Here is a 109,257-nt window from a genome sequence, read left to right as displayed (position 1 = left end):
TGCAATAGGTGCTGGTCCCTGCAATAGGTGCTGGTCCCTGCAATAGGTGCTGGTCCCTGCAATAGGTGCTGCTCCCTGCAATAGGTGCTGCTCCCTGCAATAGGTGCTGCTCCCTCCAATAGGTGCTGGTCCCTCCAATAGGTGCTGGTCCCTCCAATAGGTGCTGCTCCCTGCAATAGGTGCTGGTCCCTGCAATAGGTGCTGGTCCCTGCAATAGGTGCTGCTCCCTGCAATAGGTGCTGCTCCCTGCAATAGGTGCTGCTCCCTGCAATAGGTGCTGCTCCCTGCAATAGGTGCTGGTCCCTCCAATAGGTGCTGCTCCCTCCAATAGGTGCTGGTCCCTGCAATAGGTGCTGGTCCCTCCAATAGGTGCTGGTCCCTCTAATAGGTGCTGGTCCCTGCAATAGGTGCTGCTCCCTCCAATAGGTGCTGCTCCCTCCAATAGGTGCTGCTCCCTCCAATAGGTGCTGCTCCCTCCAATAGGTGCTGATCCCTGCAATAGGTGCTGGTCCCTGCAATAGGTGCTGGTCCCTCCAATAGGTGCTGCTCCCTGCAATAGGTGCTGCTCCCTGCAATAGGTGCTGCTCCCTGCAATAGGTGCTGCTCCCTGCAATCACACATTTCTGCCTTACTGCCTGTGATATCTTTACAACTTTCCCACTAGTCGCATCTAACAATTCCTGCCTGGATGGGGATGATATGGAGGTTGGATATTCACACCCGCTTATAAAGCAATAACAATGCGGCATTAGAAAGGGAATTCTTAGTGATGATCCTGCATTACAGCATGCATTACAATTCTTATTAAACTATCCTGCATTAGAGCATGTATTACAATTCTTATGAAACTATCCTGCATTACAGCATGCATTACAATTCTTATGAAACTATCCTGCATTAGAGCATGCATTACAATTCTTATTAAACTATCCTGCATTAGAGCATGCATTACATGATGACCTTGCTGCCACAGTGCAGGAACCTCCACTATAGCAGCAATCCGCATCACGTGACCCCGATGCTCTGGGTGCTGACACTGATCACACAGGTGGCCGGGAGACGATCCCTGGTGGAGGTTGGTTATAGGCCACGCCCACTTGCCAGCCTCTTACTCGGGGGTGGGCGGAGCCTCGGCTTAGATGGCTGAGGACACGCTGAGGCGGCAGGTGCGGCTGATGTGACGGCGCCAGGTAAGCGCGGATTAACCCCTTGGTGGCGGCCGGTGGGGGGTGGAAATTGCCGACCTAATTGGAATATTAAGCTGCAGCGTCGCCTTTAACCTTCCAGCTGCGGAAAGATGTGCAGAGCGGCGCTGCAGTGCGTGTATTCTGTGTGGCGCTGCTGCTGGACGGGGCTCTGTATACATTGTGCGGCTTCTGCTGGACGGGGCTTCGTATACAGTGTGCGGCTTCTGCTGGACGGGGCTCCGTATACATTGTGCGGCTTCTGCTGGACGGGGCTTCGTATACATTGTGCGGCTTCTGCTGGACGGGGCTTCGTATACAGTGTGCGGCTTCTGCTGGACGGGGCTCCGTATACATTGTGCGGCTTCTGCCGGACGGGGCTCAGTACACATTGCTGCTGCTGCCGGACGGGGCTCAGTACACATTGCTGCTGCTGGACGGGGCTCAGTATACATTGCTGCTGCTGCTGGACGGGGCTCAGTACACATTGCTGCTGCTGCCGGACGGGGCTCAGTACACATTGCTGCTGCCGCCGGACGGGGCTCAGTATACATTGCTGCTGCTGCTGGACGGGGCTCAGTATACATTGCTGCTGCCGGACGGGGCTCAGTACACATTGCTGCTGCCGGACGGGGCTCAGTACACATTGCTGCTGCCGCCGGACGGGGCTCAGTACACATTGCTGCTGCTGCCGGACGGGGCTCAGTACACATTGCTGCTGCCGCCGGACGGGGCTCAGTATACATTGCTGCTGCTGCTGGACGGGGCTCAGTATACATTGCTGCTGCTGGACAGGGCTTAATACACATTGCTGCTGCTGGACAGGGCTTAATACACATTGCTGCTGCTGCTGGACGGGGCTCAGTATACATTGCTGCTGCTGGACGGGGCGCAATATACATTGCTGCTGCTGCTGGACGGGACTCAGTATACATTGCTGCTGCTGGACGGGGCTCAGTATACATTGCTGCTGCTGCTGCTGGACGGGGCTCAGTATACATTGCTGCTGCCGGATGGGGCTCAGTACACATTGCTGCTGCTGCTGGACGGGGCTCAGTATACATTGCTGCTGCTGGACGGGGCTCAGTATACATTGCTGCTGCTGGACGGGGCTCAGTACACATTGCTGCTGCTGCTGGACGGGGCTCAGTATACATTGCTGCTGCTGGACGGGGCTCAGTACACATTGCTGCTGCTGCTGGACGGGGCTCAGTATACATTGCTGCTGCTGGACGGGGCTCAGTATACATTGCTGCTGCTGGACGGGGCTCAGTATACATTGCTGCTGCCGGACGGGGCTCAGTATACATTGCTGCTGCCGGACGGGGCTCAGTATACATTGCTGCTGCTGGACGGGGCTCAGTATACATTGCTGCTGCTGGACGGGGCTCAGTATACATTGCTGCTGCTGCTGGACGGGGCTCAGTATACATTGCTGCTGCTGCTGGACGGGGCTCAGTATACATTGCTGCTGCTGCTGGACGGGGCTCCGTATACATTGCTGCTGCTGCTGGACGGGGCTCCGTATGCATTGCTGCTGCTGCTGGACGGGGCTCCGTATACATTGCTGCTGCTGGACGGGGCTCAGTATACATTGCTGCTGCTGCTGGCGCCGGACGGGGCTCAGTATACATTGCTGCTGCTGCTGGCGCCGGACGGGGCTCAGTACACATTGCTGCTGCTGCTGGCGCCGGACGGGGCTCAGTACACATTGCTGCTGCTGCCGGATGGGGCTCAGTACACATTGCTGCTGCTGCCGCCGGACGGGGCTCAGTATACATTGCTGCTGCTGGACGGGGCTCAGTATACATTGCTGCTGCCGGATGGGGCTCAGTACACATTGCTGCTGCTGCTGCCGGACGGGGCTCAGTACACATTGCTGCTGCTGGACGGGGCTCAGTACACATTGCTGCTGCTGGACGGGGCTCAGTATACATTGCTGCTGCTGGACGGGGCTCAGTATACATTGCTGCTGCTGGACGGGGCTCAGTATACATTGCTGCTGCTTCTGGCGCCGGACGGGGCTCAGTACACATTGCTGCTGCTGCTGGCGCCGGACGGGGCTCAGTACACATTGCTGCTGCTGCTGCCGGACGGGGCTCAGTACACATTGCTGCTGCCGGACGGGGCTCAGTACACATTGCTGCTGCCGGACGGGGCTCAGTACACATTGCTGCTGCCGGACGGGGCTCAGTATACATTGCTGCTGCTGGACGGGGCTCAGTATACATTGCTACTGCTGGACGGGGCTCAGTATACATTGCTGCTGCCGGACGGGGCTCAGTACACATTGCTGCCGGACGGGGCTCAGTACACATTGCTGCTGCCGGACGGGGCTCAGTACACATTGCTGCTGCCGCCGTGGACAGAACATGGTGCTGACTGGAGACGTCCCATTTGGTGCGGTTGTCCTTCTATCTATACGTATAGCGGCTGTGTTGGGGACGTGGGGTCTGACCTGGTCTCCGGCTCTCCTGCTCCCTCACTCCACACACAGATCAGGTCATGTTAGGGGATTAGTGGAGTATTATACCTGTAATCTGCTCCACCCCCGTCTCACCAGGACATGTGCGCCATAGCTGGGGGGGAGGACTGCCCCATACTGCCCCATAGTGTCACCTCAGGAGATGTGCGGCCCACACACCCAATACACAATGCATCTCCCTAGGTTGGCTATGAGCATGGAGAAGTGTATATATATATATACTCCCTCCAGCAGGGAGATAGTTACCATAAGCTCTTACAATATATACAGTATATATACAGAATTGTATCACCTAGATATAGACTCTGCTGTGGCGGGTTTCTATGGGGATCTAGGTGGTCCGTATAGTAGTTCTATAATAGGGATAGTAGATGTTGTGTTGTCCCTGATCCCCTCCAGGCTGCGGCTTCTGCCATCTAGGACAGCGAGTAGTGCAGGAAGGGTTCTGGCTGTATCTATCAGCAGATTCATTAATGATAATACACACTGGTCTCCGCAGCTGTCAGTCATCCGTCAGCCCCTTCAGGGGTTGCTATGCACATGGTATAGCCGGGATTTACAGGCTGGAAGCTGTTGTGGTGGTTAGGAGGGAGATGAAGCCGCTCCGTGTACAAGTCACAGAACAAGTGGATGTCTGTAGCATCAAACAAAAGCTGTAATAGCCGTCAGTCACCCAGCTGCAGCTGTGCCTTTATATACGTGTGTGTAGTATTACATATGATGCATGGGGTGTGTGTAGTATTACATATGATGCACGGTGTGTGTGTAGTATTACATATGATGCATGGTGTGTGTGTGTGTGTAGTATTACATATGATGCATGGGGTGTGTGTAGTATTATATATGATGCACGGTGTGTGTGTGTAGTATTACATATGATGTACAGTGTGTGTGTGTAGTATTACATATGATGCACGGTGTGTGTGTGTAGTATTACATATGATGCACGGTGTGTGTGTAGTATTACATATGATGCATGGTGTGTGTGTAGTATTACATATGATGCATGGGGTGTGTGTGTAGTATTACATATGATGCATTGTGTGTGTGTAGTATTACATATGATGCATGGTGTGTGTGTGTGTGTAGTATTACATATGATGCATGGTGTGTGTGTGTGTGTGTGTGTGTGTAGTATTACATATGATGCATGGGGTGTGTGTAGTATTACATATGATGCATGGTGTGTGTGTAGTATTACATATGATGCATAGTGTGTGTGTAGTATTACATATGATGCATGGTGTGTGTGTGTGTGTGTAGTATTACATATGATGCATGGTGTGTGTGTGTGTGTGTGTGTAGTATTACATATGATGCATGGGGTGTGTGTAGTATTACATATGATGCATGGGGTGTGTGTAGTATTACATATGATGCATGGTGTGTGTGTGTGTAGTATTACATATGATGCACAGTGTGTGTGTAGTATTACATATGATGCATGGGGTGTGTGTAGTATTACATATGATGCATGGTGTGTGTGTGTGTAGTATTACATATGATGCATGGGGTGTGTGTAGTATTACATATGATGCATGGGGTGTGTGTAGTATTACATATGATGCATGGGGTGTGTGTGTGTGTGTGTAGTATTACATATGATGCACGGTGTGTGTGTGTAGTATTACATATGATGCATGGTGTGTGTGTAGTATTACATATGATGCATGGTGTGTGTATGTATTACATATGATGCATGGGGTGTGTGTGTGTAGTATTACATATGATGCATGGTGTGTGTGTGTGTGTGTGTGTGTAGTATTACATATGATGCACGGTGTGTGTGTGTGTAGTATTACATATGATGCATGGTGTGTGTAGTATTACATATGATGCATGGTGTGTGTGTGTGTGTGTGTGTGTAGTATTACATATGATGCATGGGGTGTATAGTATTACATATGATGCACAGTGTGTGTGTGTGTGTGTGTGTAGTATTACATATGATGCACGGTGTGTGTGTAGTATTACATATGATGCACGGTGTGTGTGTGTAGTATTACATATGATGTACAGTGTGTGTGTATAGTATTATATATATGTAACAGCAGCGTTACTCCCATCCATGATTTGCTACATAAAGTTCTTTCTGCAGATGTCATGTAAATATTTAGCAAGAACAATAGAATAATTACAGATATATAACAATGGAACAATACACATTGTTTACGTTGTTTATACATTGTATGTATCTACTGTAGGCAGTAGGCTGTATATATTGTGTGTATGTATTATATAACCACAACAGGGGTAAGGAACCTTGGCTCTCCAGCTGTTGCAAAACTACAACTCCCATCATGCCCGGACAGCCGAAGCGTCAGCTGGAGAGCCGAGGTTCCCGACCCCTGATTAATGCAGCAGAACAAAGAAATACAAAGTTATTGCAGGACTCAGACTCCTCTGGTGTTGCCCAAGCTGTGGCCGTCTGTGGCTCTTGCAAAATTACAATTCCCTGGGGGTGTCGGGCATGCTGGGAATGTTAGTTCTGCAAAAGCTAGAGAGCCACTATGGATGACCACTGCCCTGAACTGCCTGTATATAGCTGCTGGCCAGTATAGAACTGCCTGTATATAGCTGCTGGCCAGTATAGAACTGCCTGTATATAGCTGCTGGCCAGTATAGAACTGCCTGTATATAGCTGCTGGCCAGTATAGAACTGCCTGTATATAGCTGCTGGCCAGTATAGAACTGCCTGTATATAGCTGCTGGCCAGTATAGAACTGCCTGTATATAGCTGCCGGCCAGTATAGAACTGCCTGTATATAGCTGCCGGCCAGTATAGAACTGCCTGTATATAGCTGCTGGCCAGTATAGAACTGCCTGTATATAGGTGGCCAGTATAGAACTGCCTGTATATAGCTGCTGGCCAGTATAGAACTGCCTGTATATAGCTGCTGGCCAGTATAGAACTGCCTGTATATAGCTGCTGGCCAGTATAGAACTGCCTGTATATAGGTGGCCAGTATAGAACTGCCTGTATATAGGTGGCCAGTATAGAACTGCCTGTATACAGCTGCTGGCCAGTATAGAACTTCCTGTATACAGCTGCTGGCCAGTATAGAGCTGCCTGTATATAGCTGCTGGCCAGTATAGAGCTGCCTGTATATAGCTGCTGGCCAGTATAGAGCTGCCTGTATATAGCTGCTGGCCAGTATAGAGCTGCCTGTATATAGCTGCTGGCCAGTATAGAGCTGCCTGTATATAGCTGCTGGCCAGTATAGAGCTGCCTGTATATAGCTGCTTGTGGCCAGGTGGCTGCTCCGTACCAGGCATCACCTGTATTCCCCCCGGGTCGGGAGATCTTTGCTATTCCGTATCCTGTCCGGTGTCTTTATTGGATAGAAGTTTTGTACCCGGAGTCGGTGATTCAGATGCTGGAGAGACGCTGCGTCACCGCCAGGTAGAGAGGAGGCCGAGTCGTGTATTACAGGTATCACCCTCGCATAGACGGTGAAGGTTATGGAGAGGAAAGCTTCCGGTCCTATAGAGTGCAGCAAGGAATGCTGGGAGAAATCAGAGAGCTGCATCCAGACCATAATGCTGCCCGACCCTATATATATAAAGTGATATGTTCCGGATGTGAACGGCCGTCATAGCAATAGTCCCTGATCAATGGACGTTCCCTCACTTGGGATAATTTGCTTGATCAAAACGTAAATCTTCCCTGTGGAGATGTGATATAGATCCTGAGATCCGGCGCTGGGATCAATGAATAATTCTCCTGCCGTCCCTGTAAGAGCCGGAGCCTTGGCCTGATCTCCGGGGGCCCATTGTTCCCGCTCCGGCCGCGGCAGCCTGGATACCATCTATAAAGATGTTATTGTTATGGATTGATCCGGGAGGGTTGCTGACTTTATTGTTCCTCTGAAGGTCGGGGAAAGGTTGACCTGCAGCGGGGAAAATAATCAGTTCATATTCATTTAACATGTGACCTTGAATATTTTCCGACGACACAATCCGTTCCTAAGTGACAATAGTGATGGGGGGGGGGGGGGGGGCACAGCGGCCATATTGCCGCCCAATGCTTCCTTCTTATTGTTAACTTTAAACTGACACTGCCCCCCCCCCCCCTTTGTCATTCTGACATCTCTACACAGGTGTAAAGGGTAAATTTAGCGGTTTTCATACCTTATTTTATATCATACGTCATGGTGCTTGTTCAAGTAAAAAGTCATATCAACTGCAGATTGTGCTAAGTGGGTGGGGCCTCGCGCCACTTAGCCTCCGTGGCCGCGCCCCCTTGACTGCCTTTGGTGGGCCAACCTAGAGGTGGTGGGGCCTAGACCTTTGGGCCAGCCTGTTCCAATGGCCGGCGAGGGGGTGGGGCCAACGAGGCTAAGTGGCGCTAATGCCGCAAGGCCCCACCCACTTGGCACAATCTGCAGTTGATAAAAGATGACTTTTTACTTGAACAAGCACCATGACATATGATATAAAATATGGTATGAAAACCGCTAAATTTACCCTTTACACCTGTGTAGAGAAGTCAGAATGCAAAAAGGAGGTGACAGTGTCACTTTAACTTCGCCTTTAAGGCCCCGTTCCCACTGAGGAAAGGTAGCGGTATTCCGCGACGGAATTGTCCGCCGCGGAATGCCGTTAGCCTCCCGCTCATAATGGGAGTCTATGGGAGGCGCGCGCTCCTGCCCTGTCCGCGCTGAAGAATGAACAGGATATGAGCTATGATATGAGTGCCCGAAGCCCGGCGCTCGCGCTGACAGGAGAGTCCGATGCCCATAGAGAATGACGGAGCATCGGACTCCCCATTCATTCTCTATGGGCGTCTGACTCTGCTGTCAGCGCGCGCGCCGGGCTTCGGGCGCTCATATCTCTGTGACCCGACCGGCTCAGGAAGCGGGACCCGGCGGGATCACGTGAGTATAGGGGGCTCTAACGGGGGTCGGGAGCCTGTCACCCCGGCACGGGGGGGGGGGGGGGGGGGGGGCCACAGGTCTCCTTTAACAAAAATTTAAATTTTCTTTTTTGTTCATAGTATTTGTATTGTGTATTGTACATTTAAGGGCTGGGGGCCGGGCTGCGAGCGGGGGGCCGGCCTGCAGGGCACGATCGCAAAACGATCGCAAAACAATTTTTCCGTACGATATATCGTACCGTCTAAACGCTGATCGATCGTTATGAAAAAAAAATCGTTACTCTGACATCGTTAATCGTACGATCGGGCCAATTATCGTTTCGTGTAAACGCACCTTAAGGTAGCAATGTGCATTGTTATCAGCTGATTGTTGTCTTTATTACACAGAGCGATATGGGCCCCGAATGGGCAGATTATGTGTAATGGGGCCCTTAGCCAGGTTATACAGATAGAAATCTTTGTTACAGGTGAAGGAAAGCCCAGTTACGACTGCCCAAGGGGCAAACCATACACTTGAACAGGGGCTTCTCCTGTGGTCCCACGCTCTTTTGTGGTGCCCTCGGTGGTATGTGGTCGACCGGTCACTTGCTAGATGGTAACGTGCAACGCTACTGCTGTAGTGGTTGGTCGCGATATAGCTCAGCCAGATGGTGAAGTGTCGTGACGCCAGTGCCATGGGGGCAAACCTGCTTTTATTATAGTGAGGCGAGCTATACCCTTTCCCCTGCCGGGCTGTGAGGGGGTCCCTTGGGTACTTATCTGGAGTGAAATTGTCACCCACCCGGACTATCGGTACCCACAGAAAGGGGAGAAGACCCAAGGATGTGATGTCTGCTGTGTAGTCCCGTAATCATAAATAGCAGTTTTTTTCAGCACAGCCGGGAGCCATGTAGCAGGTGTTTTTACGGCAAGTTGACGCAGTTTGGCAGCAAGCAGAGCGAAAGCCACCGCAAACACATGAGCTTTTTGTTTTATGGTAAGAAACATAGATGAATTGCTGTGTGAGATTACAACCTCTCAGGGTCCTTTCACACATACAGATAAATTTATAAAGCGAACAAGGAGCGATGATTTGTCATCACAAACAATCGTCATTTATACGAAAAGATAAATTACTACAAAACTTCATAAATTCAATAGTGTTTCCTACAGTAGTCTCAAAGTAGTGTCCCCACTGCTCCCCATAGTAGTGTCCCCACTGCTCCCCATAGTAGTGTCCCCCATGATCCCCATAGTAGTGTCCCCACTGCTCCCCATAGTAGTGTCCCCACTGCTCCCCATAGTAGTGTCTCCACTGCTCCCCATAGTAGTGTCCCCACTGCTCCCCATAGTAGTGTCCCCACTGCTCCCCATAGTAGTGTCCCCACTGCTCCCCATAGTAGTGTCCCCACTGCTCCCCATAGTAGTGTCCCCACTGCTCCCCATAGTAGTGTCCCCACTGCCCCCCATAGTACAATGTACACTAGTGTAGTACAAAAAAATCCCCAAAATGCCAGCAAAAAAACAAGAGCCCATAAGGCTATGTGGTACTCGGCCTGGGATCTTTGTCATGACGCCAGTGCTAGTGCAGCACACAGGTGTGTGGTTGGTACCTGCTTTATATATGGCCGGTTTGTGTCCCCAAATGGTCGGTAACCTCCGGGTTTGTTGCGGGTCCCTTGGGCTCTTATTACAGCAACCTGATGTGGCAACTGACCCACCTGGGATGTCGGTACCACCACCCACAGAGAAGGGGAAAAATAACCCAAGGTGTGCGGGGTGTGTGGATAGGTGCAGGTGCGAGCAGAGACAGGCAGAGTCCCGTGCGTTTGATATAGAAAGATATAACACCTTTACTGAAGAGCTTTGAGAATACTCTTGATACAGACTGAGTGCTTGAGGTAGGTGCTTGGAAAGAGTAGTAGTAGTAGTGCTTTGTAAAAGGTAGAGAGAAGAGGAGACAAACTTGCCAATAGGAGCCCTATGACCAATGTAGCCCTTGTACTCTGCCGGAACTATAGTAGAGATCTGTTGTGAAGTGATACTCGTACTCAAGTTTAGACTATGTCTGACCGCCATCATCGAACCCCTCCCAGGTGGGTAGCACGAGCTCAAGTAGTCGGTTATCTGGGTGTAGCTAGGTGTCCGAGGTTTCCCAGTTACCTGCACTGCACAGTAGGATATGTAGACCTTCAAAAAACAGTAGCTTTGTCCTACTGGGATCAGCTCCTATTGTTTCAGGATTCTGTCCTGCACTTTTTAGATACGTTCCTGGTGTGGCCTAGGGTGTTCCTTGGTGACGGCTCTCCCTTACTTTTGCTTAGCACTGCATAGTAATAGTAGTTGCTTGTCTGAAGAATAGAGCCTTTTGCTGCATCTGTGCTTTGTTCCTGTCTGTTGTCCTGGCAAAAGCCAGGCCCTGGCCTAACTACAGCAGGAACTTCTTTTGGTTGTGTCCTCTCTCACTGAAACAAGAACTGATTTACCTTCTCCACCAGTGTAACTCCTCCTACAGGGGTGTTTGTGTACCCTCTTGTGAGTGCTGGGGATGAGTGTGTGCAAAAGAAAAGCTACAGAGTATAGGATAGAGAGAAAGAGCACCTGTGATAGGTCAGCGTAAAACACATGACTTAGAAACCTAACCCATAGCCTTCCTTCAGCTTTGCAATAGTAGTAATACATATAGTTATAAGAAATACTGACACTTAGTGGGGAAACTACATACTTCATCAACCACTTGTTTAACCTGAGGACTTTAGGATAGGTGCTTACGAGAAACGCTAGTAGTGGGACACCACAGCTACATGGCCAAAAATAAAAGGAGGGTGGCAAAGAAAAGAGTAAGAACATTGCTACTGCTCTGGAAGTTCCTGACATAGACAGAGGTGGCACCAGAGAGCACTGTGGCAGACTAGAAAGAATATACCACTTTCTGCAGGACATACAGCAGCTGATAAGTACTGGAAGACTGGAGATTTTAAAATAACAGTAAATTACAAATCTGTGTTACTTTCTGACACCAGTTGATTTGAAAGAAATAAAAAATTGCTGGGGTACCCCTTTAAGCCCTAAAATAGGCCTAAAATATCACTATGGGGTTAAAGGGGTTGTGTCATGAAGCGAAGAAGGTTTATTCAGATGTGAACCACATACATCTATGTAAAGGAGTATAAATGCGCTATTTTCAGTGAAGTAACTTACATTCCTGCACCATTTTGCTTCTCTGTGCATCGGATTTCTTCCTGGTTTCCTCTCTGACCTGTGACCCTGCGGTTGCCAGGCAACAGTGCGGACACTTTCCCACAATCCCCTTTGGTTGTCTGTGAAGTGAAAACCAACTGCCAGTGACAGATCATGTGACTGGGATTGAACTGAGCATGAGCGTCCCAACCTAGTGGATGCCTGGTGGGTCGTAACCGAGGGCAACAGGTTATAAAGCAGCACATGGGGGATTAGTGAGTCTATAGCTCTCAAATGAAAGAAAGCTAATGAAAAAAAGGGAAAGCGAATCTCACTATTTGTTGCTCGTTTTCTGCCATACACAGCTGCATCTCATTGTGGCTCCCGCCCCCTCATGTCACACGAGATAGCGCCCTATTACATAAGGGTGGTCGGGGAATATATCAGTAATAGGACACTGGCCCTATTACATAAGGGTGGTCGGGGAATATATTAGTAATAGGACACTGGCCCTATTACATAAGGGTGGTCGGGGGATATATCATTAATAGGACACTGGCCCTATTACATAAGGGTGGTCGGGGAATATATCAGTAATAGGACACTGGCCCTATTACATAAGGGTGGTCGGGGGATATATCATTAATAGGACACTGGCCCTATTAGATAAGGGTGGTCGGGGGATATATCATTAGTAGGACACTGGCCCTATTACATAAGGGTGGTCGGGGAATATATCAGTAATAGGACACTGGCCCTATTACATAAGGGTGGTCGGGGGAATATATCAGTAATAGGACACTGGCCCTATTACATAAGGGTGGTCGGGGGAATATATCAGTAATAGGACACTGGCCCTATTACATAAGGGTGGTCGGGGGATATATCGGTAATAGGACACTGGCCCTATTACATAAGGGTGGTCGGGGGATATATCAGTAATAGGACACTGGCCCTATTACATAAGGGTGGTCGGGGGATATATCAGTAATAGGACACTGTCCCTATTAGATAAGGGTGGTCGGGGAATATATCCGTAATAGGACACTGGCCCTATTAGATAAGGGTGGTCGGGGAATATATCAGTAATAGGACACTGGCCCTATTAGATAAGGGTGGTCGGGGAATATATCAGTAATAGGACACTGGCCCTATTACATAAGGGTGGTCGGGGAATATATCAGTAATAGGACACTGGCCCTATTACATAAGGGTGGTCGGGGAAAAGTTGTCGGTCACTATTTGGCAGTTTGTTTCTGAGCTGGAAGAGTCCAAGCTGCTGTATATACAGTATATATTCCCACAGATCATGTAGGACATTAGGGAGAAGCTGCTGAGCCGGTGTGATAGATATCTCCCCTGGTATATGACCGGCCATTTATCAAGGAGCAGGAGGGCGAGTCGGTCCTGATAAAATTCAGGACTCTGAGTCGGAGCTGCGGTTTACCGACTCCACAGCCCTGGACACAGCACAGACGCAAATGGGCCCTAAGACTTTACTCGATTTATAATGGAAAAAAATGTAGCATTCTAAACATCGTCAAAAAGTGAATCCTCTTCAATGTTCTCCAACCCATCTAAGTGTACGGCCAAGGACTATTGTGACTGGTATACAGCACATTATAATGCGTCTACATTTCCCTAATAGTCAGCATAATGGTATCCCCCTATTCTTCTGCTTACTTTGTACTTTCCATATACATATAATGGGCCCACTTCCCATTGTGTTACTGATATTTATTTGTAGGCACAAAGCAGGCGGCAGCTCCCAGCGGGAGGGATGGCGGCCGTGCGTGCGATCTCAATGAGCCTTGGATCCTGGCACAGCGTTCAGTGAGCTTGGGAAGAAAACTTCTGTTATATACAATGCCGGGGCACTTAGGCTGCAATTGCGTATTATAGGATTTGGATACGACAAATTACCCCAAACTTGAAGCGTTCCCAACGGCCGGCGTCTTCCTGTTACTCCCTGTAATATTTGAATATCACCGTGTTCTGAAATACCAATCGATATTGAGTTTGGAAACACTGATATGGATAAAATAATACTAATATTGATGTACCGCCGCCATATTCTTACGCAACTCTGACCTGGCATGTGGGATTTGTGCGGTCAAACCAGTGCGGCCAGTTGTTCGCTGAGAGTCAGTGAAACACAATACCCACAGAATGTTTTCTTTTTTTTTTTTGGTATGGTTGTTTGCAGTTTTCTGATATTTCAGCAGGCCACAAGGGGGCGGTAAGCTGAGAAGATGAGAATACCCCTTTAGGCTGTGTTCACACACTGTCTTTTTTGGTAAAATAACGTCCGTTGTTCTCATTCTTCGGTGATTCGCATTGGAGTCACAGAATGTATAGAATAACGTCTGTTGTTTGCTTCAGCCTTCAAATTAATTTTCAGGACATTTATTTGCGGACATTGTTTTTAGTAGTTCACACACTGATTTAAATTTTTTTTTTCTGGATGACGTTCCACCATTTTTGTAATTCTTTAATAGCCAAACCCAAAAAAGCGGCCATCATTAAAGGAGTCCTGCCTCGGCCACTGACTGGTTAAGCTGGTTCGACACGTAACGTCCCATGTCCTCGATCAGACCAGGAAGTGTCCAGGACTGGAGCTTCGGAATACCGGCACCAGCGCTGGAAGTGAGAGCATGTTACATCCTCCCCAGCACTCTGCCAAAAATCACCCCAGCCCGGAGTTCTCCTTTAAGTCTTAACTTTAATAATGCACCAATGGTCGCCATTGCATTGGCTCAAAACAACGGCCATGGTATTCTTCTTAATATAGCATCTAATAGAGAAATCATTTTTCGTTTCTTAAATGCCTTATATATCTTAAGGTACACGGGATCTTCTGCTGGCGCCATCTTGTGTCTATGTTGGGGGAGGCTGGCCTAACTTAGTTACTGAGGCCAGCCTCCCTCTCGTATATTGTTAGATGACTCTGATTAACTGAGCAAGCTGAAGGCCGGGGATGGGACACCAGCTGTTACAAAACTACAACTCCCATCATGGTCTCAGGATGGATGCAACTATGGGGGAGATTTATCAAACATGGTGTAAAGTGAAACTGGCCCAGTTGCCCCCGGCAACCAATCAGATTCCACCTTTCATTGATCACAAACTCTTTGGAAAATGAAATCTGATTGGTTGCTAGGGGCAACTGGGCCAGTTTCACTTTACACCATGTTTGATCAAACTGCTGCAAATAACTCTGATCTAAGACGCAGCAAAGGAATTGTGCAGTAAAACATATTACCAAATGCTCAAAGAATGGTCGGTCTTACCTCCTATTCGGTCCCGATTTTTCCCTATTCCTCTAGTAATAATATATATTAATAATAATAATTCGCCCAATTGATCGTATGATGATTTTGAAGCAACGATTTGGTTTTATATAACGATCAGCCTTTAGACAAAGAGAAAAATCGTTAGAAAAATTGTTATTGCGATCGTTTTTAAGATGGCTTCAGCCTATCTCACACGTAGGGGGAATCTTTGAATGGCTGTTTAGACAAAGCGATCTGCGAATTTTTACCCAATGACGATTTGAAAACATGTTGAAAGATCACAACGAGCGATTTATCGCTTGATCGTTTGCTGTGTCTACACGATTATTGCACAAATGCGAAAATTCGGACGATAATTGTTCGGTGTAAACGTACCATTACTTTCTCGCGTATTATGAGTTGCTCGGTGCGGCCTGGAGAATCCTTTTTTTTTTTTCTTGCAGTTTTTAAGTTGACAATTAATTGAATGAAGGACGGGAACCCGGGTGACCTCGCCAGTCATGTGACGCGTTGCACCTGGGTCTGTCAGTGACGGCCATTGTACCGTCTCTTTTCCTGGCACCGTAGTCACACGGAACATAAGAAGTGACAGCAGAGAAGCCGCGAGCCTGTAGATGAGCGCTCTCTCCGAAGCCCATTAACAAAGTGCCTGAAATTATAGGTCTTCTCCCCAAACCCTGTTCTGATATCATATTAAATGCATGTGATGGTTTTATAATTAGTTCTAAGCGGCTGCAGGAACGGGAATGAATTACTGGTGACCTGTGCCGTAAACTTGGCGGGATTCCAGACTCTCTAAAGCCGTTACCGTCCTCTTAAGATACACGGAGCAACGTTACATGATCTGATCTGTAATGTTTAACCCCTTAATGATGGATGGCAGGTATATACACGTATATACGAGGATCCAGAGAGGGCTCACAGCGTCGGATGATCACGGACCACGGCTACGGGCCAACGCAAAATAATAATTCAAAATTTCGTGTCATGTTGGGACAAAAACGCAGAAGGACATTTACAGGGAACAGTCCGCAGCAGCAAATCCAAAAGTGAAAAAATGTTCCAGCAAAAAAGTCCTTATTTACTTTATTGTAGAAAAAACTTCCATTAAAAAAAAAAGCAGTGACAGCTTGCTCAGCCAATCGCTGAACATGGCACAGTCCCGTCTTGGCCAGTGATTGGCTGAATGGTCTGTCACTGCAGAGACTGGTTCAGCAGGGTCAGCCGCGGCTGTGGTCAATGGGGAAAAGGCAGGAGGACACCAGGGGAGCCTGGAGAGGTAAGTATAACTTCTCTATATATGCCAGAATACCAGCAAGGGCTGCACGATCATCGAGCCATGCTATAGGCTTGATAATCGTGCAGCGATCTAGCAGATCAGGGCTGTCTTACATCGCAGATTGGCCCTAAATTTGGCTCAATAGACATCAATCTAGAACACTGGAAATATTGTTATACTGTTATATTTATGGACTCGCCGTTGCTGAAATCGTTTTCCTCTTGGGCTTGAGGTCCCTGATGGATAAGTGTCTTTGCCGTCAGAAAGAATTGTATTGTTAGGTCTAAATTTTGTAAACTACTGCAAGTCCCGGCTCCAGTCAAGAGAGAATATTTCCCAGTCACCATGGAAACTGGGTAACGGCAACTTGGCCGGCTCTCATTAAAACTATAAAACAAGTTGTATTTCCTTAACATTGTGGTTCTTAAAGGACGCACAATCAGCGATGGGTCTGAATACAAAATTTTTTGAAAAAAAATCAATGCATCATCTATATGCGCAGCGCTCAAAAAGTTGGGTTATTACGACATTATCTGCAGAAGCCATTGGGTTTCCTTAGCGGCTGTAGATGTATGGAGAGCCCTGTCCACCCTGCTGGAAATCTCTCTTGTGCCGGCGTGTGGTAGATGTGGCTGCGTGTTGGTTGGTTATAATCACCATCACAGGTCGCATCTGTGGACGTTCCAGGTACATACAGGAGCACCTGCAGCTACACCCCCCCCCCCCCACACACACACACTATATTCATTGTATGGTTTCACGTTTGCTTCTTTAAATAGAAGGCGTTTTAGTGGGATTTTATGATGCTTATGATTCTAAGCACATTGCCATTGATTTGAATGGACGGAAATAATTGCTGGTGTATGAATCAGCATGTTGTTATACAGCAGTGATTTAAAGTGATATTACTTCCCCCCCCCCCCCCCCCCCCCCTGTCCACAAGTTTAGATGCTGCACATTCTATATATACCTGTATAACACTTGTCTGTGTCTTCTTTCTCATCGAAAATCAATCAGCAGTTAGACTCCGCCTAGGTGACACTAACTGCTGTGAAGCCCCGCCTAGGTGACACTGTTCACCAAATATGTGCAACCCGGCCAGAAGCACAGTCCCCCCCCCCCCCTTCCTTGCAATTGCATCCAGGTGAGGTTTTATAACCATTTAAATGCCACTGTCAGTTTTGACAGCAGCATGTAAATGGTCAATTAGCCGGGCCCAACGATCGGCCACCACCAGCTAATAACTGTGGGCCCCCGATGCTCGTAGCACATGTTTCCATCCTACCTGCCCTAGAATGTATGGGTATGTGATGGGGCTGGAAGGGGTTAAAGGGGTACTCTGGCAAAAAAGAAAAAAACATTCAAATCAACCCTACCAGAAACTTTTATATAGATTTGTAAATTACTTCCATTTAAATTTAGATCTTTCAGTACCTATCAGCTGCTTTATGTCCTGCAGGAAGTGGTGTATTCTCTCCAGTCTGACACAGTGCTCTCTGCTGCCACCTCTGTCCATGTCAGGAACTGTCCAGAGCAGGAGAGGTTTTTTATGGGGATTTGTTGCTGCTCTGGACAGTTCCTGACATGGACAGAGGTGGCAGCAGAGAGCACTGTGTCAGACTGGAGAGAATACACCACTTCCTGCAGGACATACAGCAGCTGATAAGTACTGGAAGACTGGAGATTTTAAAATGGAAGTCATTTACAAATCTATGTAACTTTCTGACACCAGTTGATCTACAAGTTTTGCCTCTTGTTTTAACTTTAGAGACTTGTCTGTAATTTGTAATTTGTTTAATTTGTAGTTAGAGAGTTTGATATCCCAGATTGTTTGTAGCCTGTAGACCTGGCCGGTGCATTGATGTCGACCTTACAATATATCGGCTACCTTAGGGCCAGTTCACATTGAGCAAAATCGGCGGAATTCTTTGGGTGGAGAGCAGAGGAAGCGGAGGGGCGCGAGAGATTCTGTGAAATTCCACCGATTTTGCTCAGTGTGAACATACCCTAACCCTGCAATGTTATATACTACTTACAGTTTATCTCTATATAACATATAAGCACATAAACCTTTTCTGTCCATTTTGGAAGCTGAATTCTCTTTTAGCGCCGACAGATGACAATTCAGGAAACTAGGGCAAAGTGACTAAAATGCTGCTACCCGAGTAATCCTCTTAGATGCTCCCACTGTATTCTGAGGCTTTGGCCGCCACACAAAAGGTTGATTGAAGGATAAATAGACAACAGAAGTGCTTGTATTTCCGTCAGGGTTGTGATGTACTCGGGGATGTTCCATGAAGAAGTGTGAGCCGGAAAGAACAGACATTGAAAACAACATCTTTAAGAATGTAAAGTCGTATGATCTCGGTAATGGCCAGATATATCTCTGCTTTAAAACCACATACAGCCCATTTGGAACCCCATGACCACTATCACTACCACTACAGACCCTATGCAGTTACATCCAGTGACTCACAGGGGGCATCTTCTCTGATTAGAGTCTTTCAATCTTAAAATCTTCTCCTGGCCACAAATCCCTTCTCCAGAATCTGCCAGAGAAACAGTTTAGGCTCCTTGCTGTAGCACATATAGTTGTACCCCCTGTGCCCATATATAGTAGTTAGGTCCCTCTGTGCCCCCCATATAATAGTTATGTATGCTCTGTGACCCTATATAGTAGTAAGTATAGTAGTGTAGGCTTTACTTTACAGGCTTCTCTGTGAAGTCACCTATAATATTAAGCTCCTGTGTGCAGCCCCTATGTTGTATAAGCCCCTGTGTGCAGCCCCTATGTTGTATAAGCCCCTGTGTGCAGCCACACTGTATTATATGCCCGTGTGTTGTCCTAGTGGTACAGGCCCCTGTGTGTTGTCCCGGTGGTATGGGCCCCTGTGTGCCGCTCCAGTGGTATGGGCCCCTGTGTGCCGCTCCAGTGGTATAGGCCCCTGTGTGCCGCTCCAGTGGTGTAGGCCCCTGTGTGCCGCTCCAGTGGTATAGGCCCCTGTGTGCCGCCCCAGTGGTACAGGCCCCAGTGGTATAGGCCCCTGTGTGCCGCCCCAGTGGTATGGGCCCCTGTGTGCCGCCCCAGTGGTATAGGCCCCTGTGTGCCGCCCCAGTGGTACAGGCCCCAGTGGTATAGGCCCCTGTGCGCCGCCCCAGTGGTATAGGCCCCTGTGCGCCGCCCCAGTGGTATAGGCCCCTGTGCGCCGCCCCAGTGGTATAGGCCCCTGTGCGCCGCCCCAGTGGTATAGGCCCCTGTGCGCCGCCCCAGTGGTATAGGCCCCTGTGCGCCGCCCCAGTGGTATAGGCCCCTGTGCGCCGCCCCAGTGGTATAGGCCCCTGTGCGCCGCCCCAGTGGTATAGGCCCCTGTGTGCCGCCCCAGTGGTACAGGCCCCAGTGGTATAGGCCCCTGTGTGCCGCCCCAGTGGTATAGGCCCCTGTGTGCCGCCCCAGTGGTATAGGCCCCTGTGTGCCGCCCCAGTGGTATGGGCCCCTGTGCGCCGCCCCAGTGGTATGGGCCCCTGTGCGCCGCCCCAGTGGTAAGGGACCCTCTGCAGCCCCCATAGTGAGATTTAAAAAAAAAAGCCTACTCTCCACTCTCTGCAGCTTTTCTCTCTTCTTCCTTCTCCTGGTGAGTCCTAAGCCTGTCAGGCTGCCTGCGGTCATAAGACTGATAGACAGTGTGGGAGCCGATTGCTTTTCTTTCTGTCAATCTGGGCACCCTATAAGTATGTCCCTGTCTGCTGGGGCCCCCTTTTGTCTGATGGGGTGATGCGCTATGTGCAGTTGCACAGGCTGATCCGGTAGTAGTCCTCCATGAGCAGCGGTGGCATCTTCCTATAAGGCTTTGGATACAGTCGTGCCTAATATTTAGCACAACTCTTACAGGTGAGTGTGATCAGCGCATTAGTGAGTGTGAACAGCGTATCAGGTACATTGTTTGTTTTTTTTTGTTTATTTTTTTTAACTTTTTTTTTTTTTTACATCAGCCAATCATAATTTTTTTGCCCCGCTCTATGTGACCATATCTCTTCCCCTCTGTCATGGGCCTCCATTGATTCATAGAGGGGAGGGGATATGATCACACTGGGAGGCGGCGGGCCCGAATCCAGTGTATAGAGCTGGGGTGGGGGGTGCACGGCAATAGAACGGCTCAGAGTGCGGGGATTTTAAAAACAGGAGCAAAAAAAGGACCGAGTCACCAGGATCCCTGTGCTGGCGCCAGTCGGCTAATGTGTAAAAAAAAAAAAAAAAAAAAAAAAAAGTTGATGAACCTTATGGAACATTTTCTTTAATCATGATAATAACCTCCCCAAATGTTCCTAATCAGAAGAACGATTATTAATCAGTATAAGTGTCCTCCTTAGTACATGGCCCAGTGAGAGAGAATATGATATCCATAGATAATAGAATGGACTCTATAGTTATATATATTATAAATCGTATATGTACCTGGCCGTTATCCTATAATTTTCCCCTGGGGACTGGCAGAGTGATGCCCATCCAGGGACACCGCACTCCTGATCCTCAGCCAAGTAACGGGGAAAAGTAAGAAAACCTTGTGAAGGTGACCTTGGCCTGATCCAGCATTGTATGAGACGTTTCCTGGCATGTACTGGTGTCCCATAGACTGATACCCCTCACCTCCACTTGGCCCATTGAAGACCATGAATGATCTGTCAATAAGATAACTGCGCCGCGTTAGAATATAATATTTTATTAATCCCTGACGAAATTGACCTTGTTGGCCGGTCATGTGTGGGCAGCTTCTCCGCTGACGTGACCGCTACCTTCACTTGTTTTTTGTTTCCCAGATTCCCAGAAGACAGACGATTACTCATGTGATATCAAATATAAATGGACAAGCTGACATTTAATTTATATAGTATATGTTGTATCAAATCCTGCATAGAATTCCCTTACCTATCTGCTTTGGTTTTGAAACCACCAAAATCTGTTTTGGGGGTCTTAGGTACTCGGTACTCACAGAACGCATCTCTTTCCCTCAGATGTTTATCACAGTCCTCCCACCCGGCCTCCTCCCCTCCCACAGCACTCCCACTGACGGGTTCCTGTCCATAGCAGTTGCAGGACATCTTGTTTCACTGCAGACTATTGCACAGTGAAGCTGCAGCATCAGCTGCTTGCATTCCCTGCCTGCTCTCCTACCTTGGCTATGCTTAGAACAAGGCAGCATGCTGTAAACACACCTCAGTCCCCCTAAATACCCCATTAAAGGTATATATAAAAAAGAGAAGATGTCCAGCACCGATGCGATATTCCAATATTTGACGTCTTTACTAGTAGTAAAACACGTCATAGTCCACCTCCATGTTTCATGTCTTGATTAAGGGCTATCTGGTCTGAAACGTGTAGTTGGACTATGGAGTGTTTGTTTTACTACTAATACAGACGTCAGATATTGTAATATTGCATCGGTGCTGGACATCTTCTTTTTTTTTTTGGTATCCTGAGTGGGCTGCTTTGCCACGCAGCGGTCCGTGCACCTACCAATAGACCATGAGAAGATGGTGAGCTGCTATATCTACTTTTCATTTAAAGATGTATATTGATGCCCTAAACTGACAGCTGTCACTGTGGTTGCACCAGGACTTGCAGCCTGAATACAGACTCAAAATATATCCATATCATGCTAGTGGGAAAGTGGCCTTAGGGTGGTCTTAAAGGAATATCCCCTAAAACAACCGGCAATTCTGTGACACTGGTGCGCCCGCATTCGAATTCAGCAGAAATGAAGATCATCTGGCCGATACTGCAGTGTGTGCCCGCATCCAAATTCACTGCTGCACACAATGGATCGTGCGACTGGAGCCGAACACTCCATTGTGTGAACTGACATGTCTGTGCGGCCACTATTCAATGAATAGCTGCCGCAGAGATCTGACAAGTCAGTTTTTCATGCGACCGGATGGAATCCCCGCCGGAGCGTATAATATGTATATACGCTCCGGCCGGGATTCCATTCATTCACATACAACGTATGCAACAATGGCCGTGATTTATGCAAAATACAGACACTCTGCGGGGATCCTGATCGCACTGCCTGACTGCCGGAAATGTACTGCTTACCTCCGTGCAGTCTGATTTTCTGATAGTTGGCCACAGGCAGGCTCTATCAGATGATCGCAGATAACACTGATCCCTGATATGCTATGGCCACAGGCAGGCTCTATCAGAAGATCACAGATTACACTGATCCCTGCTATGCTATGGCCACAGGCAGGCTCTATCAGAAGATCACAGATTACACTGATCCCTGCTATGCTATGGCCACAGGCAGGCTCTATCAGAAGATCACAGATTACACTGATCCCTGCTATGCTATGGCCACAGGCAGGCTCTATCAGAAGATCACAGATAACACTGATCCCTGCTATGCTATGGACACAGACAGGCTCTATCAGATGATCGCAGATAACACTGATCCCTGATATGCTATGGCCACAGGCAGGCTCTATCAGAAGATTGCAGATTACACTGATCCCTGCTATGCTATGGCCACAGGCAGGCTCTATCAGAAGATCACAGATTACACTGATCCCTGCTATGCTATGGCCACAGGCAGGCTCTATCAGAAGATCACAGATAACACTGATCCCTGCTATGCTATGGACACAGACAGGCTCTATCAGATGATCGCAGATAACACTGATCCCTGATATGCTATGGCCACAGGCAGGCTCTATCAGAAGATCGCAGATTACACTGATCCCTGCTATGCTATGGCCACAGGCAGGCTCTATCAGAAGATCGCAGATTACACTGATCCCTGCTATGCTATGGCCACAGGCAGGCTCTATCAGAAGATCACAGATTACACTGATCCCTGCTATGCTATATTGTAATATTGCATCGGTGCTGGACATCTTCTTTTTTTTTTTGGTATCCTGAGTGGGCTGCTTTGCCACGCAGCGGTCCGTGCACCTACCAATAGACCATGAGAAGATGGTGAGCTGCTATATCTACTTTTCATTTAAAGATGTATATTGATGCCCTAAACTGACAGCTGTCACTGTGGTTGCACCAGGACTTGCAGCCTGAATACAGACTCAAAATATATCCATATCATGCTAGTGGGAAAGTGGCCTTAGGGTGGTCTTAAAGGAATATCCCCTAAAACAACCGGCAATTCTGACACTGGTGCGCCCGCATTCGAATTCAGCAGAAATGAAGATCATCTGGCCGATACTGCAGTGTGTGCCCGCATCCAAATTCACTGCTGCACACAATGGATCGTGCGACTGGAGCCGAACACTCCATTGTGTGAACTGACATGTCTGTGCGGCCACTATTCAATGAATAGCGGCCGCAGAGATCTGACAAGTCAGTTTTTCATGCGACCGGATGGAATCCCCGCCGGAGCGTATACTATGTATATACGCTCCGGCCGGGATTCCATTCATTCACATACAACGTATGCAACAATGGCCGTGATTTATGCAAAATACAGACACTCTGCGGGGATCCTGATCGCACTGCCTGACTGCCGGAAATATACTGCTTACCTCCGTGCAGTCTGATTTTCTGATAGTTGGCCACAGGCAGGCTCTATCAGAAGATCACAGATTACACTGATCCCTGCTATGCTATGGCCACAGGCAGGCTCTATCAGAAGATCGCAGATAACACTGATCCCTGATATGCTATGGCCACAGGCAGGCTCTATCAGAAGATCACAGATTACACTGATCCCTGCTATGCTATGGCCACAGGCAGGCTCTATCAGAAGATCACAGATTACACTGATCCCTGCTAGGCTATGGCCACAGGCAGGCTCTATCAGAAGATCACAGATTACACTGATCCCTGCTATGCTATGGCCACAGGCAGGCTCTATCAGAAGATCGCAGATTACACTGATCCCTGCTATGCTATGGCCACAGGCAGGCTCTATCAGAAGATCGCAGATTACACTGATCCCTGCTATGCTATGGCCACGGGCTGGCTCTATCAGAAGATCACAGATTACACTGATCCCTGCTATGCTATGGCCACAGGCAGGCTCTATCAGAAGGTCACAGATAACACTGATCTCTGATATGCTATGGCCACAGGCAGGCTCTATCAGAAGATCGCAGATTACACTGATCCCTGCTATGCTATGGCCACAGGCAGGCTCTATCAGAAGATCACAGATTACACTGATCCCTGCTATGCTATGGCCACAAGCAGGCTCTATCAGAAGATCACAGATAACACTGATCCCTGATATGCTATGGCCACAGGCAGGCTCTATCAGAAGATCGCAGATTACACTGATCCCTGATATGCTATGGCCACAAGCAGGCTCTATCAGAAGATTGCAGATTACACTGATCCCTGCTATGCTATGGTGTATGTAATCTAATGTAACTGTGTAAAAGTCCCATAGGGGGACTAAAAAAGTGTAATAAAATAAATAAATGTTTTTAAAAATGCCCCAAAGCCCCTCCCCTTGTAAAAGTCCAAATCACCCCCCCTTCCCATTTTATAAATAAAACACATAAAAGTAAAAAAATAAATAAACATATAATATACTGTAGCGTGCGCAATTGTTTTCTCTATTAAAATAAAACAATATTATTATTGCACGGTGAGCGGCGTAAACAAAAAGCGTTAAAAAAAATGCCAGGGTCGCTGATTTTTTAAATTACATTTTATATATATTTAAAAAAAATTATGAAAAGTGATCAATACATCTGATCTAAACAAGCATGGTACTAATAAAAAATAGAGATCATGGCACAAAGAATGACATTGATCATTTTCAGCCTCTGTAGCAACACAAATTCAGACCCCATAAAGGAGTTGCCCCAGTCTTAGTGGCTTATGGGCTGTCCTGGTGATAAAAAAAATGATACTCTCCTTTCTTAATCTCACACTGCTTCCATCCTGGTCTCTACTCCTTTCTGCTTTCAGGAAGCACTTGCTCAGCCAGTCCCTGGTCATAGTGGCTTGTGATTGGCTGAGCAAGCACTTCCTGTAGGTCGGTTGGAAAGCAGGAAGTGCTGCTCACCCAGACCAGGGACCATTGAGACAGATGTGGAAGGGGATTTGGGCAGGTGAGTATTTTTTTTTCAAGGATCACATAGCTGTAACAATCACTTCTGCTCATCTGACCCTTAAAGGGGTTGTTCACCAAAAAAATTTTTCTTTCAAATCTGGTGCCATAAAGTGCCAGAGATTTGTAATTCACTTCTATTAAATAATCCTAAGTCTTCCAGTACTTATCAGCTGCTGTTTGTCCTGCAGGAAGTGGTGTTTTTTTTCCAGTCTGACACAGTGCTCTCTGCTGCCACCTCTGTCCATGTCATGAACTGTCCAGAGCAGCAGCAAATCCCCATAGAAAACCTCTCCTGCTCTCCAGACTGGAAATAATACAACTTCCGGCTGGGCATACAGCAGCTGATAAGTACTGGAAGGCTTGAGATTTTTTAATAGAAGTAAATTACAAATCTCTGGCACTTTATGGCAGCAGTTGATTTGAAAGAAAAATTTTTTTGGTGTACAACCCCTTTAAGACCACCATGGGAACTGTCCTGTCAGTCCCAGCTCCACATAAGAAAGTAGAAAAGCATTGTGCTAGCCTGTACAGCTATGCAGTTATGGAGCCCGTCTCTTCTATACAGTGTGCATATCAAAAACTCAACAAATCTAGGCCAGTGTGGTTAAGCACAATTCCTATTCAACATTGAAGATAGAAATGTCACATGACATTCCAGTTATGTAACTAATTCTCATCTGTTAAGAAAAAGCTGTTGTTTAATAAGAAGGAAAGCTCCGTCCTCACATTTATGGACCTAAAGGGATAGTTCTTCAAATCATCTGGTGTCAGACATTTGTGATTTACCGCTATTAAAAAAATATTGTATTCCAGTACTTATCAGCTGCTGTATGTCCTGCAGGAGTTGGTGTATTCTCTCCCATTTGGAAAGCAGAAGAGGTTTTCTATTGTAATTTGCTGCTGCTGCTCTGGACAGTTCCTGACATGGACAGAGGTGGCAGCAGGGAGCACTGTGTCAGGACATACAGCAGCTGGTAAGTTAGGAAGACTTAAGGTTTTTTAATAGAAATAAATTACAACTCTCTGGCACTAGTTGATTTGAAATAATTTTTTGTGCACTACCCCTTTAAAGTGAATGTATCACCTAGATTTTCTTTTACTGATGAGAGCCAAATACTACAAGTTGTTCTTTTTTCTAATCTGTTTCTATTTCTGTATTTATTTTTTTCACTTTTTGTTCATTGATTTTGGGGGCTGCCATGGTGCCTGAGCAGAATAACAACACTTAGTTACATGCTTTACAGCAAGCCTCATGGACATAGACGACAAAACATTTCTATGCATATGGACTTTCAAGGGGATGTAGGTGCTATGCCTCCAGTGTACTGTGCCACTGTCTCCTCTCTAGTGTACTGTCTCCTCTCTAGTGTACTGTCTCCTCTCTAGTGTACTGTGCCACTGTCTCCTCTCTAGTGTACTGTCTCCTCTCTAGTGTACTGTGCCACTGTCTCCTCTCTAGTGTACTGTGCCACTGTCTCCTCTCTAGTGTACTGTGCCACTGTCTCCTCTCTAGTGTACTGTGCCACTGTCTCCTCTCTAGTGTACTGTGCCACTGTCGTGTATTGTAGTGCTTCTCAGACTGTGGGGGAGGCCTCACCAGTGAGGCGTCCCTAGTTGTTGGTGAGTCCTTTCCTTGACAGCAACAATCTTTGGTTTAGGAACATTATTGACCGATTTTGTACCTATTTTAATGTTATACAGATATTAGGAGATAAATGAAGGGTAGACTGAGCAGTAGTTTTTATATTTCCATGAACTTCCACCACATTTTCTTGGCCAGTCTGGTGAGGCACTGGCATCATTTTGTCTGTTGGTTGAGGCTCCTGTAGAAAAACTTTGAAAAGCACTGCTCTAGTCTGCTGTACCATAGTCCCCTCCTAATACTATGCCACTATCCCCTCTCATCTACTGTACCACTGCCCCCTCCTAATACTATGCCACTATCCCCTCTCATCTACTGTGCCACTGTCCCCTCTAATGTACTGTGTCACTGTCCTCTCTAATGTACTGTACCACTGTCCTCTCTAATGTACTGTACCACTGTCCTCTCTAATGTACTGTACCACTGCCCCCTCTAATGTACTGTACCACTGTCCCCTCTAATGTACTGTACCACTGTCCTCTCTAATGTACTGTACCACTGTCCTCTCTAATGTACTGTACCACTGCCCCCTCTAATGTACTGTACCACTGCCCCCTCTAATGTACTGTACCACTGTCCCCTCTAATGTACTGTACCCCTGCCCCCTCTAATGTACTGTACCACTGTCCTCTCTAATGTACTGTACCACTGCCCCCTCTAATGTACTGTACCACTGTCCCCTCTAATGTACTGTACCACTGTCCTCTCTAATGTACTGTACCACTGTCCCCTCTAATATACTGTACCACTGTCCTCTCTAATGTACTGTACCACTGTCCCCTCTGATGTACTGTACCACTATCCCCTCTAATGTACCACTGTCCTCTAATGTACTGTACCACTGTCCTCTAATGTACTGTACCACTGTCCTCTAATGTACTGTACCACTGTCCTCTCTAATGTACTGTACCACTGTCCTCTCTAATGTACTGTACCACTGTCCTCTCTAATGTACTGTACCACTACCCCCTCTAATGTACTGTACCACTGTCCCCTCTAATGTACTGTACCACTGTCCCCTCTAATGTACTGTACCACTGTCCTCTAATGTACTGTACCACTGACCTCTAATGTACTGTACCACTGCCCCCTCTAATGTACTGTACCACTGTCCCCTCTAATGTACTGTACCACTGTCCCCTCTAATGTACTGTACCACTGTCCCCTCTAATGTACTGTACCACTGTCCTCTCTAATGTACTGTACCACTGTCCCCTCTGATGTACTGTACCACTATCCCCTCTAATGTACCACTGTCCTCTAATGTACTGTACCACTGTCCCCTCTAATGTACTGTACCACTGTCCTCTAATGTACTGTACCACTGTCCTCTAATGTACTGTACCACTGTCCTCTCTAATGTACTGTACCACTGTCCTCTCTAATGTACTGTACCACTGTCCTCTCTAATGTACTGTACCACTGTCCTCTCTAATGTACTGTACCACTGTCCTCTCTAATGTACTGTACCACTATCCCCTCTAATGTACTGTACCACTATCCTCTAATGTACTGTACCACTGTCCCCTCTAATGTACTGTACCACTGTCCTCTCTAATGTACTGTATCACTATCCCCTCATGTACTGTACCACTGTCCTCTCATGTACTGTACCACTGTCCCCTCTAATGTACTGTACCACTGTCCTCTCTAATGTACTGTACCACTGTCCTCTCTAGTGTACTGTACCACTGTCCTCTCTAATGTACTGTACCACTGTCCTCTCTAATGTACTGTACCACTGTCCTCTAATGTCCAGTACCACTGTCCTCTAATGTACTGTACCACTGTCCCCTCTAATGTACTGTACCACTGTCATCTCTAATGTACTGTACCACTGTCCCCTCTAATGTACTGTACCACTGTCCCCTCTAATGTACTGTACCACTGTCCCCTCTAATGTACTGTACCACTGCCCCCCCCCTCTAATGTACTGTACCACTGTCCCCTCTAATGTACTGTACCACTGTCCTCTCTAATGTACTGTATCACTGTCCTCTCTAATGTACTGTGCCACTGTCCTCTCTAATGTACTGTACCACTGTCCCCTCTAATGTACTGTACCACTGTCCCCTCTAATGTACTGTACCACTGTCCCCTCTAATGTACTGTACCACTGTCCCCTCTAATGTACTGTACCACTGTCCTCTAATGTACTGTGCTACTGTTTCCTGTATGGTACCGTTGTAAAGAATGGTGACACAGTTGAATAAGCAGAGAGCAGCCTGCAGGCTTTCTCACCGCAGATCGCTGAAGTGTAACTGAACTGTAATTTTTACAGCCGATTTTAAGAGATCTGCATAGTGTGCATTGGGGTGGGGGCTGCTGGACCTCCTAACATAGGGACCCAGTCACAATTGTGACCATTGCAACCCCTATTGCTACACCACTGGTCTCTACACTGCTGTTATATATATTATATATATATATATATATATATATATATATATATCGGCCTGTGTCTCACCTTTACTACTTCAGCTGCTATTATAATGATTAGGATCATGAATAATGTGTAAACCAAACCCCCACATCTGTATATGACTCACCTTTCCTATACCCATGTGAGGTAGAAGCCTATGCTAGTCTGTGTAGCAGCTTTAGAACTTCCACCTTCTTGTGGTTTAGATAACTATTCCCTATTGGTCCGAGCAGGAGAGATCAGTGATCTCAGGATCACTTAAAGGGCAACTCCGGTGATTTTTTTTTTTCTCCTTTCAAATCATCTGGTACCAGAAAGTTATATAGATTTGTAATTTACTTCTATTTAAAAATCTTCAGTCTTCCAGTACTTATCAGCTGCTGTATGTCCTGCAGGAAGTGGTGTATTCTCTCCAGTCTGACACAGTGCTCTCTGCTGCCACCTCTGTCCATGTCAGGAATTGTCCAGAGCAGGAGAGGTTTTCTCTGGGGATTTGCTGCTGCTCTGGACAGTTCCTGACATGGACAGAGGTGGATTAGTCTGGGTTCTCCTTTAAAACATCCCACTCTTGGAATTTTTCATAGAAGAGTAATGGTGGCTATTGGTTAATAAATATTATAGTGTTACTTGGGGCTGGGGCAGGCCCCCACTTATAGGGACCACCCTGCTAGCGTCACCTATGGATTAGACTATAATTTTCTGTAGTAAATGTCACTTTAAGGATCCTCCCTGTGTTTGACCTTGCCGTCTCAGCCTGGTGTTATATCAGGAAGGTCAGCGCGTTATAATCGTCACCTTCCTAAAATCCCTTTCGGCTTCCTTTTAAAGCCGGTGTTCCTGATTGTGAATGAGCGGAGGCCCGGAGGCCTGGCAGCCGCTTCTCTCCCATAATGTAATGATGCGGCTTTTAGCGTGAACCTGGTCTCGGTTCTTTCCTAATCAGCTCATTTACACTTGTTATATAATATTTTGATAAACACGACATTAATTTCAGATCATTATAATCGTCCTATTTCAGGAAATCTAGTTTATCCCCGATTAGTGGCGTCTAATGATGCCGGCAGGAATGGCTGAGCGCACACGTTATCTCCCGCACTCAGCCCCCTCTCCGCTTTTATAACCGTGTCCTCTTTAGGCTTCTTCCTTTCTGTCGCCGCATTATTTTTCACAACATTGTCTTTTCTTCCTTCATTACAGCTTCCTACTCGTCCTCCGTCCTATTAGTAGATTCCTAAAGAGTCTAGGATTTTTGGGGGGCTGTCTGCACTTTTGCAAATGTAAGGCTGGATTCACACTACGTTTTTGCAAAAAGCGGATGGAAAAGCGGATGCATTTATGTGCATTCGTTTTTCCATTGACAGAAAAAACTGACCAAAACGCATCCTGTTTTTTAACGGGTGGAAAAACGTAGCCACCGTATTTTTGTGTACATTTAAGGGTATACACGTACCGGATCCGCAGCGGATTTCTCACTGAAGATCCCTGACCAAACAAAAGATAGGATATGCTTATAACTAAAGGTGTTTATTCAATAGACAACCATCACCAATATGTACAATTATGTACAGAAATTCGATTTCTCCAAAACAATGATTAATTCAGTAGGAAATAATGCACCATGTCGTGCTAAACTTTCCCTACAAAAATCAGTTAGTCTCGTCCGGTCCAGTCCGTTCCCTGATCCGTCAGAGGGACCAATCGCCAGAAACAAAAAAAGTTTACAAAGTGCAGAAAGAAAGTCTCTGTATGAGAAGTTCCGGAGCTGTGCTTCTGCTATGTGTCGCGTGGCTCTGCAGTGGCGGAGTGTCGGGAGTGCCGGCGGCCGTAGTATGTGTTATAGGCCGCGCGATCACGCCGTATGTGACGTCACTGAGCGGCCTGGGAGCGCGACAAGACACTGACACTCCTCCAATCACGCCCCTGGGGGAGTGTCCGCTCTCCGTATGTAAACAGAGTAGCGGTGTGTTCGGCAATTGAATCCCCCGGACCGTCAGTGCGCCCAGGCAGCAATCACTTAAAGTGCTGTCCTAATATACGGCTAGAAAGGGTCTGTCTGTTACAGGGAGTAGTGCTACGGCCAATCGGTGTTTGTAGGTCATAGGGCTAACGAGGCAAATGAGTAATGATGAAGAGTGGCATGATTGTGTAACGTATGATACAAAATAAAAGTAAAGAGTGGAATGATGCTATAATAAGTATGATGCAAATTAAAGAAGCAACCCTAAATAAAAAATATGTAAGAGGTAATAATGGAAATCCTGAATATGAACTATAACAGTATGGAAGACGTTTATCTGAATGAAACCAATGCTAAATATTGAGAGGAGCCTGTGTGTAACTATTAAGTAGCGATCAGATAGATATGACTGAAATACAAGATGCTTAAACCTATTACACCCTAGAATTCCCTAATTTCTCCCGGTCACTTGCCGAACACACCGCTACTCTGTTTACATACGGAGAGCGGACACTCCCCCAGGGGCGTGATTGGAGGAGTGTCAGTGTCTTGTCGCGCTCCCAGGCTGCTCAGTGACGTCACATACGATGTGATCGTGCGGCCTATAACACATACTACGGCCGCCGGCACTCCCGACACTCCAGAGCCACGGGACACATAGCAGAAGCACAGCTCCGGAAGTTATCTCATACAGAGACTTTCTTTCTGCACTTTGTTAACTTGTTACAGATGAGGGACTTATTTTTACTCATCCCTCTCTCAGGCGGGCACCTTCCGGACCTCCGGGCACTCACCTTGGAGGGAGTTTGTAGTATATTGTGCCCAATGAATCATGATTTGCAATATTAAAAATGGGGGAGGAGACTTATATAGTTTATAAGCTTATAAACTATATATCAGCCACTGCTACATGTGACCTACCCTCTAGCCATACTCCGGACAGTGAGTAGCCATAACCCGCAGCTGTCCCGATTTGTGACATAACACAACTAATTCACTGTGCAATTTAATGTAATTAATATTATTGCATGCCTCGGCGACCCCTGATGAGGTCACCATAACAGGTGGCTGAAACGCGTTGGATCGAGGTGTTGATGTCTAAGGACTGGAGTGCAAATACGACTACTGCTGCCGACACAGGGACCAAGTTGACTAATAGACGGATGGGTCTGTTGGTATAGTCATTGCTCCACCTGATATACTTTATGACACTGGTGAACATTGATACTGTAACATTTGTACAGTGTACTGCAAATAGTGTTTTTGTTTCTGGCGATTGGTCCCTCTGACGGATCAGGGAACGGACAGGACCGGACAAGACTGACTGATTTTTGTAGGGAAAGTTTAGCACGACATGGTGCATTATTTCCTACAGAATTAATCATTGTTTTGGAGAAATCGAATTTCTGTACATAATTGTACATATTGGTGATGGTTGTCTATTGAATGAACACCTTTTGTTATTAGCATATCCTATCTTTTGTTTGGTATTACTAATTGCTGGGATACGGTTTATCTACTGTTTGGTGTAGCATATATACACTGTTGTATACAAGATCCCTGACCAGTAAACTCTATGGGCAGACAAACTCGCAGCAGGATGCACATTGTTTGTCAGCAGCCCGCCCTGTTAACCCCCCAGCCGCCAGAGCCTATACGTCACCTGGTCCCCGCTCCGGCTTGCTTCGGGGCTCCCACCACGTCCCGCTCGGCCAATCAGTGCGCTGCCCCGCTGCAGTGCACTGATTGGGTGAGTGGGACGTGAAGAGACCGGGAGCCCCGAAGCAAGCCGGAGCGGGGACCAGGTGACTTATAGGCTCTGGCGGCCGGGGGGTTAACGGGGTGGGCTGCTTACAAACTCGCAGCGGGATGTGCATCCTGCTGCGAGTTTGTCTGCCCATAGAGTTTACTGGGCAGGGATCCGCAGCGAATCCTGTACGTGTGAACATACCCTAAAAGAAACGGATTGAAGCATTTTGATCCATGTTTTTATTAATAAAAGTCAATGGAAAAATGGATCAAAAGGGTAAAAACGGTTGCAAAAAGCAAATTGCAAAATCGTAGTGTGAACCCAGCCTAACATGTTATAATATATACATATATATATATATATATATATATATATATATTTACTGGAGTACTAGTAATACATAAGACTAAAGATGAGTAAGGCTAGGTTCACACTACGTTTTTGCAATCCGCTTTCTGCAACCGTTTTTTCATTGACTTCGATTATTAAAAAAGGATCAAAACGCTTTTTCTTTATAATGGAAGTCAATGGAACAACAGATCAAAACAAACACAAGCACACACATTCACCCTTTTTTCTTTTTTAACCATTTTTGAAAAAACTGAAGAAAAGAAACGGATTGCAAAAACATAGTGTGAACCCAGCCCAAGCTTCTTGAGTTTTGTTTTTAGGCAGGTTCACTCTGAATTGGCCATCGATTGTGTGGATTCAATGGCCAACTTGAAGTCAGCCGTACACTTGCTGGGCTGGGTGCAAAGTGCCAGGTTCAGCTGATGTACTAGTGTGTGTAAGCAGCGATACATAGAGCATCACTAGAGATGAGTCAACCTCCATTGTGCAGCATTTCAATACAAGTGGCTGCAGAAGTTGGATGCATCCATGTTTTTCAGGCAGCCTTAGGGCTGCATCCAACTCCTTCAGCCACCGATAGGTAAAAATTGCATCACACTCGGGTTAGGACAAGGTTGTTGGTTCACTCATCTCTATGCACCACCACTTACCTCTAGGCTACTGTACGGGAGGTGGGACAGTAGAAAAGACTGTAGCAAATGCCACCAGTTGCTGCCAGCTTTGTTAAACTTTAGGCCTTCACCACTTAAAGAAGTTATCCAGAGAGCAGAAACGGTCCTACCTCTTCTGCTCTCAGGCGCTCCACTTCCTCTGACCGCATAGACATGCAGAGGGAAAAAACAGAGCACCGAAGAGCAGAAGAGGTAGGACCGTTTCTGCTCTCCAGATAAGACACAATTTTCAAATCTGATCCATCTTTATGTACTAATAACTTTGTGATTCTTTAACTAAGCTAAATTATTCTGAGATTTTGGTCGATTTGTGAAACGCTCCAATTTTAAAAATGTTTGCATTTCAGAATTTGTAAGAAAGATAGCCACGACAAATAAACTTGTTCATAATTGATGTTTATAATTGTTTCTTTTCTGTCGGCATTATTGGATAGAGGTCCTTACTTGTTGATGCTTTGTATTTTACGTTAGTGGTTCATTTTAGTTCACTTTATATTGAGCATTTGTCAAATACCCTTAAATTCCATGAAAATCTTTTAAAACATTGGGAGTCTCTGCTTGTAAGAAAGATAGTCATGTCACATAAATAATAATTTAATAATTCACATTTACAATATGTGTACTTTATGTGTTGGCATCATTTAGTAGGTGTTTTAGTTACAGAGTAGGTGGTCACACTCCACATGCTCCATAGTGTGCACTGACAGGTTTTCTGCAGCCACTGTTCAATGAATAGCAGCCACAGAAAACTGACACGTCAGTTTTTTGCGGTGCTGCTAGGGATCCCGGCAGGAGTGTATACTATGTGTATGTATGTATGTATGTACTATGTGTATACACCCAGGCTGTAGTAATCACAGCCGCTGTTGCAAATCGGCAACAACGGCCATGATTATTACATAACTTACGTAGTGTGAACATAGCCTAATAATATAATAGTATAGTATAATACGATATAACCGATACTACTGTTTATCAATCTGTATGAAATACTTTGTACTCGCAGTCGCCCTCCACTATACGTAACGTGGATTCATGGGTTCCCATTTATCTACTGTTCCCAGTTGATGCAGTTTTGAATAATTGTACAAACAGGTTAGAATGAGTTCAGCCATGTTCACCTTTATTATGTAATATATATTGTATCTATAGAATATATGGTTATGGATCCATAGTTTGTACTTTATAAAAAAAAATTAACAGTGATTCACAGAAATCACGTAACCTCTGTAGAATGTAACCCATTGCCCCCTACCCAGTGGCATAGCTACCATAGAGGCAGAGTAGGCAGTTGCTATGGGACCTGTGCAGGAGGAGGGCCACAGGAGAAGGTAAGAGCATGTGTCCTTCTGCTTAATCGCTTATGTACTGCAGTGTGTAAATGACCCAATGTTTACTTACATGCTGCAACACAAAAAAGGGTTAAAAAGCAGAAGACTCTGCTTCACTGCACTGATAACCCCTGAATCTGTATAACTTTCTAACCCCAGATGATTAAAAAAAAAAATTTTTTTAAAGTGAACCCCTGACTTAATTTCCCGCTGGTCAGTGCCCTAGGGGTGAAGCTTAGCCAAGGTGGTGGGGTTGAGGAAGAGGAGGACAGAAAAGACAGGGGCACATATTGACGATTATTATTTGTTTAGTTTTCCTTTCAATAAGAGGAATGACGTGATGGTTGGTGCTCAGATGTGCGTGCATGTGACTGCGGCTCCGTCACGTCATTAGCAGCTATGGGAGAAGAGGATAGAGTCACACGTAGTGATAGAATCCAAGCTCGGGCTGCGGAGTTGTGTCAGGGTGTCAGCACAACAGGAGTGTGAGTCACTCGGGCAGAATTAACCGTAATCTGGATCCATCCCACTGCACTTGTTGTCTTTATTATAAGATCATGAATCACACACAGAATTAGTTTGTTTGACCTCATTCACAATGATTCAGTGTCACTTGCAATTGGATGAAAGAACAGGATCCAACAATCTGAACAGGGTCCGATAATAAGTAACGCTGTGTAGCACAATGATCAGTGAAAACCCCTGAATGTTAATGTTATAATTACTGCGGTACAGACGACTAATTATCTTACAGCAGCAATATATAGGATTCTGGGCTGTGATGGGGTCCCTTGGGCACTTATCGCGGTGGTCCGGAGTGGTGTTGTGACCCACCTGGACTATCGGTACCGCCACCCACAGAAAGCGGAGATGACTCAAGGAGGGTGCAGCTGTGGTGTCGGTGCTGGTACAATGATTACTGAGTCCCAATAGAATAAATAAACTTTCTCTGTACTTAAGAATCTTCCGTGATACAAATAAGCAGTATAATAAATCTGAACTTGACTAGACCTGCACCGAGAACTGTTGAGGTAGAAGTGAAATAGCAGTGCCGGCTTGATTGCATGCTGAGAAGAGTAGAGAGTTCAGAGTGACGGAGAAAAGTAGAGAGAGTTCAGAGTAATGTAGAAAAGTAGAGAGAGTAATGGATAAGAGTAGGTCTTGAAAGTTCAGAGTTGGGGAGAGGAGGTTGTCTTGAGAGTCCCAACCCAATGTAGTACTGTGCTCTGCCAGTACTTAAGTAGAAAACTTGTGTCCGTGTTTCAAACTTTGTCGCTATAACCACCTGTTGCCCTACAGTGTTGGGTGACCCGTCCTCCTAGGGTGACACAAGCCCCAGTTCTAGTTACCTTAGTTGAGCAAGGTGTCCAAAGTTATCTGGTTTCATCTGCATTACAAGATAGAGTATGTAGGCTTGTAGCAACTTTGCTCTATCTGGATCAGTTCCTTTGCTACAGGATATCGTCCTGCACTTTTAGAGACTTCAACAGCGTGGGTTGGGGTGATCCTTGACTTGTCCTCTCTTTAGTTGTTTAGCACTGCATAGTAGGAACAAGTGTTGCTTTAAAGAAGAAAGTCTCTGTAAACAACAAAAATTTTAATCTCCCCCAGTGATAAGTATTCAGCCCCTTTGCTCAGTAAAGAGTAGAAGCCCCCTCCTCCCTTGGGCAACCACACCTCCAATCCACTTGATCCAAAACACAGGTGAGTACGCAGAGGTCGTCAACCACAATGGCCAGATAATATGGAATATAAAATGTATAAAAGGGTAAATGCACAGTGCATTTCCAAGCCGGACTGGCCTCTTCCTCAGGTGCACCTTTCTGTTCTTTATTGTCAAGATGGGGGGTGCAGAGTGTCCATTAATGGGGGGGGGGTGCAGAGTGTCCATTAATGAAACAAAGAGTGAAAATTTAAAGGGGTCTGAACACTTTCCCTACCATGTATTTACCATGTCTGGGTCTCTGTGCAGGAGTGAAGGAGTTACTAAAGAACAATGTTCTCAGCTGTGATTCTGGGAAGACAAGAGCAATAAAAACCGAGTGCGGGGAAATGATGGGATAAGAAATAATCTTTTCTAAGGCATCTTGTTCTGCTAACGTCATGTAGTGTGTAAGCCATGAATTATTCTGTCCTTTAGCTCCTCCATCAAGCGTCACACTCTCTATTTCTAGTCAAGAGCAATAGAGTTCACTTACTTTCCCGACGGACCTGATGAAGATCCGCTCGTAGGTTGTTCAGCCGGTAGCTCCGGGATTGCTAAAACGGCCTCAGTCTAGTAGTAATAGGACGTGTTACCTCAGTGAGAAGACAAGAGAGACTCACTAAGTAGTAATGATTTGGAAAGACGGAGTGAGAGGTCTCGTCTGACGCCATCCTCTCCTGTTCTTGTTGTAGATATTCACCGATGATGCTTAGATGTCTCACCGAGCTCCTTATCATCTTCCATTGCAGTTGAAAACACTAAAGAGGATTTGACAATTGTTTTTTTTTTTTTCTATATATTTCTAGACTTTTGGATATATAATTTTTTTTGTAGTGAAATGAGGTAAAAAAAATAGAACAGCATTAAAAATAATGAATAGAAACTGGAACATCAATGCTTTAAAGGGTTTATGTGCGGTTTTTAATTATTTTTAAGGTTCTTTCTCACTCGATTGCCCGGCTTCAATAAGAGGACGTCTGCTTTAGCCCTTGTACCCACATTCGCACTTGATAACAGCTGAGAAAATGCATAAAAACACATTGCAGAAATGCATTTTTGATCTCGTGCTTTATGAGCAGCCACTGGCAGGACGCCATTTTGCAACAATCTGTCCTTGTCGTAAAGCAATCTGATTAAAGTTGCTCTTACACGGCGCAGTACTGCTGAGAAAGGCAGGCGGCCATTTGCCAGGGTGGCAGCTTTGTGGGTGTAGGGTCACCTGGGCACTTGTCACGGTAGCCTTAAGTGGCTTTGACAACCCCCCCCCCCCACTGCTGACGAGATTTTGGATAACCCTAGTGTAACCTGGTATATGTGCAGGTGCAGAAAAGAATAGACCAGAGTCCAATAACTTAACCAGAATAACGTCCATTTACTTAATATCTTCAGTGCAATACAATAATACTTTGGAAACCAGAGGTGCTGGCAAGCGGCAGTAGTAGGAGTTCGTAGGAAAGTGGAGTAGAGGAGTATCTTAAGGGCCCTGGCCAATGTAGCTGTGTACTTTGCCGGGATAGTGTAGTAGATAAGAGAAGAAAGCATATATATAATGGATCTAACCGCCTTATGCCCTATAGTGTCAGGATACCCGTCCTGTTAGGGTAGCACTGCACGCTAGTGGTGACTGCTTGCATAAAAGAAGTAAGGTTACATCTCATGGTCCCTGACAAGGGTCCTGGCCTACCCAGAGATCTCCCCCTCCCTCAGGAACTAATCTCCCATTTATAGGGGCAAACTAAACCTACTGGTGATTGGTGGGGTTGTGTGTCCAAGAGAAAGAATAGAGATGATAGGGCAGAAAAAAAGAGGGAAAACAGACCTGCACCTGCAGCAGGATAGAAGACAGCATGTGACATAAGACATTTAACCCAATGCTCCCTTCAGCTGTGCATAACATAGAAACTAGAAAATACAGACAGTGACACCTAGTGGGGGAAAACACATAGTGCAGTTTCACTTCATCCCCTTTGTGAGAACCTGAGTGAGATACTTTGCCCAGGTGCATAAGAAGGTTAGTGGCACACCTGTGCTGGGACACTACATGGCATCATGAAAACATGCCACTCACCCCCCTCCCATTCTGCACCGTACATGTACAGTAATCTCTTATGCTCTGAGAATAGAATATAATTGTTATTTCCAAAAGCGCCATCAGTGAATGAGTTTACCATCCAGCAGGTGTCCTGTTAGTAGTAAAAGCTAGAAAATGTCAGTCCAGCTTAGCTGCCGAAATCCAATTAAGAATCGGCGACCAACTGTTGTGTACTTCCTGTTTGTGTTGCGTTTTGGCTCTTCCTTAGTCTGTAATGAAATCACCATGTTCTTAAATGTACGTGGGCTGTGAGCTGTGACTGTGAGAAGCTGTCACGTCTCGCTATGAGTGACCTGGCATCAGCCACCGGTGACCTGCCTCTATTCTGTGCCAGCCAGCCGGAGCCCAGAATCTGCTGTTTACTGGATGACAAAGCCGTCCATGTGATTTCCAATGTATTAGGATCCGACTCGGCAGAGTGTTTCCAGTGATTAAAAAACATTTCAGCGAGATTACAGCATACACAGATGATGAGTGAGAGAAATGAGGCTGTCTAATGTCAGAGCCCGGCTACCTCATCTATAATGGCAGACGGCGGGGATTATGGGATTGTATTTATTATATGGAATCTTTCCTGTTCACCCTTTAATTTTTTTAACCTTAATTGCAATAGTTTTTGAAATATTTCTTAAAGTGTAGCTCTCGTTATAAAAAAAAAACATCATAGAGACATCACAGAGACGAGGAGCGGACGGGACGCACAGAGCGAGGAGCGGACAGGACGCAGAGCGAGGAGCGGACAGGACGCAGAGCGAGGAGCGGACAGGACGCAGAGCGAGGAGCGGACAGGACGCAGAGCGAGGAGCGGACAGGACGCAGAGCGAGGAGCGGACAGGACGCAGAGCGAGGAGCGGACTGGACGCAGAGCGGGGAGCGGACGGGACGCACAGAGCGGGGAGCGGACAGGACGCAGAGCGAGGAGCGGACTGGACGCAGAGCGAGGAGCGGACTGGACACAGAGCGAGGAGCGGACAGGACGCAGAGCGGGGAGTAGGGCCGTCCTCTCCCCATTCGTTCTAACAATCGTTCTGAACACTCAGGACCGGACCGATCAAAACTTTGAACACGTCTCACTTATATGTCAAAGGTTTTTATAATGACAGGTACACTTAAAGATATGTATATATTTGGCATTGTTCCAGTTATAAAGTGGTGGGCAACCTTAATAAGGATACAAAGCGGATCCGCCGTTCCATGAACACGTTTTTGCATTGTTTGATAGGGTCAGTTGTGTTACACAATTTATTTGTGGGCATTCACATGTCTGCAAATTACCGTCCATGCACTATTCTGCAGACCGGAGGTCACACAGCTGTGTCAGTACAATAGCAGAAACTTTTCAACAGTTTCAGAGCTCCTACATACAATATATGCTAATACTACATTGTCTCTAAGATGTCTCTGACATGTTTTTATGACATGTGTCTATGATGTCTCTATGACATGTCTCTATGATGTCTCTTTGACGTGTCTCTATGATGTCTCTATGACATGTCTCTATGACATGTCTCTATGATATATCTCTATGATGTCTCTATGACTTGTCAAACGTTTTCTATGACGACATTGACCCTTTAATAGTAACTGAGACCATGTTATTATAATAATATTCTTTCTCTCCTCCGCAGAACACCTGGTTCCGCACCCTTTTTGGATGTTTTTCTCCTCCACCCTGATATATGAAGTATTATCTGATACATCTGGATGTGACAATCCGGCTACAAGATACGAAAAATCTGCATGAAAATCGGCGTCAGAACTGGGAGCGGACACTGAAGAGGCTATAGCGCCATGCTGAGAGCCATAACTGAGGAGCACACCACTGCGCATGCACTCAGCCGCCTCCTGCTTCAGGTTTATTGACCGTCCAGGAGTCTCCCTGAAGGTCTCCGGAGTTACATTACGTCCTTCTGCTTTGGAAACTTTTGGCCGTTGTGCCCTATTTTGCCAGCAAGATTCTGTGCCGTGTCTGTCCCATATTTCCCGATCTCTAGTTATCCAGTTGGATGACCATCTTGGATTATTACCACTCCCTTACAATAATATTCTCAATGGTGAGACCACTTTTTACTGTATTTCTATAAATCCATTTGTTGAATCTTTCCATCTATTTCATAATTGACCTCTGGCGTACACAGAACTCAGGGGGAGATTTATCACACATGGTGTAAAGTGACACTGGCTCAGTCGCCCCCGGCAACCAATCAGATTCCACCTTTTATTTTCCAAAGAGTCTGTGAGGAATGAAAGGTGGAATCTGATTGGTTGCCGGGGGCGACTGAGACAGCTTCACGTTAGACCATGTTTGATAAATCTCCCCCATAGAATCCCATAGGAAAAACCTAATAATATATCCCATTCTCCAGGTACCTGCATGATGCGTCTATTAGCGTTAATGGTCACCGATCCGTGTTTAGGTCTGAAATTCTGTCATGATTTATTCCATAATATACATTCATTGGTAATTGAACTAGAACCCTGTTTGGCCTGGATACAAGATGAGATACACTTGGGCGCAGAGGTATACAGGTCCCGTATAGCACGGACAAGGAGAGAAGGGAGCTGCTGCACCTCACACCTATGGCTGACACTAATGCCTCTCGGCTACATTTAAAAACCAACGCCAGGATGTTGGTATATAATTTGATCAAACCATATTGCCCCATGTACCACGTGCAGGTGCCCTGGTTTACATGGGTCCCTACACTAACTCACCACTGTGTCAGTCAGCGACCACCAACCCCGCAAAGCGAGCACAAACAGGGAAGGGAGGCCATAGACTGGCCCTGCAAGCCTGATGTGTCAGGACCAATCCCCAAGGGCCCCCCCAAACAAGTGGGAACATGGTCCAATAACTCACCATTGCTCCTGCAGGTATAATGGGAAAGATAGGAAGTACTAGTCATGTGTGCACAGGTGCTTCCTGCTGATTGTGGTCACATGGGTCTTCCAGGAGGAGTGCTAGCATACAGAAAATAGAGAAATGTAAAATGCGACATGGAGAGAAAGGAGCGCTGCACCTCACACCTATGGCTGACACTAATGCTTCTTGGCTAAATTTAAAAAGCAACGCCAGGATGTTGGTATATAATTTGGGAAAGATAATGGGAAAGATAGGGGGTACTAGTCATGTGTGCACAGGTACCTCCTGTGCACAGGTGCCTCCCATGTGACCGCAATAAGCAGGAGGCACCTGTGCACACATGACTAGTACCCCCTATCTTTCCCATTCTACCCGCAGGAGCAATGGTGAGTTATTGGACCATGTTCACACTTGTGTTGCTTGGTGGCAGCTTTCTCCGCCGGCGGTGCCTGCTGGGTTTTGGGGGGGCCCTTGGAGATTGGTCCTGACACATCAGGGTTGCAGGGCCAGTCTATGGCCTCCCTTCCCTGTTTGTGCTCGCTTTTCGGGGTTGGTGGTCGCTGACTGACACAGTGGTGAGATAGTGTAGGGACTCATGTGAACCAGGGGACCTGCACGTGGTACATGGGGCATTATGGTTTGATCAAATTATATACCAACATCCTGGCGTTGCTTTTTAAATTTAGCCAAGAAGCATTAGTGTCAGCCATAGGTGTGAGGTGCAGCGCTCCTTTCTCTCCATGTCGCATTTTACATTTCTCTCTTTTCTGTATGCTAGCACTCCTCCTGGAAGACCCATGTGACCACAATCAGCAGGAAGCACCTGTGCACACATGACTAGTACTTCCTATCTTTCCCATTCTACCTGCAGGAGCAATGGTGAGGGACAAGACCATGTTCACACTTGTGTTGCTTGGTGGCAGCTTTCTCCACCGGCGGTGCCTGCTGGGTTTTTGGGGGCCCTTGGGAATTGGTCCTGTGACATTGGGGTTGCAGAGCCATTCTGTGGCCTCCCTTCCCTGTTTGTACTCTCTTTGCAGGGTTAGCGGTCGCTGACTGACACAGTGGTGAGTTAGTGTAGGGACCCATGTGAACCAGGGCACCTGCACGTGGTACATGGGGCAATATGCTTTGATCAAATTATATACCAACATCCTGGTGTTGGTTTCTACATGTAGCCGAGAGGCATTAGTGTCAGCCATAGGTGTGAGGTGCAGCGCTCCTTTCTTTCCTTGTCCGTATTTTAAGGTCCCGTATAGCATCTTGCCCACAGATGTTGCAGCTGAGCCTGTAGATCCTGTAGACCGGTGTTTCTCAAGTCCAGAGCCACCAACAGAAGGAGAGGAGGATATCCCATACAGAGGACACCTGTGGTGATACCAGATGCACTGACTATAGTCATATCACCTGTGTAATACTAAAGAAATCCTCAGAACACGGCCTGTCGATAAGTCTTGAGGATCGGTGCAGGATGTCCTGCACATAATCGCTGAGCTGTTAGTTTCCCTTATGTCACATCTAGGGGTGACCGACTGTCGTATGTCATGGCTCCCCAGAATATCTCACCAGCTGTTGGGCTGGCAGGATTGAAGAGCTCACCATGAGGCCTCCATACTCCACGCCCATCTGTCACTGGATGCCAAGCAGGGCCTGGAATTGTTCCTGACTGTTCTGCCTTATGTACTAATGGTGTGTGACACAAAAATGCCAGAAACCTGACACACTCATCATTTAGTATTTTTAAAACCAAAAAAAGTTGGTGTTTTCCAGTACTGCCTTTGGGTCCCCTGCTCAGTGACAGCCAGTGGGACATCACAGTGATTGGCTAAGGGGGCTGTCACTGAGGAGGGGACCCAGAGATGCAAGAAGGAGGGCAGGTAAGATTTTTTTTTTTTTTTTTTTTACTATAACAGCAGCACTATATCGTAGGTCTTATAACGGTACGGCACTATGTTCTCGCAGTATCCCAGAGGATCTCACAACGACCCCCCCAATGGGGCAATGAAATGTATTTGGGAGGAAATGTAATCTGTTCATTTCCACATAATGCTGATGTTTTTTATTGCTTTTACAGCCTCCTTTTCTTCAAGGAGATGCTTCCTGAATGTGGCTGAGCCTGCAGCCATTGGAATATGCCGCAGTGCAACCATCTTGCCAACGCCACGGACCGCGTGAGGGAATTACCCACCACCGGCCCAGGGAGGCATGGTGACGACCTTCAAGATTGCGGTACTTGGGGCCCAAGGAGTGGGGAAAAGCGCAATTGTGCGGCAGTTTATGTACAACGAGTTCAGCGAGACCTGTGTCCCCACCAAATCTCGCCGCGTCTTCCTACCGGCTGTTGTCATGAATGGCCATGTCCACGAACTTCAAATCATGGACTTCCCTCCCATATCATCTTTTCCAGTCAACACCCTACAAGTGAGTTTGGTTACCGGTTACCAGACGTAATTTTTATTTGGTTACATAGATTTGTACATTAATTCTATTAAAAATGCGGTCTTCCAGTATTTTTCAGCTGCTGTATGTCCTGCAGTAAGTGGTGTATTCTCTCCAATCTGACACAGTGCTCTCTGCTGCCACCTCTGTCCATGTCAGGAACTGTCCAGAGCAGCAGCAAATCCCCATAGAAAACCTCTCCTGCTCTGGACAGTTCCTGACATGGACAGAGGTGGCAACAGAGAGCACCGTGTCAGACTGGAGAGAATACACCACTTCCTGCAGGACATACAGCAGCTGATAAGTACCGGAAGACTGGAAATGTTTTAATCTAGCAATTTACAAATCTTTATAACTTTCTGACACAAGTTGAATTTTTTTTCTGGAGTACCCCTTTAACTATGCACAAATGTAAATGACGCTATCCAAACTCAGCATTCTCTGAAACATCTGAAGTAAATGCTAAAAATTGTAAAACACTGCAAACCAGCACAGACTTCAGATGTGACAGATTTATCAAAGTGTATTTGAGGACTGTCTAGTCTTAGTTTAGACTAAGTAACATTCACATGTTCCATGCACAGTCCATATATACAGACGACGTGCTGCGAACTGAAATCACAGAACTCCCAGCATCATAATTCATCTTGGTACCAGGAGCTCCGAATCGGCTTAGATCCTTGCACTACTGTACTGATAGAGCCGTGCGGCTGTGTGAGTTCTGCAGCACGAAGATTTAAACTCATTCGGAGCTCTTTGTATCTTCATGAATTATGATGCCGGGAGTTCTATGATTCCAGTCCACAGCACATTGTCAGTATATATGGAACGTGTGAGCGCCCCCCTTACCATTTGTTTTGTTGCCAATGGTGCCGGGATTCTATTCCATTTGCTCTAGTAGATCTGGGTCTTTGTGTTCTTAAATGCTCTACAGAAAGCAAGAAAAGACTGTGTGTGACGGTGATCTCCGAGTGTATCGTAATGTCATAGAGAAATATAAAGAGTTTCGATTTGTCTGGGTGTTTAGGCTTCCATTGATCATCATACTGCTTGATATAGACCCATTGTGGTCGATAAGTCGCCGCTGTGCTCTTGGATGTGCTTTAAAACTTGAAGATTTCTATTTGAACTCTGGATGCTGTTGGACCTTCTCAGTTTTTATGCCTCTGTAACATGTCAAAAATTATGAATTGATAGTAAGACTTATAAAGGGGTATTCCCTGAAACATAACCTTTCACATGTTGCTGCCCATGGTGAGACTAACAATTCCTTCCATACTTGTTATTATCTATTTAGTCTCCTTCCCCCAGTTCTCAGCTGCTGTTTTCTGCTGAAGACACAAAAAATTGTGTGTAAGCTTTTCTCTCTGTCTCCCCCTCCTCCCCCCTCCCTTCTGAGATGACTGATGTAAACAAGTCCCTGGCTGGTTGTATCTGCAACATTGTAGCTTCTTTGTAATGCTGGGCGGGTAATCTGAAGTCAAGGTGCTGATGAACGCTCTGTGATTATCTCTCCCAGCATTACAAAGTTGCAGATAGGGACTTGTTTACATCACTTGTCTCAGAAGGGAGGGGGGAGGAGGGGGAGACAGATAGAAAAGCTCACACAGATTTTTGTGTCTTTAGCTGAAAGCAGCAGCTCAGAACTGGGGGAAGGAGACTGAATAGATAATAACAAGTATGGAAGGAATTGTTAGTCTCTCCATGGGCAGCAGCATATCAAGTTAGCAACAACTCCTTTTTCTCTAGGTCTGTATATCAAAAGTTATGTTTGAGCGGAATACCCCTTTAAGGAAATCCTGAAAATGTAACCAATTGGGGGTTCATGAAGAACTGAGAAACACAAGATCTGCAGAATCCATTGTGTTTATTATTTATATATATATATATATATATATATATATATATATATATATATATATAAGTCAGACATAAAGACTGGACACTTTTTGGGAGATTTATCAAACATGGTGTAAAGTGACACTGGCTCAGTCGCCCCTAGCAACCAATCAGATTCCATCTTTCATTTTCCAAAGAGTGTGTGAGGAATGAAAGGTGGAATCTGATTGGTTGCCGGGGGCGACTGAGCCAGTTTCACTTTACACCATGTTTGATAAATCCCCCCATTTGTTTTGTTATAAAATCTGATCTCTTCTGAACAATAGAGACCTGGTAGGGAACCAGAGACCCTAACATCCTAGACCAGGGGTAGGGAACCTCAGCTCTGCATGATGGGAGTTGTAGTTTTGCAGCAGCTGGAGAGGCGAGGTTCCCGACCCCTGTACTAGAAGATAAAAGATTCTAAGGATTTTAACTATTTTGATCACTAGCGGTTAATGTTACGCTTCTGTAATGACAATGCTAGTGAGGCAGGATATTATCCGAACGCCGTTCCATGTGGGATCAGATCTGTATATACCCCCCCCCCCACGCTCCTCTCTCTCTCTTAAAGTAAGCGTCCCCTCCACCTTGACTCCCATCAGTCTCCTCTCTCTCTGTTACAGTAAGCGTCCCCTCCGCTGTGACTCCCCATCAGTCTCCTCTCTCTCTGTTACAGTAAGCGCGCCCTCCGCTGTGACTCCCCATCAGTCTCCTCTCTCTCTGTTACAGTAAGCGTCCCCTCCGCTGTGACTCCCCATCACATCCTCCTCTCTCTCTGTTACAGTAAGCGCGCCCTCCGCTGTGACTCCCCATCACATCCTCCTCTCTCTCTGTTACAGTAAGCGCGCCCTCCGCTGTGACTCCCCATCACATCCTCCTCTCTCTCTGTTACAGTAAGCGCGCCCTCCGCTGTGACTCCCCATCAGTCTCCTCTCTCTCTGTTACAGTAAGCGTCCCCTCCGCTGTGACTCCCCATCACATCCTCCTCTCTCTCTCTCTCTCTCTGTTACAGTAAGCGTCCCCTCCACCTTGACTCCATCAGTCTCCTCTCTCTCTGTTACAGTAAGTGTCCCCTCCGCTGTGACTCCCCATCACATCCTCCTCTCTCTCTGTTACAGTAAGCGTCCCCTCCGCTGTGACTCCCCATCACATCCTCCTCTCTCTCTGTTACAGTAAGCGTCCCCTCCGCTGTGACTCCCCATCACATCCTCCTCTCTCTCTGTTACAGTAAGCGTCCCCTCCGCTGTGACTCCCCATCAGTCTCCTCTCTCTCTGTTACAGTAAGCGTCCCCTCCGCTGTGACTCCCCATCACATCCTCCTCTCTATCTGTTACAGTAAGTGTCCCCTCCGCTGTGACTCCCCATCACATCCTCCTCTCTCTCTGTTACAGTAAGCGTCCCCTCCGCTGTGACTCCCCATCAGTCTCCTCTCTCTCTGTTACAGTAAGCGTCCCCTCCGCTGTGACTCCCCATCACATCCTCCTCTCTCTCTCTCTCTCTGTTACAGTAAGCGTCCCCTCCACCTTGACTCCATCAGTCTCCTCTCTCTCTGTTACAGTAAGCGTCCCCTCTGCAGTGACTCCCCATCACATCCTCCTCTCTCTGTTACAGTAAGCGTCCCCTCCGCTGTGACTCCCCATCACATCCTCCTCTCTCTCTGTTACAGTAAGCGTCCCCTCCGCTGTGACTCCCCATCACATCCTCCTCTCTCTCTGTTACAGTAAGCGTCCCCTCCGCTGTGACTCCCCATCAGTCTCCTCTCTCTCTGTTACAGTAAGCGTCCCCTCCGCTGTGACTCCCCATCACATCCTCCTCTCTCTCTGTTACAGTAAGCGCGCCCTCCGCTGTGACTCCCCATCAGTCTCCTCTCTCTCTGTTACAGTAAGCGTCCCCTCCGCTGTGACTCCCCATCACATCCTCCTCTCTCTCTGTTACAGTAAGCGTCCCCTCCCCTGTGACTCCCCATCACATCCTCCTCTCTCTGTTACAGTAAGCGTCCCCTCCGCTGTGACTCCCCATCAGTCTCCTCTCTCTCTGTTACAGTAAGCGTCCCCTCAGCTGTGACTCCCCATCACATCCTCCTCTCTCTCTGTTACAGTAAGCGTCCCCTCCGCTGTGACTCCCCAACAGTTTCCTCTCTCTGTTACAGTAAGCGTCCCCTCTGCAGTGACTCCCCATCAGTCTCCTCTCTCTCTGTTACAGTAAGCGTCCCCTCCGCTGTGACTCCCCATCACATCCTCCTCTCTCTCTGTTACAGTAAGCGTCCCCTCTGCAGTGACTCCCCATCACATCCTCCTCTCTCTCTGTTACAGTAAGCGCGCCCTCCACTGTGACTCCCCATCAGTCTCCTCTCTCTCTGTTACAGTAAGCGTCCCCTCTGCAGTGACTCCCCATCAGTCTCCTCTCTCTCTGTTACAGTAAGCGTCCCCTCCGCTGTGACTCCCCATCACATCCTCTCTCTGTTACAGTAAGCGTCCCCTCCGCTGTGACTCCCCATCACATCCTCCTCTCTCTCTGTTACAGTAAGCGTCCCCTCCGCTGTGACTCCCCATCACATCCTCCTCTCTCTCTGTTACAGTAAGCGTCCCCTCCGGTGTGACTCCCCATCACATCCTCCTCTCTCTCTGTTACAGTAAGCACGCCCTCCACTGTGACTCCCCATCACATCCTCCTCTCTCTCTGTTACAGTAAGCGTCCCCTCCGCTGTGACTCCCCATCACATCCTCCTCTCTCTCTGTTACAGTAAGCGTCCCCTCTGCAGTGACTCCCCATCACATCCTCCTCTCTCTCTGTTACAGTAAGCGTCCCCTCCGCTGTGACTCCCCATCACATCCTCCTCTCTCTGTTACAGTAAGCGTCCCCTCAGCTGTGACTCCCCATCACATCCTCCTCTCTCTCTGTTACAGTAAGCACGCCCTCCACTGTGACTCCCCATCACATCCTCCTCTCTCTCTGTTACAGTAAGCGTCCCCTCCGCTGTGACTCCCCATCACATCCTCCTCTCTCTCTGTTACAGTAAGCGTCCCCTCTGCAGTGACTCCCCATCACATCCTCCTCTCTCTCTGTTACAGTAAGCGTCCCCTCCGCTGTGACTCCCCATCACATCCTCCTCTCTCTGTTACAGTAAGCGTCCCCTCAGCTGTGACTCCCCATCACATCCTCCTCTCTCTCTGTTACAGTAAGCGTCCCCTCTGCAGTGACTCCCCATCACATCCTCCTCTCTCTCTGTTACAGTAAGCGTCCCCTCCGCTGTGACTCCCCATCACATCCTCCTCTCTCTCTGTTACAGTAAGCGTCCCCTCCGGTGTGACTCCCCATCACATCCTCCTCTCTCTCTGTTACAGTAAGCGCGCCCTCCGCTGTGACTCCCCATCACATCCTCCTCTCTGTCTGTTACAGTAAGCGTCCCCTCCGCTGTGACTCCCCATCACATCCTCCTCTCTCTCTGTTACAGTAAGCGTCCCCTCCGCTGTGACTCCCCATCACATCCTCCTCTCTCTCTGTTACAGTAAGCGTCCCCTCTGCAGTGACTCCCCATCGCATCCTCCTCTCTCTCTGTTACAGTAAGCGTCCCCTCCGCTGTGACTCCCCATCACATCCTCCTCTCTCTGTTACAGTAAGCGTCCCCTCAGCTGTGACTCCCCATCACATCCTCCTCTCTCTCTGTTACAGTAAGCGTCCCCTCTGCAGTGACTCCCCATCACATCCTCCTCTCTCTCTGTTACAGTAAGCGTCCCCTCCGCAGTGACTCCCCATCACATCCTCCTCTCTCTCTGTTACAGTAAGAGTCCCCTCCGCTGTGACTCCCCATCACATCCTCCTCTCTCTCTGTTACAGTAAGCGTCCCCTCCGCTGTGACTCCCCATCAGTCTCCTCTCTCTCTGTTACAGTAAGCGTCCCCTCCGCTGTGACTCCCCATCACATCCTCCTCTCTCTCTGTTACAGTAAGCATCCCCTCCGCTGTGACTCCCCATCACATCCTCCTCTCTCTCTGTTACAGTAAGCGTCCCCTCCGCTGTGACTCCCCATCAGTCTCCTCTCTCTCTGTTACAGTAAGCGTCCCCTCCGCTGTGACTCCCCATCACATCCTCCTCTCTCTCTGTTACAGTAAGCGTCCCCTCTGCAGTGACTCCCCATCACATCCTCCTCTCTCTCTGTTACAGTAAGCGTCCCCTCCGCTGTGACTCCCCATCAGTCTCCTCTCTCTCTGTTACAGTAAGCGTCCCCTCTGCAGTGACTCCCCATCACATCCTCCTCTCTCTCTGTTACAGTAAGCGTCCCCTCTGCAGTGACTCCCCATCACATCCTCCTCTCTCTCTGTTACAGTAAGCGTCCCCTCCGCTGTGACTCCCCATCAGTCTCCTCTCTCTCTGTTACAGTAAGCGTCCCCTCCGCTGTGACTCCCCATCAGTCTCCTCTCTCTCTGTTACAGTAAGCGTCCCCTCCGCTGTGACTCCCCATCACATCCTCCTCTCTCTCTGTTACAGTAAGCGTCCCCTCCGCTGTGACTCCCCATCACATCCTCCTCTCTCTCTGTTACAGTAAGCGTCCCCTCTGCAGTGACTCCCCATCACATCCTCCTCTCTCTGTTACAGTAAGCGTCCCCTCCGCTGTGACTCCCCATCAGTATCCTCTCTCTCTGTTACAGTAAGCGTCCCCTCCGCTGTGACTCCCCATCACATCCTCCTCTCTCTCTGTTACAGTAAGCGTGCCCTCCGCTGTGACTCCCCATCACATCCTCCTCTCTCTCGCCCCCTGTAATATTTCCCAGCTTGTCTGTGATACGACTAGTTACATAACATTTGCAGATTCAGTCAGGGGGAATCCCGCCATCGGCTTGTCGCATCGCACTCTTTGATGTTGCCGCCCCCGTTTCTCTATCCCTCAGCAACTTCCCACGCTGAGATGTGTGTAACAAACCCCGAGGCAGAAGGGATGACCCTTCCCTTCATCTGCACGCCTGCTAAGGAGGAGTGCGTGGGATCTAGTGACAGGAGGAGTGAGTGAAGACAAGAAGGATGGAGGAGACTGGCTGTAATTGCAGAGCAGTATAAAGCGGAGCAATGTAATGCTGCTCTGTACTGCGGCTTCTCTGCTCCGCTCCGGTGAGAACGTCCGATAAATACCAGAAAACCACAAGAATGGTAAATGTACAGTATGCAGGAGAACTGTAACCTCTCTCCCTCTGGATCCTCAGCTCAGGAATCCATTGCTTCCCGTTAGAGATGAGCTGAGACAATCCAGCCAAGATTTGTAGCAAATTTACAAAAAGTTTGATTTGTTGATTAACAAAATTCACCAAAAAAAAAAAGTTTATTCATCTGGCTTAACCTGGATTAACAATAATTTTAAGTTTAGATCTAAATCAACGATCAACGACATACAAACGATTTTTCGATCGTTGCCTGCAATCACACAGAACGATTATCGTTTAAATTCGAATGATATAACGATTTTTCGCACGATAATCGTCCCGTGTAATAGGGCCCGTACTCACAAGAGTGACAGCCCGCTCAGGCAGTCACTGGCTGCGGCGTTGTCGGTATTCAGATGTCGATTGATCAGCGTGCTCCAGTTGCCCTCATCTCTAGTCAGCACGATTACCAGTTGTATCGTTTTTGTTATGTTTTCGGTTGAGTTCACACTTGCGTTGGGGACGTGTTCAGGGCTTCCATTGCAGAGTCTCTTCGGCACCATAAACCATTGCCAGATGGTCCCTTTACTGACAGACACCAACAAATCCAGACAAACTGAGAGAGATCCCATTGACTTCAATAGGGTCCATCAGGTTTCTGCCTGGTGTCAGTTTATCTGCAGGATTTTTTATTTTTTTTTGTCTGCTCAGATCCTGCAAGAAAAACTCAGACCTTGCAATGGAGTGGAGCTCCCATGAACACTTTAAATTCACCAGACTTTCAGACTTTTTTTTTTTTTTTTTACTATTGTTTTTTTGTAGTTTTTTTTTAGTACAGTTTTTTTTTCTGGGATGTGATGTGACCAAAACAACGCAATTGTGGCATTCAGTTTTTTCCCCCCGATTATTCATGTGGGATTAATAACATTATATTTTAATAGTTCAGACTATTCTGCAGGAAACAGGTATAAGAGGTTTTTTTTTGCATTTTTTGTTTTATTTGAACAACACGAAAAAGGGGAGTGATTAGAATTTTCATTAAAGGCAAACTGACAGCACAGATATAAATATATTCGTGCCGTCAATTTACAGAACACAGCAGCAGTTCATACTTACCTAGTGCTCTGCCGCTTGTGATCCAGCAACCTCCTCACCAGCTCTCCCGTCCAGCCGCTGCATCTTTAGACTCCACCTTCTCCCAAATGATTGACAGCCTGAGGAGGGCTGAAGACAGAGGCTGGACAGAGGACTCGGAGACGAAGATGCCGGATCCCAAGCAGCACACTATGGAAGTATGCAACTGCTGTGTGTTTGGCAGCACGGATATATGTATATCAGTGTCTTCAATTTCAGTGGCTGCACGAGTGATACATGGATCATTTGTGCAGCCCGGCCACCCGATTTCTCGCCGATCTAGCTGATTGTGATTGTGGCGGCCTGTGGGCAAGAAGTAGAGACATGTAAAAGGACCCTTAGACCTCATCACAGCTAAATGGTAGGAAATTTTTATTGAAGACTTTTTACAAAGTTACTTCATTTTGTATTAAGGAAACAAATGAATAATAATAATAATAATAATAATAATAATAATAATAATAAAAACCAGTGCAGATGTGGCCATAGCTTTTAAACCAAATAGACTATATTAAAGTCTTGACTTTCTTTTGTTTTCCTTTTGTTATATTCTATAGGGCATCATGCGTGTAAGATAGTCAGGCTTATGTGACATGGCAATAAGTCATTGTGTTGTATGTTCCAGGAGTGGGCAGATTCCTGCTGCAGAGGACTCCGAAGTGCACACGCTTACATCCTCGTCTATGACATCTGCTGCTTTGACAGCTTTGAATACATCAAAACCATAAGGCAACAGATCTTAGAAACCAGGTGGGTCACAGCAAGCCAGGAAACCTTCCAATGGTGTTTGATATTTTATTACTGTATGATACAATGTTAGGCTATTATAGGACTTGCGGGGCTTCTTACTATGTACGTGCCTGGAAGAGCTGGATCCAGTCCTGGGAAACTCCTCCCAATTTCCCAGGACTGGATAACTTTTTCTTTTCTATTTAGGCCCTTTCAGTGGTGTTTTTTTTTTCATGTAATTACAAGTCATGTAATTTAAAGGGAACCCATCACCATGAGAATGCTACCTGAGCTATCGGCATAATGTTATAGAGCTGGAGGAACTGAGCGGATTGATATATATCGTTATAGGGAAAAGATTCAGTATAACGTGTAATCTATTAATTGAAATCTCTGATGTTTCCAGGCTAAAGAGTCCAGTCCACTGAGTGACTCCGCCCACTGGACTCATGAATGATCACGGATTTTCATCAACAAGTTATACTTAATCGTTTCCCATAAAGTTATATATCAATCTGCTCAGCTTTTCCTGCTCTATAACATGATAGGGATAGATTATATGGCAGGTTTCCCTTAAGAATTTCAATTAAATCTGCAAATTCAGAAGAAACAATGCACAGATTGTGCATTTTTAGGCTATGTTTCCACTATGGGGATTTTATTGGGAAACGGACGGTCAGTAACAATGAGGGCTGCCAATAATGATGGTGATTATCACATGACTGATGAAAATGCAGCTGACAACCCACAATAAGCGCATACTAATGAAAGCAAAGGGGGGGGTTGTTTTCAGGCCAAAAATGTTTTGCAGAAGTATGTCTGAGATAAGTCTAAGGCCGTATTCACAGTATTGCTAACATTTAAACTGTTTTGAAACCCCTGGCATCCTCGTGATATACACATCTTTTGTGCACAGACCATGTAAATATTGGCATTGCATTGAACAGTGTAAGCAATCTAACGATTGCATATATATGTCCCCTAGGGAGACTAAGGCTAGGTTCACACTGCGTTTTTGCAATCCGTTTTTTTGCAAAAAACGGATTAAAAACTGATGAAAAAAAACGGATGCATTTGTGTGCATCCGTTTTGATCCGTTTTTTCATTGACTTCCATTGTAAAAAAAAAACGGATCAAAACGGATCCTTTTTTTTTAACGGACACAAAAATAGTGTCAGCTACATTTTTGTGTACGTTTTGGATCAGTTTTTTTTACAATGGAAGTCAATGGAAAAACAGATCAAAACGGATGCACACAAATGCATCAGTTTTTTTTCATCCGTTTTTTGCAAAAAACAGATGAGAAAAACGGATTGCAAAAGAGCAGTGTGAACCCAGCCTTAATAAAGTGTAAAAAAATAATAGTAATAAAAAAATATTTTAAAAAAATATTACAAACCCCTCCCCTATAAAAGCTTTTAATCACCCATTTTCCAATTTTACAAATAAAAATAATTTAAAAAATAAATTAAAAAATGTGTTATAGCGTGCAAAATGGTCTGATCTATGAATATATAAAAGTATTGTTCCTGCATGGTGAACAGCGTAAATGAAAAAGACACCAGGATTGCAATTTTTTATATATATATATATATATATATATATATATATATATATATATATATATATATATATATATAATATAATCTCAGAAAAAATTAAAAAAAATAAAAAATTTCCATTTACACTAATATGATACCAATAAAAACTATAGATTATGGCATGAAAATGATGCCCCAACAACAGACCCGGCATCTCTATATTTTATACTTTCTCTCCCATTTTTTGGAAACAAAAGAGCATTGTGGGAAAGGATCCTTACACGGTAGCCTGTTAGATAATCGGGAACAGCTGTTATACAGCGCCACCTAGAGGCAGAAGCTAGCATAGCGTGATAGAATGGATAGGAGAAAAAAGGTAACAGCATCAAGACGGTATCATGTGCAAAAAAGCATTATACCATCTGGATGCTTACTTTTTTTTTTTTACTATTTATAGAGTTGTATCCTGGTGGACTACAGGAGTGGTAACTTTGCTTCATCCCATCTATTTTTCCACATACTTGTTTAATCTATGATAGATAGGGGAGAGCTGTGGGAATAATTTTTATTTTTTGATAGACTGGATGGCAGAATCTCACTTCTTAAAGAGTTTGTCCAGTTTTTAAAAAATATTTTAAAAAATGCATATATATAACATTGTGTGTATGAGGTGTGCAATAGGCTGCACACATATCCCTTGTCGCAGTCACGGGTTGATGGGGTGATTACTGGCTTTATATACATGTATTTATATCACTACTGACCCCCTCAGTCCCCTGCAGATTCCGCACAGATGCTCCTGCGGTCCCAGCTGGTCTTTCAGTATAAGCAGCCAGCGGCCTCGGGGATCATCTGCTGTACGAGTATCACTCCCCAGCACGGAGCCTTGGTGCCAGCAGCTTGTAAATGGGCAATGGCTTTTTGTTTTTTTCCACAAACCTCAGATTTTTTGTTACCGACCACTGTAAAGACCCCGTGTCACACATTGGACTCTTCTCTGTGCTGCTGTGTCCCATGAAATGAAATGTGGGTCAGCGGGGCCTGCCAGATGGAGGCAGCCCAGGGGAGCAGGGGCTGAGGGGGGAGTCCTATGTGCGGCCGAGGCCACGCTGCATGAGGAGAGCTCAGCCCGATCTGCCGATAGATACTTCTAGAAACACCATTTTGGTACAATGGGAGAAGGGGGCTATGGTAGGGACTGAGGGGAGTGAAGAGAGAAGCCATATTGGGGAGTGATGAGAGGGAAGCCATATTGGGGACAGATGAGAGGGAAGCCATATTGGGGACAGATGAGAGAGAAGCCATATTGGGGACAGATGAGAGAGAAGCCATATTGGGGACAGATGAGAGAGAAGCCATATTGGGGACAGATGAGAGAGAAGCCATATTGGGGACAGATGAGAGAGAAGCCATATTGGGGACTGATGAGAGAGAAGCCATATTGGGGACTGATGAGAGAGAAGCCATATTGGGGACTGATGAGAGAGAAGCCATATTGGGGACTGATGAGAGAGAAGCCATATTGGGGACTGATGAGAGAGAAGCCATATTGGGGACTGATGAGAGAGAAGCCATATTGGGGACTGATGAGAGAGAAGCCATATTGGGGACTGATGAGAGAGAAGCCATATTGGGGACTGATGAGAGAGAAGCCATATTGGGGACTGATGAGAGAGAAGCCATATTGGGGACTGATGAGAGAGAAGCCATATTGGGGACTGATGAGAGAGAAGCCATATTGGGGACTGATGAGAGAGAAGCCATATTGGGGACTGATGAGAGAGAAGCCATATTGGGGACTGATGAGAGAGAAGCCATATTGGGGACAGATGAGAGAGAAGCCATATTGGGGACTGATGAGAGAGAAGCCATATTGGGGACTGATGAGAGTGGGTAGCCATATTGGGGACTGATGAGAGGGCAGCCATATTGGGGACTGATGAGAGGGCAGCCATATTGGGGACAGATGAGAGAGAAGCCATATTGGGGAGTGATGAGAGGGACGCTATTCCAAGGGGCTGAGTGTAGGAAGCCGATCGGAGTTGAGATTGAGGTGATGGTTCTCCTAAGGATACATCCCAGTAATATAATGAGGATAGTATTAATAAGCTTTAGTCAACATATTCCACAGCATTTCGAGGGTTTATATACAGACGTTACAGAGTAAAAATTGAAGAGGCAAAGTCTCAAAACAACAGGGGTTGTGATTATAAGCAGTTTTTTAATATATTCTCTCTTTATATTTTAAAGTTTTCGATGTTTAAATCAAAAATTTAAACATAGAAAACTAGTGAGTGTATTGCAAACTGCTTGAGATCACAATCCCTGTTGATTTCTTTAATAATTTAGAGATGAGACATAAGGGCCCTTCTTACATGAGGAACATGAGGGGGACACAAGAGGTGATGGGAAGGGGGGTGAGGAGGGACTCCGGCTTTCTGCAGATCTGGAGCTCGGTAAAAGACTCTTTGCGCAGAAAAATAAAAGCATTTCTCTCCATTCTGGAAGCACAGCCGGATATATGACCGGTACCAGGCGTCTCCTTGTCCTATCAGCATCTAACAGTGTCAGTAGTCGTAGTAGTCGTCCCTGAGTTGCATCTGACAAAGTCTCTGGAATAAGATCCCCATAGAATCCTACTTCCTGCCACATCACGGATAGGATTTATTACATAGCGTTATCGGTAATCCTTGCTCGGTTGCACCTGTGTCCATAGAATTTCATTTTTGTCTCTGTTTATTTACTGCCATGAATATGTGCAGAAATAGAGTTGTAAAAATTCTGATTTATGTTTTTTTTTTTTTTTAATATACAGAGTGATCGGCACATCGGAAACTCCAATCATCATAGTGGGGAATAAGCGGGACTTGCAGCGAGGTCGCGTTATCCCCCGCTGGAACGTGTCCCATCTAGTGAAAAAGACCTGGAAATGCGGCTACATTGAATGCTCGGCCAAGTATAACTGGCACATATTGCTACTTTTCAGTGAACTACTTAAAAGCGTTGGCTGTGCAAGATGCAAGCATGTCCATGCCGCCATACGCTTTCAGGGGGCGCTGCGCCGCAACCGGTGTTCTGTCATGTGATTGCTCAGCACTTACCTGGAAACACAATAAGTGGCTTTCTGGAATTTACTATGAACATTGACCACTTCCACACGTTTGACTCCAGTCCCAGTGATCGAGCATTAACATGATGTCCTAGCATAGACGCTTCTTTACTTGTTTTTCAGTGAGTAATGGGGATAAAATGACCTCTTCTGTGATTACCCAAATAACCCTTTTATAACCCTTTGTGAGCCGAACACATTGAATTATAAGAAGTAATAGGACGTACTGCTCTACATGTTCACATATCTTGTACTGCACTAGCGTAACATGCATACTACCACTATACCACAGGCAAACAGTACCAGGATACTGCACACATCAATAGTACTGCTAAAGATACAAACATTGCTTACACACATATATAGACACACACATGTATAGACCTTAAAACTCATATATGCAGAATACCCACATACATATTACACACACAAACTACAGTACAAACACACATCTAAAGAATACCCACCTACATACACATGACACACACATACAGCTACACACATTACACGTTGTTACCTCTCCTGAATCTTGCTGTCACATCCCATCAGTGTAGACTGGGCCCTGGCAAGCAAAGGACAAAGCTTCTCTTCTCTTCTGACCGAGCTGCTGACTCAGATTGCGTTACGACAGCCGATAAGAAGCTCCAGCTGGTGTAACTTAAAGGAACACAAAAAGGTGAAGAACGGTGAAGGACGTCCAGTCACCTGCCGCCCCCCCCCCCCCAGCATCCTGAGCTGACCGCATCGGGGGCTAGTGTCCTGTTTGCTTTCCCTCCGCTACACCGCTGTAACGTGACCTCAATGAAATGATTTGTGCTTCAGTTCCTTATTGCGACCTTCCACTTAGCAGAGCTCAGCGCAGCTTCCAGGTCGGGTTCTAGGTCCTATTTTGTATAAATTACTAACGTTTTTTAAAGTGGAGCCACTTGTAGCTAAATCTTAAACCTCAGGCAGATGGACCCTGGTTCTTGGGTCTCTGTAATCTCTCTGGCTACCTGTGCTGTTGTTATAATATCACTCTTCCATTCCTTTTTACAGGGTACCGTACATCTTACCGTACAAACACGACCCCTATAGATGTCTCCAAGATAACAGGACCGGTTTTAGGTTTTTGCACATTGTCCATCCAAACCATCAGCATTGCCAGGTTTACTTTTATTCTAATAGACAAACTCTATTGTTATTGTGTTTGTTATAGTCTTGTCTTGGCCAGAAGATCAGGTAGAACATTGCTACCAGATGTTTTACGCTTTGGCCTGGCAGCAGAGGGCTCATTCGTGGTGAACTTAATTGTATTTTGGTTCCTTTTCTTACAGTCACCTATAGAAACCTATATGTATACTAATTTGTATCAGCACAACAATATAAAGCCACCATTCAGAAGCCGACCATGTAACTGACCTACAGTGGCCATGGTGAGAACCTTCCTGGTGTTTACGGAACGGGTTGTCTTAGATCTCCTGACATTTTAGCTCTTTCTAACCATCCACTTTTACATAAACTGTTCTAGAATAATCTGCATGTGATTGCACAATAATAATAATCCCAAGATCTGCATAACCTGTTCCACCTCTTTGGTTCCACCTGATTAGAGATGATCGGACATTGGGTTGTCAGGTTCGATTGAACTTGAACTTTCGTCATTTGATACCCGATGCCTTCCCGTGGGGAAGGTGGAGACAGTCCGAGTACCGCCTGGAAAACAGGGATACAGCCTAGGTAATAGTCTGTATCTCTGCTTTCCAGGCGGTACTCTGGCTGTCTCCACCTTCCCACGGAACGGGAAGGCAGCGGGAATCAAATGACCAAGGTTCGAGTTTGATCGAACCTAAAAATTCCCAATGTCCGATCATCTCTACTCCTGATTAGTTTTGAGTGAATTTGCCGAACTGTTTGTGTTCTGCAACGTTCTCCAAACCTGAACACGTTTGACTCCCGGCGTGTGGAGAAGTTTTATGCCTTTGCCTATGTTCACGTGTGCTTCTTTCTTTGCATTTTTAAAAATTTAGCAAAATGAGGTCTGTTGCTTTGAGTTCCAAATGACGTTAGTCATTTCGTTCCTTGGGCCCTATTGGGTGTGGTTCTTTTTTGAAGGTCCATTGAATTTAATAGTAAAGACGTTGAAAGGATGGTGGGGAAAAAAAGTGTTTGAGCATTGTGCATTGGGCGCCCTCCATTCCATTGACTTCATTGCCTTCGAATTAAAATGCGATAATAACGGACATTATTTTAAAAAGAAAAAGCGTCGGCCTATGGCTGTATCTTTGTTCTGTCATCCAACTTCTCCAGACATCGGGAGTGAAATGCGGAGCATTCAGGTACGAGGAACGTTGCCGAATCCAAACAGTTCGGCAAAGTGGCTCATCTCTTCTCCCGACCTTTTCATCCACTTGGTATTAATAATGGCTCGAGTGCTCGAAGTCTCTGTACATATAAATATGTCTTCATTGTGACTGCTGTCTGCTAACTGCTCTGAAGAGCGTGAGGTTTCCATCAGCCTCCCGCTGGGTGACCTCCTCTACCGTCTTCATTACAGTTAGCACTTCTGCAAATTGAAATAATTTGTCTAACTCTCAGCTTGATGACTTATCGGGCGACCTCCGCACTTGAGACGTAAACCCCGACCATCTCTGCCATACTGATGGATCAAAGGGCCAAAAAAGGTTGCTGCAATTCTGTTCATGGCCAATGAGTCCGTTTTCGGGACCCCTCCTATGTCGCATACCCCGCTATCTTTGATTTGCTTCATTATTTTTTCAGGGCTATCATCATAAATTGAACTGTTATTGTTGTGTTACGTTTAGCCACAATTTAAATTCATGTAGAGAATGTAAAACGAATAAATTTTGTATTTATATCTTGTTTTCACTTTCATTCCCAACCGTGCTAGAAGTAGATACTGCTATATAGTCAGTGCTATAAGAGACAGCAGGTGTGGACCCACCTGAAATACCAGATGACTGCTGGCGAGTGGGGGAGAAATTATTTGGGTGCTTTGGCGTGCGAGGCATCCCATTGAAACAGCAGGCGGGATTCCAAGCGGAGTCCAAGCAGATTCCATGGGCAGGGGTTCCACTCAGAATCTCCGCCTGACTTCTGTAGTTGGAGGAAAGTGGCCATGTTTTTGTAGTACTGGGCCAGTTCAAAAGACAGCCCCGCTCTTCTCTCCAGGTTGGGTGCACATTTTGTATCTCAGTCCCATCGAAGTGAATGGAGCTTAATGGCAAACAGCACCTGACCTGGAGACAAGGGCAGTGCTGTGTCTGGAAGAAAGTGGCCATGTTTTTGTAATGCTGGAGAACACCTTTAGAGTTTTCTATATTTAAATCAACGTTATACATACAGCCAAACGGTGGTCCATCCCAATATGGTTCAATTACCGTACAAGACCCAGTCAAGAAAGGGCCACCATCTCTTATACAGTGGCTACTCAGTCTACCTACATAATGAGTGAACCAAATCTGCTGAACCCAGATTCATTTTGAACTTTGCAAAAAGCTTGGTACGTTACCAAACTGGAGACTGTGGAGAGTTTAAAGAGGTTCAGCAAGATAGCGGCGCTCACGTAAAAAAAATTAATAAAATAAACATTCTCACCTGTCCACGGTCCCCCCATGTCTCCTGGTTGCTGTCTGGCTCTGTTCCATGTCTTCTATGGCGAAGGCCCACTCAGCCAATCACAGGCCGTGGTACTCTCCCATCCTAATCAGCCTGTGATTGGCTGAGCGGGCCTTCACTGTAAAAGATGCTGGGACCCCCGCCAATCACAAGAAGGAGAAACGTCCCTGCAGAAATGAATGAGTCCACCATGCAGGTTTGGCCAGTGCTCTGTACATTCTCTATGGGGCTAAGCTCAGCACATTTGCCCTATGAAGATTATTTGAGCACCGGCCATGAATGCGCTCATACTCTAGTATGTCTGCTTTTTATGGCTCTGTAGCACATAACCAAGATGGTTTAAAAATGCAAGTCCATGGGATGGACCCGGTCTCATAGGCAGAGAGCAGGGAGAGAAGTGCTCAGCTGTGTGCTTCTCTCCGCACTCATTCTAACCCTCCGTTGGGGTCTGAACACTGATTCTCAGACTAATGGAAACTTTTGACTTGTTTTTTACATGTGAAAAGTTTAGGCCCTTCTACAACCGCTCCTGAAAGCTAAGGGGAAAAAAATAAACATAAAGGTGCTACTATTTTTACATTTAGGCTATGTTCACACACTGTCAAAAATTTTTATTCCCACGCTATCAAAATGACGTTTTTTTTTTTTTAAATAACATCCGTTGTTTGTCGTTAAATGACAATAAAAATGTCCGTCATTTTGACAGGGTGGGAATAATTCTTTTTATTCGTGTGTGTGAACATGGCCTAAGACTGCAAGTTTTCTTCTAAATTCCTGTAAAAAAAAAAAATCCACGTTTATAGTTTAAATAGATTTTATTTTGATGTTGTAAAAAATTAGTTTGCAGTGAAAAAAAAACCTATATATTCTTATTATAGACAAAACTTCTATATGATACATGAAACCTCCTTATGATACAGTCATGGTTATAGTCAGTAAGATACCGGATACATCTCACACCTGAATACTGTTCAACAGAGGGAATACAAACCTGCCCCGACTTACCGGACACAAATACAGGGCGAATCCAAGGTCTCAGGACACCCCGTTATTTCAGACATATCTGAACACCCCTACAAGTCATGGGCGACGGAGGAAATACCTTTCAGGCTTTGTCCAGAAGATATGCGCCATCTTGAAAGCCGCCATATTGGATCAAGGGCAAGTTTTTCCAATTGGAAGGTGGTCATGTATCCTATCAGGACTGAAATCGATTGCTGAACGGAAACTGTTGAACCACAAGACAAGATACAAACCTGATGGTAAGAATCCATTTCTGAGACCATTCTGGTCGTCTGTGATGTTCTACATGACCTCCTTTCCATTGGAAAAACTTGATCTTGATTCAACATGGCGGCTTTCCAGATGGAGCCAACTCAGGTGAACTGAGCCAACTCAATGGGATATAGGAAGACGATTGTCAGGAGTGCTGGGTGTCAGCGCCCTGCCGAGCAGTGACTATCCTGTGAATAGCTCCTCAGTGGGTATTGCCCAGAACGCCCCTTTAAATCTAGACCAGACAGATAAAAGATGCAACAAATTTATTCATTCACACCATGATTCCGCCATCTGATGCAACGATACAAAAGACTAATCATGACATAAGACAGAATTAATCATATTGGACTCAGAGCTGTAGTTCCTGATGATTGGCCTTGGCTATTTATTGTCTCCTATGTAATAATACTGCAAACTATTATGATCATATAAAATGAAAGTATCACAGTAACATAATCTGCTTCTCCTTAGAGAGTGGAAACACAGTAGACAAACAAGCCATTGACTTCACCCCAGTAGAGATGCTGCACGTTGCATAGTCATCGGTTTTGTCTCATGGTTTCATTTAAAATAAATAAATTACAATGTATATACTGTAGGTGGAAAAAAAGTAAAAATAAATTCTTTTTTATACAACAAATTTGGCAACACAACCGGCACCCTCCTTTCGGCCGTTCCACATATCTGTAGTTTTTATAATATTGATGGTAAAAATTGTAAGAAACATTTAAAGTGGTATTGTGGTCAGGTACAATACATCCCCCTTCTGGAGAGTAACAATTCCTTCCAAACAAATTATTATCTACTCCTTCCCCCAGTTCTCAGCTGCTGCTTTCTGCTGAAGACACAAAAATCTGTGTGTGAGCTGTTCTCTCCGTCTCTACTATGAACCCCCTCCTCCCCCTCTGTTATGCATTGGCTCATGTAAACAATGTCCCTTGCTGGCTTTCACTCTGTAATGCCTGGAGGGTTAATATGAGGCCAAGTTGTTGTGATTAACCCTCTAGGCAATACAGAGTGCAGAGACAGCTGGCCAGGGATGCTGTTTACATGAGCCGTCTCGGAAGGGAGGGGGGAGGAGGGGGTTAAGAGTGAAGATGGAGAGAACAGCTCACACACAGTTTTCAGAAAGCAGCAGCCTCAGAATTGGGGGAAGGAGGCTGGAAAGAAAATAACAAAAATTGAAGTAATTGTTAGTCTCCAGGAGTGGGGGAAGATTCAGCATGTTTTTTTTTTACCTAACCGGATAACTCCTTTAATCATTTGCATTCTTTAGAAAATGACTCTTCAATGCTTAAACCCATGTGTCTTCTTCATTATCATCATCTTCTCCTCCTCCTTCTTCTTCTTTTCCTCCATTTACCTCTTGTCCATTATTTTCTCCAGTCTCTACGTTATTTGTATCAAAATATTCTTTCTTCAGAGTATTCAGAGAATTTTCCAAGGATAAGGAAAGTTCTGAGGACCATGTTCCTTCATCAGTGTCCAGGTCTTCTGTACTGACAGCCGTACTCTGCGACTCATTCCGACTCTGGACGCCTGAAGTTTTTGTTTTTGTTTTGCTTTGTCCTTGTCGGTAGGAGACGGGTGTTGGGATTTTGGACGGCTTCTTTTCTGGTCGGTTATCTTTTCGAGGACGTATTTTTGGCCTCAGTTTCAGCTTATAAATTGACGGGACTCTCTCCGGTTTTTTCAGGGCTCTTTTCGGCTTGGCCGATTGTGGTAACTTGGATTGTTCTAGAGTGTCTTCCTTATGAGAATTTGAAGCTGTCGACTCCTGGTTGTCATTTGTGGCCTGTACATTTTTCTGTTTGGCCTGCTCTCTCAGTCTTTGAGATGGCAGCTGAATTTTGTTACTATTGCTTTCATCGGAAACTAATTTTTTTGTATGAATTTTCTGCATTTCTGGTACTATTTCACTCTTTTCCTGCGATTCTACAGGCTGTAGAGGTAGATCTTTTTCTTTTATATCGATTCCTATTCCAGCTTTTGGATGTATTTTTGAAATCCAGTTTTCCACATCCACTCTATTGAGTTTTACGGGACCCTTTGCCAATTCTGTGATGACATTGTCATAATTCCCTCCTCCTGTTGGCCACTTGGTGTTTGTATATACTCCACTTCTGGGTATTTCTACCTCTCCGTCAGGTGTTTTTAGTCTGTTTCGGACCGAGGACAAAGCAGATACCGATTTCCTTCTCATGTCAAAGTCATGAACAGCAACGTCACTTGCAATGCTCGCTGTAAAGTTATTGTTCTTGTTCACCGGGTTACGATTTTCATCGGAATCTTCCTCCAGAACTTTGATGTTTGATAGGATTTCATCCTCCAGACTCTGATACAACTCTTGCTCTTGATCTGGACCAATTGGCAATGGTCTATATGTATAACCAGCCCCCAAATTATCCGACAAAATTGATGCTTCCAAAGAACTGGCATGTTTGTATTGTGTTTTCATCCCCAAACTATGGTCCTTTACGGCTGTACCATTTCTGTTGAGTTGGATTGTTGGTGTACTTCTACCGATTCTTACGTTTTTGCTTTGTTCACTTCTGGTTGACGTAAGTTGATTGTGAGGATTGTTGAGAGTATTTCCTATTGATCTGCTTCTACCTCTGTACTCGGAGTCATCATGGAAAGCCCGACTGGGAGTAGAAGGCCTATTAAATGGAGACATCGGTTTGACACTATTAAGTTCTTGTTTTATTGGCTGGCTAAATTGCTTGGTTGGGGAAGACGACCGGATGTTGAGTTGTTTAGTTGGAGAAGACGACCGGACGTTGACTTGTTTAGTTGGTGATGAGGATCGCATGCTAAGCTGTTTGGTCGGAGATGAAGAACGTGCGTTCAGCTGTTTTGATGGAGATGCAGAACGGGTGCTAAGCTGGAAGGATGGAGATGAACAACGGGTGCCAAGCTGGACAGATGGAGATGAACAACGGGTGCTAAGCTGTTTCGTTGGAGAACACGATCGTGCTGTTGAGTCTAAAGTCTTCTTAGACTGATACTCGGATATTTTACTTTGCTGATTGTAGAGCGTATACTTGGACGGGCTGGGTGCTCGTAAACGAGAAGGAGTTTTAGGTCTTGGTTCCGGTTGAATGTTGTCCGGTTCAGTTGGTGCTCTTACATAAGCATTGTGGATGTGAGTTTGGTGTAGATCTCTCATTATTGACTCTTTGGTACCAGGTACGTGACTCTTTCCCATGTCACGTCTTCCGCTGTGATTCTCAGTAAATACATCTGAAGAATAGGAGTTGTCATCTTCACTTCCAGTGAAATGGGATACTGTAGAAGAAGATGAGAAATTATTCCTATCATGGCCGGGGTAGGACTGCTGGCTAGGGTGACCGTCCTCTATGAACAGTTGTCTCCTGGTTGGGGTAGCCGCTCGATCATTCCCCCTGTTAACAAGAAATTTAAAAAAAAAATGAATTTCTAAAAGGAAAAGCTGATATAATGCAATGCTATAGACGTTACTAGAATAAAGGAGCAGAGGGTCTCCGCCTCCCACCTCCTCCCAGACCACTATCCACAACTTTTGACATGGAAAAGTTTTTTTTAAAGTGTCCCTGTCATCGTAGAAAACTTTTGACATCATAGAGACATGTGAAAAGCCAAGTGAAGACCACGCTAAGCACAGTCCTTTCCCGACTCTGTGTCACATGATCACTCAGGCTCATAATGTAAGTCTATGGAGCCTGACTGATTGGGCTGACACAGAGCTGGGAGAGGATGCGCTGCAGCTCTGTCCTCTCCTCGCTCATTCTGGGTGTAAACACTCAAACCTGGACTGATCAAAACTTCTGACATGTCTCTATGATGTCTTTATGACATGTCAAAAGTTTTCTATGATAACAGACATATCAAACGGTTTGATTGGTCCAGAGTGTTCACACCTGTACTGACCTTCAGAACGAGTCAGGAGAGGACAATGCTGCAGCGCATCCTCTCCCAGCTCTTTGTAGACTTACATTATGAGCTCCACTGATCACTTGAAACCGATCGAAACCTTTGACATGTCTCTCTGATGTCTCTCTGCAATGTGAAAAGTTTTTGGAATTGACAGTGACACTTTAACGTCATAAGAAAGACCCTCACATACTGTACATATATGATATACACCTACGACAATGAAAACTGTAGCCTGTAGGAATATTCCGCCATAGCGTCACCTACCTGAAGGCAGAGCCCCTTTTGAGATCAGTGGGCGCAGGGTGGCTTCTGTACGTGGCGCTCCTCTCTGCACTCTCAGGGGAGTTGGATGATAAGGAGTAGGTTCTGTTGCTGTTAGATGTGTATGTCCTCCAATCCACCGGGGGCAGCGGACTCTGAGACCTACTTACTATCAGCGTGGTTTGCATCTTATTTGGATTATCTGGTCTAGGTGTCAGACGCGCCTTGATTTCATGGGTCGGGTGTATCGGCTTCTGTTGATTGCCAGATTTGGAAATTTGTTTGTGAGCTGTAAAAAAAAAAGTGTACAAAAATATGGGTCAAAATATCCTTAAATATTATTTCATTGACGCCTGTGAGGAATGACGCATTTGGTCTGACTTTGAATTTTGCTAAAACATCAATAACAACTGTGGACATTTTATCCTTACGACACCAAACTGGAGTAGCACAGCAGAGACATAGTGCCGTCATGGAGACATAGTGCCACCACGGAGGCATAGTGCCGTCATAGAGACATATAGTGCCGCCACGGACATATAGTGCCGCCACGGAGACATAGTGCCGTCATAGAGACAGTGCCGTCATGGACATATAGTGCAGTCATGGAGACATAGTGCCGTCATGGAGACATATAGTGCCGTCATAGAGACATATAGTGCCGCCACGGAGGCATAGTGCCGTCATGGAGACATAGTGCCGTCATAGAGACATAGTGCCGTCATAGAGACATAGTGCCGTCATAGAGACATAGTGCCGTCATGGAGACATAGTGCCGTCATAGAGACATATAGTGCCGCCACGGAGACATAGTGCTGTCATGGACATATAGTGCCGCCACGGAGACATAGTGCCGTCATAGAGACAGTGCCGTCATGGACATATAGTGCCGCCACGGAGACATAGTGCCGTCATGGACATATAGTGCCGCCACGGAGACATAGTGCCGTCATGGACATATAGTGCCGTCATAGAGACATAGTGCCATCATGGAGACATAGTGCCGTCATGGAGACATAGTGCCGTCATAGAGACATAGTGCCATCATGGAGACATAGTGCCGTCATAGAGACATAGTGCCATCATGGAGACATAGTGCCGCCACGGAGACATAGTGCCGCCACGGAGACATAGTGCCGCCATGGAGACATAGTGCCGTCATAGAGACATAGTGCCGTCATGGACATATAGTGCCGTCATAGAGACATAGTGCCGTCATGGACATATAGTGCCGCCACGGAGACATAGTGCCGTCATGGACATATAGTGCCGCCACGGAGACATAGTGCCGTCATGGACATATAGTGCCGCCACGGAGACATAGTGCCGTCATGGACATATAGTGCCGTCATGGAGACATAGGGGAACATTTATTAAGTCTAGCGTTTTTTACGCCGGACTTATAAACGTCCCCGCATCTCCGGCACTACGGGGATTTATGTAGAGGCGGACCGCTCTGGTGCGCACCGCCGAAAACCTACGCCAGCTGAGGACTGGAGTAGGTTTTCAGCGTGCCTTTTTGGGGAACAGATGATGAATCACGTGGACTCTGAGTCCGCGCCCTACATAGTGCCGTCATGGTGACCAATACACACTAACTCTTTACTTGCCAATACCGTCATACAAGAATAAAGTACTGTGGTCTCTCGGTTCTCAAACTGCTCTGAACTTATTTTCAAGGAAATTTTGCTTCAGAACTTAAACTCTGCTCGGTTCTCAAACACTTTTTCGGTGCCCAGTCTTGAAGTACAGTAATACCGCGGTGTTTGAACGTTTTACGAGCGCGGATGGTGGGTTGTACCTGGTGAGTTTAGCACTGATGAGGCTTCAGATAAAGTACAGCACTGTATAATACTGCTGGAGTGCATATACAGCACAGAAGTAGTACAGGCAGTGCACCGCCATCTCCCATCCTGTGCTGTATAAGATTGCTGGAGTGCATATACAGCACAGTAGTAGTACAGGCAGTGCACCACCATCTCCCATCCTGTACTGTATAAGACTGCTGGAGTGCATATACAGCACAGTAGTAGTACAGGCAGTGCACCGCCATCTCCCATCCTGTACTGTATAAGACTGCTGGAGTGCATATACAGCACAGTAGTAGTACAGGCAGTGCACCACCATCTCCCATCCTGTACTGTATAAGACTGCTGGAGTGCATATACAGCACAGTAGTAGTACAGGCAGTGCACCGCCATCTTCCATCCTGTACTGTATAATACTGCTGGAGTGCATATACAGCACAGTAGTAGTACAGTCAGTGCACCACCATCTCCCATCCTGTACTGTATAAGATTGCTGGAGTGCATATACAGCACAGTAGTAGTACAGTCAGTGCACCACCATCTCCCATCCTGTATAAGACTGCTGGAGTGCATATACAGCACAGTAGTAGTACAGGCAGGGCACCACCATCTCCCATCCTGTATAAGACTGCTGGAGTGCATATACAGCACAGTAGTAGTACAGTCACTGCACCGCCATCTCCCATCCTGTACTGAATAAGATTGCTGGAGTGCATATACAGTACAGTAGTAGTACAGGCAGTGCACCGCCATCTCCCATCCTGTATAAGACTGCTGGAGTGCATATACAGCACAGTAGTAGTACAGGCAGTGCACCTCCATCTCCCATCCTGTATAAGACTGCTGGAGTGCATATACAGCACAGTAGTAGTACAGTCAGTGCACCACCATCTCCCATCCTGTACTGTATAAGACTGCTGGAGTGCATATACAGCACAGTAGTAGTACAGGCAGTGCACCGCCATCTTCCATCCTGTACTGTATAAGACTGCTGGAGTGCATATACAGTACAGTAGTAGTACAGTCAGTGCACCGCCATCTCCCATCCTGTACTGTATAAGACTGCTGGAGTGCATATACAGCACAGTAGTAGTACAGTCAGTGCACCACCATCTCCCATCCTGTACTGTATACAGTGGCGTAGCTATAGGGGTCGCCATGGCGACCGGGCCCCTACGCTACGGGGGCCCGCACGGCCCCCCTTGCCACTTCCTCCTGTGCTCCCCCAACCCGCCGGACCTCTTTCATTTCAGTGAGCTTCCGGGATGCTGGCCCTGGCCGGAAGCTCACTGATGCAGGACCGCGGCGCCGGGACTTCTCCTCCTCCTCGGCAGTTGACATGTGACATCATCACGTCACATGTCAGCCGCCGTGCAGTAGAGAGGAGAAATCCGGGCGCCGCGGTCCTGCATCAGTGAGCTTCCGGCCAGGGCCAGCATCCCGGAAGCTCACTGAACTGAAGAGAAGCTGCCAGGCCTGAGGGAGATCAAGGATCCAGGTGAGGTGAGTTTATTTTGTTTTTTTCATTTTTTTCATTTTTTACATAAATGCTGCGATGTGGGGGGCTGCACAAGGGGTCTATACTGGGGGGGGGGCTGCACAAGGGGTCTATACTGGGGGGGGGGCTGCACAAGGGGTCTATACTGGGGGGGGCTGCACAAGGGGTCTATACTGGGGGGGCTGCACAAGGGGTCTATACTGGGGGGGGGGGCTGCACAAGGGGTCTATACTGGGGGGCTGCACAAGGGGTCTATACTGGGGAGGCTGCACAAGGGGTCTATATTGGGAGGGGGGCTGCACAAGGGGTCTATACTGGGGAGGCTGCACAAGGGGTCTATACTGGGGGGGGCTGCACAAGGGGTCTATACTGGGGGGGGGGCTGCACAAGGGGTCTATACTGGGGGGCTGCACAAGGGGTCTATACTGGGGGGGGCTGCACAAGGGGTCTATACTGGGGGGGGGGGGCTGCACAAGGGGTCTATACTGGGGGGCTGCACAAGGGGTCTATACTGGGGGGGCTGCACAAGGGGTCTATACTGGGGGGGGGCTGCACAAGGGGTCTATACTGGGGGGGCTGCACAAGGGGTCTATACTATGGGAGGGGGGCTACACAGGGGGTCTATACTGTGGGGGGCTGCACAAGGGGTCTATACTGGGGGGGCTGCACAAGGGGTCTATACTGGGGGGGCTGCACAAGGGGTCTATACTGGGGGGGCTGCACAAGGGGTCTATACTATGAGGGGGGCTGCACAAGGGGTCTATACTATGAGGGGGGCTGCACAAGGGGTCTATACTATGAGGGGGGCTGCACAAGGGGTCTATACTATGAGGGGGCTGCACAAGGGGTCTATACTATGAGGGGGGCTGCACAAGGGGTCTATACTGGGGGGGGGGCTGCACAAGGGGTCTATACTGGGGGGGCTGCACAAGGGGTCTATACTGGGGGGGGCTGCACAAGGGGTCTATACTGGGGGGGGCTGCACAAGGGGTCTATACTGGGGGGCTGCACAAGGGGTCTATACTGGGGGGGCTGCACAAGGGGTCTATACTGGGAGGGGGGGGCTGCACAAGGGGTCTATACTGGGGGGGCTGCACAAGGGGTCTATACTGGGGGGGGCTGCACAAGGGGTCTATACTGGGGGGGCTGCACAAGGGGTCTATACTATGGGAGGGGGGCTACACAGGGGGTCTATACTGTGGGGGATCTTCACAGGGGGTCTATACTGTGGGGGGCTACTACACAGGGGGTCTATACTGTGGGGGGGCTACACAGGGGGTCTATACTATGTGGGGGGCTAGACAGGGGGTCTATACTGTGGGGGGGCTACACAGGGGGTCTATACTATGGGAGGGGGGCTACACAGGGGGTCTATACTGTGGGGGATCTTCACAGGGGGTCTATACTGTGGGGGGGCTACACAGGGGGTCTATACTGTGGGGGGCTACACAGGGGGTCTATACTGTGGGGGGGCTACACAGGGGGCCTATATCTACATTATCTGTACTCAGAGATATCACTGTGTTATCTGTGGCGTTACATAGGACTGCAGGTGACTACTACATTATCTGTACTCAGAGATATCACTGTGTTATCTGTGGTGTTACATAGGACTGCAGGTGATATCAGGTGACTTCTCCAGGTTGCAGAAGTTCAAACTTCCCATCCTGTACTGTATAAGACTGCTGGAGAGCATATACAGCACAGTAGTAGTACAGTCAGTGCACCGCCATCTCCCATCCTGTATAATACTGCTGGAGAGCATATACAGCACAGTAGTAGTACAGTCAGTGCACCGCCATCTCCCATCCTGTATAATACTGCTGGAGTGCATATACAGCACAGTAGTAGTACAGTCAATGCACCGCCATCTCCCATCCTGTACTGTATAAGACTGCTGGAGAGCATATACAGCACAGTAGTAGTACAGTCAGTGCACCGCCATCTCCCATCCTGTATAAGACTGCTGGAGTGCATATACAGTACAGTAGTAGTACAGGCAGTGCACCGCCATCTCCCATCCTGTACTGTATAAGACTGCTGGAGTGCATATACAGTACAGTAGTAGTACAGGCAGTGCACCGCCATCTCCCATCCTGTACTGTATAATACTGCTGGAGTGCATATACAGTACAGTAGTAGTACAGTCAGTGCACCGCCATCTCCCATCCTGTACTGTATAATACTGCTGGAGTGCATATACAGCACAGTAGTAGTACAGTCAGTGCACCACCATCTCCCATCCTGTACTGTATAAGATTGCTGGAGTGCATATACAGCACAGTAGTAGTACAGGCAGTGCACCGCCATCTCCCATCCTGTACTGTATAAGACTGCTGGAGTGCATATACAGCACAGTAGTAGTACAGTCAGTGCACCACCATCTCCCATACTGTATAAGACTGCTGGAGTGCATATACAGCACAGTAGTAGTACAGTCAGTGCACCGCCATCTCCCATCCTGTACTGTATAAGATTGCTGGAGTGCATATACAGCACAGTAGTAGTACAGGCAGTGCACCGCCATCTCCCATCCTGTATAATACTGCTGGAGTGCATATACAGCACAGTAGTAGTACAGTCAGTGCACCACCATCTCCCATACTGTATAAGACTGCTGGAGTGCATATACAGCACAGTAGTAGTACAGGCAGTGCACCGCCATCTCCCATCCTGTACTGTATAAGACTGCTGGAATGCATATACAGCACAGTAGTAGTACAGTCAGTGCACCACCATCTCCCATCCTGTACTGTATAAGACTGCTGGAGTGCATATACAGCACAGTAGTAGTACAGTCAGTGCACCACCATCTCCCATCCTGTACTGTATAAGACTGCTGGAGTGCATATACAGCACAGTAGTAGTACAGTCAGTGCACCACCATCTCCCATCCTGTACTGTATAATACTGCTGGAGTGCATATACAGCACAGTAGTAGTACAGGCAGTGCACCACCATCTCCCATCCTGTACTGTATAAGACTGCTGGAGTGCATATACAGCACAGTAGTAGTACAGGCAGTGCACCGCCATCTTCCATCCTGTACTGTATAATACTGCTGGAGTGCATATACAGCACAGTAGTAGTACAGTCAGTGCACCACCATCTCCCATCCTGTATAAGACTGCTGGAGTGCATATACAGCACAGTAGTAGTACAGGCAGGGCACCACCATCTCCCATCCTGTATAAGACTGCTGGAGTGCATATACAGCACAGTAGTAGTACAGTCAGTGCACCGCCATCTCCCATCCTGTACTGAATAAGATTGCTGGAGTGCATATACAGTACAGTAGTAGTACAGGCAGTGCACCGCCATCTCCCATCCTGTATAAGACTGCTGGAGTGCATATACAGCACAGTAGTAGTACAGGCAGTGCACCTCCATCTCCCATCCTGTATAAGACTGCTGGAGTGCATATACAGCACAGTAGTAGTACAGTCAGTGCACCACCATCTCCCATCCTGTACTGTATAAGACTGCTGGAGTGCATATACAGCACAGTAGTAGTACAGGCAGTGCACCGCCATCTTCCATCCTGTACTGTATAAGACTGCTGGAGTGCATATACAGTACAGTAGTAGTACAGTCAGTGCACCGCCATCTCCCATCCTGTACTGTATAAGACTGCTGGAGTGCATATACAGCACAGTAGTAGTACAGTCAGTGCACCACCATCTCCCATCCTGTACTGTATACAGTGGCGTAGCTATAGGGGTCGCCATGGCGACCGGGCCCCTACGCTACGGGGGCCCGCACGGCCCCCCTTGCCACTTCCTCCTGTGCTCCCCCAACCCGCCGGACCTCTTTCATTTCAGTGAGCTTCCGGGATGCTGGCCCTGGCCGGAAGCTCACTGATGCAGGACCGCGGCGCCGGGACTTCTCCTCCTCCTCGGCAGTTGACATGTGACATCATCACGTCACATGTCAGCCGCCGTGCAGTAGAGAGGAGAAATCCGGGCGCCGCGGTCCTGCATCAGTGAGCTTCCGGCCAGGGCCAGCATCCCGGAAGCTCACTGAACTGAAGAGAAGCTGCCAGGCCTGAGGGAGATCAAGGATCCAGGTGAGGTGAGTTTATTTTGTTTTTTTCATTTTTTTCATTTTTTACATAAATGCTGCGATGTGGGGGGCTGCACAAGGGGTCTATACTGGGGGGGGGGCTGCACAAGGGGTCTATACTGGGGGGGGGGCTGCACAAGGGGTCTATACTGGGGGGGGCTGCACAAGGGGTCTATACTGGGGGGGCTGCACAAGGGGTCTATACTGGGGGGGGGGGCTGCACAAGGGGTCTATACTGGGAGGGGGGCTGCACAAGGGGTCTATACTGGGGAGGCTGCACAAGGGGTCTATACTGGGGGGGCTGCACAAGGGGTCTATACTGGGGGGGGCTGCACAAGGGGTCTATACTGGGGGGGGGGGCTGCACAAGGGGTCTATACTGGGGGGCTGCACAAGGGGTCTATACTGGGGGGGGCTGCACAAGGGGTCTATACTGGGAGGGGGGGGCTGCACAAGGGGTCTATACTGGGGAGGCTGCACAAGGGGTCTATATTGGGAGGGGGGGCTGCACAAGGGGTCTATACTGGGGAGGCTGCACAAGGGGTCTATACTGGGGGGGGCTGCACAAGGGGTCTATACTGGGGGGGGGGCTGCACAAGGGGTCTATACTGGGGGGCTGCACAAGGGGTCTATACTGGGGGGGGCTGCACAAGGGGTCTATACTGGGGGGGGGGGGCTGCACAAGGGGTCTATACTGGGGGGCTGCACAAGGGGTCTATACTGGGGGGGCTGCACAAGGGGTCTATACTGGGGGGGGGCTGCACAAGGGGTCTATACTGGGGGGGCTGCACAAGGGGTCTATTCTATATGGGAGGGGGGCTACACAGGGGGTCTATACTGTGGGGGGCTGCACAAGGGGTCTATACTGGGGGGGCTGCACAAGGGGTCTATACTGGGGGGGCTGCACAAGGGGTCTATACTGGGGGGGCTGCACAAGGGGTCTATACTATGAGGGGGGCTGCACAAGGGGTCTATACTATGAGGGGGGCTGCACAAGGGGTCTATACTATGAGGGGGGCTGCACAAGGGGTCTATACTATGAGGGGGCTGCACAAGGGGTCTATACTATGAGGGGGGCTGCACAAGGGGTCTATACTGGGAGGGGGGCTGCACAAGGGGTCTATACTGGGGGGGCTGCACAAGGGGTCTATACTGGGGGGGGCTGCACAAGGGGTCTATACTGGGGGGGGCTGCACAAGGGGTCTATACTGGGGGGCTGCACAAGGGGTCTATACTGGGGGGGCTGCACAAGGGGTCTATACTGGGAGGGGGGGGCTGCACAAGGGGTCTATACTGGGGGGGCTGCACAAGGGGTCTATACTGGGGGGGGCTGCACAAGGGGTCTATACTGGGGGGGCTGCACAAGGGGTCTATACTATGGGAGGGGGGCTACACAGGGGGTCTATACTGTGGGGGATCTTCACAGGGGGTCTATACTGTGGGGGGCTACTACACAGGGGGTCTATACTGTGGGGGGGCTACACAGGGGGTCTATACTATGTGGGGGGCTAGACAGGGGGTCTATACTGTGGGGGGGCTACACAGGGGGTCTATACTATGGGAGGGGGGCTACACAGGGGGTCTATACTGTGGGGGATCTTCACAGGGGGTCTATACTGTGGGGGATCTTCACAGGGGGTCTATACTGTGGGGGGGCTACACAGGGGGTCTATACTGTGGGGGGGCTACACAGGGGGTCTATATCTACATTATCTGTACTCAGAGATATCACTGTGTTATCTGTGGCGTTACATAGGACTGCAGGTGACTACTACATTATCTGTACTCAGAGATATCACTGTGTTATCTGTGGTGTTACATAGGACTGCAGGTGATATCAGGTGACTTCTCCAGGTTGCAGAAGTTCAAACTTCCCATCCTGTACTGTATAAGACTGCTGGAGAGCATATACAGCACAGTAGTAGTACAGTCAGTGCACCGCCATCTCCCATCCTGTATAATACTGCTGGAGAGCATATACAGCACAGTAGTAGTACAGTCAGTGCACCGCCATCTCCCATCCTGTATAATACTGCTGGAGTGCATATACAGCACAGTAGTAGTACAGTCAATGCACCGCCATCTCCCATCCTGTACTGTATAAGACTGCTGGAGAGCATATACAGCACAGTAGTAGTACAGTCAGTGCACCGCCATCTCCCATCCTGTATAAGACTGCTGGAGTGCATATACAGTACAGTAGTAGTACAGGCAGTGCACCGCCATCTCCCATCCTGTACTGTATAAGACTGCTGGAGTGCATATACAGTACAGTAGTAGTACAGGCAGTGCACCGCCATCTCCCATCCTGTACTGTATAATACTGCTGGAGTGCATATACAGTACAGTAGTAGTACAGTCAGTGCACCACCATCTCCCATCCTGTACTGTATAATACTGCTGGAGTGCATATACAGCACAGTAGTAGTACAGTCAGTGCACCACCATCTCCCATCCTGTACTGTATAAGATTGCTGGAGTGCATATACAGCACAGTAGTAGTACAGTCAGTGCACCACCATCTCCCATCCTGTACTGTATAAGACTGCTGGAGTGCATATACAGTACAGTAGTAGTACAGGCAGTGCACCGCCATCTCCCATCCTGTACTGTATAATACTGCTGGAGTGCATATACAGTACAGTAGTAGTACAGTCAGTGCACCGCCATCTCCCATCCTGTACTGTATAATACTGCTGGAGTGCATATACAGCACAGTAGTAGTACAGTCAGTGCACCACCATCTCCCATCCTGTACTGTATAAGATTGCTGGAGTGCATATACAGCACAGTAGTAGTACAGGCAGTGCACCGCCATCTCCCATCCTGTACTGTATAAGACTGCTGGAGTGCATATACAGCACAGTAGTAGTACAGTCAGTGCACCACCATCTCCCATACTGTATAAGACTGCTGGAGTGCATATACAGCACAGTAGTAGTACAGTCAGTGCACCGCCATCTCCCATCCTGTACTGTATAAGATTGCTGGAGTGCATATACAGCACAGTAGTAGTACAGTCAGTGCACCACCATCTCCCATACTGTATAAGACTGCTGGAGTGCATATACAGCACAGTAGTAGTACAGGCAGTGCACCGCCATCTCCCATCCTGTACTGTATAAGACTGCTGGAATGCATATACAGCACAGTAGTAGTACAGTCAGTGCACCACCATCTCCCATCCTGTACTGTATAAGACTGCTGGAGTGCATATACAGCACAGTAGTAGTACAGTCAGTGCACCACCATCTCCCATCCTGTACTGTATAAGACTGCTGGAGTGCATATACAGCACAGTAGTAGTACAGTCAGTGCACCACCATCTCCCATCCTGTACTGTATAATACTGCTGGAGTGCATATACAGCACAGTAGTAGTACAGGCAGTGCACCACCATCTCCCATCCTGTACTGTATAAGACTGCTGGAGTGCATATACAGCACAGTAGTAGTACAGGCAGTGCACCGCCATCTCCCATCCTGTACTGTATAAGACTGCTGGAGTGCATATACAGTACAGTAGTAGTACAGGCAGTGCACCGCCATCTCCCATCCTGTACTGTATAATACTGCTGCAGTGTATATACAGCACAGTAGTAGTACAGGCAGTGCACCACCATCTCCCATCCTGTACTGTATAAGACTGCTGGAGTGCATATACAGCACAGTAGTAGTACAGGCAGTGCACCGCCATCTCCCATCCTGTACTGTATAAGACTGCTGGAGTGCATATACAGTACAAACAATGCAAAGAAGAGGCAGCTACTGCATATTATATAATAATGTAGATTTACATAGGCTGGGTTCACACTACGTATATTTCAGTCAGTATTGTGGTCCTCATATTGGAACCAAAACCAGGAGTGGATTAAAAACACAGAAAGGATCTGTTCACACAATGGTGTAATTGAGTGGATGGCCGCCATATAATGGCAAATATTTGCTGTTATTTTAGAACAACGGCTGTTATATTGAAATAATGGCCGTTATTAACTGTTATATGGCGGCCATCCAATCAATTACACCATTGTGTGAACAGATCCTTTCTGTGTTTTTAATCCACTCCTGGTTTTGGTTGCAATATGAGGACCACAATACTGACTGAAATATACGTAGTGTGAACCCAGCCTATGATAAAGTGCAAATGCAATGTAAAACCAAACACGATAGAAATAAAGTGCTAATCCTCGATGTTTACATGTAAGCTCAGTAGTTGCAAAAGAGGTTTCAATAATATATATATTTAAGCAACAACAAAATCTCCAGTCCAGTTCCCACAATATAATTACCAGACCCCCCAGTGTTACGGTGCAGGACCCCACCAGGCCCAAACACATTATCATGAGGTTCATTTACATTATTTCCTATGGGAAGAGGCTGCTCGGTCCTCAGACCCCCCCCCCCCCCCCCCCCCCGACCCAATTACGTTTGAGAACAGAGGTAATAAGCATGTACTGTACTGTAATAGCAGATAAAGGGTTTAATATTACAGCTGTGGGAGCGCTCTCATTGTGATTGCTATTGTTATTATAAGTAAGACTCTCTTCATATTTTTGTTTGTATGGCAGCAACGTGTGAAAATGTATGAGACGTATGTATCCCGTATTGGCAGGGGCCCATTGGGGTTAATGGACGAAAAGTTTTCAGCTAGGAACTAAGTTTGGTCCATTTCTCAAACATATACATAATATATACATATACTTATACTTATACATATACACATACATATATATTTATACATATACACATATACTTATACATATACACATATACTTATACATATACATATACACATACATATATATTTATACATATACACATATATTTATACATATACACATATACTTATACATATACACATATACTTATACATATACACATATACATATACTTATGCACATATACCTATAAACATATACATATATTAATACACATACACATATACATTTACCTATACTTATACATATACCTTTACATATACCTATTCATATATCTATACTTATACATATACCTATTCATATATCTATACATATACTTATACCTATACTTATACATATACCTATACATATACTTGTACTTATATATATAAACATATACTTGGCTATATATATTGGCTTCATATTAACCGCAGAGTTTTTAACTGCGCCACCACACATATATATATATATACAACAAAAAGAGAGCTGGGTCCGCGGAAAACACACCACTGGATGCACGGTCCTCCCGGGGTACGGCTCTATCCCCCAAAATTCATGTAGAAAAAAAGAAGATTGAGGACGGCATCATCTTCCAAAACACGTGCTGAATCTTTATTGTGTTAGTTGGTACAATAAAGATTCAGCACGTGTTTTGGAAGATGATGCTGTCCTCAATCTTCTTTTTTTCTATATATATATATATATATATATATATATATATATATATATATATATATATATATATATATATACACACACACACACACAGGACAGCCAGGTAAGTCTGCTGGTATCATATACAGCTGAGCGGTGAGGAGGCGGTTAATGTCTCACAAGAAGCCAGGAATAGAATAGTGCAGACATAATGTCACAGATATCAGGGACAAGTGACATTACAGTAAGGAGGTAACGGACCGTGCCCGGACCTGATTGGAATAGAGCCGCCCGCCGCTGGCAGCCTTCCAGGTCAGGAGTGAGTGACAGCAGTGGCAGGCACAGGAAGCCAGGCATTTCAGGTGACTGATGCTGGAGAGCGCTTAGATGGACTCACTGAAGCGACCTGTCACATTGTCACGGCCGCCACACAACAACGGCCACGCTCCAGTCATTGAGTCTCAGAGATTCTGACAGGTAATTGCTGGTTTGTATAAAAGAGCTGACTTTTTTTTTTTTTTTTTTTTGCTTTTCTTTTTTTTTTATACAAAACAAAAGTATCTGGTAGGTAGGAAAGGGGCCTCCTTAGAGGGATTCTTGTCATTTAGAAGAAGAGTCTATTCTGACAGATTTCCGGAATTATAAGTTCAAATATGGGAAGGGTAATAATGCTATAGGAAATCATGTGATCAATCGGAATCCTTAACCCCTTCACATCAGCCATATGGCTCTATATGTGCCTATATATATATATATATATATATATATATATATATATATATGCTTACTATATTCCTGCTATATATGTTCCTACTGTCGATGGGGAACCTTCAGCTCTCCAACTGCTGCAAAACTACAACTCCCATCATGCCTGGGGAGCTTAAGCATTGGCTGTCTGGGCATGATGGGAATTGTTTTGCAACAGCCGGAGGGCTATAAGAACACTTTAAAACTAACAATGACATAAAGCTCTTGAATTCGGTAACAACAATATAGAGCGAGCTCACAAGCTCCCCCTAGTGGTGACTACAGATAGAGAGAAAGCTATCTTTTATAAGGCAGAGTATTTGAAATTTTGTATACAAAAAATATGTATTAAAAATAGAACCATCAATCAAGGCAATAAGAATGATAAGGTGAGGATTCCCTTTAAGCTTATACACTATAACACACTTATGTTGATAATATTACATACAGAGAGATGTGCAGCGACAGGGGTCGTGTTTATCCAAGTAATGTTCCAGTGTGTCCCAGCCACCTCCGACTCTCACCATCACGTGATTGCGCAGAATCTGTAAAATATGGATACACAATATTTTTTAAATAATATCTTATGGTCATATTGGGTGTCAGTGCCTGGGACAAGACAGGTGCCCCCTAACCTGAGCATCGCTCTAACTCAGTGGCTGACCTGGAGTAGATGGTCTAAATCAGGGGTCCTCAACTGGCGGGCCGTGGTCCGAACGCGCTGCAGTGCAGCCACAAAAGCGAAGAGAAGAAGAGACGCCTGGACCCAGGTGAGTATAAGTGTTTTTTTTAATGTCATATGCAAGATGGGAGGAGGGGGCACACAGCAGGGGTCTATATACTACTGGGGGAGCGCATGGGGGGCTATATTCTACTGGGGAGTGCACAGGGGGCTATATACTACTGGGGTGCGCACAAGGGGGCTATATACTACTGGGGAGTGCACAGGGAGGGCTATATACTACTGGGGGTGCGCACAGGGGGGCTATATACTACTGGGGAGAGCACAGGGGACTATATACTACTGGGGGAGAGCACAGGGGGGCTATATACTACTGGGGGAGAGCACAGGGGGGCTATATACTACTGGGGGAGCACACAGAGGGCTATATACTACTGGAGGAGCACACGGGTCTATATACTACTGGGTGAGCAACAGGGGGGCTATATACTACTGGGGGGAGCAACAGGAGGGCTATATACTACTGGGGGGAGCAACAGGAGGGCTATATACTACTGGGGAGAGCACAGGTGGGCTATATACTATTGGGAGAGCGCACATGGGGGCTATATACTACTGGGGGAGAGCACAGGGGGCTATATACTACTGGGGGAGAGCACAGGGGGCTATATAGTACTGGAGGAGCACACGGGTCTATATACTACTGGGGGAGCACACAGGGGGGCTATATACTACTGGGGGTGCGCACAGGGGTCTATATACTACTGGGGGTGAGCACAGGGGGCTATATACTACTGGAGGAGAGCACAGGGGGCTATATACTACTGGGGGAGAGCACAGGGGGCTATATAGTACTGGAGGAGCACACGGGTCTATATACTACTGGGGGAGCACACAGGGGGGCTATATACTACTGGGGGTGCGCACAGGGGTCTATATACTACTGGGGGTGAGCACAGGGGGCTATATACTACTGGGGGAGAGCACAGGGGGCTATATACTACTGGGGGAGAGCACAGGGGGCTATATAGTACTGGAGGAGCACACGGGTCTATATACTACTGGGGGAGCAACAGGGGGGCTATATACTACTAGGGGTGCGCACAGGGGTCTATATACTACTGGGGGCAGTCACCCCCTTTGTACCTAATTTCACAGGGCTGGTGAGAGGGAAAAAATACCAGTTTTCCCACTAATAAGCAGCAATTCTGTATGTAAATAGTTGAACAACGTTTGTAAAAAGTAACAAAACACGTTTCCTACTGATGATCAGCTCGGACCTTCACCTGACAATAGACCCCGGTAAGTAGAGCTTCACTAAACGTTCTGAGTACTTCTGGTTTAAATAATGCAGTAGTAATACACCTGCTATAGATATAATTAAAGGGGTTCCCAGGGTTAGAAAAACCTCTCTGCTTTCTTCCAGAAACAGCACCACTTTTGTTCTTAATTTGAGTGTGTTTTAGCAGCTCAGTTCCATTGAAGTAAATGGGGGTGGCAATGCCAAAAATCTGAGGAGGGGGTGGTGCAAATCGAGGGTCCATGCTGCACGAACCATCCGTTCCTGCAGGAAGATCACAAGTAGCCGTGTTACTTTACATCTGTGCTGCTTGTGATCCAGCATCCAGGTCTCCCAGCTGTCAATCATCTGAAGGAGGAGGAGCCTTAAGATACAGGTGGCGGCCAGAGGATGGCAGATCTAGATGCCGGATCACAAGCAGCATAGATGTAAAGTAACAATGCTGCCTGTAATCTCTAAACTGACAGCACAGATATATACGTATCTGTGCTGTCACTGTGGTGGGGCTCATCCAGGGCTTTAATCCAGCTGATTCTCCATTGTTTGGGTGAACCAGTTGTTTAAATCCTACTGCTACCTCCGGTCACATGCCTCTCTGTCCCTAATGCCCCCCCCCCCCCCCGTGTCACTGCCTCACTGTCCCTAATGCCCCCCCCCATGTCACTGCCTCTCTGTCCCCAATGCCCCCCCGTGTCACTGCCTCTCTGTCCCTAATGCCCCCCCCCCGTGTCACTGCCTCACTGTCCCTAATGCCCCCCCGTGTCACTGCCTCACTGTCCCTAATGCCCCCGCCGTGTCACTGCCTCTCTGTCCCTAATGCCCCCCCCCCGTGTCACTGCCTCTCTGTCCCTAATGCCCCCCCCGTGTCACTGCCTCTCTGTCCCTAATGCCCCCACCCCCCGTGTCACTGCCTCTCTGTCCCTAATGCCCCCACCCCCCGTGTCACTGCCTCTCTGTCCCTAATGCCCCCCCCGTTTCACTGCCTCTGTCCCTAATGCCCCCCCCCGTGTCACTGCCTCTCTGTCCCTAATGCCCCCCCCCTGTGTCACTGCCTCTCTGTCCCTAATGCCCCCCCCCCGTGTCACTGCCTCTCTGTCCCTAATGCCCCCCCCGTGTCACTGCCTCACTGTCCCTAATGCCCCCGCCCCCCGTGTCACTGCCTCTCTGTCCCTAATGCCCCCCCCGTGTCACTGCCTCTCTGTCCCTAATGCCCCCCCCCGTGTCACTGCCTCACTGTCCCTAATGCCCCCCCCCCGTGTCACTGCCTCTCTGTCCCTAATGCCCTCCCCCCCCCCCCCCCCCGTGTCACTGCCTCTCTGTCCCTAATGCCCCCGCCGTGTCACTGCCTCTCTGTCCCTAATGCCCCCCCCCGTGTCACTGCCTTACTATCCCTACTGCTCCACCCTGTCACTGCCTAAGTGTCTTCCCCAGGTTTTGGTACTGCCTCTACTGCTCTCTCCTGGCACTACCTCACTGTCCCTACTTCCCCCTCCTCTGATTGCCTCATTGTTTCCCCTCTCTCCCCTTCCTTCTATTGCTTCCCTGTCCCTACTTTATCTTCCTGCCACTGCCCCTACGGCTCCCTCCTCTCACATGTCTTACTGTTCCTACTCCTGCCATATGCCTCACTGTCCCTACTGCTCCCTCCTGTCACTGTCTCGCTGTCCCTACTTCCCCCTCCTCTGATTGCCTCCTGTTTCTCCTCCTCTTCCTTCTTTTGCCTCACTGTCCCTACTTCTCCCTCCTGTCCCTGCCTCTCTATCCCTGCTGTTCCTTCCTGTCCCTAGTGCTCCTTCCTGTCACTACCTCACTGTCCCTACTGCCCCCTCCTCCATGAGGAAGGAACCATATTGCATCCAATGCACCAATGCTCCAGTGCGTTCAAATCTGGATGATTATGGGGCTAAGGTAGTATTTAGAAGTATGGGTCATGCTCTTCCAACCAGTGTCTGCCATTTCTAGCTCCTGTGACATGTTACATTGTTTTGCCTCCATCCCAGGGAAGCTTATCTTATGGCTGCCCATGGTGTGCAAGCTTGTTCATACCCAAATCAGTTGTTACTGCATTCCACATGGATGATAAGGCTCAGAGAACGTCCCGAAAACATTCCCAAGACCATAACGCTTCCATCCATAAGTAGCTGTAGGTAGTTCACTATGCATCCCACTGGACGGGCCAACCTCAGTGAAGCGGACGACATGACTCATCAGGGAAGGCAACCAATCAGCCAACCAGCCAATCAACCAACCAGCCAATCAACCAATCAGTCAATCAGCCAATCAACCAACCAATCAGCCAATCAACCAACCAGCCAATCAGCCAACCAATCAGCCAATCAACCAGCCAATCAACCAACCAGCCAATCAACCAATCAGTCAATCAGCCAATCAACCAACCAGCCAATCAGCGGAGGGACAATTCTGATACTGCCCAGCACATTTAAGCCTTTTCTGCCCATAGAACTTTGTTAGCAGAGGTGCAGTAACCATCCATCGGCCTTGGAGCCCCATCTGCAGCTGATATTGCTGAACCGTTGCTTCAGAAACACGTCTGGTAGCAATCTGTTTCACTGTAGCAGGTCAGTCAGCCCTCACACACCCTGGTAGCGGACGTTCCCTTTCACATCAATGGCACGTTGGGGTCTGCTGCTTCAATGTTGCTTACTTGCGATGGCGCCATTTGTCATCTCCTGATACTTTCACCACAGCAGCGTACACACCGGTCACACACCGCGCACCCTCACAAATACAGAACGCCGCCATCGGCCTCAACGCCAATAATCAGCCCTTTCTGCTACTCTGATCAGTCGCTTCTTTTATCCATAACAACAACGAGAGATCCCACGCCAACTAACACCGAACATATGGCCAGAATACTGTGACTATGGATTATACCAAGAGAAATCTCACATTTATGTGGACAATCACTTACCCTAACAAAGATGAGAGTGCTGGACTCCCCCACCCGGTACTTTCCTTCCGACACCTTAACCATACAGAACTGCACCGGACAGGTACATCTGCTGACCAAATGCTGCACCTGGCGAGGGAAAGAAGCGACCGGTCATCTAATATTCACATAGGATAAGAAGGGGGGCAAGGATAGGAGAGAGGGAGGGAAAGAAGCGACCGGTCATCTAATATTCACATAGGATAAGAAGGGGGCAAGGATAGGAGAGAGGGAGGGAGGGAAAGAAGCGACCGGTCATCTAATATTCACATAGGATAAGAAGGGGGCAAGGATAGGAGAGAGGGAGGGAGGGAGGGAAAGAAGCGACCGGTCATCTGATATTCACATAGGATAAGAAGGGGGGCAAGGATAGGAGAGAGGGAGGGAAAGAAGCGACCGGTCATCTAATATTCACATAGGATAAGAAGGGGGCAAGGATAGGAGAGAGGGAGGGAGGGAAAGAAGCGACCGGTCATCTAATATTCACATAGGATAAAAAGGGGGCAAGGGTATTAGGGAGGAAGGGAAAGAAGCGACCAGTCATCTAATATTAGTAAAAGAAGGGGGCAAGGATAGGAGGGAGGGACGGAGGGGAAGAAGCGACCAGTCATCTAATATTAGTATAAGAAGGGGGCAAGGATAGGAGGGAGGGACGGAGGGGAAGAAGCGACCAGTCATCTAATATTAGTATAAGAAGGGGGCAAGGATAGGAGGGAGGGAGGGACGGAGGGGAAGAAGCGACCAGTCATCTAATATTAGTATAAGAAGGGGGCAAGGATAGGAGGGAGGGAGGGACGGAGGGGAAGAAGCGACCAGTCATCTAATATTAGTATAAGAAGGGGGCAAGGATAGGAGGGAGGGAGGGACGGAGGGGAAGAAGCGACCAGTCATCTAATATTAGGATAAGAAGGGAGGCAGGGATAGGAGGGAGGGAGGGAGGGGAAGAAGCGACCAGTGATTTAATATCCATATAGGATAAGAAGGGGGGCAAGGGTAGGAGAGAGGGACGAAGGGGAAGAAGGGACCAGTCATCTAATACTCACATAGGATAAGAAGGGGGGCAAGGGTAGGAGAGAGGGAGGGAGGAAGGGAGGGAAAGAAGGGACCAGTCATCTAATATTCACATAGGATAAGAAGGGGGCAAGGGTAGGAGAGAGGGAGGAAGGGAAGGAAGGAAAGGGGATCGTGAAGGAAAGGAAGATGGTGGGAAGGAAGGAAAGGGGATGGGGAAGGGGAAGGAAAGGAAGACAGTGGGAAGGAGAGTAGAAGGGAGGCAAAGGAAGGAAGAAAAGCAAGGGAGGGGAGGGAAGAAAGAAAGTGAAGAAAGGAGGGTAGGAGGGAAAGAAGGGAAGGAAGGATGGAAGGAAGGAGGTAAGGTGGTAGGAAGGAGGGAAGGAAGGAATGGATGGGTGGGGGAGAGGCAGGAAGAAAATAGTATAAATGTCATATTTGCATATTATACCAAATTTGTAATTTGTAAATTTGTGGGGTTTAGTAGAAATAAATGTACACCGCAGAACATCTAGTAATCAACAAGTTGCAAATTTATCAAAAATTTTTAAAGGGGTACTCTGGTGATTTTTTTTTTCTTTCAACTGGTGTTAGAAAGTTATATAGATTTGTAATTTAATTATATTTAAAATCATAAGCCTTCCCATACTTATCAGCTGCTGTATGTCCTGCAGGAAGTGGTGTATTCTCTCTAGTCTGACACAGTGCTCTCCGCTGCCACCTCTGTCCATGTCAGGAACTGTCCAGAGCAGCAGCAAATCCCCATAGAAAACCTCTCCTGCTTCCTGACATGGACAGAGGTGGCAGCAGAGAGCACTGGAGAGAATACACCGCTTCCTGCAGGACATACAGCAGCTGATAAGTACTGGAAGACTTGAGATTTTTTAATAGAAACAAATTACTATTTTTTATACCTTTCTGAAACCAGTTGATTTGAAGCTTTCAACAATAGATGTCAGAATTTGCATGGGCTGCCTCATGCACATTTTACTGTCAATCAATTCCTCCAATTCCTCTGATATTATGTGACGTTTTGGGGCATGTTTGGTAATGTTGGTAAATGCAGAATTCTTCTGCCCGTTCTGGCTACAGCTGATCTGAATCATACAAATCACTTATCACAAATGCTATGCACACACAGTACGTATTATAGTCATACATACATTACACATATAAAAAATGATGACAGTTCTGCTGACACAGAGGGGGAAATCATTTTTTTGTTATAGATTCTGTCTCGGAGGTGACGTGTACCTAGGATAGAAGTTACACCCTCTTTGAGATGCCAGCGTAGTGCGGTGATACTTTGTCTTTCACAAGACTTTGTCAATAATTATGTAAGTAAATTTCCCTTAGATATTATGGTGCTCGGTATCTGAAGTTTGTTGCCAGAAACTAAAGATCGCTATGGTCAGCGCGTGTTTGAACAAGAATTACGGTTCTCGGGCACAATTTGCTCTTCTGTTTGGTAGGTGTAATATATGTACATAGATATATGTTTGGTAGGTGTAATATATGTACATAGATATCTGTTTGGTAGGTGTAATATATGTACATAGATATATGTTTGGTAGGTATGATATATGTACATAGATATATGTTTGGTAGGTGTGATATATGTACATAGATATATGTTTGGTAGGTGTGATATATGTACATAGATATATGTTTGGTAGGTATGATATATGTACATAGATATATGTTTGGTAGGTGTGATATATGTACATAGATATATGTTTGGTAGGTGTGATATATGTACATAGATATATGTTTGGTAGGTGTAATATATGTACATAGATATATGTTTGGTAGGTGTGATATATGTACATAGATATATGTTTGGTAGGTGTGATATATATACATAGATATATGTTTGGTAGGTATGATATATGTACATAGATATATGTTTGGTAGGTGTGATATATGTACATAGATATATGTTTGGTAGGTGTAATATATGTACATAGATATATGTTTGGTAGGTGTGATATATGTACATAGATATATGTTTGGTAGGTGTGATATATATACATAGATATATGTTTGGTAGGTATGATATATGTACATAGATATATGTTTGGTAGGTGTGATATATGTACATAGATATATGTTTGGTAGGTGTGATATATGTACATAGATATATGTTTGGTAGGTGTGATATATGTACATAGATATATGTTTGGTAGGTGTAATATATGTACATAGATATATGTTTGGTAGGTGTAATATATGTACATAGATATATGTTTGGTAGGTGTGATATATGTACATAGATATATGTTTGGTAGGTGTGATATATGTACATAGATATATGTTTGGTAGGTGTGATATATGTACATAGATATATGGTAGGTGTGATATATGTACATAGATATATGTTTGGTAGGTGTGATATATGAACATGCCGTCCTGAATCTCTTGATGCTTTCATTGGAAACAATTTGCAGCAACCAGTTAATACCAGCAATGAGCCGAGCTCGGCCTGCAGGCTTCTGGATTGTTCCTCTAAGCCTAGAGATGAAGAGGAGCCTGTGTTACCGGTGGGGCCAGGTCGCTGAGGTGTGAAATATCGGGTGAGATAAGAGACCTTTGTATCCATCAAGGATCTAAGAAAAAATGAAGACTCTTCCACCAGTTATTTCTAGTTGCACATGGTCCGTAAAGAATTCGTGCATCAGTGAGGTCCAGAACGTTCTACGATCAGTTACATGTGGACCACTGCACCTTCTTGCACCTTGATACCGTCCCTAATTGTTATATAGATATAAATAACCTGTGGGAGAAGTCAGTGTGTAGTCTCAAATACTTCACTAAGTGTCGTCACTAAAAGGCTAGGTTCACGCTATGTAAAAATAACAGCCGTCTTTGTGCAAATAACATCCATTACTTTTGAAATAACGGACGTTATTTGCCGTTGTTATCAAAGACGTCATTTTTACATCTCATGAAGCATAAGATTTTACTGTGGCACTAATATTGTGCCGGCACCAATTGCCATCGTACAATGCCTATGTTATGTCTGCGCCTGTTCAGACCTCGGCGTGGTCCTCTGCCCATAGAGTACAGACGAGACTGATCTTTTGGCCATGAGTCAATGTGTATGTTTCCTACTAGTGTGAACCCTGTCTTATTGCAGCACTTGCTGTGTGGTGATTGACAGGTTCCACCACACCCGTCTGGTTTCTTCAGCTAGATCTAGCCGGGCTGCTGATGGTTTTGTCTAGACTGATTTAGACTGGTTAAAGTAGTGATGGACAATTGTTTTCTCCCTGCCAGTCTGTGTGGTCTGGATGTCAGAGTAGTCTCCTTGTGCTCTTGGACAATGCTTACGATAGTCTCTTGGAGCTAGAGCTGGTGGTTTGTATTAGATTGGATTGCTTGGTATTCTGACCTCTTTTCCTGTCCTCCTTATTGCTGTTTTTGTACAGTTCTGCTATCTCCGATTTGACCGCCATCGGCCTGACTATTGTTTATTGTGTTTATCAGTCTTGTCTCTTTCTGTGTTTTACTCACCCAGCATAGGGACCACCACCCAGTTGTCATAGATCACTTAGGGTCAGACTGGCAAGTAGGCTGGGATAGTCTTAGGGGCTTAGCGCTAGGGCTTACACTGTCTGTCAGTTCCTGTATTCCATCCAGGTCCAGGGTTTTCTTACAGCCGACTGTACAATAGTTTCAAGAGTCTTATGGAAATTTGACACAGGGCCCAAGGGCTAATATCAGTGGTTCTTTGACTGGTGTCAAATATCTAATATGAAACCCCTGGTTCCATTGGTGGACAATAGTATCTACAACTGCCAACTGCTATTGATGCACTGAGTACTAGAACATCCTCTGGGTCTGCGCTCAGAAACTATTTTGAGTCCCATAGGTCCTGCAGAATAAGAGACTAATAACTTGCCATTCTTTGTGGTAGGATTTTGACTTACCATTTGGTCCAAATTTTTAAAATCAAAAAGTTTTTTTTGACTAGGAGGTTTAGGGAGCGGTATCTCCACCGGCGGCAGTTCTAGCTCTTCGCGGATTTCTTCCTCAATTTGCTCTTCCATCTGGATGAGCACCGGGGCGCTCATACCAAAGCGCGATGCCCGTCGAGCCAGTTCTAGCAAGCACAGGATGAAATTTTTTTCATTTTTCCGTAGAACTAAGTCTTCGGTTTCAAACATCAAGACGTCTGTAAACAAGATATATTTAAAGAAAAAAAATATGAATTAGGTTTTGAAGGATTTTTCAATAGAAAAACAATAAAAACTATAAATCATCATTTTTTAAATTAAAAAATATTCTTATGAATGTTATCTCGCAACGATATCCTCGCAGTCTCTGTGGTGACCATTTGTTTCTCTTCTTTTATTTGCAGTTTACTTAGATAGTACGTTGCACAACCTTTCCATGATATCGAGTCACTATGGAGAAAGACGACACACCCTAGGCATTCTCATTGGTAAATGCTCAGCATGTCCATGGTCTTCTCTTCCGCTACTTTCATCACTTTGTTCTTAAGATCACTTTTCCATGGATACATCCAAAGCCCAAGGTTACATGCAGAAGTCCTATCAGAATGGGGGTCATGCATGGAACTCTTCCAGTGTGAGATGTATACAAAACATGTGATCTTTCAGAGCTGCATGATGAGGCAGCAGCTGCTTCTAAGGGTGATATTAGACGGACCGATAGGGGCCCGATAACAACTGTAAACGAGCGCTGATCTGCTAGAACAGCTCTCGTTTACTGGGCCTATTACACGGCCCCGATAATCGTTTAACAATCTTTACCGATGTCCTTGCAGCCCTTGCTTAGATGGTATACATTACCTATCCACGCTCCGGGGCTGTTCCTGCGGTCCGCTTCTCCCCGGGTCCCGCGCCCTCCAGCTTCAGAGCGGCCTGTCAGCTGACAGGCTGCTCAGCCAATCACAGGCCGGGACCGCCACGGCCTGTCAGCTCAGACAGGCCACTCTGAAGCTAGATCACGCGGGACGGGGGAGAAGCGGACCGCAGGAGCAGCCCTGGAGAGTGGATAGGTAATGTATATCGTCAGTCGCCGGCCGCGCACCGTTATTACACGTAGCAGTGCACGGTCGGCGCCCGACAATTATAGGTTCTAACCTATATCAACGATCAGCCAATGATTTTTGTATTTATTACATGGAGCGATAATCGGCCGAATCAGGCTGATTCGGCCGGTTATGGTTCCGTGTAATAGTACCCTTAGACTACCTTAGGTACTACATGGCCCGACATTACACTGTAAGCAAGCACTGATCTGGTAGATCGGTGTTCACTTACCAAGTCAATACACGTCTCAATTAACTTGCAGCAAGGGCCATATATATATATATATATATATATATATCATAAGTGATGTCAGTGCAGCCCTTGCTTTGGTGTAAAAATAATAAAGAGATGTACTTACCTGTCCAGGCTCCCCTGGTGTCCTCCAGCCTTGTTCCTGTGTTCCCTGCTCACCACAGCCGCCTCTCTGAAGTCACTGGCCGCTTAGCCAATCACTGACCTAGATGGGGATGGAAGTGACGGAGACGGCAAGCGGAGAATACAGAAACAAGGCAGCAGGACACCGGGGGAGCCTGGACAAGTAAGTATAAACTTTATTTTTTTCTTTACCTTTGCATCAGTTGTCAGTTCGCAACGCTATTACATGTACGATGTGCGGACGGCGGCTGAAGATTTTTAAACATGCTAAAAGACACCGATCAGTCAATGATCGTTTCTTTGGTTGATCGTTGTCTTTATTACACAGAACAATAGCTGCCTGACAGGACCTGATTTTATTGCTCGTGGTAATAGGGCCCTTAGATTCTGCACTGATGGAGCTGAGCTAAAGAGCATGGCAGGAGCAAGCAGTGAGGAACGGCCATGAAAAATACGTTTTGATGTCATCAGTCATTATTTTAAAGGTATCAATCACAGCGGGTCTCACTACTAAGATCTGCTGTGATCAGGAGATATAGCCGAGAAGAGACTTTGGCAACGGCGTGACCTACTCCCTGGCCGGCCACTAATTCCGACAACGTAGTCTCATAGGCTTCCATTGTCCGAATTGGCCATTACAGAGATACGGCTGGAGAATTGATCACTCTGCTGCTGTGCTCTCTCCCCAGCTAGATCTCCTGATCACAACGGATCTCGTGCACTTCAAGATCAAATTTTAAGAGGACAATGCAATGGCAGAACTTATGTACTTATCCACATGGGTTGTGTATTATACTCATGTATATATAATATGAAGATCAGTACCAACATCAGACATAGTACTCCCTACCTTTAATGACCATCTCTTTCCTACACCATTGGATGAAGTTGGAAACATTATCCCTCGCCAAAAATGTTCCAGGTTGGGCCGACGCATTGAATGTTACTCCAGATTTTGGTAACCAAAGCTTTTTGGCCAAGTCAGGATATTCTGTAGAAAATCCACCTGCTGTCTCGGTTACATTGTTGGCATGGTAACATAGTAACGTTCCAGTTTCCAGGACTTCAATAAAGTTCTCCACCGTTATATCCAGATTGTAGAGATCCTTCAACCACTCGGCCAGGTCTTCTTTCATGGCATACAGGTACTGTTCGCTGGATTTATAGGGCCGAATGCTGCGCACGCTGCCCCCGTGATGAGACGACATTGTAAGGATTGATGCAGTCGGAACGGACATACACAAGAACGCCAAAGATTCTAGAAGCTTCCTCCAAATGAGGAGTCAGGGTCCGACGCTAAAGCATTTTGTCAGATCTGAAAAACAAAAACAAGATTAATGGGAAGTTCTACCTAATTCCCAGCTGCGAAGTCAAGGAAAAACTACATGCAAACTGTGAGCTCATCATTTAGGATGTATTTATCGGAAATCTATCAATGTATAATAAGATATTGTGTGTAGTGTTGTATCCATTGAGAAAATGACAGCGAACAAATCACACACAAGACAGAGAAGAGCTCATTGGATTGGGGCCCTGGGCCGGGGCAACATCAGGTTTTCAGAGAGCAACTTTTTTAAATATTTGTGCAAGTAAAAAAAACCACATACTCTACTTCCTTGCTCACCCACCGCTGTCACAGTCACAGAACATTGGTCCCTGATGCCCAGCACCCAGCATTTTCATTGCCCCCTTAGCCACTAATTGGCCGGAGTACGGACCACACTGGAGGTGGGGGAGAGAGCAAGGAAAAGAAAGTCGCACAACAAACATACCTGGCTAGTAGAGAAGAGCACGACTCGAGATTCGAGAGGCTGATTGTTCGGCATTTGAATACCTGTGGCTGAAGAAGTTAAATGCAGCCCTAGGGAGTCTGGGAAAACACTGATACAGCCATAGGCCATAGGTAGTATCTGTTTCTTCCAGGCTCCATCCAACTTCTTCAGTCACCAGTATTGAAATGGCGAGCATATTTGAGCAGCTTCGATTGTGCTTCTCTCTAGTGGCGAGCTTCCATTCATTCAAACATTGCTGCGTGTCGTTCCTGGGATTAATGGGGGGGGGGGATTGATTTGCTTCTTGTCCCTTTGAGAATCTAATTATAAAGAACAACATTCTGATGGAGAGATGTGAGAATGGCGTATATGAGGACATGCAAAGGACATATAAATCTGTGTCTTCATAGTGTCATTGTTATATGCAAAAAATTTTGCCATGTCATAGAGACGTGTCATAGAGCCATCACAGAGACATGTCATAGAGACATCACAGAGACATGTCATAGAGACATCATAGAGACATGTCATAGAGCCATCACAGAGACATGTCATAGAGACATCACAGAGACATGTCATAGAGACATCATAGAGACGTGTCATAGAGCCATTACAGAGACATGTCATAGAGACATCATAGAGACATCATAGAGACATGTCATAGAGCCATCACAGAGACATGTCATAGAGCCATCACAGAGACATGTCATAGAGACATCATAGAGATGTGTCATAGAGCCATCACAGAGACATGTCATAGAGACATCATTGAGACGTGTCATAGAGCCATCACAGAGACATGTCTTAGAGGCATCATAGAGCCATCACAGAGACATGTCATAGAGACACCATAGAGACGTGTCATAGAGGCATCATAGAGCTATCACAGACATGTCATAGAGACATCATAGACGTGTCATAGAGACATCCCAGAGACATCATAGAGACATGTCATAGAGACATCACAGAGACATGTCATAAAGACATCATAGAGACGTGTCAGAGACACCATAGAGACTTCAGAGACATGTCAGAGACACCATAGAGACATGTCATAGAGACATTATAGAGATATGTCATAGAGACATCATAGAAACATGTCATAGAGACATTATAGAGACATCATAAGGACGTGCCATGGAGACATCATAGAGACATGTCATAGAGACATAGATACGTATCATAGAGACGTGTCATAGAGACATCACAGAGACATGTCATAGAGACATCATAGAGCCATCACAGAGACATGCCATAGAGACATCATAAAAATGTGTCATAGAGCCATCACAGAGACATGTCTTAGAGACATCATAGTGCCATCACATAGACATCATAGAGACGTGTCATAGAGACAACATAGAGCCATCACAGAGACATGTCATAGAGACATCATAGAGACGTGTCACAGAGGCATCATAGAGCCATCACAGAAAAATGTCATAGATACATCATAGATGTGTCATAGAGACATCATAGAGACATCATAGAGACATGTCATAAAGACATCATAAAGACATCACAGAGACATGTCATAGACACCATAGAGACATCACAGAGACATGTCAGAGACACCATAGAGACGTCATAGAGACATTATAGAGATATGTGATAGACATATCATAGAGACATCATAGAAACATGTCATAGAGACATTATAGAGACGTGTCATAGAGACATAGATACGTGTCATAGAGATGTGTCACAGAGACACATCATAGAGACATGTTAAAAGCTTTGATCGGTCCGGGTGTGAGAGTTCAGACCCGTACGAATTGGGAGAACAAGCCGGGAGAAGAGCATGTCCTCACCTGGCATCCTGTCACGTGATATCAGTCCGGCTCCATAGACTTACATAGGCAATAAGACGGAGACTGGTCACATGACACAGAGCAGGGAGCGGACTGTGCAGCACGGTCCTCTCCCGGCTCATTCTCACAATCGGAGCATGTCTGAACACTCCGACCTGGACTGATCAAGGTCATGTCTCTATTATATGTCTCTATGACATGTCTCTGTGATGTCTCTATGACATGTCTCTGTGATGTCTCTATGACATGTCTCTGTGATGTCTCTATGACATGTCTCTGTGATGTCTCTATGACATGTCTCTGTGATGTCTCTATGACATGTCTCTGTGATGTCTCTATGACATGTCTCTGTGATGTCTCTATGACATGTCTCTATGATGTCTCTATGACATGTCTCTGTGATGTCTCTATGTCAAAAGTTTTGACAAATGACAGCGACACTTCAAATGAGTTTTGTCCACATTAGAATGTATCTATGTATAGATTCTATAGATATATAGTCGTGCCTATAACATAGCTCCACTCAGAATACATCCATTTTGTAGCCGTCCCTCGTGCACCAAGCAATTAGAATACCATGGTGCATCATGTATACAGGAGAGTTTAGTAACTCTTTATAAATCATGAACTTTAAGTTAATCTAGAAAGTTCCTAATATGTTACATATAATAGAATTCCAGAACTTCCAATGACTTTCCAGCACATATTCCGTATACACATCCAATCTTTTCCGCAGTACTTACCTGAGGTCCCTGGCCAGGTCACCTGCCCCCGTCCCGGCTATGGGGGTCCCCTGGCATCTCCGCTGGGCACCGGTAGGTTCTGTAGTAGACGGAATCCCCCCCAGCTGATGTGCCGGAGCTGCTGAGTGTTTGGTTTCCTTACCAATAGCTTACACATCTCTCCTTGGTGACAGAACGCTTTGCTACAAACACTCCCTCTTAACCCTCCGCACACCTCGCCGGACGGGAACAAACTATTTGTCCTAAACAAAAAAGAAAGCTCATAAAGTGTGAAGGAGTGGTCGCCTATCTGAGGGATCCCTGACAGGTGGGAATCTGAAGGGCAGCGAGTTGTCAGTCAATTAACCCCTTCCCCGCACATACATTCCAACAGCATTTTTCACATTTTTTTTTTCCATGCACTGGTTACTTTAAAAAAAAAAAAAAATTTATGTTTTTTTGCCGTCTTCATTACAAACGCAGCATTTACCTTTTCCCATTATCACAGAATTTTTTTGTTCTTTAATGAACATGTCTGTAAAGTGCAAGATCGCAGCTTTCTTTAGGTGTATGTACACTGAGCCATTCTCCCAGAATCCGAGCGGTATTCCTCACGTTTCAATGCAACACTGCTCCTTTCCAAAGAGCCAAATGGGATCTCCGTCTGTCCGTGCACACAGCGGAAAATTCCATCTGAAATCCACATTCCGCCCAAAGAATTGGTGGATTGCGCTGGCGAAATAGGAAGTTCATTTTTTCACACGGAATTCCACGACAATTCCATGAGCGCTATAAAATGTGCGGAATTCTGCGAGAATTGCTCATATATCCTAAATTGGGATAAAATAATAAACCCCCCCACACCCCCCCCATATGTCTGTCACTGTGTGATGGTAATTTTGTATATGTCTTACTTAATGTTAGGAGCAGAGTTGTTTTAATATATTATTTATATTTTTTATATTATATTTTTGTTACATAATTTTTGCATTATGTGTCTCCCACAATGTGGCGTGCTGTGCATACGGCAATCATTGCTTCCTCCTCATGTGGCAGCCATGCATCCAGCCCACAGCGGCATTGGTTTAGGACGTTGTAATATTGCCCATTATTGACCGCCATAAACAGGAGGATCGGCAATTATTAAGAGCTTAAAGTGCAAATGAATTGAGCTCTGATTTGTTTATTACTTGGCCGTCGTTTGTCTAACCACTGACAATCATGTAAAATTGCCTTTTTGTGACACAGTCACACCCTACCCTAAGCGGTCAGCGACATCTGGGCAACACTAGGTAAGTGAGAGCACAGAACAAGACAAGACAGACACAATAAGGCCAGGTCCACACTATGCAAAAACAACGGCCATATTTCATAACAACAGCTGGGAAATTTGTTAAATAACGGCCGTTGTTATGAAATATAGACGTTGTTTTTACATAGTGTGGACCTAGTCTAAAGGATAGTGAGGCAAATACAGGTCAGACCAGAGACAGCAGAACAGAACCAGAAGAAAACAGCAGGCGAAAACGGAGGTCAGAAGGAAAGACGAAAAGGGCCGACGACCTCCATTTTATATGGGGTAAAAATAGTTTTTTGGGACATCAATGTAGCACAGCAAAGTAATGAAGGTGTGACTACTTACACATCTTCAATAACACAATACAAGCAGTTTGATGTGTGCAGAAATGGGGGTCGACTCCATTTAAAATGTATTAACATCACTATGACACAGGCTGCTATCAGTATCTCCTTACATTAGGGCTGACTGCAAAGGGTTTCCCCAGTCTCCATTTGGTTTACTGGAGAACCAGTTGCCCTAATGGGAGACGAGAGTCTTCACTGGTCATGCCACAGACACAAAGCGCTCTTCAGGCCCTGTCCCCATTTCTGTATTCTGTCTTGTTCTCTCTGCTGCTAGAGACAGAATTCACTTAACAACAGACAGTGGAGAGCAGTTTGCAGGGAAGTAAGTCTCCTAGTGGCCAAGACTTTTAAACTTTTTTTGTAGGGTAAGAAGTCATTTTCGGTAAATTGCATGATGTATAATTATGTTAGACGTTGCGAAGGCTATCCTATGGAGGGAAAATGTTTGGAAAGACAGATACTACGCAATCTATTTTAAGAAATCTTTGGCTGCTCCTTAGTTAAACCCTCCCCTATAAACCAGCTAAACTCTTCTATCCTACACATCCCTGTATTTTAAAAACTACACTCACTTTACTACCCTGATTTTCTGTGCGACATTGCGATCAACCAATTAGGAGCCAACGTGATACTTGTGAGTTATCCAATATATTGACACATCTATCGGTATACACATAAAGTAATCACAGGTATTGTGCAATGTTACTGGACCTGCCAGCCCTGTGCCCATCCTAGCCCAGTGCTAGACAACATATCCCTCGCTAACGTGAGTTGCTATAGCACACGGCTGGTCATAGGGTTGTGTTTGCTCAGGAGAACAAAGAACGTTTTGTATCTGGAATGTTCTATACCAAAACATTGATTCTATTTCATTATTTTCCCGTAGGTGACACTGGCAGAGAACGTCTCTCTTTATGAAGTGATTGATAATATTACACCTTCCTTTTTACATAGATGAAAGGCCGTATTATATGACCCAACCCATGGTGTCAGCCAGCACTCGCTTACGTAGCGACTATCTGACCGATCAGGCAGAATCTTGTAGTGAAGACGACGATCAGCCAAGGAGACGATCATCATACGTGCTACATACTGATACGTGGTCGATGGCTGATGCGAGGGTAAAGAAAATAACATAATACTTACCTCTTGGGGGAATCCCACTGTGGGGCTCCCCGCTCACTGTAGTCGCAACCGCTTCCGGCAATTCCAAACCCATCTCTAAGGTGACTCTTTAGAGACGGGACCAGAAGTGTCCGCGGCAGCTGTGGTGAGTGGGGAATCCCACAGACACGGCTGGAGGACACTGGGGGAACTTGGGCAGGTAAGTACGTCTCTATTATTTTACATCAAAGTAAGGTGCATGATAATTGAGACATATAATGGGCTCCGTAATGACACGGCAGTGCTCCTAAGGGTGATCCAGAGCAGACTTTCCCACTACTAATGTTAGGGGACCTGGCGCTATTGGGGGCTATCAGCAGGTTAGATTCCTCTAATTTGCTGATAGTTCCCATTTAACAGTGGCGTAGCTACCATAGAGGCAGGGAAGGCAGTTGCTATGGGGCCCGTAGAGGGAGGGGGCCTGGGGAAGATAAGAGCCTCCTGTGTCCTTTTGCTTAACCCCTTATTTACTGCAGTGTGTAAGTGACCCAGTGTTCTCTTACATGCTGCAACACAAAAAAGGGTTAATACAGAAGGCAATTAGCTCTCTCCCTCACTACTCTGATAACCTCTGACCTCTGTTCTCTGAGCTCCTGCAGAGGTCAGGGGTTATCAGTGCAGGAGTAGTGAAGGAGAGGACATTGGGTCACTTACACACTGCAGTACATGAGGGGTTAAGCAAAAGGTAGTCTGCTCCTGAACCTATGTATATAACCATGAGGCTCCTAATAGTTAGATACAATGGATGGACAGAACAAGCAGACATTGGCTTTCTCCTCTGCCAGTCACTGTTGTGGCTGCACACAGGATTCTGCCTCTGGCCACAAGAGAATTTTTTTTTGGCCACATCACCGAGTATGTATGTATGTGTGTATATGTATGCTGCCACCAGTATAATAGCACCAGCGCCTCCTTCCCTCCCCAGCATTGTGCTGGAACGCAGGGGGAGGGAGAATGCTGTCCAAGCGCTCATAGTAAAAGGGGCCAGGTATGTTTAAGAAAGTGGGACAAATGGGGACATCACCCTCAAAACTGTGAATGTCCCAGCAGAACCGGGGCGGCTGGGAGGTGTGTCGGCTGGTTCTCTCCTCTACCTGCTCACTTATCCCCCTTGGCCCCTCCATAGGTTATAGTGAACCCAGAAAACATGAAAACGACAGGGACACTTTAAAGTAGTTGCAGGGGTGGTGCAGACGGGTGACGTAACCCCCAGACCCGGGCGGTGCGGCTCCTTTGACACATAAAAAGACTTAAATCATTAACAGGACGTATAAGGTAAGCGGGGGGGGAAACCTGATTAATATTCATGAGGCCCCGTTATGATTTGTTTCAGATGATCGTGTTATTCACCCAAAGCTGGAAATATTTTTTTGACATTTCAAAAATTTTACAAAAACTGCACTTCATACTGTTCTCCTATCCAATGTGAGGGGCACCCCTCCTCCCACCTCCCTCTATAGTCACTGCCCCTTTAATAGAGTTTTAATTTTCAAACAAATATAATGAACCAATAACCCAAAAAAACCTAAATAACCAGAAAACTCTTACTGTTCTCTTCACGCCACGTCCTTCAACATAAGTGAGAATCTCCTTTATTATTTATATTCTTGGTAACATGGCCGCCTTATCTTCCCTATAACTATGTCATGGTGACCCCCGAGGAGACGGTGACCCCAGCCGGGGGTTAATAAGTAACAGCAGGAGTGAGGTGATATTAAAGGGCCAGGAGGGCCCAGTGATGGCCGACACGGGAGGCCGCCCTGACGAGGACCGTCACATGGTTTATTATCTTATATTTTCTATGTATCATTCAGGGTGACTTTTTGCGGAGTCCTCCCATAACACCTTGCACTTCAGCCCCGCCTCATGTGGGAGGAGCCTCTTCCTTTATTGTCAGTATCTTGTATTGTGATTAGAATATAAGAACTTACAGTGAAGACTGACATGGGAGCAGAGTATGACTCAGGGCAGCTCCGTCCATGAGGCGGGTTGAGTTTCTTGCCTCAGGTGACGTTTTGTAGCCTGCAGCTCACACTTTTACCTCAGGGATAATTGTACATTGCAGTTTAGTGATGTTTGTACGTGGTGGTTATGTGGTGGTTCCTGCAACGATTTGTGGCAATGACCCCTAAGGTATAAGTGTGTGCAGGAGAGGGCTGCAGGACCCGCCAGATGCGTCACATGACCTAAAGGTCCTCAAGGTTTTTGGAGTAGCACCACAGCAGAGGAAGACTGAGATCGATGGAAGTACTGCGCATGCGTTTGTACTTGTGGGGACCTCTCACTTCATAGGGATAAGACATTACTGATCCCCAAAATCTCAATTGTTCCAACAATAAACCTATACAAGAAAAAGGGAAACCCTCATCCCTCCAACTTGTTAAAAACGACAATTCCCACCATGACTGTGCGGTGACTGAGGGTCTGCAGGCGGGGGTTACAATGCGGGGCTGGCAAGTAAATCTTGGGAAAATCTGTATTTTAAAGAGGTTCTCCGGGCTATGTGTATTTTCAGTGTATGGCCGGAGGGGGGGGCCAATATAGAAGCCGCCGGTCACTTACCTCCCCGGTTTCAGTGCCGGGTCCCGGATCACACCGCCTTGTTCTCCCATCTAGCCGCCGCTTCCTGGTCTGAGCTGCGGCTGGAGACGTTAAATAAATTTATAGGGGGCAATGCATCAGTGGAGACTCTTCAGTGAGTACTTCAATTGATTTTTTTGTCGCTGGTCTCCCTGAGCTCAGTGATTGTTGTGTTTTGTTGGTCTATTTTTCATTGCCCCTGTTAGCCAGAATCCTACTCCACACTGACGAGGGGCAAATACCCTGAAACGATCGTCTGTGGATGGATGCCTGCCTTGGTAAACCCTTGTCATGTCGCGATACTCGCCACAGAATTAGACTTTGATGTATAAGGGGCCACCCTGGTATTTCCCTATTTATGTTCCAATACTCGCAACCGAGTGGGACTTAAGGGGCTGCGTATCAGGGAGGTTTGGTGATCTCCCCACAGGGAGCCGCCCCTTGGCAATAGGCTTCCCTCCCCTGGAGGGATATCTGGCTATTCCCGTGTTTTAAGACTCGTAACTGAGACTCCACGGACCCTTCCTTTGCACGACTAAGCTATAAGAAATTTGTACGCCCAATAGTCATAAAGTTGCTTCATATTTGTTAGAGGTCAGCATATGCTACATGTCAGTGACTAGAGTAGTGTAATAGTATAACCCTGTATAACATCCGCTGGGGGCTGAATCCCTTCGGGAACACGACCCTTAGCACATAGAAGGCCATGTCCCTCACCGACATGACAGAATCCACAGGATGGCTCAGTGGGTAAGGGTCTGGAGTGTCAGCCTCATGATCCTGTTTGAGCCCTCTGGGGCATTATATGAGGGTCAGGCCTTTCTCTAAGGGAGCTGGGCTATAGCTCAGTGGTCTCAGTGCTCTGCCTTATATGTGAGGGACCAGGGCTCAAATCCTAGTTTACCATTTTATTACAAGGTAAGCCATTCATTTTGGCTTTGCTGTCAGGCTGTGTAAGTGCTGGGACCCTGGGTTCTAATCCTGGGTCTTGCTGTTATCTAAAACTTTTCTTTCTTTGGACCTTGACCTTCGCCTTCACTTATTTCCCATAAATCTCAGAGCAGAAGCTGTGGCTCAGGGGGTAAGAACCATGATGACCCCGACAGTCCCAGGTTCAGTCCCCGATGCTGGCGATAGGTGTTGGTCTCCCTGGTACAATACTGGCTTGTTGTGAGTGACCTGGGTTACTACCCAATGCTGGCTATAGGTGATGGTGATGGATACAATGCCCCCTGCTTGCTTGGCATAGAGACCCAGTGCTTCATGTATTGGACTCCATGGCTGATACTCAGTGCTGGCCCTGGTGTGATCCTCAGTGCTGGCTCCTTGCTATTAGCAGTGCCGGGTCCCTGTTAGGGACTCCATGTACTCTATATAAGAGAGCTGGTGTGGGGGCAGCTCTATACATCTTACAGCAAAAGTGTAGATTTCCTTTATAATCTGACTGATCCTCCCCTTCCTCCCCTTCCTCCTCTTCCTCCTGTGTGCCTGTGGCCTGGAGGATTAGGTGTCAGACCATGTATTGGGGCTCTGGGTTCTAATCCTGCGCTGTGTATTTTCTGAAACTTTCCTTTCTACGGACTATGACCTCCATCTTTCCCTTATTCCCACTGACTGTGAGAGCAGGAGCTGTGGCTCAGTGGTCTGAGTAGCCTCTCCAGCCTGTCTATGCTGTATGTTGGAGACCAGGGTTCTAATCCTGTATCATCTGCTTATAGGGTTTTTCAGTTCCTGTGGCCTAGGTTGCCCATTTTCTGAAACCTTCATTTATTCTGACCTCCATCTTTCCCTTATTCCATTCAGTTTGGGAGCAGGAGCTGTGGCTCAGGGGGTAAGAACCGTGAGTTCCCAGATGTGGTGCTGCAGTCCCAGGTTCAGAACCCAGTGCTGTCTGCTGTTGTGCTACCAGACCCAGTGCTGGCTTGGTGTGAGTGACCCAGGTTAATACCCATTGCTGGCTAGGTGTTGGGGAGCAGTGACTCCCAGGAACAGCACCCCCTGCTGGCTTGGCTTAGAGACCCAGGTCCAGGACCCAATGCATCATGTGCTGGTGATGAAGGTGCAATGCTCTGTGCTGGTGTGAGTAACCTGGGGGCAGTACCCTGTGCTAGGAGGGTGCAATCCTGGCCAGCTCCTTGCTAATAGCAGTGCCAGGTCCCTGTTTGTTAGGGACTCCATGTACTCTATATAAGAGAGCTGCCCTGGCTAGGGCAGCTCTTTACTTTAGCTTCATGGCTGTACTTCTTACTTCAGTGTAGAAGCTACAAGAGTATCTTTAATAAAGGTAATTATTACACTCAACTTCTTTTAGAAGAGAATCTCCTCACTGTCTTCTATACATGAGGGAATCTTCATCATTCTTACTGCAACCACCAGGAGATTTGATCCCAGGTCTCCAGCATGAGAGGGTGACCACAGACCCACTGAACCCCTGAACCCCTGAACCCCTGAACCACTACACCAGTCACTGTTAGAAGAGACTTTTTGATAATGCTATAAGTTTTACTCCTCTGAAAATACACCTTAAGAAGATTTGACAGGGCCTTTAGGAGATATGAACCCAGGTCTCCAGCATGAGAGGGATAACACAGACCCCCTGAGCCATCAAACCAGTCACAAGAAGAAGAGACTTTTTGATACTATTATAAGTTTCACTCCTCTGAGAATACATTAGAAAATCTTCCTACAACTGAGAATAAAGAGCCTTTAGGTGATTTGAACCCAGGTCTCCAGTATGAGAGGGATAACACATACACCCTGAGCCATTAAATCAGTCATTACTAGAAGAGACTTTTTGATACTATTATAAGTTTCACTCCTCTATATACAATATAATATATGCCTACAATTGAGAATAAAGGGCCTTGAGGTGATTTGAACCCAGGTCTCCAGCATGCGAGGTATAACACATACCCCCTGAGCCATCACACTGCCCAACAACAAACTCTTGAGATTACTGGAATCTGCTTCCGGTTTCCATTATAACAAACCTTTGTTTTTTTTCTCCTGAATTCCCAGTGATTGGGGGGGCGGCAGCGCAGGAGCCAGGGAGGTAAGCAGGTGACGGAGTTCTCCTTTAATAAAGATTTCCAAGGGGATTTTTGAGCCTCTGTTGTGATTGATTTTACAGAAATGTTGTCATCTAATTGTTACAAATTTGGACCAGACCTCATAGGGTGTCCGGTGGATTCGCAGGAGGTCAAGAAACTTCTGCCTGAAGAAGAATTTGTGGTCAGACAGTATCGGCACCCTTCCTTTGGGGGCTCGTCCGGGATTGGGGCGGACACCTGACCTTTATGCTGGAGGGGACTATATACTAAGCTATAAACAACAAGGTGAAATGATAAAGCGACAGTCCAGAATCATTCTAACAGATAACGTCCATCTGTCATAGACGTCCCGGACAGCCAGTCCTGACTATTGTACGTCCAAAACTTTTTAAATTTACCAAAAGATACTTCCCAGGGATCTAAGTTGTGGTCTAAGGAGTTCTGCACTTGGTCCGGTAGATGCTCTATTTACAAAACGAATGTGCTGCCCTGAACTCTAAACCTTATTCAGACCCGATTACACCTCACCCTGCGCACTTCTTTCGCTCCAGGGACTTGACCAAGTTTATTTTGGCAGGGAAGGCTTCTGCTCATACCGAAACACAGAGGTGGTATAGGTCTACCAAATGTCAGGGCTTATTATGAGGCCTCTGTACTGCAGAGAGCCTTGGATTGGCACCGACATGCAGATCTAAAGCAGTGGGTCCGCCTGGAACAAACTTTCACCTCCGTGCCACTTATGTCTCTCCCCTGGATCCACTCTGTGCACCTCGGAAATTTTCTGGGCACCCCTCTATTGGTTCAACAGGCGGACATTTCTCCTAGACCTTCTCCGCTTTTTCCGATTCTGCCTAACCCACAGTTTGGTCCCAGATTATCAGGGCCATTTGGGTCTTGGTGGACTGCGGGGAAATACAGGGCGCAGGATTTCCTCCAAAATGACAGATGGTTCTCTGCTCAGGAACTTTTGGATATTAGAGACCTGACCAATTTGGGTGATTGGAGAGTCAGACAGCTGACACATTTTTTGAGGTCTCTCCCGGAACCATCGGGGTGCACTCTTTTGGGTTCTGATTCATTGCACCACTCTCTTTCTATATTCAATTCTCTCCTCGTTAAGGTTTCCATCCTCACTTTGTGCTGAAGTGGAAGACGGACCCGAATATCACTGTGACTGATAACTAGAAAGGGGGCTCCAATTTACCCACACATCCTCAATAGCTAGTAAATCCCAGGAGGCAGGGTATAAATGATTGGCGAGATGGTATTCCATTATTATTACGTATTATTATTTTTGGTCCTGCCCCGTCCTACGTCCTTTCTGGGAGTCTACGATGTTATCAGTAATAAATTGCAATTTCAAATCCCGAACACCCCGGCTTTCTTTTTATTACACCTGTCTGACATCTCTACCAAGAGACACAAAAAATCTTTACTAAAATGTTTAGTTTATGCAGCTAGAGCCTCCATTCCATCCCGTAGCCCCCAGAGGCAGGAGGGCGTTCTGACAGATTGTACCGATTGGAACCATTTCCATCTGGACGGGTGAGAGTGTCTGTCGCCACTGTCTGTTCCACGTCACCTACTTGCCCTTAGACTCATGAACAATACGGGGAGGGGGACGCAGTACACAGTATCTGTTTTCCATTGAATAACCACAGATCAGGTCGGCTGAGAGCTGTAGTGCCACAAAACCTTGTTATTTGTAAGACTGGACTGAAGGTCTTCATCAGAGATCTGGACCAGTGTAGGTCGGCTGAGACCTTTAGTGCCACAGAACTTTGACATCTTGATTTCAGGTCCCCAGAAGCGGATAAGGCTGGCTGGGACTTGTAGTTCCATAGAGCTGTGGTGTCTGTAGCCAGTCCACAGAGGGGATTCTAATCTATTGGAGATGTGTACATGATAGTTTTTACAATGTTGTTTCTTACCAGAGAGGCCTTCTGGAATTTTTTTAAAGGAAATGTGTGTTTTTCCTCTAATTCTGCTTCATTTATTAAATAATTATAATTTACCAGAGATCCCAGCACCATCTACACATCTGGGCCGACCTTCAATTCCTTCACTCACTGCTATGAGGACCTTCCCAAAAGGTGGGGGGGGGGGGCATAACAATTGATGGACTGCCCGCTCAGCCAGTCAGTAGCTGGGGCCAGTGGCATAGCTATCATAGAGACAGGGAAGGCAGTTGCTATGGGGCCCCTGGGGGGAGGGGGGCCCGGGGATGCACAGGGAAGATAAGAGCCTCCTGTGTCGTTCTACTTAACCCCTTACTTATTTACTGCAGTGTGTAAGTGACCCAGTGTTCTCTTACATGCTCCAACACAAAAAAGGGTTAATAAGCTAAAGACAGTTAGCTCTCTCCTTCACTACTCCTGCACTGATGACCCCTGACCTCTGCAGGAGCTCAGAGAACAGAGGTCAGAGGTTATCAGAGCAGTGAGGCAGAGAGCTAATTGTCTTTAGCTTATTAACCCTTTTTTGTGTTGCAGCATGTAAGAGAACATTGAGTCACTTACACACTGCAGTACATGAGGGGTTAAGCAAAAGGTATTCTGCTCCTAATAGGCTGTTATAGTTAAATACAGTGGATGGACAGAACAAGCAGACATTGGCTTTCTCCTCTGCCAGTCACTGTTGTGGCTGCACGCAGGATTCTGGCTCTGGCCACAAGAGATTTTTTTTTTTAGCCACATCACCGAGTATATATATATATATATATATATATATATATATATATATATATATATATATATATAATCCTAGCTACGCCCCTGCCCTTTAATAACAGGTTATATATTCTCATATATATACACTTATCCCCTGGTTCTTCATAACCGGCTTAGTCAGGTTTAATAGAATCGAGCTGGTACGGCATACTCCCCTGTATTGTTTACTCCGGCCATAGATCACAGATTGCATAATGTCAGACTGACTGATGAAGCGTTAGCCGATAGAAATGGCCACATACCTGTCCGAATACACAAAGAGGAGCTGACGGCCCTGATGCTTCCTAACACACCGGTTACACAATGACTAAGGCGAGGTTCCTATATCAGCAAACAAATTGTTAGGGTTCAAAGGAAGGGAAGCCGACGCTTGTCTCCTCATTGTGGATGAAACCTCAGCCGACACCAGAAACCATCACTTATTTCTACATTCTACCTGACATCACTTTGGTTTCACCATCAGGTCTGACCTCTGTTTACAGAATCTGATTAAGTAACAGTGAGAAGTGACAAGTGCACACATACAGCCCGTCACATAACCTGAAATACAGCCCGTCATACAGCCGTCATACAGCCCGTCACATAACCCGCCATACAGCCCGTCATACAGCCGTCATACAGCCCGTCACATAACCCGAAATACAGCCCGCCATACAGCCCGTCATACAGCCGTCATACAGCCCGTCACATAACCCGAAATACAGCCCGTCACACAGTTCGTCATACAGCCGTCATACAGCCCCTTGTAAACATAGTTTAATATACGGACATATAGTGCAGGACTGGATTCCTTTTATCCATCTATGCATATATTCTTTATACTAAGGTCGATCAGTTAGGATCCATGTACAATGGAAAACCAATGGCAAGACCCTTGTACAATGATATGGGGGGATATTTTATGATGAGGCCCCATATCCTCCCCAGAAACCAGTCCTCGTCCTAGGAAAAACCACCTCCATATAATTTCTTTCAAAAAACCATCAAGATGCCTACATATACATGTGCACAGCGGTCTGTAATCACTGTATTACAAATACACACAATAATGTGGAGTAAACAGTGTGAATCAGGACAGACCCAAACAGAGTCAGGGATGGGAGGGGGGGGGGGGGGGGGGGAGTAAGGAGGTGTTACAGAAATCAGGAGGTCGGAAAAGCTGGAAGCACAGACAGATATATGAAAGGTACCATGTGTCTCCTTGACCTAACAGCTGTAATTTGGAACCTAAAAATGAAAACAGTGGCCGTTCTTTTCAGCCCCGGGCAGCATTGCATTGAAATCAGGGCAATGCTTCCTGTTTCTTTCTCACATTGTGCTGAACGACCATTTTTTAAATGCAGCCAACATGTCGATTATTTCCAACCACTAAAGTATGAACAACGGCCATTGTTCACATAATTTATGGCCATTCTGAAGGCTGTGCATTGCATTGAATTTTATGCTCTATTGGATTGCAGGCGCCACCCTAATGTGCCCGCAGAAGAGAGGGCATAATGTAATGAATATGACAACGTCCCTGACACGGTTCGTTTATTGTGCATTTCGTGGGGACGATCAGCTGGAAAACCTATACTTTTGCTCAGTGTATAGTTACTTTTGCTCAGTGTTTTCAGAAGGCGGCCTTCACAATCACAGGATGGTTGGACACAGCATTGCCTCCAGCTATATGGGTTCGGCTCCAGTATTTTCAGAGGCTGAAGTTGCAGAGGAACTTGCCCGTTTAAAGCTGAATAAGGCGATGGGTCCAGATGGGATCCATCCCAGGGTTCTTAAAGA

At 46.4% G+C, this 109,257-nt stretch overlaps 2 protein-coding genes across 7 annotated transcripts; one reads left to right on the top strand and one right to left on the bottom strand.

The window, feature by feature from the left end:
* The first annotated feature begins 1,120 nt into the window (after positions 1-1,120).
* RASL10B (RAS like family 10 member B) lies at positions 1,121-59,756 on the top strand. Of its 6 annotated transcripts, none has more exons than XR_011363375.1 (6): positions 1,121-1,190; positions 40,891-41,316; positions 44,200-44,546; positions 53,339-53,463; positions 57,799-58,214; positions 59,131-59,190. XR_011363375.1 is itself a non-coding variant. In XM_069972712.1 (5 exons), the coding sequence occupies exons 3-5, from the start codon at positions 44,331-44,333 to the stop codon at positions 59,288-59,290; spliced, it is 501 nt and encodes a 166-aa protein (XP_069828813.1). In that variant the 5' UTR covers positions 1,121-1,190; positions 40,891-41,316; positions 44,200-44,330; the 3' UTR covers positions 59,291-59,756. The 6 variants fall into 6 exon arrangements, 4 of the variants coding, with proteins under 4 accessions (XP_069828813.1, XP_069828809.1, XP_069828811.1 ...); XR_011363374.1 differs by having other exon boundaries at positions 57,799-58,961; positions 59,131-59,188; XM_069972712.1 differs by lacking the exon at positions 57,799-58,214 and having other exon boundaries at positions 59,131-59,756.
* A 4,526-nt stretch (positions 59,757-64,282) lies between these two features.
* GAS2L2 (growth arrest specific 2 like 2) lies at positions 64,283-93,214 on the bottom strand. Its single transcript, XM_069972999.1, has 6 exons — positions 92,857-93,214; positions 90,504-90,748; positions 85,546-85,653; positions 81,080-81,176; positions 67,168-67,453; positions 64,283-66,392 (listed from the first exon to the last, which is right to left on the bottom strand). Exons 1-6 carry the CDS (start codon positions 93,212-93,214, stop codon positions 64,283-64,285), a joined length of 3,204 nt encoding a protein of 1,067 aa, XP_069829100.1.
* Between the last annotated feature and the right edge of the window lie 16,043 nt (positions 93,215-109,257).

This window comes from Dendropsophus ebraccatus, chromosome 5, assembly GCF_027789765.1.
Source record: "Dendropsophus ebraccatus isolate aDenEbr1 chromosome 5, aDenEbr1.pat, whole genome shotgun sequence".
NCBI classification, from domain to species: domain Eukaryota; kingdom Metazoa; phylum Chordata; class Amphibia; order Anura; family Hylidae; genus Dendropsophus; species Dendropsophus ebraccatus.
This window is presented reverse-complemented; position numbering and strand designations above follow the sequence as displayed.

Excerpts from the sequence above, each read along its gene's own strand:
- RASL10B (XM_069972708.1), top strand. The coding sequence starts at position 44,331 with ATGGTGACGACCTTCAAGATTGCGGTACTTGGGGCCCAAGGAGTGGGG. Across the intron at positions 44,547-53,338 it reads TTCCAGTCAACACCCTACAA|GAGTGGGCAGATTCCTGCTG; the intron begins GTGAGTTTGGTT and ends TGTATGTTCCAG. Across the intron at positions 53,464-57,798 it reads CAACAGATCTTAGAAACCAG|AGTGATCGGCACATCGGAAA; the intron begins GTGGGTCACAGC and ends TTTAATATACAG.
- GAS2L2 (XM_069972999.1), bottom strand. The coding sequence starts at position 93,214 with ATGTCGTCTCATCACGGGGGCAGCGTGCGCAGCATTCGGCCCTATAAA. Across the intron at positions 90,749-92,856 it reads GAAAGAGATGGTCATTAAAG|ACGTCTTGATGTTTGAAACC; the intron begins GTAGGGAGTACT and ends TCTTGTTTACAG. Across the intron at positions 81,177-85,545 it reads GCACTCTCATCTTTGTTAGG|ATTCTGCGCAATCACGTGAT; the intron begins GTAAGTGATTGT and ends CATATTTTACAG.